The sequence below is a fragment of the Cololabis saira genome, chromosome 3 (assembly GCF_033807715.1).
Source record: "Cololabis saira isolate AMF1-May2022 chromosome 3, fColSai1.1, whole genome shotgun sequence".
Lineage (NCBI taxonomy): Eukaryota > Metazoa > Chordata > Actinopteri > Beloniformes > Belonidae > Cololabis > Cololabis saira.
The window spans coordinates 14,393,296-14,510,099 of NC_084589.1; the positions used below are offsets into that span (position 1 = coordinate 14,393,296).

The following is a 116,804-nucleotide window of genomic DNA, read 5'->3' on the forward strand; positions in this document are numbered from 1 at the left end:
CAAATCCATGTGGGTTCCTCCGGTCCCGGCCGGTCGGAACCGGTCACGTTCCCCGGGTTAAAGCCGCGGTGATGTGCGCTGCTCCAGCCCGACTTCCTGGTTCCAAAAGCGGTCCGATCGACCTGGTTCCTGGCCGCTTTGCGAGCAGAGATTTCTAGGGTCTGTCCCAGGTCTGATCAGCTTCGTCCTCCGAGATTTCCAGCCAAATCTGTCGGTTACAAACCCGGTACCGGATCCCGACATGCGCGGGTGTGTATTCGCGGCGCGAAACACACACATTCTCATTTATGTGGCGCTTGCCTGGCGCAGCTGAATTAGCGGAGCGGAGCTCCTGTCGGATACAACCCGGTACCAGCGGGGGGGACCCGGGACCCGGGACCAGCGCGGGGGGGCGGAGCGGGGAGCGGACCTGGTCCAGCGCGGGGGGGGGCGGACCGGGACCCGGGACCCGGGACCCGGGACGCGGGACCCGGGACGCGGGACCCGGGACGCGGGACCAGCGCGGGGGGGCGGAGCGGGGAGCGGACCCGGTCCAGCGCGGGGGGGGGGGGGACGGAGCGGGACCCGGGACCGCCGCGGTCGGGATCCGCAGCACAAAGGGGTATGAAAAGTTTATTTACTCTTGTGCTCTCCTGCCACGTTGATGGACAGAAACTGCCGGCTATGGTGATTTTTAAAAGAAAAGCGTTGCCTAAACAGACTTTTCCAGCCCGAGTGAAATGAAAAGGGCTGGTGGCTGAGACAGGTTTATGTGCGGCGCCCCAGTGGTTTTTTTTAATTATTTAATGCGGAAACAGAATATGAACCTTTGGAGGGTTTGATTGATGTGAAAAGTGAAATAAAATATCAAACTAAGTTTTGCTTCCACTCTATTTTTAGAGCGTGTGTGTTTTGCGGTGCGCGTGTGTGCAGCTCCGTCTCTGTAGACGGCGCCTTTTGGGTCGGTGCGCCTTATGTGTGTTTTAAAACCAAAAATGACACACAAAACTGAGGGTGCGCCTTTCCACACAGTGCGCCGTATGGTCGTGAAAATACGGTATGTGGAAGCGTGATTTGACGTTTTTTTTTCTTCCGCCGAAGCGTCGTACACATAGATCTATGTGAAGCACATTCTGACTTCCTGCTGTTAAATCGTCTACTGTATTTGCATGAAAAAGCCTTTAAAAAAAAGGAAACTGAGATAAAAGAAACGGGGATCGTACGGTAGTATTTTATGCTGAGGTAGGAGACACCTCGGCAGAGAAGTATGTCATTTCATCCTACGGGTAGGACGATTCGAGGAGGTAGGACAACTCGGCAGAACACCGGCTTGGGTGTACATGGATCTATAAGTCTGATATGTGATGACATTAAAAGTATGACATGAATCTGGCTTCATTTCACCACCTCACCGCCTGCGTCGCCAGTTCCCCACATCTTCAAAATGTTCGTGCGCGAGGGTCAGGGTTGGCTTAAAGATACGCACATTTTTCGGTTGTTTTTTTTTTTTTAAATCCCAACCTTTGCGTAGAAGGTGGCGTGCGGATCTTTCAAGCCCTGTTTTGTGCGCAAGCAAGCTTTATAAATGAGGCCCCTGAAATGTTCTTATTCGTCAGGGATTCCTCAAGGCTCCATCTTGGGTCCTGATCGTTTTTTTTCCTTACACATACACTTTATATATCTTTATAGATTTGGGTTCCATTTTTCCTATTAACATTCAGGCTCTTTTGAACCATCTCAGAGATGTGCAATCATGGATGTGGTCACATTTCTTGGTTTTCACAAAAAATAAAACATTATTGAATTTATTTGGGAAGCGTAGCATCATAAATGGTTATGAGTGTTCTGCGCTGGTTTGACAGTCATCCGTGTGCTAGGAACCTTGGTCTAATGATTGGTGAAACTTCAAATTTGATAACCAGGTTTGTTCAGTGGTCACTGGTTTGAACCAGTCATGTCATCATTTATATGTGATTGAGCATGTTCGTTGGGATCCACCAGTGTGGAACAGTTCAATTTCTAATATCAGAGTTGCTAATGCCCTTGATCCCTTTTAACTTTGACTTGCAACCACTTGATTTGTGAAACATGCACTAAAGCTCAGACTATGTGACCTTTCCATCATGATGCAACATTATAGACGGGTCAGGAGGGCAGCACAGTGGGGCCATCAACCCGACACTGGGAATGATTTTCCTGAGTGAAAGCCAGGGGGCTTTTAGTGCATTTAAGCCCCATAGTGGGAAAATGGCAAGTGACAACAATGACAAGTTATGAAAACACATCCCATGAATAACATTTATTATTATTCTTTAAATGAAAATTATAATAAAGATTATACACATATTACAGACCAAAAGTTTGGACACACTTCCCCATTTGTTTGAATGAGGTGTGTCCAAACTTTTGGTGTGTACTGTAATATATATATATATATATATATATATATATATATATATATATATATATATATATATTAGAGCTGCCAAAGTTAACACGTTAATAACACGTCGCCGATTTTTTTAACACACGATTAACGCTCAGGATTAAAAAAAAAACGCATTAAATCATTTCTGGGGGTCGACGGCACCCGCAGCCTGAGGAAGTATGGTGGATTACTGCTTGAACTTTTTTTTTTTTTAAGATTCTTTTTATTGGAAGTAGTTTCACGAAATAGAACAGTAGTACAGCAATATAACAGGAAATACTTCCCTCCTTCCTTTTTTCCCCGCTTTTCTTTATCCCTCCCACATTCCCATCCCCACAACCGCACTCACAACAAACCCATCGACAAAAAAAAACAACCAAGTATAAAGAGGAAAAAAAACAAAAAAACAAAAACAAACAAACAAACAAAAAAAAAAAAAAAAAAAAAAAAAAAAAAAAAACAAATAAAAAACAAAACAAAAAAACGAGGGGAGGGGGGGCTCAGTCAGCACATCAACCTAGAGATGTCAAAGACTCGATATGACCTAGCAGAGGTCTCCAGGTCCTCTCAAATGAATCTAAGGAACCTTTGAGGGCAAACCTAAGCTTCTCAAGACTCATGACCAGTAGAATTTCTTCCACCCACCTACTATGAGATGGAGGGTGCGAGCATGGGCGTCAGCAGCTTTTGTAATGTGGGGGGGACACTTTTTTGGGGGGGGGTCTGGGGGTCCTCCCCCAGAAAATTTTGAAAATAGTAGATTCAATTTCCCGCATTCTGGTGCATTTTACACCCAAAATAATCTCTCTTTGTTTTTCCTTGGAGCTGGCATGGTCTGCAATTACTGACTACTATTATGTTTTGGTTTAATTTATAGAGGACTAACACTGACAACTTTTTTGGCACTTTTTAGGCACTTTATTAAATGAGGATTAATAATGTCATGCAACAAAAAATCTCTTGAAAAAAAAGTAATGAGGAAATACAAACTATTCAGTGACCTGCAGAACATACAACTATAACTCAATACAACTATAACTCAATACTCAATACAACCTGTTAAATGTTCCATATCTTCACCCATCTCCTCTTTTATCTGTACATGCTTACAGCAGGATTTCTACAAATAGAACATAACCATCATACAAAGGCTCCAAACGTGTGACCTCTTTTGTCATTTGCAGACACAAATGACTGGCAAATCTCCTCTAGTCAAGTTTGTCAAGATGCTCTTGGTGGATGTGGCAAACAGCCACATTGTTCAAGTGCTTTTGGTCATTGAAGAGCGCAGCCAGGTCTTGAGCCTTCTTAAGGCACTAAAACTTCTCTCAGCCTCTGCTGAGGAGCATGGCACAACAAGAAGAAGCCTGACCAACACTTCTACTTGAGTGAACAGACCTGGAACCTCTGGCAGCAAAGCTCTCAATGTATCCACCACTTCACTGACTGTGCTGCAGGGATACTGAAGTTTGAACATGGCCAGCTGAACCTCCAACGAATGGCGGTTTAGTTCTGGGTACGAACTGAGCACATCCACATCCTCCACCTTTCCAGTTATTAACACTTTAGATATCAGTGGTGGCTGGTTACTGAAAAAATTGGGGAGGTTGGGAGGAAAACCAACCCACGGTGTCATGTTATTTTATATTAGTTGACTACTTATCCCTATTTTCTTATATAAAAAAAAAAGTAAAAGAATGGATTACAAGATTTCTTAACAACATCATTTTATTCAATCCTGTTGTTTCCAGATGAACCATACAGGCCTACTACAGTATTTATCAAGGATGTGAGGTTTAACAAGAAGCAGGCCAGTGTTCAACACCTGTGAAGGCTCCCAGTACGTCACAGTGGGAAATTTACACAACACCCTCTGATTTAAAAAGAAATAAACTAGTTTTCTAGGGACAAAAAAAATTCCCAGAATGCTTTTAGTCGTCATACAGCGAGATATATATATTTTACTTTCATAATATTCACTCAGTGAATGTACATAATCACTTTTTTGCACGTTTTTTGCAACCTCGCCAGAATAAAGGCTGATTTCTGTCTGCTGCCGGCCCCGGAGCTGATTTATGGTTCCGCGTTACACGAACGCAGACCCTACGGCGTAAGCTACGCGGCGACGCGCAACGTACGCCGTACCCTACGCCGTAGGCTCTGCGTCGATATATATATATATATATGCTGGCTGTGTTTGACCATGGAACAACGCAATTTTGCTGTTTGGCCACTCAAGGTAAAACTTGGTAACTTACTTAATTTCTTATGTCCATCTCGGCATCTCCACACCGGCTTGCCTCAGACTGACTGAATGTTTTGAATGGTGCTGCTGCTGCTGCCGTGTTAAAAAACAGAAGTAAAACGCGGAGTGGATTCTGTAGATATGGGTAATCTCCTACTCATAAAGTGGAACGGATTTGATTGTGAAGCAATGTAAACACGCTGGACTAGCAAATGTGGGGGGGTCCGAACGACTTTTTTTCAAGAGTGGGGGGGACGCGTCCCCCCCAAAATATATGGTGGCGACGCGCATGGGTGCGAGTGTTTCCATTTAAGGAGTATAAGGCGTCTGGCTAACAGGGTGGTGAAGGCAAGGACATTCTTTAAGACTCTAGAAGTCAAAGGCTGTAGGGGGGCCCCAAACAAAGCTAAGAGCGGGTCAGGAGAGATGGTTGTGTTATATGCTGTGCTAAGAGTTTTAAAGATTTCCGACCAGAATGTGGCAAGCCTAGGACAGGACCAGAACATATGAGAATGGTCAGCTGGGGATTGTCTGCACCTGTTACAGGAGTCAGGTGCATTTGGATAAATTCGAGAAAGCCTCAAATTAGTGTAGTGAACTTTGTACACTACTTTACATTGTAGTAGGCCGTGCCTCGCACAGATTGAGGAGGAATGAACCAACCGTAATACCTGTTCCCAGTAATCCTCAGGTAACGTAACTCCAAGCTCGTTCTCCCACGAATCCTTGGGGCCCATCACTGGGTTATCAAGGGAGGAGTTGATAAGCGTGTAAATGTTAGATATTAGTTTCTTTTGTTCAGGATCAAGAGCCAGTAGTGAATCAATCAATGATTCTGGAGGACGACTGGGGAATTTGGGGTTCTGATTCTGAACAAAATGCCTTATCTGAAAAAAACGAAATAGATGGGAATTAGGCAGGTCAAATTTTTTCGAGAGCTCCGAAAAGGACATAAAAGTCCCTTGGTTGTAGAGGTCATTTAGTTTTGTTATCCCCTTGCTGAACCACGTCCGAAACGTCAAATCAGTGCAGGAGGGCGGAAATAGGTGATTATTAACAATAGGAGAGAGGTCTGAGCCCCTATGAAGGCCCAGGTTCCTCCTAAATTGATTCCAGATTCTAACAGAGTTAGTTACCACTGGATTGGGGGTAATGTTAGAGGTAGATAGAGGGAGTTGGGAGCAAACCAGGGAATGAAGAGAGACCCTTGAAGAAGCAAGTTCCATATCCACCCACAAGGGGCGCTGGTCATCTGCTGTGGCATTAATCCAGTACAAGAGTTTATAAATATTACAGGACCAGTAATAGTGTAGGAAATTGGGCAAAGCCAAGCCACCAAGAGCCTTCGGGAGCTGCAGCACTGATCTTCTTATACAAGGATTTTTATTGCCCCAGAGGAAAGAACTTATTAATTGATCGAGTGTTCTAAAAAAGGACTTCTTAATAAAGACAGGGATGTGCGAAAAAAGATATAAAAACTTAGGTAAAATAACCATCTTAACCAAATTGACTCGACCAACAAGGGATAGTGGAAGACCAGACCATCTGGCAAAATCCTGTTTACATTTTTCAACTAGAGGAGAGAAGTTTCTAGGGAAAAGTTGACTCCACGAATTAGTAATATGCACTCCCAAATATTTAAATCCATCCACAGCATATTTGAAAGGGAATAGGGACGGAGGTATGTTTTTTGCCGCCGGATTTATGGGAAGAACCTCACTCTTATGGAGGTTAAGTTTATAACCTGAATAGGACCCAAATTTGTCAAAGATATCTAGAACCACCGGGAGAGAAGCAGCTGGGTTAGACACATATAAGAGGAGGTCATCGGCATACAATGACAATTTGTAAACTTTTCCAGCTCTGCTGATGCCCTCAAACCCAGCCTCCTGGCGCAGCCAGATGGCTAGAGGCTCAATAGCTAAGGCAAACAGGAGGGGGGAGAGAGGGCAGCCCTGTCTGGTTCCTCGATAAAGGGGAAATGGAACAGACTGAAGTCCATTTGTGTGGACAGAGGCAACTGGGCTGGTATAAAGCAATTTAATCCAAGATATAAATCCCGGACTGAACCCAAATTTTTGCAAAACAAAAAAGAGGTAGCTCCACTCCACCCTATCGAAGGCCTTCTCCGCGTCCAGTGAGATAACCACTTCCGGAACGCCTGAACCAGGAGCACCAATGATGTTCAAGAGCCTCCTCGTGTTATGAAATGAGTGCCTACCAAGCATGAAACCAGTTTGATCGGTTGATATTATACCGGACAGGACCCGTTGTAGGCGTTGGGCTAAGATCTTTGACAGGATCTTTAAGTCAACATTCAAGAGGGAAATGGGCCTATAGCTACCACATAAAAGAGGATTCTTATCACTCTTAAGCAGAAGTGAAATAGTGGCTTCCTGCAGAGTGGGAGGCAGTCGGCCCTCAGTAAATGACTCATTGTACATCCTCTGGAGGGCGGGTGCAATGGCAGCAGAGAATAATTTAAAAAACTCAACAGTGAACCCATCAGGGCCTGGAGTTTTACCATTCTGAAGTGAAGTAATTGCTTCCTGAACCTCCCTAATGGAGATTGGGCTCCCCAGCTCGCTACCCAAATCCTCATTTATTTTAGGGAAAACAATATTGTCCAGTGGATTAACTCCGTCCCAAACACTCGGAGGACATTGGGAAGAATAGAGGTTGGAGTAGAAAGCACAAAATAACTTGTTAATTACTGTAGGGTCTGAGGTGACCTCACCTGACACAGATTCAATCTGAGGGATCAACCTGGAGAGTGTAGCTGCGCGCGCCTGATGTGCTAATAGTCTTCCCGCTTTATCCCCAGACTCAAAGAAGCGTTGTTTAGCAAGAAATATTTGTTTCTGAGTTTTATTAGTGGTTAATAAATCAAATTTGGACTGAAGCTGAAGGCGTTCTTTGTAAAGAGCAGGGGTAGGAGTCACAGCATACAAGATATCGATTTTAGAAATCTCTTTGGCGATTGCCTCATAATCAGCTTTCTCTGCCTTCTTCAGGGACGAAACAAATGATATAATCTGTCCCCGCATAAACGCCTTAAAGGCCTCCCATAGAGTGCGTCTTGAGATCTCTGGAGAATCATTAGTCTCGAAAAACAAGGAGATCTGAGCGTGAAGGAATTCTTTAAAGGAAGCTTGGTTAAGCAGGGAAGAGTTAAGTCTCCACAGCCTGGAGGGAGGGACAAGACTAGGAAAGCCAATGTCCACAGATACAGGGGCGTGGTCTGAGATAACAATACTATGGTACTCACATGATTGGACCTCTGATAAAAAATAATTATCCAAGAGAAAAAAATCTATCCGTGAATATGAATGATGAACATGTGAAAAAAAGGAGTAAACTTTGTCTAAGTGGGAGTTAGCCCTCCATGGGTCAAATAAGCCTAAACTGGTTTTGTATGTGTCAAGGACTTTGGCTGACTTAGAAAGCGCCTGAGGTCTAGATGAAGACCTGTCCAGGGAGGGGTCCTGAATTAAATTGAAATCGCCTCCAATAATTAAATAGTGATCATCAACTTTAGGGAGGGAGGAGAAAAAACTTGTAAAAAAAATGATCATCATCCCATGTAGGTGCATAAACACTGGCCATAACCACAGGCGTGCCACATAACCGGCCAGAAACGATTACGAATCGACCATTGGAATCTTCAATTGAATTTGACAGTTCAAACGGAACATTTTTACCTATAAGGATCGCTGCACCTCTTGCCCTTACTGGGAATTTAGAATGAAATACATCCCTTATCCAAGGCCGCTTGATACTCTTAACATCAGAAGTCCGGAGGTGAGTTTCTTGTAAAAAGAGAATATCACCCCCGAGTTGCTTTAAATGAGTTATTACTTTATTACGTTTCACAGGCTGATTAGCACCCTTCAGATTCCAGGAGATAAAGCGAAGCTTCTTACCCTGCGCCATCAAGACATGAAAAAATGAGCTCTAACTCTCCAAGGCTTGACATAACCGCTGAGCCAAATGAAAAAGGGGCAAACAGAACAGAAACACACAAAAAAAAAAAAAAAAAAAAAAAAAAAAAAAAAAAACCCACAACACAAAAAAAAAAAACCCTCAACCAATCCCTCCACAACCCTCCCACCCCAAAATCCCTTATACAAACCCGGTGCACCCACCACTTCAAACCCAACAGGGTAACACTTTCGACTTCCATAACCCTCACACGTAGAAGAGGTCAACCCGTCTAATATATAAAACATACCCCACGTCTTGAAAGAGCAACATAAATACAGAAAGGCAACATTAGTCCTAACCTCACATTTAACTAAAGTAGACAGGTCATCTTTAACTTTACTTCAGTACTATTCCACAGATAAAAAATTAAATAAAATTAAAAAAAATAAAAATAAAAGGCATTGCACCCAATAAACTACTGCGGACAGTGCATAGCGCCTAAAGATATATATATAAAAGAAAAACAACAACTTAAGAAAACGGACGGAGATTCCATATAAATGAAAAAAACAATCAGTAAATGAAGTGCCTTAAAAAAAAAGGAGAACCAAAAAATAAATAAAAAAAAAATTAAATAAAAAAAAAAACCCCACCTGTTATAACATAATTATGAGTGTCTTAAAGCCACATTACCAGGCGGAGGTATCAATGGAAGAAGACAGTCCCCAAGAAGGCAAGAAAAAATGTCGTCACACATGTTAACCATAGCTCACGTGTTCACCCATTTCCATGGTTACCATGACGCTGGTTCAGAAAGTCCGCAGGACAGCACACAGTGTAATCCAGGTGGAGAAACCCGCCGCCGCTGCAGCAGCAGCTGAAATCAAAGTAATCCAGACAGGCGGATGAGAAATCCGCCGCTGCAGCCGCAGCTGAAATAAAAGTAATCCAGACAGGCGGATGAGAAATCCGCCGCTGCAGCCGCAGCTGAAATAAAAGTAATCCAGACAGGCGGATGAGAAATCCGCCGCTGCAGCCGCAGCTGAAATAAAAGTAATCCAGACAAGTGGAGGAGAAATCCGCCGCTGCAGCCGCAGCTGAAATAAAAGTAAAATCCAACAGGTGGAGGAGAAACCCGCCGCCGCAGCCGGGTTCATCCCGACCTGCCTTATTTTCTGTCCATCACCCGCTCCCTATAAAATGCGTGCGCTTCCTCCGGAGACTCGAAAGTAAACACCTCATCCTCGAATGTAACTTGCAGGCGAGCAGGAAAGAGAAGCCTAAACTTCACACCTTTCTGGTAGAGCGCCTGCTTGATCTTGTTAAAAGCAGCTCGTTTCCTCGCAGTGATGGCGCTGACGTCCGGGTACACCCGCAGCGTTGTTTCGCGATGTTTCAGCTCGTGTTGTCTGGCCCAACGAAGCACCGTCTCCCTCTCCCGAAAACGATGAAAGCACACCACAAAGGGCCTGGGTCTGCCGCCCGGGCCGGGCTTAGGAGCCAGGGAGCGGTGCGCTCTCTCCAGCTCCGGGGGCTTGGAGAGGAGGTCGGGTCCGAGGTTCTCCATCAGCAGAGTGGACATGAACTCGACCGGGTCCTGGCCCTTTTCACTGCCCTCAGGAACATTAATAATCCTCAGGTTGACTCTGCGAGACCTATTTTCAAGATCCTCGAGGCGGTCCTGAAGAGACTTGTTCTGGGTCTGCAGCGTCTTCACCGCATTTTCCGCGCTCGTTATGCGCTCAAAATTATCCCCGGCCAGGGACTCTGCCGCGGTGAGGCGGCCATTAAAGTCATTCACTGTCTCACGAAGTGCGTCCACCGACGTCTGTAACGGTTTAACGGACTCCTGGATTAATACAGACATGTCTTCCCGCAGCGAGGCTCGTTGTTTCTCTAATTCAGAGATCAGCTGGCTCATTGAAAAAGTGTCCGACGCGCCAGGTACGGGAGCGGGCTCGCTGCCTGCACCTGGGCTCGCGGCCGCCATCTTAGCCAGTTTTCCAGCCACAGTGGCCGCACCACCCCGAGTAACCGGACAACTCGGCGTATTGCTCGCTTTGGATCTAGAACCACTCATTCCACGGCTTAATATGTAAGTTATAACTATAATCCTTCACTTTCCCGAATGAATCGTGGTATTAAAAGGTAAATATTAACAGTTCGACCGGGAGACCTCTTCCATGCGTCTTTCTCCTACCGCGTCATCACCGGAAGCCCTGCTTGAACTTTTTTGAAAGCGAGGAAAGATGGAGAATGGAAAGGGACTTTTGAAGGGCAAGTTCTTTCAAAAAGACGCCAGATGGTTCGCTGGACAAGACTGAAGTTATTTGCATGTACTGTGGATTTGAAATGAATTACCATCGAAGTACGTTGAGTCTCAAATACCACTAGCAGCCAAACACACGGCCGATGCAGTAATAGCATTACTACATTGTGTTTGTATTTATGAAGGAATGTTACATTCAGGTTAAAAGCTTTTTTTTGTGGAAAGTTGAATAAACATTGGCATAAAGCAAGCATTTGCCCTTTCTCATTTGCGAGTTAACTATAGACAACATGCGATAAATTGCGATTTAAAATATGAATCGTTTGACAGCCCATATATATATATATATATATATATATGTATATATATATATATATATATGAACTTTAATCTTAAATGTGTCAGTAAGTGAAATGGCTTATAAAAAAAAAGGGGATACAATTATTAAAAAATGTAATTTAATCTTAATTTATGAAGACCAACAGGAAACACAATTACAAAATGAAAATAGAAGAAACAGCTTATTATCTTGGCTTTGCTTCATCACAATTGCAAAATTATACCAGAGATACATATATTCAAACATATGTCCAGATGGTTCTTCAGAAAAATATGCAATCTAACTACAATATTTACAAAACGAACAGAAGTAAATAAGTTGTCAATGTAAGTCCAAATGATATGACAATAGGAAATATAATGCTGTAATCCTTAACTGAGAACTTTAAACAGCCTTGAATCTCTCAGGTCACTGAGAGTCACCAATGTGTTGATGCCGTTTTCCAAATTTATCAATCACCAACTGAAAATGACAAATCACTTCCAGACCAAATATGTACAGTGTGTATGTACAGCGTGTGTTTGTGTGTAATGACATTTCCTGTAAACCAGTAAAAAAACAAAAGCAAGGCTTTATCTCATGAGCTGTTGCCTCTGAAGCCGTGACGGCACACTTGGCTGCAGCTTCCAGTCAGCACTGGTAATGAAGAGACCAGACTCTGGCTCTGTCTGGGCTTTTTAAATACCGGAATCCACAATTCCCTTTGTTTCCAACCCAGTCAGTACAAGGGCGACCTGCATCTCCTCCTTAGTGAATTCCCAGGGCCAAAACTTATATCATAAGTTTTTGTTGTCATATTAATGGAAATCCGTACAACGGATAAGTCTTTAAGCCAATAGATCGAAATCCACTTTCTTCACTGATAATGCAGACACACGGCATGCTTCCTACTTCGTTCCCAGAGAATCTTTGCTGCAAAATTCAATGAGTGCTCAGGACAACCAACAGTTGATTACTGGAGTTCATGTGGACCGTCGTCAAGGGAACACACTGTGCCAGTCTCCGGCCGATTCAGGAACCACTTCCAGATCCAGATCGGGTGTGACCTCCACCTGAGCCCCGGGTTCATCTGGGCCCAGGGACATGTCCTGTATTTGACCTGGAGGGGGGAAAGGAAAAGAAAAAGGGGGACAATGAATCTTTCAGTTAAGTATATTCCTGGTAGGACAAGAAGCTATTAACAGAACAGCATCAGCAGCTTTCAGTCAGACATTTAAATTAAAGCTGCAAGCAGCGATGAACGGGCCCTCGCACTTGCAATTTTCACCAATAAAGGTCAAGGACTCAAAACTAAGTCCGATGACACCACCCATGACTCTTTATGTCAAACCATTCAAAAGTTATGACAGAAAATAGGAACTATCAAATATGATGTGTGACAATGGCGAACAATCGGTCATTTGATTCAAGATGGCCGACTTCCTGTTGGTGTTGGTGGGCCTGGCTTGCAAAATTTGGTGACTTTTGGGGCACGGCAAAAAGGCCCTCATTTCGTTGGAAAAAACCCCCCCAAAAAAAAAAAAAAAAAAATATATATATATATATATATATAAACATATATATATTATATATATAAACATATATATATATATATATATATATATATATAGTTATATACATATTTACATACATACACACACACACACACACACACACACACACACACACACACACACACACACACACACACACACACACACACACACATATACAAATGAAACTAACATTTTAAACTCGTGTTCACTAAGCTGCTGGAGCGTAAAGGAGAATGCTACTCCTGGAAGAAACAATAACCCATAAAATAAATGAATGAATAAATTGCTTATTGAAGCAGGCAATTTGAACAGCAAGACAAAAATAAATAAATGGGACAATTAGATGAATCTCAACTTGTGTCACATAAATTAACATTCGGGATGGCTGCAGATGTGCGACGTCAACTATAGAATACTGTTAAGAGAGGAATAAGTATTTAACAAAAAGATTGACTTAAATTCATTATAAATCATATTCCACAGTGACAAAATATTTTATTTTATAAAAACAAATTTTTTTAACAAATGGTAGGCCGATATTTACAAGTTATTATTGGGTCCAGTTTGACTAAATGAGTTAAAAGGGCAAAGAACTGAGGAAATAATAAATAGATTTCTATCCTGGGCTTGGATGCTCCACACGCTCCTGGCATATGGAAGTATATAAACCCCTGGGGGGGTGGGGGCGGACATTAGCGAGGAGGGGGCTGTGTGACACGTCTGTTGGCCATTAGCCAGACTACAGAGAAAGAGGAGTTATGTCCCCATGTTTACATTTCAGGAAAAAGTCCCCACATTGAAAGCACACCATCTGTTGCTATGGTTACTTTGACAGCCAGAGAGAGAGAGAGTGCATCTTGTTATTTGATTTTGTTTTCATGACCTTTCTATTTTAGCCCCTGAGTTAAAGTCTGGTTAGTTTGGTAGTGATGGATGTACATGTGCTGCATTTCACGAGCTTGTGAATGTCATAAACACAATCTCAACTAGTCTAGTTTAAAATAACAGCATTAATGGCTTTGCCATCCAGCACTATTTAAACAAAAGGTACATGGTTAATTAGCAGGCTTGTGAATGCGATTTTCCCTTAATACATCACCACAATGGATTTGAAATAAAACAGTTCACATTAAGCTTCAATGTGAGAAGTTCCACCAAAATATGTCATGTACGATTTGTTATTTTAGCAAAGCAAAAAAATGATCATTTAGCAGCCGTGACTGGCGCTACCAATATGAGGTACTGTAAAGAGATCTGGCTGCAAACGGAGAGGCCGTCATTAGGTTAAAAGAACAGCATGAATCTATGAGAGATACCAGAAGGCACGGGGTGATCAAATCAACATTTTGGTATAGTCTTAAAAATAAACAAAGCAGTGTTGAGTTAAAGGACATTATAGAGCCGGGAAGACAACTGATGTTTGGAGAAGTCTGTCCTTGGTGAATAAAAATGTCCTCCATAACATAATAACACCAAAAGTGCTCTGGAGAAGGGAGGACTTTCTCTGCCCGGATGTACCACCCAAGAATAAATGTGATGTAGAAAGGAATTTGGCAACTTATCACTCAGTTTAAAGCGTACCACCTGTTCTGAGGTCCCTGGCAAGCTCTCATACTGTCCCCTTCAACTGTGTCATTTAGTGTCTGTTTAAAACAGATGCTTGGTTATCATAATCACTTTCACCTTGAAAGTATTCTCATGGAAAAAGGAAGAGTTCGATTTTAAAATGCAAACCTGTTATTTTTACACAGTTTGCTTTGACCCTTCAGGTCACAGTTAGGCTTCAAACGTAGACTATTGAGATATGTGCTGCGTTTTTTTAGCTTTGTTCTGTTTTTTTCATGACATTTTCTCTGAACTATACACTTTGAAATACTGTTTCACAACGGAAAAACAAAATTGTCATGGCTGGCGATTATTTCGGTGAGATTCATCTACTTTCAGGGAAAATTATAATTTCCGGGACTCAAGCAGCTTAATGGTCTGATAAAAGAAGAAAAGCATAAACCTCATAATGCAACTGGGACTGATGGGCATGTTGTTGTCCCTATGGATAGCTCGCCACAAACACAAGAACTTTGAGCAGACGTTGGACAAAAACATGAGGCATTTCCACAGTAACTTACAGAAACATCTGAATCCACGCCTAGTATTATTACTATTATTATTGTGGTATAATGATGAGCTTTTACACTTCATTTTCTGCAACACTTAGGAGAGCAGTGCTCAAGACTTGACTTTTTGAATCTCTTCTTCCACTCAGTCAGAGTCCACTCGGGGACTTGAGTGGAAGCCTTTGTGAAGTTAGTTTTCAAACAGAATACAGATTTCAGCACTTCACTCTTACAGATGTAAACTTCAAATGGAGCTCGTCAGACTCCAAGGTCAGGGGCGTGATTGCAGTCTATAATCATGGCCATCACGGCTCAACGCCTTGATTCTTTCCTGTTTTAGCTATTCTGTTGTACAGTTGCTCACATCTGTGGAGACGTTCTGTTACAGCCGGGCTTCGTGTCAGACAGATTACAGATACTCTTGTTCTCACAGAACTGGTTTGGGAGTACAAGAGTACTACAAGGGTACTCCCAAACCAGCACAAGAGCACAATAGTACTCCCAAACGAGGGCTGCCAAGACGCCAGTTCTTGACGCATCAACTGGGCAGAACTTTTCACTTGTGTAGCATCCAAAAACTGTAGTGTGATGGTCCGAAATGTAAAGTGGGCATATTTAATGCAGCCAAGCAGAAACGTTGCCCCCTGGTGTGGAGGTTTTTAACCACAACACTCCTAAAGAATCTGATATCATCATTGATGCCATTCCCTCTGTTAGCAAGCGTCTCGCCTCAAGGACACGTTTTGAAGGTGAATGCAGAACAAACAGAGCATCACATATTAATGAAACACGGGTACAAGAGACACGCATCCACAAGAAACTTCAAGAAGTACAAACATGGAGTTTCAGTCTTGTTCCTGGCTGGAAAAAACTAACAAAACCAAACAAAACAACCCACAGGTTCACAGACGGATGAGGGACAAACAGATGTCTGTGTCGGCGTGATGTCACAGCTGCTCACCGTAGCCGTGGGATCTCTTCATGTGGTGTTTCATGTTGCTCTTCTGGGTGAACCTGATGCTGCACACCTCACACTTGAAGGGTTTCTTTCCAGTGTGTTTGACCATGTGGACCTGCAGGGCGCTCTTCTGGTTGAAGGCTTTGTCGCACTGACTGCACTTGAAAGGCCGCTCACCTGCAACACAGCAGAGGGGGATTTGAAATCAAGTCTAATCGTGTCAGACAAACTGTTTTTGCACGTCAAGATTATTGAATGAGCGTATACAGTAAAGGATGTGGAAAATAATTGAGCTTAAAACCACAGGGATACAAGACAAATGCAGTGGGAGCTCCTCGCCATCAAAACACTTCAGACAGCTTGGTTTGAAATGTGTTAAGATGCTGCCACGCTGATATCTCAGGTCAAGACACAAACACAGAGGCTGGACACGGATACGATATGGCTACTGTTGACAGTCTCAGAGGAAACGTCTTATTTGAGAGACCATATTGAATTGAGGTCAGAGTGGAGCCCATCACAGCTTTTACTGGTGACATTCAGCTCCACAAGATGAGAAACACTTGCACAGCTTTTTGTACAAGAATCAAGGAGGAGACAAAGACGCAGCACGAATGATGTGTCCTTCATTGTTTTGTCGTTAATTTCATATTTAAAATGTATGTCTTTATGGTATTAGATCTGTTGGTTGGGGGTGTAAGTAATCTGGTTAAAAACACACACACTAGTGATACGTTACTATGGGCGCTTTTACACTAGCACCTACTCGGCTCTACTTAACTCAGCTCGGCTCGACTCAGCTCAGCTCAAGTTTCTTTTCCATAACAATTCAGCACCTGGAGCAGAAGTAGGAGGTTGGAGCGAAGCTGCTGTGACGTATTTGATTGTGTGATCTAAACGAAGAAGACAACAACACTAAAGATGTAGAACCTGGAGGAGATGATAGATGTGCTGCTGAGTCTGTGGCTTGTGTTCAATATCAAGTTAAAAGCAGCTATGAAGTGACAGAGCTCCTGGTAGATCTGGTCGTTCCTTATCACCGTCTAGATCCCTTTTTAATTCTCTCCTCAGCACCAGGTTTATGAACATCTGACCCTCAGAGTTGGATCATGAAACAGACTTTTGCGCTGCCATTGCTAGTGGAATAACATGAACAAGAAGCCGTCAGAGTCGCTCTTCAGCTGATGTCACATCCTGACTCAGACGTCTGACTCCAACCCCCCGACCAATCGGTGGCCTGTAGTGTGATGACGTCAGATACAGCCGACTCAGCCGCTTAGAACCTCAGCAGAGTAGATACAGAAAAGTAATGTACTGTATCTACTCGGCATGGTTAGATCCCTAGTGGAGAAGTGCAAAACCGAGGCGAGGCGAGTCGGGCTGAGTAGGTACTAGTGGAAAAGCCCCATATTAGTAAAAACAAGACAAACATCTACAGATGCTGAGACTCAGAACCAGCAGTCAACCCAACATGTTTTTGGACTGTGGCCAGAAGGTGGAACACCTGGAGGTATACCACACAGGTACGCACTGCAAAAACGTACTTCTCAGTAAAAACAAAGACAACACTCATGTCAAATAATTTAGAAGACTATTTGGTAGTTTTAAGAATTTTAGTCAGGAAAAACTTTCATTCACATCAGCCTCAGAGTCTGAACAGGATTTATCCTGATTCTCCTGCTGATCCAGTCTTGATGATGACTGAACACGACTGCTGTTTGTGCAAAACGCCTCGTTGTTTACTTAAACTGTGCACCGTCTCAGAGAAGCAGCGCGGTGGAAACAGCAGGGGAGACGCGGCGGCAACGCCAATGACGGTGCAGCTTTTTGGAGCTTTCTGCTCACTTACATTTCTTTTACATTTGTGAATTTCTGGACTGTGTTGCTATGTTGTTAAATGCTGCATACCTGACCCTCCTCCACACGTGTGTGTGTGTGTGTGTGTGTGTGTGTGTGTGTGTGTGTGTGTGTGTGTGTGTGTGTGTGTGTGTGTGTGTGTGTGTGTGTGTGTGTGTGTGTGTGTGTGTCCAGGCCTGTCAGAGAGCAGGAACCAAGCTGCGCTTTGACAGGGAAATGGGCTGACTAACCTTTTCTATATGCATTACTTTCATTATTGACGAGCAAATGACAAATCATGCAAAAAAATTCACAGTTCTGTGAGCAGCTGCTGCTGTTCTTCACTAGTACCAGATATCTGATAAAGTTTGTAGCACAATCAAAGAATATTCTTTCTTGCAATCCCTTTAAACTGTGCTCCTGGTTGTACAATGTAAGACGCACCCTCTCAACATGACTTAGAGGAGACCTATTATGAAAAACAACTTTTTCTTGCTTTAACATATATAAAGTGGTCTCCCCTCAGCCTGCCAACACAGAGAAGGAGGAAAGCAACCAAATTCTGCAGTGTCTGTACAGCCGCCCGGATGAGCCGTCCATTGTGATGTGGCTTCTACAGCCGTTGAGATTCTGCTCGTTACGTAACGACGGGAGCGATTCACAGAGGTTAGCCTCCGATGCGTGAAACCACGCCCACAACTAACTCCGCCGGCCGGAGTTTCCGCCATTTTTTTGGAGGGGTTTATCACGTCATTCAGGCAGCCAATCAGCACATGCCTCATTATCATAGCCCCGCCCCCTCAGAATCCTGCATAGATAATGAGATTAGAGAATGGGAAGATAAAGACATGGCTCAGAGGCTGAATTTATAATTTATTTAGCAAAAACAATCAAAAGCTTGTTTTTAAGACATTCAAGGCCTGTTTAAAATAGGTATTAGATGCCATAATAGGTCCCCTTTAAATGTCCAAAGCTGCATCTAGGTTTCTAAATAGAAGCTGTAAATGTAAAATGTCATGGAAACGATTTGAAACAAAAACTTTATAAGTTATGCTTGTTTCTCGATTCATCACATCCTTACCTCTTCACAATCCACAAATGAAAGCAAATGGTCAAGGATCTAAAGTTTTAACCCAACTCCACTAGTTTAACTTATTCAAGGTGACACTAAAAACAAACAGAAACAAACTCAGTGGCCAGTCGATGCCACCTCCTCCTCCCACCTCTCACCCCTCTCTGGGTACAGGGCGCCGGCTGCCGCGGCTGACGGATTTGTAATTATACCTTTCTCCTCTCAGTCCCTTCTCTCTGTCAGTTTCACTTTGAATCAAACATTTTCTAAACGTAATGCTATGAACAGTCAGATCTAGTCCATGTTACTGCACAGTGGCGCTGTAAAGCGGCAACGTGCAGGAAGATCCTAGTGAGACACAGCTGCTGCAGCTCTGCTCATATTTGATCATCTGGCAGGTTTGTTCCTATTAAACAGTCTGACTGAGACACTTTAGTAGCGGAAAACATCAGTGGAGGCATGACTAAACCTTTCATAGTGACAGTCAATAGTGATGACGGAGGCGTAAAAAAATGAAATTATAATTTTAATTGCCTTTTTACTGCCCTCTTTATTGCCCTCTGTGTTTATGTAAACAGGCAGCCCCCTCAGTCTGAATAATCAGCTAATTGGGGTTATTTAGCTCCTGTAACTGAGGCCAGTGAAGCCAGATTTATCCTGATACAGTAAACAAACACAGAAGCCACCATGTAAAACCTGGGCTTTTAACCGACCTGCAGCACGTGGGAGCACGCTGGTGTGCAGCCGTGCACCAGTTCAGCTCATGTGAGAAAACAGAACCAACTGTGCTGAAAATTGCAAAGGTTTGTTAAATATTAAAAGGTTAAATATATAAAAAGGCTGCAATTAGGCAATATTCCTTTCTTTTTTTTTTTAAAGAAACCTGATTAAATGGTTCAGTGTTCCAGTACAAACTATTCCTCCAAGGGCTTTGATGGTTGTGTTTTTTAATCTTGTTCCTCTTACCGGTGTGAGTTCGGTTGTGTCTCTCCAGCTGGCTGCGCTTGGCGAAAGCTTTCACGCACGACAGGCAGTTGAAGACCCGGGGTTTCTGGGAGCTGGGGGACGGACCCGGCAGGTGCACCCGCTCATGCTCCTGTGGAAGAGCCACAACGTGTCGTTATGTTCAGTTAACTCATCTCCAGCAACTAGTGCAGAGCTGTCAAAATACACATTTACTAACCACTACTCTTTACGGAAAAATGTTTATAATCATATCATTCAAGAATTTACCTGGCATTTGCCCAGATGAACAACTTTAAACTTATAAATAAACAATGGGAGTCTATAATCTAATGTGTGAATCTTACAGCGGATTAATTAATGTTGCTCTTTTTGTTACACATTAACACATTAATATTTATACAGTCCTAACATGAATGGACCAAAGAGGACTTGGCAACAGGTCCAGATTAAATACAACATTATATACAACACATAACAACATATTTGAAGCTGTTAAAAAAAGGCTCATGTGTCTGGCAGGGGGGGGCGGCCTGCCGTCCCCAGAATGGAGGGATCTTGTCACTCTTGGGGAAATAATTCAGTTCAATACAACACATCACCAGTGTAACGGTGAAGCGTGGCTCTGCTCGCTGCAGGGCTGGATTTGAAGACCCCAGATGGCATCCCCAGAAAAGCGGTAGCGCTCATGATAATAAGGTAATTGTCAGGAAAGGCCAATGGGTCAGACTTTTCAATATAACTGCTTCATCATCGACAACGTCATTCAAAAATAAGCACGCCCTTGGGAAGGAAGACAAGTGTTTGGAGCCGCTTATGACTTGACTTGATTGCATTTGTACAATCTCCTCAACACATGCGATATATTCTATTAAAGACTTTTCTGACGACAGATTATATATATATATATATATATATATATATATATATATATATATATATATATATATATATATATAGTCTTTTGTAAAAATATGACCAATCCAAACTTTAAATGAAGCAATTAGTATCCACAGTGAGGCAAAAGGAAACATCACAGCACTACTAATTCATCTTCCCATCATTCCCACACATCTCAAGTTCATAGTTTGGGTAAAGACTAATGAGCAGCCAGGGGACCGGAGGAGGACGTCGCTCTCACGGTGTCACCCGCCTAATCCAGGCATTGATACTCCTAATGAGAAGCAAGAACTGCTCAGAATGTTGAGGCGTGTTTACTGAGAAATAAACGTGACATATGCGAGGGAACGGGGCTTCAAGTTAAAGCCGTATCCTGCTTCTCCCCGGCGGCCGCGTGTTCGAGTGTTTCCACACATGAAGAGGACTGCTGGAAAAAGAGAAGCACACGTGCTCATCGCCATCATTTGGCAGCAAGGCGCCACTTGGTTTTTTATATTAAGGGGATACCGAGGCTGTCTGAATTAGCACCGTGACAGTCCTTTATTTGCATTTTTGCATTTCCTCCCTCGTGTCACGACTATCATTTTCCAGCTGAAACAGACTTACTGACGGCTGATTTGTGCAAAAGGACGGGAAATATTGGTACAATAAAACCAGTTTAGGGTCATTCTTTGTATCAAAATTAGCATTAGATACAAAGCATCTGTATTTAAAGCTTTTTTCTATCAGTCTACTGTGCTTGTGCATTTCTAACTAACCTTGAGGTGCGTCGCTCTCTTGAAAGCCTTTTTACAGATGCCGCAGACATGACAGCGGTCCTTCCCGTGGGCTTGCCTGCAGTGGCGTCGCAGCGAGTTGGCATTCTGGCACACCTGATTACAGTAGAAGCACTGATTCCTGTTATCGGCGTGCGCCTGCGGGTTCTTCTCACCTTTATGGCCGTCGGCAGAATCCTGCATTACAGAGAAGATTTAGACTCACGGCTCAGAACTGGTCCAGAAAACATTAAAGACAAACATTTTCAGGTTTATCTGTCCAGCATTTACATCCAAAAGGTAGAGGACTTGCAACAGTCTTTTGAAAATCTGGGACTTTTTGTTCATTGTCTCCACCAAACGGCAGCTTAAGGATCACAACTCATCCACTGTGACACTCGTGCCATTCATAGTCAGTTAGTTTAGGTTTATTAGTCTTATTTATCTAGTCTTTATTTTGTCCACTAGGCGGGTGTTTCAGGAAGACATATGTACAGGTTTGCTCATTAATTAGGTAGGGCATGGAAGGTGGGAAACACACCGTTCTTACTGTAGCTGTACTGCCAGCACAGCACAACTTTATTTTAATATCACAGCACAGGATCAGAATAATAGCAGCATGATTTTTATGGACAGAAAGGGATCGTTGATCATTTTTTTTTAAATAAACGGGAACTCCACCCAACTGGATCAATTTTTTGGACTTTGTTTGTCGCAGCGCTACGCGTTGAGGACATCCTTTGCGTTTCACAGGCTGGCCTACACAGCTGCATATTTACAGATCAATACAGATGATCCAGCTTCTCACTGAAAAGGTTTGACCTTATTCCAGATGATGCCTCAAACTTTATATTAATTTGGGGAGTGATTTAACTACTATCTTAACACATATTTAGATAGACAGTCAATCATATACAGGGACTGATTATCATCAGTTACACCAAATACAACAGGATATCTGGTAATAGTGTTAGTGTAACTTAATCTATAGTTGTCTTTACCCAGAGGAATATAACTCAGAAGCTGCACAAGAGGGCTGTGACTAATGTCATCAAAACTGGTGAGAGTTTTTTAAACATGTAAAACATGCAGGACACTGGCCCTCGAGGACCAGGACTGGCTCAAGAGGTTGCAGTCAAATTTGACCTCGTTAAATATCTCTGATTGCTGCTGATTGGCTACACCTGCTTCAGTGAGGAGTGCAGGTGGAGCAAACCAAGTTAAATCTTTCTGGGTATTGAAAAAGGTGTTTTTGGTGATAAATACTGCTAAAATGACATTGTTGAAAACATTTAAAATATGATTCATTTGTTAAGAGAGGAGGACCCTGCTTAAAAAATAACATGATTTAAGTTTAAAATAAAATAAAAATAAAAACCTGTAATGGTACGTGCCGGTGTGGGTGGAGTCCCTGAGAAGGCTGAGGGTTTAAAAGAAGTTGAAACCCTCACTTCAACTTGTTTCCCTGCTGCTGCGACACTGAAGAGCTGTTTTGCCTGCTTTAAAGGTGAAGTTGATTTTTCATTGTAACCATGTTTTCTACATTTTCTTTGTTTAATGTGCATGTTTGTATTTTAATCTACTGCTTATTTGTACTTTGTTTAATGGTTGTTTTTTTTTTTTCCACCACAGGCATGTTGGGACCGCCCCAAGTAAATTGCCACTTTATATTGGCAGAAATCTCCCTGAACCTTGCCCCTTTGTGTCTGTCTACCATCTCTTACGTATGGATTGTCTGGTCTAGTGTTGAGGGGACATTGATTTTTCAGGCCGTTGGAGTGGCAAACCGGGGTGGTGGTCCCTCTTTTTAAAAAAGGGGGACCGCAGAGTGTGTTCCAACTATAGGGGGATCACACTTCTCAGCCTCCCCGTGAAAAGCTACGCCAGGGTACTGGAGAGGAGAATACGGCCGATAGTCGAACCTCGGATTCAGGGGGAACAATGCGGTTTTCGTCCCGGCCATGGAAGGACCAGCTCTACACCCTCCGCAGGGTGCTCGAGGGTTCATGGGAATTTGCCCAACCAGTCTACATGTGCTTTGTGGATCTGGAGAAGGCATTTGACCGTGTCCCTCGTGCCATTCTGTGGGGGGTGCTGAGTGAGTATGGAGTCCGGGGCCCTCTACTAAGGGCTGTCCGGTCTCTGTATGATCGAAGCAGGAGTCTGGTTCGCATTGCCGGCAGTAAGTCAGACTTGTTCCCGGTGCATGTTGGACTCCGGCAGGGCTGCCCTTTGTCACCGGTCCTGTTCATAATTTTTATGGACAGGATTTCTAGGCGCAGCCAGGGGCCGGAGGGGATCCGGTTTGGGAACCACAGGATTTCATCTCTGCTTTTTGCGGATGACGTTGTCCTGTTGGCTTCATCACCTTCAGCATGTGCTGGGGCGGTTTGAGGCCGAGTGCGACGCGGCAGGGATGAGAATCAGCACCTCCAAGACCGAGGCCATGGTTCTCCATTGGGAAAGGGTGGCGTGCCTTCTCCGGGTGGGTGGAGAAGTCCTGCCTCAAGTGGAGGAGTTCAAGTATCTCGGGATCTTGTTCACGAGTGAGGGAACGATGGAGCGGGAGATTGACAGACGGATCGGTGCAGCGTCCGCAGTTATGCGGTCGATGTACTGGACCGTCGTGGTAAAGAGGGAGCTGAGTCGAAAGGCGAAGCTCTCGATTTACCGGTCAATCTACGCACCTACCCTCACCTATGGTCATGAAATTTGGGTAGTGACCGAAAGGACAAGATCGCGGATACAAGCGGCCGAGATGAGTTTCCTCCGCAGGGTGGCTGGACGCTCCCTTAGAGATAGGGTGAGGAGTTCGGTCACCCGGGAGGAGCTCGGAGTCGAGCCGCTACTCCTTCACATTGAGAGGAGTCAGCTGAGGTGGCTTGGTCATCTGTATCGGATCCTCCTGGACGCCTCCCTAGGGAGGTGTTCCAGGCATGTCCCTCCTCCCTAGGGAGGTGTTCCAGTTATGTCCCTCCTCCCTAGGGAGGTGTTCCAGGCATGTCCCTCCTCCCTAGGGAGGTGTTCCAGGCATGTCCCTCCTCCCTAGGGAGGAGTTCCAGGCATGTCCCTCCTCCCTAGGGAGGAGTTCCAGGCATGTCCCTCCTCCCTAGGGAGGAGTTCCAGTTATGTCCCTCCTCCCTAGGGAGGAGTTCCAGTTATGTCCCTCCTCCCTAGGGAGGAGTTCCAGTTATGTCCCTCCTCCCTAGGGAGGAGTTCCAGTTATGTCCCTCCTCCCTAGGGAGGAGTTCCAGTTATGTCCCTCCTCCCTAGGGAGGTGTTCCAGTTATGTCCCTCCTCCCTAGGGAGGTGTTCCAGTTATGTCCCTCCTCCCTAGGGAGGTGTTCCAGTTATGTCCCTCCTCCCTAGGGAGGTGTTCCAGTTATGTCCCTCCTCCCTAGGGAGGTGTTCCAGTTATGTCCCTCCTCCCTAGGGAGGTGTTCCAGTTATGTCCCTCCTCCCTAGGGAGGTGTTCCAGGCATGTCCCACCGGGAGGAGACCCCGGACACGCTGTCTCGGGGCTGGCTTTTGAACGTCTCAGACTCTCCCAGGAAAAGCTAGAGGTGTCCGGGGTGAAGGAAGTCTGGACATCTCTCCTCAGACTGCTGCCCCCACGACCCAGGAACGGGTAAGCGGAAGAAAATGGATGGATGATTTTTCATTGTAACCATGGTTTCTACATTTTCTTTAACATGCTTGTTTGTATTTGGGTTAATCTGCTTATTTGTACTTGTGTTTGTTTTTACCACAGGCATGTCGGGACCGCCCCATGTAAATTGTTACTTTGTACTGGTAGAAATAAATCTCTGAACCTTGCCCCATTGTGTCTGTCTGGCTTCCCTTACTTATGGAGTGTCTGGTCTAGTGCTGAGCCGCTACACTATCTTCACCTGAACCAGGTGTGACAGGCAGCGCAGGCCAACCCTCATCCTGATGAGCAGGTGCTGTCTGGACTCGGCTGGAGCCCTCCGGACTCTGATCTGGGCCTGCAGCTCTCCGTAGATTGTCCTCAGATACCAGGAAGCATTCTCAAGGATGCGTGTCCTCTTAACACCTCCCTCAGACTACTTCATTAAGGTTTCGCATTCAAAAACATTTTCAGCCTTTTTTTTTTTTTCCCCCCACACAGCTGAGGGCTCACTCTGGTTCTGTCCCACTTTATACAAATTTTCGTCTGCAATCTTTAAAGGCTCCTCAGACATGTTCAGTCCAACCAGGATCTGGCTGTTTTTGGATGCACAAGTGAATGTTGCTCCACACTTGGAATTGAGGTAGTTAAGAAACTTAAATGGGACCTTGTATGAAAAACACTTTTTTTCTTGCTTTAACATAAAGTGGTCTCCCCTCAGCCTGCCAACTCAGGAGGAAAGCAACCAAATTCTGCAGAGCCGTCCAGTGTGATGTGACTTCTATGGGCCGTTCAGATTCTGCTCCTGTCCTGACATCACGACAGGAGCAGAGGTTTGGCCTCCGATGCGTGAAACCACGCCCACAACTATAAAACCGTGTAACTGCATGTGAGCGTCCGACTATCGCATCGCACGCTCTGTCCATCTCCCTCCAGCCAGCTGCCACTTTTATTGAGGTTTTTGTAGTGAAATGAGGTATCTTAGAGAACTTCTCATTTCAACTGGATCATCCGTGACCGTTTCCTACAGCACTTTCAACGCGAGCGACAGGAAGAAAATAGAAGCCTACAAATGTTCAGCTCAAAACGTCGCGCTGCGGCCAGTTAGGACAGTCCAATAGAAAATAAAGCAATGTAATTGCCATAGGGTCTGCGTTGTAACGCAGAACCGAAATTCAGGCTTAACTCCGCCGGCCGGAGCTTACGCCATTTTTTTGTAGCGGTGTATCGTGTCATTCAGGCAGCCAATCAGCACAGAGCCTCATTATCATAGCCCCGCCCACTCAGAATCCCTCATGAGGTTAGAAACGGTAAAGATAAAGACATGGCCTAGAGGCTGAATTTCAAATTTATATAGAAAAAAACAATCAAAAGCTTGTTTTTAAGACATTCAAGGCCTGTTTAAAATAGACATGAAATGCCATAGGTCCCCTTTAAACATCTGAACTGATCTGCACATCCACCTTCCATCCTTCACAATGGGCTGTAACTGGAACAGTTGCATCTGCATAAGCCAGGCTCACACAGCAGTCCAGGCCATCTGAGGACTTTTTTGAGCACATTATAGGATTACTTGACTTGGATTGTGACCTTGACCAGGAAGGCTTGATGTAAACTCAGGTTCTTTTATGAAGGTAACAGTCTTGCTGTAAACACCTTTACTGGGGTAAAGCAGATCGTGTTTACTTTTTTTTCATGCATTTATTTTGTTGAGGCATTGTTCATGCACAATTGAAAATAAAATATACATCAAAAAACAAACATGACATTTGCATTCTCTTTCATAGAAATTCAATATGTTCAGACTTGTCAATATTCTTCGTCTCTCATCCAAACAGAGTGGTTTCCATTGACGTTAGTATAAATTTAAATATTTAAATGCCAATTGCCTTGACAGGCAATCCATTGCACATCATGTTGGTCTTGTAGGGCAGCTTTTCCCCGACCTATTTCGAACACCTGCCAAACAAACTCACATTATAGCCGTTGTCAGACGCTCCGTTTGTGGACTGGGAATGGTGGCTGACCAGTATGACCTGCTGGCCTGAGGTGACCGGCTGCCCCGGCAGGCCAGGATCATTCAGGACTGCAGGAAATGTCTGACCCTAAAAAGCAAAAAGCATTCTGGTGAGGCGGCTGACGTGGGCCAAAGCCCGATTTCTTTCACACAAAACCAGTCTGGATAACTCAATCAGTGACCCAAATACCAGCGATAATAACTGGTCTGTTATTTGTTCTGTGTCTTATTTTCTTTTACCTGTGCATTGAGGTTTAAAGTGACCGTGTCCAGCATGCCCTGAGCATCTGTGAGGGTTAGAGTGACACTGCCATCGCTGGCCACGCCTCCTGGTGACATCACCAGGCTCTGGGATGCAGCGGTGTGTGACAAAGTGGTGCTAGGTGGCAAACTGTTGACTGGTGGGAGAGATTAGAGGGTTAATATGACGATGGCTGAGGTCAAAGCCAAAAGTGTTACCTTTCCACATCAAATATAACCAAATGCATTTACACAATGTAGCTGGATGACGCCGACGGTCTTTGAGGAAAACCTGAGAGCTGACTGTGGAAACAAACCAGATAATATAGTCCTCAACCTCACTCGTAGGAATTCATAGGAATGTTTAATTCATTGAGCTTCAACTGTAAACGCGTGATCTATTCTGATGGGACCCCTTTAAGAAGCCATCAGTAGTCGATGTAACCGCACAGGTGAACAACTGTTGTTGGAGACGTTGTCCAAAACCAAAGTTACATTTACAAAGGACACTTATAACGTTTCTACAAAAAGACGTTATATTGATGTCTCTCGTGTCTAATGTATTGAGAGGAATCGTATTGGAGATCATTTAGGAGGAAATGCGTCCTGTGTGCTCCGGGACGTAAATATAAAAAAGCAGAGTCCATTGGCCAGCCTCTCCGATGTTTTACGGTTGTATCAGTCCTCTCGACAGAAGTAAGGATACAGAACAGATCCACATTCTGCAGACATTACAACGGCATGGCTGAAGGAAAAGAGGCTGCGGGTGCGGGACTGGTGTGATGGAAAGTTGTTGAGTGTGTTGAATATTATGAAAATAAATGAATGAGAAGTGTTTGCAGTAAAATGACAACTCCGAGGCTTCATTGGTATCCTTGACGAAGGACCGTTACGTTAAGACTTAAAGCTGTACCGTTTAACTTTAGCAGAAGTTGTCCCCATAAATTAAACAGTGGATGTATATTAACTAATCAAAATAAGTTATCAGGGGGGGAAAAAGGAAAGAAATTTGAGTTCAGGAGTAAAAGAATTGGTATAGACGTTCTCTCTCAAGACGCAGGCGGAGCCGCATCTGCATACAAAGTGACTGGGAGGCCAAAAGAAGAAATGCTATGGATGTTTCTAGAAGCGGCGGGAATATTTTCCACTCCAGTTGAAACTGATGAGAACTGAAATTTAATTATGCCTCAAAGTGACACACAGATCAGTCAACGGAAATGTCAGGAGGCTATCTGACGACGCAAACCGTATTTGCTCGTTTTAATGCAAGTCCTCAATTCATAGGCAGGTCTGCACCATTAAGTGGTACTAGTGCTCATAAATATGCCGTCTAAAATGTAGACCCCTTTTGGAGCTTTGTGTCAAGTATGCAGCTGTTGGTGCGGATGTGCACGCCGCAGACTGAGGAGACAGAAGTAAGAAGCGCTGGTTCACACAGAAACATTAGAGCGTTAGTGCTCAGTGTTGCGCTGGGCTGATGTTTGGAGTAGTAGTGACAGTCAGGGGGGTTTGTTTGGGAAGTGGCTGCAACTCGTCAACTCAGCACTTTTACACAACAAACGCAAAACGCTGGAGCCCAAATTCAGCTCGGCAGCACGTGACATCACTGAAACACATCCCGCCCAAAGCTCTGCTGTTTTCATGGATTCAATGCCAGAGTGTTAGGCAGCATGAGCCTGAGACAGAAACCCGACTGGGAGGTAGCATTAAAGATCACAGACATTAGCTACGGGGAACTGACTCGGAAACTTGCCTGACTTTAATAAACATCCCATTAAAAAAGGATCAACTCACAGCATGAAATGAAAAGTTCATACATTTTACCCAGTATTCCATTGTTTGTTGAGTGTCTCCATGATTTCAGTGTATTTTAAAAACAAGAGGGCTCATACTTCATCTCCACCTGTGCTACAGACATCTAGTTGTGTAAAAACCATGTTAAAAAGTGTTGCATCCACGACCAAACGTACAGCTTTTGACCAACGAATCATCACCCGTTTTCCAGGATGTTTCACATTTGCACAAAAGAAATGTAGCATTTCCGTTACTGCAGTTATTGCCAGGAAGCGTCTGTCTCTCTATCAAAGATGTGGGTTTATAACTTAATTTTCAGCAGATTTATAATATAATACAGTCATAAAGACGAACAGAGAGAAATCGCCACCGATTACGACGTGAACTGACAACTTTTTAATCAATTGGAGTCTTTTTCAACCTTAAAGGCTTTATCTAACAAGCTGTTAAGCCTCCCACATGTCTCTGATGACTCAATAGTGGGGGCACACACCTTAGAACTTAGTACAGAACTCCATGAAAGGACATTGGTGGAGAATCTGAGCTCTTCCGTCACTGCTTTCATCCTGGGATTCATCATGTCACCAGAGGCAGGGGAAGGTCCTTTGAACCATGAAAAGAAAACTGTCGAAAAGTTACTTCCATAACTTCCATAACTCGTGCTCATGCTTTATCTAGCAGGTCAAGGATGGAAGTGAGCTGCGTACAAACTAACCCACGATGCATCGTTATTGTTTGAAGCAATGGGCTCTGTTCACTATGGATGACTTCAGTCTGCTGAGCTAAAGCTCTTTCTGTCCTTTGAATAAAACCCTTTTGATCAGTGTCTGAAAGGCTATTAAGTACAAAGTTATATAGTTTCTGAGGTAATGTGTAACTCATATACCTCTTGGCTTTGGTTTAAAAGCCTGCAATCATTTTTCTTTTCTGTTTTGCTTTTGAAAGAGAATTGGAAAAGTTTTACTGCTTTAGTTTGCGCTCATAAAACCTGGATCCGCCAGGTTTGAAGTGCCGCAGTGGATTACTGGTCACTTTAAAAGTCAGTCACCAAGATACCACCGCTGCGCGGCTGAAGTCAACGCCCCATCATCTCTGTTAAGATGTTTGCTCCACAAACCAAACAGAGCTGCTGGGAAGTCAGATGCACGTCAGACAAGCAGGTAGAAATGAAACACTACGAGCAGGCTATAACTCTGTACACATTAACCCGCGAAGACTGCCAGTAAACGATTCAGTTGCAGAAGAGATTTCAACCACGTATGAGGAGGGAAGCCAGAGTTAAAAGGAATATTTTTTATGTAAATAGCAGAAAGGAGAAGACGTGGCATCTCAAACTGTTTCGGTACATTTGTAACCTCACGATAGCAAACTTCTCAGAAACGTTCCTGCTGGGAGCCGACGTCCGGCTCGGGGCGGAGCAACCCTGCAGTGAAACCAAACACTGCACTTATGCTACCGGTGGGGCTCGGGGGTGAGAGCTGTGTTTCTTTTTGTTATCAAACATTTCCAGCAGGCTTCTTTTAAGACCCGTGAAGTGTAGCTGATAGCCTGCAAATTACTCCTGCAGCTGCTGAAATAACATTTGAAACTCCTGCTTTATCTGGCGCTGGGAGAATAACAGGCTCTTGCCCGTCGGGACACTGCTAATAAATAAATAAGTTCCTCTGAAATGCAGGAGAGTGGCGGTGCTGACCTGTCATTCCCGTGCTGGTGGGGCTCTGAGGTAGCAGGTGGTCGTTGGTGAGGGTCAGCGTGGCGTTGGGGGGCGCGCTGGTTAACGGAGACGACAGTCTGATGCCGCCGTTCATCTCCGCCCCGGTGGGGTTGCCATGCTGGGGGAGCAGGTCTTGACCTGCAGAGGGATTCGGGAGAAACATTTCAGACACATTTTTAAAAGTTGTGGACAAAAAAACTCTCCCAAAAAACAGAATTTTATTTGTAAGAAACTGTAGTTTATATACAGAAAATGGCAAAGTAAGAAACTACTACTATCACTGTTATTAGGGCCCGAGCACTGACAGTGCGAAGGCCCTATTGTATCTGTAGGAATGTTTTTTTCTCGTTTTTCTTCTGACGAAAGGAGGGCCTTTTTGCCCCCCTAAACGTGCCCCAAAAGTCACCAAATTTTGCACGCAAGCCAGGCGGGGAAAAAATGGGCGTGGCCTAATGGCTCAACAGCGCCCCCTAGAAAACTTCGTGCCTCAAGCCCCACAATACGGTTTGACGTACATGCATGAAAATCGCTACACACCTGTATCATGTCGCAACTTAAAGAAAAGTCTCTTGGCATCATGGCCGAAACCCAACAGGAAGTCGGCCATTTTGAATTAGTCGTGTCATCTTGGCGAAATTTATGCCATTCCTTCGGCAGTTAATGCGGCCCGAACCGTAACGTGAACCCAGATGTGTTATACATCAAAATGTGCGACTCCAACCTGCGACGACGCGCATTACTTTTCTCAGTCAAACGCGTTACCGTGGTGACGATAGACACCAAAAAGCGCGGCCCCCCTTCATCTGATTGGTCCATATTTGATAGTTCCTACTTTCTGCCATAACTTTTGAATGGTTTGACATAAAGACTCATGGGTGGGGTCATCGGTCTCGGTTTTGACTCCTTCACCTTAATTGGTGCAAATTAGCCCTGCCCCTTCATCTGATTGGTCGATATCTGATAGTTCCTATTTTCTGCAATAAACTTTGAATGGTTTGATATAGAGAGTCGTGGCTGGTGTCATCCACTAAATGTCCAGGCCTGAAGAATCAACATGCAAGTCATACAAGCGGTTCCACTGCAGCCTGAACGTGCACATGGGTGCGAGGGCCCGTTCATCACTGCTTGCAGCTTTAATTACTATTATCTCTGTGGCGGCGGGCTCTTAAATGCTGTACAATGTTTAAGAAGTGATGACTTTGTCCTCAAATGATGCACTCTTGGGAAGATACCTCAACCCTGCACATCATAAGATGCAGCAGCAGGTGATAACATCATCTGGTCCTTCACCAGAGATCAGATGTGGTAAAGCACACCTTCTGGTAGAGCATTTCAGTCAAATCAAGGTCAAATTCAAACATCTTGTCATCATTTTCTTTTCTCCCTAATCCGAACTGGAGAAGCATCTTCACCCAGACATTTATGGCGGGCTTGACCCGATGTCTGCTTCCTTGTTCTGCCCGCAAGCGTGTTTTACTGAGAAATAAATTGATAAACACACTGATCCTTGTCCTTTTTGGTGTTTGTTGGTTGATGGCAGATATGAGCACACACCTGATATGGTGAGGGTGATCTCCTGAGGGTTTCCTGCAGCAGTGCTGGAGCCAGCGGCCGAGGCCTGGGCCTGGACCTGGGCCTGGACCTGGGCCAGCGCCTGACTCAGGCTGGAGTTGTTGATGGTCAGAGTGATCTCCTGGCTGCTGTTTCCTCCCGTCACCAACCCAGAGCTGCTCATCACATGGTTTAGGTTCTGAGAGCCTGGACGAGACACACACGAGAGGCATCGTTAGTTGTTAAGCTTGTGACGGAGTAGTTATGCTCTTAGCGAAGGCTGCGTGTCGTACCTGCAGCATCCTGCTCCGACAGGCCGGCCATGGAGACCTGCGGCGGCGTGATGGTGGACGGCTGCAGGGCCAGGCTGGTCAGAGGGTGGATCACAACGTTGCCCGAGGGATCTGAGGTGGACATGAGCTGGCTGCCGGAGTGGGAGACCAGGCCGGTGTCGACGCTCAGAGGCTGAGAGAGGAGGCCGCCCTGCTGGAGGGTCTGCTGCAGCAGGGCGTGGTCGATCTGCAGCGGGAGGGGACAGAGTGGAAGATGAGGCGGTGAAAGCTGCAACAGCTTCGGACAAAACGCTTGATGGTTCGCGATTTACGCCATGAATGTTTCTAATGTTTCTATGTGTAGAAACGCATCTATTTCAGGCTGAATGGAGAAAATAAGCGTAAGGTCCACGCTGACGCTCCTGCATCTGTCTAGACCAGGGGTCGGCAACCCAAAATTTTGAAAGAGCCATATTGGACTAAAAACACAAAAAATAAATATGTCTGGAGCCACAAAAAATGAAAAGTCTTGTATAAGCCTTAGAATGAAGGCAAATGGCGAAAGGTGAAATGTCGAGAAAAAAGGCAAAATGTCGGGAAAAAAGTCGAAATGTCGAGAAAAAAGTCGAAATGTCGAGGAAATAAACAAAATTTAGAGAAAAAGGTTGAAATGTTGAGAAAAAAGTCAAAATGCTGAGATTAATGTTGAAGTACAATTTCGAGAAAAAAGTCGAAATGTGGAGATAAAAGTCGAAATGTTGAGATTAAAAAAGGAAAAAAAAAGGGAAAAAGAAAAAGAAGAGAAAAAAAGGAGAAAAAAAGGTCAAACATTTTTGAAAAAGCTCCAGGGAGCCACTAGGGCGGCGCTAAAGAGCCGCGGGTTCCCGACTCCTGGTCTAGTCACTAAAGTGACACTGCTGGATTGTGATTTAACACTCTCTTATCTCTCTCTTCTTCAGAAAAAAAACAATAAACTCCTCTTATACAGACCAATAACCCCGTTCCCCATGAAAGTCTTCCTGTTGTTCCTCTTTTAATTTACAATCATCTCAGGAGAAGAGGTAAAAACTGTTTTATTCCAGTTTTATGGGCCTGAGCCGTTGCACCCATTCACGTTGAGGAACGAGTCCGATACTCTCACTTTGGATGTCTTTTGCTAAAAGCACGATTGTGGCTCCATCTACATCTCATGCTTCATTTTTGGTTTGTATGGCGATCAAACAGCATCCAGAAACAGTTTCCCTTGCAACTACTGCTACTGACCCCAAATAAAATCCAGGAGAACCAGACTAAGTCCTTCTATGAAAGAGGAATAAAATCAGAATCTGTGGTCAGGCTGCCACTTAAATGCCCCCAGGTTGGCAGCAATAAGCTCTTCATTTCCAAACTGTTCTTGTCCTGAGACTCTGCTAAAATGTTTTCCAGCAATGACTAACTTCCCTTCTGTATTTCACATTTATGAAGGCATCTCACCTTTCTGGACTTTGACGATGTGTGTGTCTCTTGACTCATTAGTCTTTCAATGCCCTCTTTGAAGCGAGCACTAGATAGTTGACTTCTCTTAACGCCACAGCTCTCTTCTTTTCACATGCCTGCGTTACTTTGCTTTAACAGTAGACCCCCCTACTCTCAGTGACACCTCCTCAGACAGCGTGTCGAGAGATCCCATTAAACACTTCCAAGTGCAACCTGGATAACACTCAAATCAACTCCAGGCCTATTATGTTCTTCATTTCTCACCCTCTCTCGTTCACAGACACACAAAGATGAAAGAACAGGCCAGATATGCTCATGAAACATCTCAGCAGTAAATTGTCTAATTACTTTAGTGCCTCTACAGAGAGTTTTAACTTTACCTCTGGAACTATGGATGTAATCTTTTTGGTACATCGTTAGGATTAAAATTGGACGTCTGTACTTGGTGGTCCAGAAAGAGAAAATTACAACATTTGCTGGTGTTTAAATGTTTTCAGAAACTCCAGCAGATGTGGCACCACCCTCAGGAACACAAATCTCCCCGACAACAGTTTTAGGGGGGGTAGAAGCCACTATTTTAGCACCGATATAGATTAACTGAGGAAAATAATAATAAAGCAACTAGGAGGGCACTCAATCAAGAACTTGGCAAAATTGGACATCCTTGTTTTTTATATTCAGAGGGCATATAAACTCTTTAGTGAGAGAGGATTACACAACTGACTCAGGATTTCTTTAAGGCTCTACTTAATTACAAACGTTTGGACCTCTGGCCCGTCTCCGCTGTAAGTGCTGAGACGTTGTTTGAACATGAAAGCTGCAGAGCTCGGTTTCTTCCCACAGCGTCAGGAGAGTGTGATGCCACTCGACTGATAAAACGGGGTTGGGTAGGGGGTGTGACACCTGTAGTGTGATGTTGTTGATGTTGCTCGTATCGATGCCGGAGATCTGGACGTTGGGGCACACCAGGTTGGCCGGCGTCAGCTGCAGCTGGATGCCGTCCAGGGTCGTCAGGCCGTCTGGGAGAGACACGGTCAGGTCTCCTGCAGCTGCAACACACACATACAGAGATATGCATCTCAGATATAACAATGGGATAACGTTGTTTAATATGAATAACTAAAATGTTCACCTTTCAATGACCTCAAAGGGACAACAAGTACACCATTCTCTGCATCTACTTAAGTCTTGGAGCTCTAGCGCTAGTTCATGCCAGGTTCTACATCTAGAAACATAACTGGAAAACATGATGAAATCCAAACTATATCAATGGGAGGACAGATTAAACAGCTTAAGGAGATCTATAGACGGTAACAGGAGGATGACGGTGATCTTTTCTGCTCGCTAAAGACCAGGCATGGAGGCACGACGACCAAAACATCATATCCACCGATGAATTTCTGTGCTACCAAAACAGCAGATGGAAAATAAATAACCCTAGAAATCCGTCTGATGTATGACAGAAAAGGCTGAAGAGACAAGAATGACAATTTTGTATTCAGTCCAGTCATAGTCTGGCAGTGAAAGGGAACCAAAATAAAGAGCTTTTCTGTCAAAGACATAGTGAAACAGCAGGAGACTGAATGAAGCTCTGCACATCTGGAACGGTGAGCCTGAGGGTAAAGGCAGTGACTGGAAAACATGTTGGCATAATATAGCGGCAAAAAAAGTATGTAAACCCCTTTGAATTAACTCCTCTAAATTATTAGTCTTTTAACTGGGGATAAAAACGATGGGAAGGGATCTGACATGATATGTTTAAGCTGATGACAGACGAACAAATTATAATTTCTTGTTTCTTATCACACGTCTGCTTAGCATCCACAAAGCATCACCAGTGTTTAAGTACGGTGGAGGAGCCAGCATGATTTGGGCTGGCGTTGTTGCAAGCAAAGAACAAACACTTCAACAATTCATCCCACAATGGCTTCAGATAAGAAAATATTTTACAAAGGAGCACATTACATGTGCAATAGATGTTAAAGCACCGGAGCGCTAGATCAATAGGGCACTGGAGACTGGATGGATGGTATTTTACTGGAAGCCCATGAGTAGAAGTTCCGGTAGTGTGAAAATATGATCATTCACAAAAAAAACATAAAAATGTCCTCAATTTCAGATTCAAATTAACATTATTTGCATTGAAAGAATCTAAAAAAAAAAAAAAAACATTCATTCTCATCAAATCTGTCCAAACATCATTTCAAGTGTTGCTACCGAAACAACATCCAAAAAAAAGTGCTGCCAGAGCTGAATCAGGCAGTCCTGATTTCACCTCTGAGCTGTAATCAAAAGTCAACGCAGTGCTACATACCAAACTGCTAAATTGCTCAGGGGTCATGTTCTGCATCTCTGGGAAGAACCTAAAGACAATTTGTATTGTTGTAGACGCTATATAAATAAAACTGATTGTAATTTAATTCTAAGGATCATGAGATGAATGATGAGGAAGTGACGGCAGGAACCCCCTGACGAGGCTACGCCTCTAATTATACATATATATTTGTATTGTAAGGAGACCAAAACCATTTTGTGAACAAGGCTGTAAGTGTGTTTATTTATGCTGAAAAGTTGTCCAACGTGGGGGTCAACAGAGATCGACTCACTCTTGGAGTCAGCTGAGGAACTGCACTTGTTTTACTTCCTGGTTAGACTCAAAGCAGAAGTTAGCGTGTTGGTGTTTGTTCAAACCAAACATCTTACAAAACTGTCTGAGGCTAATCAGCTCTCAAGGTCAACCCCCCCCGGAGAGTCGCCCAACCCATATCTACAAGAATTCACTCCAACAGAACTGTGAATATTTAATAGGAATGTTCAATAAAAGACAAAATAACTGATGAATTTTCAATAAAACACGATAACTGATGAATGTGTGTTATCCTCCATGTTTGTTTAATTATTGTGACTTAGATGAAGACCAGATTCCATTTTATTGCAAATTAATGCAGAAAACCACTAACTTCCAAGGGACCAAATACTTTTCCTTCCCACTAAATATTATCATGCTGCAAGCCTGAGGAATGTAAGTGTAATAGATTAAACAGCTTCAATAATGTCTCTTTTTTAAATTAATATGGAAAGTTTTGGTAATTTTCAAAAAATAATGGCGCTTTGAAAATCCTCTGTTATCTATGACTTTTTAATTGAGCACTTAAAGCAAATGAATCCAACAGTTTTCTCATTATTATTTGGTTTCAGAAAAAGAAAGAATACTTTGGAAGTATTACTATTTTTTTCTGTAAGCAAAAAGCAGTTACGGAGCCTAAGCTTCACGTGAGACAATCCTCGCTTCTGCTATTTTCCCAGCCAGTTTTAAAACACTACATAGAATTTAAAGGTTAATTCTTAAAGCTGTAGATTTCTAAACATCCTGTTTTAATGACAGGGCTCCATATCACCTCCATCCACTTGACAATCTTAAAATGTGAAGCTCTGAAAAGTGTAGAAGCCTGAAATACTTAAAAGTCTGTCTTTGAAACATGGGACCTTCATCTCCCTCTAAAATGGATCTAATCTGAGTTCCAACATCATAAGGAATGTTTAGAGGTGCTTTGATTTTATTTCCGGTACCACATGAAGGCAGATTTGTCCTGAAAACGATCAAAAGGGGTGCTACGATGGAAGGAACTACAGTACACGGAAGGTGGCTCGTGGAAATGAAGCGTTTTCATCCTCCTGGCACCAGCTCTGTCAGACTGTGATGTAAATCACCGCGTTGTGAGCTGGTGATGATGTCACTTTAAAGGAAACCTATTATGAAAAACAGGTTTTTTCTTGCTTTAACATATATAAAGTGGTCTCCCCTCAGACTGCCAACTCAGAGAAGGAGGAAAGCAACCAAATTCTGCAGTGTCTGTACAGCCGCCCGGATGAGCCGTCCAGTGTCATGTGGCTTCTACGAGCCGTTCAGATTCTGCTGATTTTCGTTACGTAACGAAAATGCAAACCACGCCCACAACTAAAAACCGTGTCCTAACTGCATGCGAGCGTCAGACTATCGCGTAGCACTGCGTGACATCAGACGCTCTCTGTCCATCTCCCTGCCAGCCAGCTGCCTTTATTGAGGTTTTTGTAGTGAAATGAGGAGGAATCATAGAGATAACTTCTCATTTCAACTAACTGGATCAGCCGTTCCTCATCCATGACCGTTTCCTACAGCGCTTTCAACCGGCTTTCAACACGAGCGACAGGAAGAAAATAGAAGCAGGGCGTCCGACAAAATGTTCAGCTCAAAACGGCGCTGCGGCGCTGTGGCCAGTTAGGACAGTCCAATAGAAAATAAAGCAATGGAATTGATTTTGTCGCTGACGCTCGCTCGCATCGCATGCAGTTAGGACACGGCGCCGGCCGGAGCTTCCGTCATTTTTTCGTAGCGGTGTATCGAGTCATTCAGGCAGCCAATCCCTCATAGATAATGAGGTTAGAGACTGGGATGATAAAGACATGGCTCAGAGGCTGAATTTCTAATTTATTTAGCAAAAACAATCAAAAGCTTGTTTTTAAGACATTCAAGACCTGTTTAAAATAGGTCTTAGATGAAATAATAGGTCCCCTTTAAGTTAGTATTATCCCTGCAGCATGTTAGCTGCAAACACAAACTTCTGATCATCAGCTGGATGGTATCATCAGAGGGGGAATATACAACATACAGATCCTCTGCTGTTCTGAGAACTAGTGCATTAGTTTATTTGAGTGTACTTTCATCCATAAGCCCTACCTGACATGGAGGCCGGCAGGATGGCCTGTCCCACCAGTCCTGGCTGCAGCAGACTGTGGTCGTACTGGCCCGTCAGGACCTGGCTGGTGGGGAGGTAGATGCTGGGGTCCGTGTTGGGTTGTTGCAGCAGACCCACGGGCTGAAGAGCCTCCGAAGACGCCGTCTGATGCCCGTGACCCGACCCCACGCCCTGGTCTTGATTCTGTCTGGCGTGACTGGCAGATAGGGACAAGCGCTTGGATTTGCGGCTGTCGCTTAGACGGAAGTGGAACTGGATGTGGGTTTTGCGGTGGCCCGAGGTTCTGAAGCGCAGGTCGCAGTAGGGGCATTTGAAGGGCTTGGAGCCCGTGTGGAGGCGCATGTGCACCTTCAGACTGCCCTTGGTGGAGAAGGAGGTGTTGCACATGTGACAGCTGAACAGCTTTTGACCTGGAGAGAAAACAACAGCAATATGGGCCGTCAACTCAATATGAAATGTTGCCTGATCAAAAAGTAAGACCGCTCAACTTTCAGGAGCTTTCAGGAGTCTGTGCTTTTTTCTGTGTAATATTTGAAACTCGATGACTATCTGTGTTTACTTAGTCTGCATGGACGGCACGAGTCAAACACAAAGAAAAAAAAGTCCTATTATGCTTCAACAACACATAATCTTCTTATTCTTTCATCGCCTCGCTGCTCTGGTTCGTCTGCCCAAACCGAGAAAATGGAAAAAAAGCCATCTGTCAATAACATATCTAGGATTGAAAAATACAAATATGAGGATTCTTTCAAAGATAAAGGAGGATGTTTCCCCGTGATATTTTACTTCTCATCATATTCAAACTAAATCAATACATAATCACGCCTAGAAGGAGTCATTGTTAGGTTATATTGTAGTAAAGCCTGATCAATTTAAGAAATAAGATGGTTAACGTCTCATGCAGCTCCGCCCTGCTGCAGGCACGCAGCGGGATAATCTCGCATGATTCATCACCATAACAATCATAATAAACTCTGTGATATGAACAGATTTATAAGTCAAATCCAGAGGAGACGCTTGCACCAACCTGTATGCGTTTTCACGTGGCAGTCCAGGGTCGACTTCACGGTGAAACTCTTCCCACATTCATCACACTTGTAAGGTCTTTCACCTGTGTGGATCCTGATGTGCCTGAAAATTGAGATACGAAACCAAATGTAAAACTTAACAGACACCGGTGAGAGATATCAGACAGTCGAAGACAGAGTGCAACTCCCTTTGTTTCTTCCCCGAAGAGAGAAGTAAGTTGAACTGACTTTTGTATTGGACAAAACTTTACTGGCTGTCACCCAAGATTCTCCCAAGGTTCACCCAAGACTCAATAAAATCAATACCAGGCCCGCTGACTGCAAAGTTAAAACAGGCCCAAATCAGCATCCCTCCCACTTGATGGTTGATAGAAGGAGTTTGGACTGATGTGTTTGCCTGAATGGGTGGCGAGCAGCATGAGCAAGCAACTCTTCCAGAAGTCCTGTGGTTTGTTTAGAAGCACAGAGAGAGAAGGGTTGCTCTTGGCAATGTTCCCAGACAATCCACCCTTGTACATGATTAATGTCTTTTTTATCTTGTTTGTTGTGTCTATACACCTGAATGCTTTAGACCAGAAAACTACCAAAACGCCTGGTTTCAATTCTTCCTACGGAAGCAGTCAAGGTGTCGGGAGAATTTCTCAGACTGTCCGACTGCCGTGATAGTGAGATGTTACGTTAAAAATGTTTTAGCCTGATTTTGTTGTCCGGGACATAGTTAAGAGAAAAATCATTAATCTTTTTTTTTCTTCTTTCGTAAAATCATCAATCCACAACCCCCCCTGAACAGAAGGTATACCTAGCGTATGTTACTATGGAGGCCTAACCAGGTTTTCAGAAAGCTCCTGAAAAGTCTTACAAGATGCTGTATCTCACTACTTATTCGTTTTCATCATACAACCCAAGAAGCCTGCAGCATGTAAAAATAACTTCTTAAATTTTATTTTATATTTTACTAATGCATATTTTGAATGACGCTAGTCATCTATCATGTCGCGAGATCATCCACCGAGGAACATCTGCACAAACGATGCACATACAACATAACCCACCGACATGTCAAAGTAACCTTGCAATCGAAAAGCCAATTTAAGAGAAATATGCTGCTGCTCTCTGAGGAGACAAGGAAACTCATCTGAATGCGGATTTAATTAACTCAGCACTTAGTTGTTTCATACGCCACTTCATCTCTCTCTTGCCTGGGAAGACAACATCAAGTGCTACACTTGGAAGTTTAACAAAACAGCAATGACGTCCTGATGCTTCCTTCGTATTAAAAATCTGAGTCACACAAAACAGCAGCTCAATCCTTCTTTATATATGTTTTTCTTTTTGTTGCAACAGTACATTTCTGTCACAGTGTAATAGGTGTAATTGTCCCAGTGGTGATATTTGCTTTGCAGCAGATGTCACTTGACATTTCCACACTCCAGAGTAACACGAGAACACAAAATGTTCACATGCTTTTACACTTGCATTAGACAATTAAAAAGGAACATTCTGGCCAGAGCAGACGGCGTCCTATTTTCTGTCCATATTTAAAGGCTTGCTAATAACAGACAGTTTGGACCTGTACAGCAAAGGGCATTAGTGCTGTGAGGAGGCCACCAGTTTAATACCGATGCAGGTGGATGTCTCTTGTCTCTGACAATCATGCACTCGTGCTACTTTTTTGCAACATACAGTACCCTGCTTGAATCAATATGTGATTCACGGGAATCGTGCATCGGAGAGCATCTTCGCAATTACACATCAGTGGCAATACGTGCAATTAAGAGGTTGCTAAACTGCTTAGCAAACTCTCTCTTTGTAAATTCAAGTGAAGTTATGGCGCTTTTCCACTAGTACCTACTCGCCACGCCCCCGTTTTGCACTTTTACACTATGGGTGGAGGCGGGTGGAGGCGTGCAGAGTAGATACTTTTTCTGTATCTATTCTGTTGAGGTTCTAAGCGGCTGAGTCGGCCTGGATCTGACGTCATCACATTACAGGCCACTGATTGGTCGGGGGGCCGTCAGACGTTTGAATCAGAAAGCGGGAATCAGCGCAAGAGCGGCTCGCGGCTTCTGCATTTTATTCAACAGGAAACGGCAGCACAAAGGTCTGTTTCATGATCCAACTCTGAGGTGCAGATGTTCATAAACCTGGTGCTGAGGAGAGAATTAAAAAGGGATCTAGACGGGCGATAAGGAACGACCAGATCTACCAGGAGCTCTGTCACTTCATAGCTGCTTGCGGCTCCCAGCTGACTTTTCAGCAGCGCAGAGACAAACAAAAAAAAGCCTTGCCGCTTGAAGCTTCTCTCACTCTCATTTTTTAACTTGATATGGAACACAAGCCACAGACCCAGCAGCACATTTATCATCTCCTCCAGGTTCTACATCTTTGGTGTTGTCTTCTTCATTTAGATCACACAATCAAATACGTCACAGCAACTTCTCATCTGGGTGTCTAGAAACAAACGAGGACGAGGCGAGTGGAGGCGAGTTGGGTCGCGCTGAGTATGTAGTAAGTATAAAAGCGCCTTTAGAAAACACGTGTCGTGAGAGACTAATGCTGGTGTCCGTTCAACTCTGGTTTAAGTGACAACATGTTCATAGATTATCTTCAGTTCAATAAGTAACGCAAACCAAGAAATCCCCATGTCTTGGCATCCACCAAAGATCTGTTTTTGTGAAGATGCTCTTTGATACACGATTCATGTGACTGACAATTTGATTGAAAGTCACCTAAAGCGACACAAGTTTGCAGACCTGACCAATAGTGTTTGCTTTGCTCATAATCCTTTCCCTGTTAATACTTTTATAACTTTGTTAAGCCTGTAGCGCAACAGTTTAATGACTGTTTTTGCCAGCTTTCTCATCATCCTCTGTACTTCAGAAGAATTTCTAAACCAACACATGAAGCAAAATAAATGGATATTTTGAATAAAAAACACAGTAAAACATTGAGCCTCTTGGGGTTCACTTTAAAGGGTAAAAGTTTTTCAACAAGTACATTCTTTGTTGTGCCTTAGGGCTCAGGCAGCAGTCCCAGATTACAAGTTCAGTCTCTGGTCAAACCCAAAACTGAGATAATAAAATTCAGTCACTGTCTGGAAAGTGAATAAAAATGGATTTAAAGGAGCAAAATATTCAGACTTCTCCTCAGAACGGGTCAATCCTTGCTCCTGTCCATCATGTGAGAGGCTCATTAATACGGTATCATCAGCGTGCTGGGAATCGTGCATGTCTGGAAGATGTTGTACGGAATGAATGATAATAGAGACAGGACCTTGGACGCTGTCAGATTATCTCACGATGACGTTATTGCTCTGACCTGCCGAGTTCTGCTGCCAAGAAAAATCAACAATCCACAGAATCAAAACAACTGTTTCCAGGGTTAGGGTTCTACTAAAACACTCAGGAAAATCGAAGGGCAGGTGAAAAGTCCACCGATAAAATCTGAGCAGACAAAATCTCAGGTTGTTGAGGGTGTAATGCATGTAGTAAAGTTACTGGAGCATAAAATGTACCTTTGCATCACTGATTCAAAGCACAATACTGATCTAAAGACTTTGGGAAGTTTTAAGAGACTTGGGACTGTCTACAATTTTAGATATTCGCCAAATACTTTGTATCTTGTGAGTTTTAGACGATCTAGAAGTTAAATTACATACTGGTGCTGGATGCAAGGGCGCTGAGAGGGATTTGGTCCCCATGAAAATCTTTTGGAAATCGTTTGATGCTTTTTTACATACAGTTATGCATTTTAATGGTATTTTTTACTATTATTACCATATTTGTGAAAGATGAACAGCATGCCAGGTGACATGTACGGTAGGAACTGAACAGTCTGAATGCCTGAATGTCTGTGACAAACCGCCGGTGCGTTACCTGCGGCTGATCCAGTCGGACTGAACCATTTTACATAAATAGAGAAGGGGGGGCTGCAGATGTTGGTATTCCCAAAATAAATAAAATTATTGTTACAAGGACGTTAAAAATAAAAAAAATTGTGATTATATGTTAGGTAATAACTTAGTGTCATTATCTTTTCTGTATAATCATTAGGGGCCTCTCTGGGCCCCTAGAAACCGTCTCCTTTGGGGCTTTACTGGGGGTTATAATCTCTAAAAAGATTAAATGTTAACTTAATGGCAAAAAAAACCAATAATAAAAAGGAAAAAAACACTATGGAAACATGAAGTATCTTCTTTTGAATATGAAGCTGACGGTGAGCTGTGAACCTTTTGATTTCTGACTAAGACTGGTTTCCTGTCTTTCTAATTAATTCAGTGTCCTTTGGCCCCAATTTTAATTATTTTCTAAACAGTATGTTCAATCTCATAAGCAACAAAAGAATAAAGGAATAAGATGACACAGGGTTTAATGAGTTATAATTACTCTACAATGCATTACTACAATGCACTACTACGTGCTGTGATTGAGGTCTGAGTAACTGTGGTAGGTCTTTATCAGGTCTCTATTATTTCAGACTGAAGCTTTAACTTCCCCTTTCACAAAGACCACATTCATCTGTCGGAAGGGACACTGAAAGCCATGAACATCCCACTCATCAGAATGTGCATGGTTACCATGGATCGGATCAATAAAGGAGCGAGGCATTTACCTGACCAGGTCGCTGGGCTTCTTGAAGCTCTTGGTGCAGAAACTGCAGCAGTTGGCAAACTTGGGCTCCGTTTCAAGCTCCACAGCTTTGTCTTTGATCTCACTGATCCGATCCCTCTCAGCCGCCGACTGGGCGAGGATTCGCTCCGACACAGACGCCTCCTCGCCAGGATCCTTCGCCAGCTCGGCCGCCTGCTCTTCGGTGAAAGTGATGATTTCCAAACCCCTCCGCTTTGGCGTTTTTGGATCACCGTCCTCGTCATTGGTCTCGTCTTCCCCATCTTGACTATCCAGACCCATAACTGTGAAAACAAGGCTCTGTTACCTCCCAAGACTGTCTGTGGGTTAACCCAAAGCAAAAATAAATAAATAAATAAAATGTTGCTGCATAAATGACCTAAAGCCCTACATCCCTGCATGACAACCTCTTCCTGTTTGTGAAACACAGTGGTGGCAGCATCATGGTTGTTGCCTGTTTTGCTCAATTGTGTGAGGACAGCAAGTAACAAGCCATTCTGAATTATGATAACAACTTTTAAAGCAAAATATCAAGAGAAGCAAAGTAAATTAAAGCTGCAAGCATGTCTTTCTATGGTCTGACCATGGGGAAGCATCCACCCACTGCGGGATGTTTGTGTCAAAATAATTTAATCAAAAAGAAAAAGACTTCAAAACTTCATATGGCCCAAACTAAAAAAAAACATTACTTCAAACACTACTTCAATCAAAAAAGTTGCTTCAAACAAAAAAAAACACTTCTATCAAAGAAAACATTTCCAATCAAAGAAAAACATTGTTCAAAGTGTCAATTTTTCAGTGTCCATTTTTTTTTGAGTCTCAAATATTTATTTTTTTTAAATACTTTTCTTTTGATTGAAATCCTTTTTTTTTGATTGAATTGATTTTTTTTTTTAATTGAAAATATATTTTTTGATTGAAGCAATCTTTTTTTTGATTGAATAATTAAGACACAAATCTACCTCCATAATGTGACTGATGGCTGTGAGTGTCCAATTCTTTTTATACAGTCTAGAGCCAGTAATGAAAGTCTTGTAGCCTGAAGGCGCCTTTAGGGTGAGTTGGAGTGCAAAGTGAAAAAAAAGGAGCATTATACCTCATCACAAGGAATGAGGAATCTAAAACCAATCTAGTATATTTAACAGTTTCCCCAATACACCTTGGCCCCCCTTCAATTTGCATGTTAAAGGATCCACTGATGACGCCATCTCTACCCCATGCTGTCCCACCTGGAGGGGGAAGAACACCTACACCACGGCTCTTTTCATCGACTTCAGCGCAGCACAGTCAAGGTCGGCAGTCACACAGGCTCACCCCATGGTGTGTCCTGGGCCGCTACTGCTCAGCCTGCTTACACATGACTGTAGGAGCACATCCAGACTGTTAAGTGGTTGGTCTCATCACTGACGATGATGAGTCTGTTTGCAGAATGGAGGTGCAGCGGCTCAGAGCGATCGCAATCAAGGTGAGCCAAACAAAAGGAATGGCCAATTGTTTGAGGAAGTGTGGCTGTTAATTGTTAGTTGAATAATTGAACATAGAGTTATCTCATATTTACTTATCTATGCTTGTTTGGTTTGTGTGTGTACAACTAAAATTTGCAGAGTGTGTTATGCAGAGAGGAGAAGTCAGATAGTGTGACCGTGGATGAAGTCATCAAAGAGCTATCTGTGCAAAACAAGAACTGCTCCCCCGGTTGAAGACATACCGGGCTGTTTCAAGGTCAAGGATGAGCAACATATATGAAGTAGAAGATAATAGTTATGCAAACGTGAAGAATTGCAGCTGTGTTTTCCCTCTCCCTTAGAGCTGTAACTCATATTGTAACTAGGGACCACCCTAAGGAAATAAAAAGAGAGAGGTCGGCAGAGTGCCATTCAGAGCGGTAGGAGATGTAACTGAATGCGTCTCTGTCCGTTCTCCTTGCAAGTAAAAATGTAACCTCTTGTCTTTCTCTCTTTTGTATTATTTTTTGGATGTTCTAGGTCAGGGGTCGGCAACCCGCGGCTCTAGAGCCACATGAGGCTTTAGCGCCACCCTAGTGGCTCCCTGGGGCTTTTTCAAAAATGTTTGACCTTTTTTCTTCTTTTTTTTTTTCTTCTTCTTTTTTCCTTTTTTCCCTCTTCCTTCGACTTTTTTCTTGAAAATTTCGACTTTTTTCTCAAGATTGTACTTCAACATTAATCTTGACATTTCGACTTTTTCTCAACATTTCGACTTTTTTCTCAACTTTTTTCTCGACATTTCGACTTTTTTCTCGAAGTGAATAATGAAAAAAAAATTGTTTTTTGTGTTTTCCAATATGGCTCTTTCAACATTTTGGGTTGCCGACCCCTGTTCTAGGTTGTTTGAATCTGACACTGGCAAAGAACACCAAACACATCATCTCAATGAAAACGGTACTGAAAAGATGGTTAGAAGTGTTAAGTTCCTGGGTTTGACCTTGCTGATCATCCATCTTTCTCCATCAAAACCACGGCAGTCACAAAAAAAAACAAAAAAAAACACAAAAGCATCTTCACCCCCCACCTGACCACATTTAAAGGGGCACCACTGAAAACATCCTGACGCACAGCTTCACATCCTGATTGGGCACCTGCAAGGCCAAGAACAACATCAGCTCAACAGGATTGTTCAGATAGCCAGCAGAATCACTGGTGTCCGTCCCTCATCCCTGAAGGATCTACCAGCTACACGGAGCATCTCCATCACCAGAGACCCTCACCACCTTTCTCACGGCCCGTTCTCCTTCCTCCTGCCTTGCAACAGGAGCATCAGCTGCAGGAACCAACCCCCGAGACACTGCTGTCCAATGAGTGCAAGTTCTGAATGCAACCACTCATCCGCCTGTGTTTTGTTTGTTTTTTACTTTGAATTTTTAAGTATTTACATGTTTTTGTTTTGTTTAACAAGTGACCTTTTTTATCAATTTTTTCTCCATTTATTTACTTATTAAAATGCTAATTGCCCCGCTGGCGAGAAACATTTCATTTTGCCCTTGGTTAGTTTTTGTAAATACCAAGCAAGAATGAAAGTAAAGAATCTTGAAGATTTTTGCTTGTTTTGAACTAAAAGAAGAGCCACCGATTACTAAAGTGTCATGCAATCAGACACTGAAACGTTGTCTCGCCGCCCTCTTACTTTGATCGTCGACGGCGTGCTCCTTCTTCATGTGCCTTTTACACAGCAGGCTGGTCCTGAAGCGATCGTCGCACATGGAGCACTTGAAAGACTTCATGTGGATAATCATGTGGCGGCTCAGGCTCCCGTTGGTGGTGAATGAGGCGTCGCAGACATCGCACTTAAAGGGCTTCACTCCTGCCAGTGAACACAGAGCAGAGGTTTCACAGGCGCTCAGAGAGCTGGTATTAAACGCCTTAAAGAAACTATGTCTGCAATACATTTAAGGATTTAATAAAGGGGATCACTTTCTGTTCTTAGACTGATAATGACAATAAATGTTGCATTTTTTGTTATTGTTGCTTTCAATAACTGACTATAAACTGTTGTGATTAATATATTCCTAAAACATGGAATTGGGACTTTGTTTTCCTGCTGTAAACTTGGTTTTAAATAAGCAATGAGCCGTAGTCAAAGCAGTCAAAAACAAAGCTGAACAAAATGAAAAGTAATGATTCCTGTTCAAGGTTTCTTCCCTCCTAAAGGGGAGTAAACTGTTTGGTTTAAGGTTTTTCTCCCACTAGGAGAGGTTTTACCTGCCATTATTTATGTTTATATAATAATTGCTCGAGGGTTCATGTTCTGGGTCTCTGGAAAGTGCTTAGAGTCTGTTGTAATAAACGCTATATAGATAAAATTGAATTGAATATATATGACTGAATAAAAAGGAACAGTGTTGGAAGACAAGCAGACCTGTATGAGTGTTGAGATGGGACTTCAGCACTCCCGCTGACACGAAGGCTCGCCCGCAGAGATGACACCTGAACGGTTTCTCCCCGGTGTGGGAGCGGATGTGCTGCTTCAGATGACTGGACTTCTTGAAGCCTTTATTGCACCAGTTGCACCTGAGGAGAAAAATAAAAAAAATAAAGGCCAATAGAGGCCAAACACAAAATCATTACTAGTGATTGTAGATTCTATCGTCAAAAAGGCACTTGAGTTGATCTGCGAAGCAGACAGGTCACATACCAAGTATTTACATCAATACATTTCACTTAGCCAGATGATGGGTCGCTTATTTCTTATACGAGAAGCGAATTATTCCTCTGAGTAGAGTACGAGAGGCTAAAGTGTTGGACAAAACAGTTACTTAAGTACTATTGAGCAAAAGTAAGTGCCTCATGTCACCAGAACAGCTGGGAGGTGAAATAAAGGTTTGAATCTGAAGTGTAGTATCTGTGTGACGCTCTGAAATATCCTAACTGTTCACAGCAAGTTTATGAGCAGCGCTGCAGTTGTCAGAGTTGTGAGTATTTCACGTATTTTGCGTACTCCATGAAAAGTGGTGTTGAGGGAAGAGGCTGGTCTCGTCATGCCAAACGTCCGATACTTGTCAAGCTTCATCCCTGTTTGGTTAAGTCCGTCTTTAATCTCCATCTCAACCAATTAGCTGACTCCATCACGGTGTTCTATAATCCCCTGACTGTCTCCTTGACGACCCTTTGTCAGGTCTCATTTCATACAGTCCTCTTGCAAATGAGAAAACATAATCATTGATAAACTAACCAGGCATCAGTGACTATGCAAATATATTCTTCTTTTAGTCCTGCAAAAACATAATTTTTTCTACATCAGCTTTAAACCACTTAAAAAGCAAATAACTCTGAAATTGAGTATATACCTTTTCTTGTTTATCTACATTAAGTGCTAGTATAATGGAAAACCACTGAGAATGTGGATGTGCTCAGATCCAGCCTCCCACCCCTGCAGCTCTCAGACACATCCCTGGCCTGTTCTGGATTTCATTACCGTACTGGTATGTTGTTTTTGTCAGACTGAACGTGGCGTCTGGACATCATTTGAGGTGTGAATCTCTCCATGTCTCAGGATTCGATTAGATTCTCATTCTTTTTGACACAATTTGCCATTCAAAGGGATTTTTGGTCCATCTCAGGTGGACGCTGTCAGTAAGGGATTATGTAGATTATGTAGTTACACACTTTAGAAGTCAATTTAAATCAAAGCTCTTCTCAGACAAAAAATTAAATCCTGTACTAATTGACAGTATTTTGACATCTTTGACCGTGTCTTACAAAAGTAAAGTTATCTTTCAATAAAAAATAGGATGAATTTGCATAAATTATATAAAATTGTTAGGCTTACGCCAACTGCCTTATTATGAATTTCCAAACTTCAGGTGACAAATGCACACAAATAACACTTTTGAACCGTCTATCTGTGATTATTCAAATCACTCGTCTACATTTGTTTTGGTGTAGAACTACTGTCCTCTCATACGAACCAAGTTCTTCTGGAGAAATAAAAGCTGATCAATATTTTGAGGAGCGAGTGCTTTCGCTAATTTTATATAATTTATGCAAATTCATCCTATTTTTTATTGAAAGATAACTTTACTTTTGTAAGACACTGTCAACGATGTCAAAATACTGTCAATTAGTACAGGATTTAATTTTTTGTCTGAGAAGAGCTTTGATTTAAATTGACTTCTAAAGTGTGTGACTACATAATCTACATAATCACTTACTGACAGCGTCCACCTGAGATGGACCAAAAATCCTTTTGAATGGCAAATTGCAGTAGCAAATACTTTATCTGCAGCAACACCAGTTCCAGGGCAGCATAGATGCCATTTAACTGTTCAAACTAGTCAAATAAAGCAGACGTTAAAGGGCCAATCTTGCTCTGGCATGTCACCAATTGCCTAGTATGAGTGTGATCATGTGAGGCTGTAGGGATGTCCCAATTCACTTTTGTGAGAGAAGGGGAGACAATAAAACACATTTTTCAGGAGCACACTTCAAGCAAACTGCACCTGAGGAATCAGAAAAGCTCCGTTCTAACAAGGTACTAACATGTTTTGACAGTAGTCTTTGTTCCTTTTACTTATTGATGCCAGAAACTCAGAGGAAGACAAAAACATGTTTCATCCCTTTATGTAAAATCCACTGGAGACCACTGATTCCTAAAGGGATGAATCATTTCATAGAGGTACTTTCAACCAGCCACACCAACATCTCCTCTGAATGAGTGGAGTAGTGGAGTAGTGGAGTAGTGGTTCCTCCCTGATTCTCCACCCGGAGAGCGCTCTGACGGCTTTCTACTGCAGGCGAGACACTAGCTGCTCATTAATACTTCCCACAACCCCACTTCAATGAAAGCGACACATCCCTTTAAGACAAAAGATTAAGTGACTTGCAGGAGTTGAAACCTTTTAATCTGAAACAAAGCCATCGCTGCAGCAACCATCTCATCAGAGCTGAGAAACGCAGAGCAACCATCTCTAAATAGCAGGACGGACATACGGAGGCCACTTGGAATTTTCAAAACTGCTCTCTGACTGGGGACTTCTGGACTTATAAGAGTTTAACTACTCCATCTGAATGCCAAGTGCTTCTATGGATTCTGCTCATCACAAGTCAGTGTCAAGCAAAGGTGAGGTTAATCAAGAGTTGAGGAAAGAACCCCCCTCCCCGGTTAGATGTGGGCAAAATTCAAATATGGGATGAAATTCAGGAAACAATGAACCGAGAGTGGAAGCTGTAATAACCATTTGCTGTAATTTTACAAGACTTGAAATTTAAACAGTGTGCAGGAGGTGGAAATGCTTTCTGCATATACAATCTCCAACACACACACACACACGACTCAAGTGAGAGACATGAGACAAACCTGTGGATCCTCTTGACGTTGTCTTCGCTGTCGTCCTGGTAGTCCGGTGTTTCTGTGGGCAGCTGTAGATCATTTTGACTGCTCTGCTGAAGAAGCCCATTCGTCTAGAAGAATAACGATAAAGCAGCAAAGCGCAGCAACAATAAAGATACGGTGATATTCACTGTCCCATGATGAAACCAATATTTTCACCATCCATACTTAGTGCCAGCTGGAGACAAGATATAACTCAAAGGCTTCAAAGGAGGGAGGAAATGTTAGTTTGAGCGAGAACTGTTAAAAACTACTCTTGTTGAAGCATATTTGTACATTTTACTTTCTTCTTATTTACAGTTACTTTACAGTCTGAAGTTAAAAGTATCACTTTATCAACACATTTACCACTTTTAGATGAAGCACTTTAAAGCAGCACAATGTAACTTTCAGCTTTTGTTGAGTTTGGCGGCTCCTTTGGACAAAAGCGGTAGTGCTTTACCAGTAGTGTGGAAGGGTTCCTACCATGCTCCTCAAAGTTACATAATGCCAGTGAAGGCGATACAGACCCCTCAGACCATGACAGAGGTGTCATTAAACCTGTTGGAAGTTGATGTACCATCACAATGACTCTGGAAATATTATATTAAGGTGGAAAAGTTACATAGTGTCGCTTTAAGAAGCCCTGAAAATAAATCATGTGGAAGTCGATACATTGTATTCCAGCCTTTCTGGGTAATTACAGCTGCAAAAACTCAAAATCTTACCAGGAATATTTGTCTTATTTCTAGTTAAAATGTCTCATTTTTAGTCAAAAAAATCCCATTACACTTAAAACAAGACTCATCACTGGAAAAAACAACAATTTTCACCTATTTCAAGTAGATTTTCACTTAAAATAAGTAGAATAATCTGCCAGTGGAACAAGATTTTTTTGCTTGTAATGAGAAGATAAATCTTGTTCCACTGGCAGATTTTTCTACTTATTTCAAGTGAAAATTTACTTGAAACAGGTGATAATTGTCAAATAACAAGTTATTTTTCTGGTAATGAGTCTTGTTTTAAGTGTAATGAGATTTTTTTGACTAAAAATGAGACATTTTAACTATAAATAAGACAAATATTCCAGGTAAGATTTTGAGTTTTTGCAGTGAAGCCTTGCAGATTGTGTCTTTGCCAGTTTGGCACCTCTGGGACTGGGATTCACGTCCACTGTCCGGGAAAAAGCTGATCCAACTTCTCAAAGCTTGTTCTGAAGGTGTTCAGCTAACTTTAAGTCAAACTACAGACTATCAAACGCATTGATGTCTGGGTCAATACAGTTCTTTTTTTAATGCATCTTCCCTTACATCATAATCTTCCTGAGCCTCTGAACACTTTCAAGAAAGAAACAGGTTTTTCTTCAAAAACAAGCCTGAATTCAGCACAGACCAGATTATTGTGCTCCCTTCAGCTTGGTCACAGTGGTCAAAATATAAACATGAAGGTAAATCCATGGGGCCGAGTCACAAGAAAGGGGCTGCTTCTATGAAACGCACAGAAACTATGAGCTGCAGATTTGGATTCCCAGGCCTCACAACAGATATGAGTTCAAGGAGATTAAATTCTGCCTTTTGGATGTACAGTTTGAGGTTGATTCCTCTCTTTCATCCATTCATCACCATCACCATGTATGCAAACAGCAGTGACCACCTCAGCTCCACATTGAGCTCGTCATTCTAGTTTGATTTTTGTGTTTATTTGGGGTTCATATTGATTTTGCATCAGGTTTGTCACAAAATGATTATGTTATGAGTAACAATTTCCAAGAATGGTGAGGTCACTACTTAAAGACTGGACACACAACTATAACAGTTCCTGCCCCTCAGGTTTTTACCAACAACCTGCCTATGCACATGACAGTGGTATTGATAGCTGGCCAGCCTTAATACAGGTGTAAATGCAGCCAGGATGCATTTAAGGATGGGCTGAGATCCAATCACTCAAACCACATCAGCTGCGGTCAGGGCGACCTGTTACCACATCCTCTCAGCAAATCATCCTCTCTCTGTAAACACAATCCATCATGGGCCACATCCAAGGACTGGCTACATAAGGGGTACGGAGGAATTTATCCGTGGGACAACCGTCTCACATGAAAGTGCAAAATAACATGTGGGAACCATAAAAACCAATGCAAATTCACAACACCATGGACTCTACTGGGTTGTTTTGATTTGCTTGTCTTTCTCTTCTTTTAATTTCTAATGTATTGCACTTCTGTTTCGATGCTCTGAAACCATATATCCTCTTCCATGTTTTATTATTGTGAAGGTTTCATGCACAGCTGCCTCCAGCAGGTAAAAAAAGGCTGAAATCATTTACAGCTGCATTTGCACATTAGCTGGAGAGGGAGATCTGATAAATAAGTGACCACTTTTTTATGTTAGCGCCATGTTAACGCCAGGTGTGAGCAGAGGTGTGAGGAGCTCCACACTTGTGATCGCATCACTCAGGACAGATGTTCATACCAGGTGAAAAATAGGGAAAATGTTCTTATTACGCACTCCCAAACAAGTAACGGGTTGTTTATGGTTACATATAATCTAATCTGGCTCAAAACTTTGAAAATATTTTATAATTTCAGTCAGCGGAACACAATAAATGTATGAAAAATCCAAACAAACCAAACAATTACCATCTCATCTAATGCTTCTTTGCATCAGTTAGTAAACTAACCGTCTGTACAAAACTGCATTGTATTCTCATCAACATTCTTTCAAAAGATTTGTTTGACAGTTATTCAAATAAAATTCTACACAATATTGCTGCTTACTCCAATTGCTATTTAATTATAGTAATTTAGTGATTCAACAATGAGAGGGCGGTGGACCCGAACTCACCACCTCAGCTGAGGGAACGTGCAGCAGGTTAGGCGGGTGGAAGCTGGAGGACAGAGCCTGGGACTCCAGGGTGCTGGAGTCCTGCAGCTGCTGCACGGCCGAGAACTGGGGCTGGTTGTAGCTGGATTCAGGGATGCTGAAGCCTGGAGCAAACAAATACAAAACAGCCAGTTACCTCGCCTGACTTATGGCAATACTGGGTTTAGATTACATTTAAAAAAAAACTACTTTCAACAACAACAAAAAAAACATCCCCAAAAAAACAACCCAAAGTGAAGGGTTTCATTAATTCTCAAGATTATGATTTCTATTGTTTTGGCTGAGAAACTGCAAAAACAGCTGCACATTATCTTCACTGCTGCAAGGGAGGATGACTCTTTAAGGATTTTCCATTTCTCTTGAAGACTGTTTTATTGAATACTGCACATAATGATAGATAAACGATGGCTTCAATCTGTTATTGAAAAAAATAAAACATTTAATGAAGTATGTGTGTTGAATACATTTAAAGAAAAAACATCAGCATCATTGGTATTTGACCTTCCTTGAAATTATCTACCTGGAAATATCTACAGCCCGAATCCATGATGCAAAACAACAAAATATTTTATTTTGGTTTATGGCAGTAGATAAAAATAAGTCCAAAGAAAGATGTATTTAAAATTGACATAGACTACCTTGTTGCAGCTATCCTTGTCCAGTTTTTGATATTATTATGTTTTGCCTTTGTTTTATTTTGTCCTTTGTTCTATTATCTTTGTAATATCTGTTTTTCTGCATTACCAATTTATTTATTTATTTATTTTTTCTTTTCTTTTTAGGTCCAAGGGGTGGGTTTGGAAGGGGCTGAGAATGTGTTAATGCTTGTTTAAAATCATTGTGGATGCCACCTTTGATAAGAAAATCCTGAAAAATAAATAAAAACATTCATCAACCTCTGACTCAGGGGAGCCGGCATCCACCAAGCCACACGGTAACACAATACTACCAATAAGCAGATGTAAACTGTGAGCACAATTGATCTGAGCAACTGAAACAACACATTGTAAATGTAATTTCCCAGCTGCTTCCTTCTGAACACCGCCTTACTGCTGCATAACCTTCAAAAAGACAGAACATTTTTGGGTTTGTGGTGGATTTGAAGAGCTGTTACCCGCGGAGAACACCTCAAATTAAGTAAAAGGTCAATCAGTTTAGCACTCAGGCTTCTGACATCAGAGTAAATATGACGGGGTTTCCGCAGGAGGCGGCCAGCGATCAGTGTCATCAGCTGCAGCACTTCAATCACTGCACATCATGATGCTTCAGCTCAGACAGCATGCCACTGGGGATTAAAGCATGTTTTGATTTTCAAAAGCCCTCTGGTTACAGATACATGATATGTGAGCCCTTCAAAGTTTGATGACAATCAAGGCCATATGGCTCCCTCTCTGAAAATATTAAATCCTGGGTCTGCTCTGGGGAGATATAAAGGCTAGTGGATCTCCAGGGAGAACGGAAAAGATAGATCTGCTTTCCAGATGTTTAATGTTCATTTGTTATGCCGTCAAAGCCCCTTCATGCTGATTACAGAGATAAAACAAGGGTCAGCTGGCGTGGTGGGAACATTGCTGGGAGCTATGAATGCCGTATGTTTAAGAGCCCTCCACCGGGTTGAGAGCTGCAGAAGAGAGGGATGAGAATGAATGAAGATGAAGAGATACTTTACAGGACAAAATTAACGTTAAGCGTGTGTTGTGAGTCTGGACTTCTCAAAAGAACACCGACTGTCCTCTCAAAAACCCGCCTAGTGATTCTGGTGGAAACTGGTTCGTCATCAATATTCATGCTTAAATTATCAAATTCTCTCATGCAGAATATTCAGCTCAAGCAGCTCATTTTTTCTCATAATTGGAAGCAATGTAACAGGAAATGGGGACAGAGAGAGAGCGAGGAGGACACCAAGTGTCCTTTGTGGCATCCCAGCAGTTCATTTTTAAAGATGGGGAAGATTGCAGGGTAACTATGGAAACTCTGTCCAAGCTTATTAGAGTTTCTGGTTGAGAAAACCCCCATTTGCATAAGATGGTACACATTTTTACATCTGTTTGTAACATACAGGCACACACACACATCGTTCTAGCCAGGGAAAGCTTGGTCGCCTGACGTGATCCTGGAGATGGAGAAAGTTGCAGTTCCCTCCCTGACCAGGGTAGCAGAGTACAATCACTCTCATTTTGAAGATAACATGGCTTGTGTTCCCACTCTTCAGGGGTGTAAATCAGGGGTTTCTTCATGATACGATATTACACTGATTTACTCAGCGATGATTGGAGGTTTACCAATATCACAAACTATACCACAATGCAATTTTGAATCAGTTTTATTCAAGAATGATCGTTTACCCTTTTTTTCATATCAAATGGGACTAATTAAATAAAATATCTTCACAATTTTGGTTCTGGGCTAAGTTACAGCTAAGTAGACACCTAAATTAAAACCTATCTTGTCCTTGAATAATAACAGACTGCAAAGGGCCACATGATATCATGTATTGATGAGGATTACAGGCATTGATGTCTGATTGATATTTGCATTTTGTATCGTTGCTATTGCATCGTTCATCTTTCAATCCAAGTATGGATGTAGATTGATTGCCCATTACGCCACTAATGGCGCTTTTCCACTAGTATCTACTCAGCTCGCTTCTACCCGCCACGCCCCCGTCTTGCGCTTTTCCACTACGGGCTGAGGCGGGTGGAGCCGTGCCAAGCAGATACTTTTTCTGTAACGAGGCTGCTGAAGTTCTAAGCGTGCTGAGTTGGGCTGGATCTGACGTCACCACCCTCCACGCCACTGATTGGTCGGGGGGCGGGGCCGTCAGACGTTTGAATCAGGAAGCGTGAGTCAGCACGAGAGCGACTCGCGGCGATTTTATTATACAGCGCAAACATTGTTTGGTGATCCAACTCTGAGGTGCAGATGTTCATAAACTTGGTGGCTGACGAGAGAATTAAAAAAGGGATGTAGACGGGCTGTTTTTTTCTCAGCCGCTCGCGGCTCCAGCTGATTTTCTCATCAGCGCCGACACGAACAAAGGGGTTGCGCAATCGAGTACGTCACAGCAGCTTCACCACAACACGCCCACTTCTCACATGGCTGTGGAAAAACAAACAAGGCCAAAGCGGGTGGAGCCGGGACGAGGTAGGACGAGACGTCCCGAGCCGAGCCGAGCTGAGAAGGTACTAGTGGAAAAGCGCCATAAGTGTGCCAACAGATTGCTGTGACCTGCTGCAGCCTGACATGGAAGGGTCTGAGGGCAAAGTTTAGGTAAGAAGTAGGCAGCAGCAACCTCCACCCAGAGCTAAAGGCTGCTACCTGTGTACCCTGCAGTCGGAACAGCTGGCTCTTCCACCCTAAGTTGGCCTGGACCCCTTCAGGGTCAAGGGTCCCAACTGACTTGAACTGAGCAAGGCCGGCCTTGTTTCAGCTCCAACATTACTCCTTTCAAACGTTTAAGTATTGACATCAGATTCAAACAAAATTAATGTTACGTCCCGAGGTGCTGATAGCTTGTGGCGCCGGACGTTCCAGCCAGTTACCAGACTTGTTCACTCTGCCCATTCACACATTTTTGCAGAATCATTTCCTTTCTATAATGCATCATCCAGAGGTCATAAAGAAAGAAAAAGGCCTCAAATTGACTGCTCAGAAAGCCTATACCATGACAGAGGGTTTGTAGAGTTTTCTTTGTAAACGCTATGACGTTTAAATGCATTTTATAGTAAATATCATCTGACAATTACCATTATACACTCTGAAAACTGTTGTCACTGGTTTTCTCCATAAAGGTTTCACCCCTTGTCATTTTTATCAGTCCACAGAACCAAAGAGCATTATTGTTTGTGGTTGTACCTTGTGTCAGCGGTTGCTGGTCAAACGAAGGCTGAGGAAGTGCTGGCGTCTCAAACTGGCTCATATTCTGAGGCAAAGCATGTTGGGTAGTCACGTAGGAGTCTGTCAGTGCAGAGGGAGACATGCAGGGCAACACATTACATTTATTAGATCAGTTAGACTGACTGAAGGACATTTTCACCGTGTAGATGTTAGATAAGCTGAGTTAGGCAGATTACATAGAAACCCCTACTCATGATAGTGATTTTTTAACTCGTTTGCATGTCCGTGAGGTACCTTTATATCCTAAAAAGCCAGTTGCTGAGAGAAATAAGCAGTAAATAAGCAGTAAACACTGCAGTTCCACTGAAAGTTATCTCAGAAACATGGACTCGGGTGAGGTTTGAAGGGGAATTAGGTTTATCTGACAGTGACAACACAAAGCAAGCTGTTTGCCAAAGAGTGCTTAAGAGGAATATGAGTAAGCAGCTGCGGCAAAGAAGGTAGAGATACAGGTGGGGCTGATTAATGTATCAAATTAGGCAGCAAAAAAGTATACTAAACATGTCATGATTTCAGTGATGAGTTGCTGTAATCTAATTTCAAATTAAAGACTGTGATGCAGAACGCAAAGATTACCGTGACAGTTGGCAACTCCTCAGGAAGGTTTGGTCACATTTAGCATCATATTAAAAGATACCAGCAAATAGATCCGAGTCATGAGCTAAATATTAGTTTAAATCATCAGATTGGCCACATTTCGAGTAACATCCTCCGCCTTCTCTGCTACACGTGTGGTACCGGTACTTTTATCAGCTTCACTACAGGAAACAACAACCTCCAAGCTGACAGCAGACGTTTTACAGACAGGCGGGCCTGCTTTCCTCTCTCAGTGAACGGTTACAGAGATCATCGCTTACAACATGTCTGATCTCAGGGAGACGAGGAAAGTGCATGTTTGACTGTTGGTTCCACATAAAGTTCCTCTTTGGCAGCATTTTGCTAGAGAGCTGTGTGATTAGTGCCACCAAGACATCTGGGACTTGTAAGAAATGCAAATGAGTCTTTTTATTCCAAGCATTAGACATGTTACGGGGGGAAGTCAGACACTTCTTCACGGCTAACATAACACCATGGATGTAGATCTGGCTGTGCTTGATTGATAATGTTAACTTTAAAGAGGACATAATACGACAAAAATAAAGTCCTATGTAATTGAAGTGTATACTTGGATGTCTGAAGTGATAATGAACTAAAAAGCTCAAACATAAATCAGCCATGTTATTGTTTGTGTGGCTGTCTACATCTGAAAGTACCTCGAGCTTGCAGCTCGTTTTTATTTCAGTCCAACTTGACACGGTGCTGGATTTGCTGTCCCTCAGAAGTGGGTGGCACAAAGCTGCAGCACCAATTTCAAAAGATGCAAACAAAAGATGCTCCACCCCCAAAAACCAGACCTATTCATGAGCTTGTGTGTTATAAATCTCTTTGCGATTTTAACCAAAGCAGGTCAAAGCCGGGGGGGCTTGGTGTTGCCTAACAGCAAGGTTCCTGTTTAAACCCTGGCAGGGACCTCCAGGTACTCCACCTTCCTCTCACAGTACACAAAAATGGCCTTAATTTGTTCAAAATTGCTATCTAAAATGAATGTCAGTGTACGATAATAAGCAAGAATGGATGATGGATGTCAAAAGGTATTTCAGGAAACTCTGTCAACTTGTGAAACTGCTTTGAAAACGACTACATTTGTTTTGCCTGCAGGTTAAATTGGAAGAATGGTACAGCTGCAGTCACCTGACCCCCAGACACCGTTAGTCTTGTCCTCAAATCGTGGGGATCCATTAGTGAAACTTAGAACAGACAACGCCAGCGCTACTACAAATAGCCTAAAACACACTATCCAACATATTCCACGCAGATGGCCTTCATGGAAAATGTTTCAAAACTTTTATTTATTGCTTAATCAATAGTTAAAACGATTGCTAGAAACGTGGCCTTTCTAAAGTAGCAAAAGTAACATTGTTATGAGAAATGAGTTTTCAAATCAATTGAGTTAATTAACTTGGTTCAGGAATGGATTGCTTTTTTAATTTTTTTTTCTTCATTTTAATCAGGTTCAGAGATCAGAAGGGGATTAGGTATCTGTCTCCGAGTATCCGTGAAGTGCTGAAGCTGAACGGGGCTCATGCTCAGCTCTCCATGAGGTTAATCAGAGGCCTGCAGAGCAGCTGAACTGGTTTCCAACGACTGACACTTGCAAAGAGTTACAGATGGCTGATATTATTTCCTATTCCAGTTTTGACAGTTCTTAAGAACAAAATGTTGTTTATACCATATACAAATCTTTATTGCTGTTTTTAAGGGCTCTACTATCACTTTGTTCTATTGTTTATAAACATCCTGCAGGTATAAGTTTGTACAGCTCTTACCTTCTCCCTGCACTAGCGGCTGGTCGGTGAGCGGGGCCTCCAGTGTCACCTGTTGGCCTCCATTCACCACCTCTGACTGGGTCAGTCCCAGCATGCCCTGCTGCTCGGCCGCGCTGGGAGGGGCTTGCTGAAGAGACTCCGCCTCCATCTCCACTGGTAAGTCATGGGCCACGGCGCCTCCGCCCAAGTGGTCGTCTCCCGACTGCGGCTGCAGCTGCTGGGCCAGCTCGTACCTAGGGACCGGAGAATCACCGTGGTAACCTCTAAAAATCTGAAAATCTCAAACACGGACAGACAAATACGAGCTTGAGTGGACTAAGGAGTCAAACCTGTGCGTCTTCATGTGTTTCCTACAGTTGGGTGAGGACTTGAAGGTCTTCTGGCAGTAGGGGCACATGTAAGGACGGAGGTCGCTGTGAGTGGTCATGTGACGCCGCAGGCTCCCGCTGGTGGTGAACGTCGTGTCACAGATCAGGCACTTGTAAGCTTTCAGACCCGAGTGTGTCCGGATGTGAGCTTTGAGGACTCCCGAGGAGGCAAAGCCCCGGCCGCACTGTATGCACTTGTACGGCCGCTCTCCCGTATGTGACCTGGGACGACAAGACAAAGGATTGACTGTCTGGTGAGATGCTAACTCTCCGGGAGCGATGTCTCTGAACAGTTTTTCAATATGAACTTTCAAGAGTTGAAAAGAAATTTTCATGTTTCTTCAGGATAAAACTATCATTGTTTTTGTGTGAGCTGTCATGAGGACATATTGTGTGATTGAAATCGGATTCCCAGATGTTTTAAGTGATGTTTCTTCAGTTTCATCTGAGACTAAAGGCAAATGTCAATAAATATAAACTGAGACACAAGCCGTGGATCTGCAAACGATGGGGAGGTGCAACATCCTTACATGACAGGGTTTTTTTATGTTATCAATCAAATTCATTATGATTTTCTTCATAAATGTGTGTCATTAACTGTGGAAAGATCACACACAGATATATAAAAGTATTAGTCTGAAATACTCTCCTAACCAGATCCCTGAACCACGTCAACTGGCTCCTCTCGGTTTGGAGGAACAGGGACTCTACTCCGACCGGATGGTGGAAGTTCTTATCCCATCTCTAAGAGAGTCCAGCCACCATACAGAGGAAACTCTTCCAGCTGCTTCCCACAGTTCATTGCCATTGGTGAGGGCCGGAGCCTAAACCGACCAGTAAACAGCCCAGATCCATTCTTGGGGAAAAGCAGAGGACACGAGAAATGATCCAGGCTGAGTTGGATTTAGGAAAGCCGCTTGGTGACGGAGACGGTCACAGGACTCAGTGCAGAGAAAAGGGCCCGTACTATCGGTGCGGTGGAGAACCCTCACTGTCTGATATGACGAGATCCTCCAAGAAAATAACCCAGATTTTTACAATTATTATACAAGGCTTCAAATTGCGGAGATCAGCCCCGCCCCCCCGCGACCCGATTAACTGGATTGGAACGGGAGAAAATGAAAAAGGATTATGAGAAAAAATACAATAAGTACAGTAAGACAAATTGTGACTGGCGAGTATTTCACTGCATTTATTTGATTTATGCAATGGTGAAAAAATTGGCAAAATAAATGAAAAACTGCAAAGAACCATTGTTCGGTATTATTCGGTATTCTGCCAAGTGTTTATTATTATTTTCGGTTTCGGCCACAAATTTTCATTTCGGTGCATCACTAATTCCCCCCTTTTCAACCGAGGACCTTGGATTTGGAGGTGCTGCCTCCATCCCTGCTGTTTCACACTAAACTGCAGAAAGCTCCGGCTCCGGTTCCCCAAACTATCAGAACACCCTGAGGGACATACTGAAATGTCTTCTCCAAGTCCACAAACCAAAACGGACTAGTTGGGAAAACTTCCATGCCCCCTCTGGGATCCGAGGTATAAAAAAAATAAAAATAAAAACAAAAAAAGTGGAAGTCTTCACAGACGGTCCCCGAAACCGTTTCTCCACTATCTGCTAACTACTCCTTTCTTCCCCATCACATCCGTTTAATCTCAACTCAAAGTACCCCCCCCACCCTTCTCCCTTAATCCATCACCTCTATCAGCATGTCTTTTTCTCTCTGCTCCACTGCTCTTCCTGACCACTGTTGATGAATTCAAGTCGTCAAACTAGGCTTAGAGTAATCGAGTTGAATACCTCTACCAATAGCTGCTTGAAATTAATCTCTAAACCAAAATTACATTACGATGGATTGCTCGGATTTGCTTTTCTTCTTTCATCAATCTCCCAGTCGTGCAAGTTAATCAATTCTGTGCGAGACACTGAAGCAAAGAAACAACCGAGCGATAAAGATCTGAGAAGTCTCCAAACTCCCCACTCGACTTTGATTTCCCTTCTTGGTTCCCTCTAAAGTTTGGTCCCCCTTTACTCTTCCCCGCTGTGCAGAGCGAATGTTACGGAGGCCGAACGGCGTAACATCGTGGGATCAGTGTGAACGCACTGCTGGAGGCTGGAGGCGGAGTGAAGGGGGAATCATCTTTATACCGTGTGAAAGGAGTTGCAGAGGCTTTGACTATGAAAATGAAAATGTCTCCACAAAAACCTGATTAGACCAGAAAAGTACAATTTCATGTTCAACTTTCTCAACTTGACAGGAAAGGAAGCTTTACCTGACATGCTGTTTTAGATGGCTGGATTTCTTGTAGGCCTTACTGCAGTACTGGCATTTGTAGGGCCTGTCGCTGCCCACCACGTCCAGGTACTGCTGGAACGCCAGCCGCGGGTTCTGGGACGTGACGAGGCCTGTTCAAAGCAACGTTTAGACATTAAACACCGAGTCGTTGAAGAAACAATGAACACAACATTCCCCCAGAACTCCAGGAAACCCGTATGTTTGCCATCTGAATCACAGACGCAACGCCGCAACCTATCCACGCGTGAATCTGTCCCCGAGCGCCCGTACCGTAGTCGGTGATGAGGATGGGTTCCTGCAAGGGGATGTCAGGCAGAGGTAGGTTGCTTTTGGAGACTTTGGCTTTGTTGGATTTCCGTGGAAACTTCTGCTTCTTCTGCTGCAGACTCTTGAAGTGAGAAGCGATGTGCGTTTTCCTGTGACCCGACGTACGGAAGATCTTGTCACAGTGCGGGCAGGGGAACGGACGAACGCCTGGGACACGGGGGGGGAGAAACAATACTTTTTGGAGACTTTTTATGTAGATAAGTGGACTGTTTGTCAGGGATTTACAAATATTAAGATATTAAGATTAAGATTAAGCTTTTCCAAAACTGTAGGATTTACTTTTATGAAATAATATGAGATTATTTAATCTTGTGCTGCAAAGCTTGATTCTACATGACGAGCGCTTCTGGGAAACTGAAAACATCAAGTTTGGAGCTCAAGTAGCTTCTTCTTGATATGGTGTGACATGAGGAGCAAGCCAATTATTGAAAAAACTAAAAAAGGAAACAGCTTTTACTTTGACTTTGATTTCGACGCCCGCCACAATTTGGACGTGCTCCTCACCTGTGTGCAGACGCATGTGTACTTTCATGCTTCCAGAAGTGGAGAAGCACTTGAGGCAGCACTGACACTTGAAATCCTTGGTGCCGGTGTGCGTTTTCATATGTGCCGTGAGGGTGCTCTTCACCGCGAACGCTCTGAAGCACTGCTTGCACTTGAAGGGCTTTTCGTGGGTGTGGATGCGGATGTGGCGGACAAGGTCGCTGGGTTTCTTGAACTCCTTGGCGCAATAAGGGCAGCCGTGCCATCGAACGCCGTCCTCCTCCCGGATGGAGCCTTGAAGGGGAAGACAAGGAAGCAGGTCTCAATTTTTCAATAGATTTAGCTCGGCTGATATCTAGATTATATTACATTCACTAAACTAGTGGATGGGGAATGATCACAGGAGTTAAATATGAACCAAATAAACTCCACATACCTGGCATCTGTATGGGTTTCTTGAAGATGCTCCTCTTCTTCTCCCTGACTGGTTTCTCCGGAGCCTGAACCTTCTTGGTCTCGGCAGTCGTCCCCTCGGTGCTGTGGCCCTGAGACTCTCTGGACGCGGCGTCGCTCTGTGGCGGGACCACACTCAGCCCGCTGTTCTCCAGAGCTTGCTGCAGAAACGGAGCAGAGACGGTGCAGATGTGCAGCCATCCAGGTCATGGTAAGAGAAGGCAACTGGACTCTGATTTATTCTTATTTTCCAGACAGGAAAGCAACGGGTGCCGTGCAGCACTCAGAAACCATGCATCTGCACTTCAGTTAATAAAAATTATATATATATATATATATATATATATATATATATATATATATATATATATATATATATATATATATATATATGTTCTCCTTGAACTACAGCGCTCTGTGACACCTCAAACCCTCTAACTGCAGATAAACTGATGCAGCACAAAGAGTTTAAAAAAATGGGTGAAGTGGGGGGGTAGGTGTAAACGTGAAATATTGTAGAAAAAAAAACATAAGAAAATGTGATTCTTGACGCAATTGAGGTTCAAATAAAAACTTAATTAGAAAAAACAAAAAAAAACACGATTTATCAGTGTTTTGAATGGTTTGGGGCCAAAGAACAGGAACCTGGACCTGAACCCGGAGTTCGTCGGGAGGTAAATTTGATCGTGTCGGAAAAAGCAGAGGACTCTGTTCAACTTGGCGGCGCCTCGTTGTAGAAACGTTCACGCTAGTTTCTCACCCTTGGATGCTTCCGCTACAAATTATGTCATGCAGTCGGGGAAGAAAAGTTGTTTGAAAGTGCTTATCAAACAAACAATTCCTAGCTTTAATTAGGAAGTTTCGAAAAGAGATAAAAATGCTTCTTTTCTTTCTATTTTCCAGGTTTGAAAACATTCATCTCCACATCACTCATTTCTACACATGTGGCTCAACAAACCTTTTGATGAATATGAAGAAAATCCTCTAAATTAAAGTTGTGCACCCTCATATCTTTCTGGTGTGTCATGAAAACCACTTATTCTGGCATTAATATAAAAAACACCGTTTTCTCCTTTTTTACTGATTCAGTAAAGGTGAATGCCCCTCACTCACCTGCAGGATATCTTGGTTGATGGCGGTTTCCATGGCAACAGCTGGCTCTGGAGGCTGCGGCTGGGCCGTCTCCCCGTTGACCTGCTCCGACAGCTCCAGGAGCTGCTGGATGACATCCGTCACCCCCTCGCCGCCCTCCGAACGCTCCACGGGCTGGCCCGCCGCATCAGCCTCCTGCAGCCGTATAGGGGAACGGATGAAGAAGGAGACAAAAAAGGACGAGCAATGAGACCAAAGGCTGGAGAGCGACAGAATCAGAGCAGCAACTAACTTTATTAGGAGCTCCGTGGGGCATAAAATGAAGAATTGGATATTCAAATTAAAATGTCACTGTCTGGCTTTTATCGAATCACTGACGCTTCGAGACCAAAATGCAGATGTAAAAACAGACAGAAGACAGAAAATCTACAAATACGTTTATTTATTTATGGATGTATAGCAGATGATTTGATATAAAAAGTAGAATTAATCGTCAACAGCTGACCAAAAAACGTTTACACACGAGTGCTGTAAGGACGAGCATTAGTTAGAGAACTGGCACGCTCAAGGCTATTACTCAGCCCGTTTGCCACATCACATTTAGCAGAACCCGTGCTCAGCTGCTTAATGGCAGCGGATGAAGCTTCGTTTTTGGCAGCAAGAACTGAAATAATGGAAACAAAATAGGATCATTTCTGGCAGTGACGAGAGAGATGAAAACACCAACAGCAACAAAGTAAATAATGCAGAGAGAGGAAATCAGAGTCGAAATGATGATCCAAAAACAAAGTAAGTATGTAATGTGTTGGTTATAATTACCCATTTACCTGACAACAAACTAACTCTGAAGTCAAATTTAGCACCAAATCAGTTTTGGCTGCCGTTAGAAAACGGTTGGATTATTCTCCTTAAATAAATGTCAGTCTGAAAACTTGACAAAAGAAATATGCAGCATGTGAAATTTACAAAACTAGAATCAAAAGGAAAAAGAAACGGAAATATTTTATTTTATTTGTTCTTGAAAGTGTGTAGTTGGCCGTCTTCAGACACCAACTTAAAACGTTTGAGATATCAAACAACGTTATTACTTTGTTCAGGGAGAATCTGACAGCTGAGTCGCTGACTCCGCCCCTAAAACCAGCTGCTATGAACAGAATTGGGAAGGCCGGGTTGAAAACGGTGCTTTTAAACTGGTATGTTGGCCCAAGCAAGTCACAGAAATGTAACTGAAGTTGACATGGCACGCTTTTCTGTGTTTTGGGACTTATCTACAGTAAATTCTGGCAAAAGAACGAGCTGTTGTATTATTATTATTGTGTTATAAATGCAGCATTAGTATGGTGCATCCAAGTCTCAAGCTCCACAGTGCAAGATCTCATAACTATACCATGAGGTGGGGATTGTCCTGATTGGTGAACCAGCGCTCCAGCCAATGGGGAAATCTGACTTAGCTGAAGTGTTAAGATGTACTGCATCTGGATAAGTATCCTCCAGATTTAGAAGCATCGCTTTCACAGCCGTCCCAAACAGATACGTGGTTGTGTAATCTTTGTTGCTGCAGTTCATTGACGACTTTCATACCACACATCCCAGCATGCAGTGGTGAACATCTTAGTCCTTTCTCAAGGTTTTGAGACTAATGACACAAGTTGCAGACATTCACAAGGCACACTTAAAAGCTTAAAAACCTCCAGACATCCAACCAAAACAGTCTGGACGACATCATGTCTGTGAAGGAAGCAGCACGACTCGTGATGATGTAAACGGTTTGGAAGTGTGACAGGTGCAACGCTACTATTACTATGTATACTATGTACTTGGAGTGCTGGAAATAGCTGATGTCCCCTTTAGGATGTCAGGAAATTGCCCCGGCATATATAAAAGGGGCATAATATGTCTCATTGAGGAACATTAGTGTCTTAATATCATAATCAATGTGTCCACGGACTCAGTTTGCTTAAATATTATCTAAAGTAAATACGTGATAATATTTATTCTTCAGGTTTCCTGCTCTTACCGGAGTGCCGGACGGGACCTCGATGACAGAGACGTGCATCTTGCTGATGTGGGCGTTGAGACTCCCGAGCTTCTTGAACACGCAGCTGCAGTCCATGCATCTGAACTGAGGGATCCCTTTGGTCTTCAAGAAAACACAGAAAAACATATCTGTACCTGCAAAGCCAATATCTGATATTTGTTTGTTCATGTATTAGCTAGAAGACAAGTCAAGCATTCAGGGATGCAGAGCCCACTTTCACCTAACAGGATTTGCCCTCTGAGGAAATTAACACCGTTTGACACATGGATTGATAGGGATTATTCAAAACCTTCAAAACTTCTTTCAGTAAATCAGAAAATAACCCAGATCAAAGTTGGAGTTGTTGTCATCAGGGAGCTAAAAACCTCCGGCGCAGCCATGTTTAAAATGGATGCAACACTTCACCACTATCTGCTCTTGTTGGTGCTGAATAAATACATGTTTCCCTCCATTAATGTGCTGATTTAAATGCCAATAACTAAGTCGGATGCAGGTCCCAGGTGGTTGCATCAACAAATGGTTGACTGTGTGTCAAGAACAAGAACAAAGACATTCATTTGCATAATCATTTGCAGTTATATTTACTGTTGTATTCAAATTCTAAGATTTACAAGGGAAACTGTATATTTGAAAGAGATCCACACATTTCTGAGAGAAATTGCCTGATATAAGTGTAGTTTAGTTTTCTGCTTCTTTACATAAAGTCTGTCAGTCTTGGTCACCCCTGAATCAAAGATATGGAGGAAAAATTGTGAAATGTGGAAGTGCAGCTTGAATTTTGCTGAATCAACTTCAAAGATTCTGATGGAAACCGTGTCTCAGAGCAAGTAAGGAGGCCTTTTAGAGATTTTTTTAGTAGATTCTCAGCGCTCCGAGAGTAGCGGTTGTGTGATATGCTGAAGGAAGAGAGAGAAAAATAGCCGGATAATGGAACCACTTCAGAACCCGAACATCCATATCTGAAATTACAGCCAGAGGTGGCTGAGGAAAAAACACAAAAAAAACAACTTGGATTGCTTTCAATGACTTTTGAATCATACAGCGGTCCCCAAGAGCCGCTTTTCAAAACAATAGAGATGGGTTCAGAACTGCTGATAACCATCAGAAAGTGCCAGACCCTGGTAGACACTGAGATGGGCTGATGCGTGTCTGACACCAGCTATTGTGTCTGCTGGTCAGAAATGTTTTTTAGGACTATCTGACCCGCAAAAGGTGTGAAAGCCAATTGTCCGGTTGGTTTGAAGCGCTGGAAGGATTTGGAGTATGTGAGCGAGTTTTTGCCTCGGGGCATCATCCTTCAAGCCCCCGGGTCTTAAAATGAATTTTCCAGAGTCACTGGGATGTAACAGCTGGATTGAATGGCCACACCCACGACACGGGAGAAGAGGTAGAGTCAGCCCAAGTGGGACTGCAGAGCATTTCAAATACTGGTGAAATCATCGTCTCTATATAAATACAGACAATTTCACAGTTTTATTTCATGGTTCTGTGGAGGAAAAACAGAGGGATTACTTCTGCACTTCACACCTTTAACTACCCGCAGAGACGCTTCAGACGCAGTCGTGAGGAAGAAAACAAACTTTCAAATCTACGATTTTATAGATCAGGATATATATTGGGGGCAAAAAAATCTGTCATTATCAGGTATTACTTTTAGGAAAATACACCCCCAGATTAACAACACACAACATTTAACTCATAATGTAGTAAAATCTAAGCACACGCACCGATACTTCATGTGAAAAACCCACTACATCCTTACTGTTTCCAATGTAATTAAGAAGCTAAATGGGGGCCAGGAGCTGATAATCCAAATCAGTTGATTTGTTCATCGATGTGACCACCTCGATGAAGGTTTGGACAGACGGCTGGACTAGAGCATGGATACAGTATCAAGGAGAAACTCTTGGCATCAATCAGGCAAGAGTTATAAGAACATTTCCAAATTGGGGACCCTCATTCTACAGAGGAAAAAAGTCATTGAAAGGAGTCTTTCTAAAGTCTGCTCATTTAAAAAAAAAAAAAATAAGACAAATAGGATTTACATTTCAGACTCTACAGTACAAGAGGAAGGCTGCAGAAGTGTGAGTTGTTTGGAAGAGCAGCTAAAAGAAAGCATCTTCTCTCTGGGGAGCATGATTTAGGTTTGCAAAGTTGTTTCTGAACAAACCACAAGACTTCTGTAACAATGTGCTTTAGACAGACGAGACCAAAGTGGACTTGTCTGGCTGTAATTATAACACAGCGGCATATTTACCGCTACTGAGAATGCTGCATGTGACCTCAGCGGCTTTTTGTTGCCAGGCTACAAGCGCAGCACTGCATGCACCAAGATCTCTGCAACCTGCCCTCTGCTAACTTTAAGTTTAACATACCTAACCCCTTATTTTTTTCTGATTACTTAGCCTTATTTTATACTGCAACCATATAACTTCCCTTTGGGGATAAACAAAAGCATTTTGCCCATTCAAGTCAACTTGTTCTTTTCCATCCATTAACCTAAACATATCTGTGTCTTGGGCCGGCAGCCTAAGCAGAGAGGCTCAGGGCTCCCTCAACCACCTCTCCCAGCTCTTCTAGGGGTAACCAAGGTGTTCTCAGGCCACCTGAGAGACGTAATCTCTGGAGCATGTCCTGGGTCTTCCCCGGGGTCTTCTCCGGTGGAACAGGCCCGTAACACAGCCCCAGCAAGGCATCCATGAGGCATCATCACCAGGTGACCAAAACACCTCAACTGGCTCTTTCTGAGCCCTCTCCCAGATGACTGAAGTTCTCACCCCATCTCTAAGGGGAGTCCAGTCCCCCGGCGGAGGAAACTCATATCAGACCTGCATCCCTCCCTCTCTGTCTCTACCACAGTTTTACACCGCAGGAACGATAAGCAGAGGGCTGTTTGGTTCAGCTCGCCCTTCACCCCGACGTACTGGTACAGACTTCTGCAGGTGCACTCATCTTGAAGAAGTGATACAAATCACTGTTGTGTTTGATCCATCTTCATACATCCAAAACAGGAAGTTACACTGGCTGAGGGGGTGCTCGCTTGATGGGTGTCCCCTAAGTCAGGTTACACCCCCTCACCACCACCAGCACCACCCTCTCCTATCAAAACAATATAGAATAAAAATGCACATCTTAAGTTGGAGAGAAGAAGTCCACACTGGGGCCGTCCCCTGATGGAAATAACTAGCAAATAAAGAAATGAAATATGATACGAAAAGATGGTTTGAGCTATGCACTTTGTTGCGTCTTACACCGGAACCTGGCTCCTGAACTTTCTCCCAATATGCTGCTGCCCCCTTTAGATCTGGAGTGGTATTGCAACACAGCATGCCTTGGTTGTTTATGTATCAAATGAACTGAAAATACAACAATATCACACTTGGCTCTTTCCTCAATGATGGGGTGACTACATCTTTGGGGAAAAAGGCATTTTAGCCACAATTTTTGTTATTGTTTAAACATGTCTGGAAGCAAGATGAGCACTTTACCATTCGCGCCCCATGAAAAGGCGTTACTCCTGCATTTGCTCATGAATTTTAACACAAATAACCCCTGAATACAACGTATTCATTAAGTGGATAGATCACGATGAAAAGCTCTATGTGGAGCAGGAAAGCTGCAACGCTCTTATGAAAATTGGATGCATTAGTGAAATGGTGCCGCTGTTGGTGCTTCCAGGAATAATTTGGCCACCTCCGTCCATCACCAGCTATTAGCAGGGCTAGCACAAACAGGACAGGAACGCTGAAAGCACATCTGTTCAACCGCTGTTTGTCCAAAGGGAAAATAAAGCTCTGAAAGAAAATCAAGAAGCTCCTTCATCATTTCAGCCAAAGAGGAAAGGATTGTGCAACGGTTTAGTGGCATATAATATGCTTTTTTATTCCAAAAGAACACAGAGGAAATAGTGAAGCATAGGCCTTCACTAAACACTAAAGACTTAAATGTGATATTGTTGTGTATTTGGAAGTATAATAAGCAGAGCACTGAAGAAGGGGTAGCCAAGCACAGAATACTATGTAGTTCCAAGAAAATTGCCTTTACTTAAATAAATCCATCATATCCCTTTACGCTACACTGCTTTTGCTTCAAACTAGAGAAGAGTCAGTGTCAGACAATCTCCGCTCATTTCATCCTCAAGCCAAGGACGTTCTCACAATGACATTCCCTCCAGCTATGCATGAGATACTGCGTCTTGTAATGCTCAAAATCTAATAAGCTCATCCTCGAGCACGAGTAAACGTTGCCGTCGGCTCTGAAGAGAGTACCTCCTGCGCTATGTTGACAAGAATAAGGTTGCGTTACAGACAAAGCTGATATTTGCTATTCTGGGAACATATTTAAACAATCTCACTCTTTCTTTTCCAGGAGTAAAAGTTAGAAAGTCAAGCTCAAAAAGACGGAACTTGAAAGTCTTTGCAACTGGGGAGGATAGAAACTCAAATCCATCTCATTTACGCGAGACAGTTATTGAACAGTCAATGATGCCACATATTTCAGGCTCCCGGTCAGAGGGCACGTCCACCCGAGAGGAAGCCCCGGGGCCGAGTCAGAGCTCACTGGAGAGATTATTATATTTCTCAGATCAGTGGTTCCCAACCTTTTTTCCTTGGAGCCCCCCCTACTTGTGTCTAAGACTAGCCAGGCCCCCCGACCCGTATACGTACTAGCACCAAAATAGTCTTTAATTGAATGAAAAAATGAACATGAAGTCATGAATTATGTTTTTTTGATACATTTCTCTTTGGTTTACTCTGTATACATATGACTTTGTTTTTCTCCAACGTCACCAATGTATGAAATACGTACAAAAGGACATAAAAGGACATAAAAATATTTCTGAAAAATGTCTCTTAATATGAGACCAACATTATTTAACATGTTTCCTTTAACAACCTGTCGGTGTAGATTAAATATTGAGTAATGATATAATAATAAGGAATTAAATAATTTCCTGTGTTTGTCACCAGTGTATAAAAAACACAAAAGATATTCAAGACATTCATAAATTATTCCTAACAATGTCTTATGAATGACTCATTCGCAAATATAATTTTTACAACTGCATAATTTTAAAGCAGAAAAAGTTCCGCGCCCCCCCAGAGATCTCTGGCGCCCCCCCAGGGGGGGCCCGGACCCCAGGTTGGGAGACACTGTCTCAGATGGTCCTGGAATGCCTCCTCAGAAGAGCTGGAGAGGGAGGTCTGGGCCTCCGCAACTCTAACACATTTAAATAAATGCATGGATTACAACAAAAAGAAACAGTTAGGGGCACAGTATAGGTCACTTGGTGGAGCAGGCATCTCGTATCTGCAGTCAGCCCAGGTTCGATCCACAAATCCAGTTTAACTCGCTTCTCAACTGGCACAAGCTGTGCACAAACATGTCTTTTATTCTCTGCCATCTCTTTGCTAAAAAGGCGGCTGGCGTGTGCGTTGTGGCACACCCGGGGGCAGGGGGACCCACCGCTCCTCTCCTGATGGAGATCATTGTGCTGCTTTACAATCAGGCTGGCGGGAAACCGAGATGATTCAGACGGCGGCCGCATCAATAGAAGCAACCATCAACCAGGAGATAATACTGTCACGACACGTCCAGCCATTAGCAGACCTGCTGGAAATAAACATCCTCACAAACCACGATCCCTCCTCTGATGGGATGAGGATGCTTTATTTGACCTCTCCACTACTTTTCGTCTCTGAGAGGAGTAGAAGCTGCTACTGACCAACGATGGGAGTAAATAAGGTTCGATAAACCAGGAAGGGTTTAAGAAAGTGCCTGCAGCAAAACGTTTACAAAGTAGGAAAGCAAATGAAAAAGAAAGAAGCACAATCTTGCCTAATTTCCGTCACAGAGTTACGTGACAGGTAGAAAGCCTTGAACCTGAGGGCTGGCAGGTTGGTGTGTGTGGAGCGGGTGTGAAGACCAGAACCACCATGTCAAAGGGTTTTTTTAAATGATGCAAGTTCAGCTGACCTTGGAACTTATGAATATGCTTCGTGTGGACATGCAAGACTGAGTGGAGGTTTGTGGCAGAAAGGACAAAATTCCCTGCAGTTCTTATTACACTGCTTGCACAACAGGAATAATAAAATGAGAGAAATCAACTTGGACAGTAACTGAAAGACAAAACTTCTGGGGTCGTGAGCTGTGGCGTTACCTCAGAATGAACCCTCTGGACGTGGGAGTGCAGGTTTCCTTTCTGGGAGAAGGATGCAGGGCAGAACATGCAGAGATGAGGTTTCTCTCCCGTGTGCCTCACCATGTGAGTCTGCAACACCACCTTCTGGTTGAAAGCCTTCCCGCAGTGCGAGCACTTGTAGGGTCTTTCACCTGAGGGGAAGAGCAGTTAGGAAACCAGAAACGCAGACAAGATTAGTTGAAGACAACTGCATTAACAGAGAAAACGGTAATGAAATAAACATCTGTTTGAGTGTGTGTGTGTGTGCAGAAACTTAATTTGCATTCTGATATTAATCAGCTCCTTCTTTCTCATTTTAGAGTCGGAAACTAATTCACTGAGCGAGAAAGCGTCGTCATTTTAGCACATTTTCCCCAGCATTGTCTCATCCCAGCAGTCAAACTAAATAAAGATGACAGACTGCATTGTGGGCCGCAACTAATTTCTTTATGCATCAGAGAAAAAGAGGTGTGTGTAACGTTTGTGTGTGTGTGTTCCTGCTCTCCCAAAGCGACTCCTCATCTAATCAGCTCAAAGGCTGATTGGCATTCGAATCCCAGTGGAATCGACGTCACCCCCCATTAGCCATGCAGCCATGCAGCCACCCAGCCAGCCAGCCAAACAAATTAACATGTGGATGATTTGTAATCAACATGTGGATGAAAGCTATTGGCCACATTACCCCCAACCCAGACAGCTGAACAATCTCAGAGCAACACGAGAGCATTAGAATTTAAACAGCGCATCAAAATTCTGCCCACACGTCCTTCCTGCATGACAAATGATTAATAAGTTGTTTGTATTCTTTCAATCAGCGAGGGGGGAAACAGAAAAAAAACGGTCAGGAGAAGGTTTCAGGAGAGAAACTTTACTGATGGAGGAGCGAGTCCACGTCAGAAACAGATGCAGAAGTTATGTTGAGTTAAAGTCTCCAACAGCAACCACGGGGAAAAGCTGACGTCCCACCAGCTATGACTAGGTACCAACATCCACCTGACTTGTATAACACAATCATTTTAAAAGGTCACGCGCTTTGAAAAATGATGGGATGCAATATCTCTTCATCAGTTTTAAAAGCCAACAACCTTTATTTTGACCCTGAGTTAACTGGTTAACTGGAGCCACCGCTGTTGGTGCTGATTTTAGCTTTTGTTCTCTGGCCAAAGAGGATATCTTGCAAGATTTCTCATCGTTGTCACTTGGTGAACCCGAGGGGCGACATGCACTTTACAAAACTGGGTTCAATAATGAAGTTAGGAAGATTGCAGTTCCTCGTCTCCAAAAGTGAGTCCACATCAACTGACTCCCAAAAGTTCAACTTAACAGCAGAGATAAACATGTTTACAACCTGGTTTAAAAAACAAGTTTTGGTCTCCATATTTCCCTGACAGCTGTGGGGCTGGGGATTTTTTTTTATTTATTTTTTATAAATCAGGTAAAATCATAAAAAGCAACAAATGTATGAATAATAAGGGACTGTGGACTTTTGATTGGAAGCCGGCATAGCCAATGGCAAGCTGTCATGACTTGAGTTGTTATTTCTGAGCTGTGAATAAAGACCTGATGGACCACAGTCATTATTACTTTAGAGAGGAAACAGTCTTTTTTGTGCCGTTAGATCTTAGTTATGCTTCTCTGTCAAACGGCCAGCGTTGCAGAGCGTCTCAGCATGAAGACTCCCTCTGCAGGCCTCCGCGTCGCCCAGCGTGCACCTCCAGAGTGAACTGCTGTGCAGATCTTTGTGACACACACACCTCAATGGGAATCTTTCCCATGTTCCACATTGAGGTCTATGTCAATCTATGTGTCTACGGCAGCGTTCCCGCCACATAGATGGCGTTGACACAGAAGCATGAACCAGCCTTCATCGTATTAACAGCCCTAGCTGGCTGTGGATTGGCCAGTTAAGCTATCCTTTTAGATTAAAAACCTGCTGGTGATGCCATGGACGTTTGTCCAGTTCTTCTTATACAGTCAAACTTCATGAGTGTCTCACACCTAATCATTTGACAAGATCCATCTCAGCTTTTCTCGAATATCCATATCAGCAGCTCAGCAATGCAAAGTTTACCCAAAGACGATGAGAATATTTCCAAATTATAGAAAAAACTTAAAGATGTTTGACTCCAAACCTCTCTAAATGGCTTTCATATGTGCAACAGAATGAAAACAGAGCAGCACCCTGGACATGTTTCTGTGAAGGAGCATCTCTGCACCGGAGCCACTGAACTGTTACATTCAGCTTTCCTGCAGAAGGACCACCATTGTGTGTATCATCATCATCATCATCATCATCATCATCATCATCAGCTTTGTCAGGTTTTAAATAATTAATTCATGGAGCTTTCTGGAGCTTTCAACAGTTTCTCTCTCTGGTACATTTCCTACTTTTAAACTTTTATTTTTCTATGCATGTATTCTCTTTAAGGCTGCAGAGATGTCATTTTCCATTTGGAAGGAATAACCTATTATCCACAGGAGAGCCGCTTCCAGACAAACAACCACACATGCACTCGTAGGGATGATTTTCACCAGTTAGTCTTGCATGGATGTTCTTGGACTGAAGTATTATTCAGTTTAATTAAATAATCCGTGAGGACTGAGTTAACACTTGGAGGAATCAATAATGTCAAGTGGGAGGGTCAAGCAATGGAGCGATGCATGCGATTTCCTCGATGTGGCAGCATCAGCAAATCCATAAATCAACCCGGACGTGTGTCGCTGAACCCTCACCGAGTGATGCCAGACAGAAACAACAGAAACAACAGGGAAACAGAGGCCCCTCGAGTCATCAAAAGAAAAATCAGATACCAACCGCTGTTACCAACTGCAAGGTTAATCAGCAAATATGGACAATATTCACCCAGATATACAGATTCACCTGCATTGATTGCAGTATTACGAGTCTGTGAATCAGAAAATTAGAGTAAGATCTCTTTGTGGCAGGCAGGTCGTGCAGCGCCGGGGCCTCAGACTCACCTGTGTGGATCCGTATGTGTCTGACGAGCTGACTGGGCTTTTTGAAAGCCTTTCCACAGTGATGGCAGCTGTTGGCGAAGTTGCTGCGATCGATGTTTTTCTTGTAGTTTCTGGAACTGGAGGACAGCGGCCTGGAAGGACATAAACGCAAGAAGTCAATACTTACTCATAAAGATCACTTTGGATTCTTAATTAAGAATAAAAGTACGATATAATATAATATATAAGTGGCTTTTATTTACGTTTAAAAGAAATCATCAATCTGTAGAAAAGCACATATTGTGTGCATGTGCCAACACTGTTCAGAAACAGTGATGAGCGACTGTTCAGTTCATAGTTTGGTAAACTAATGAACACAACTTGTGTAAGTAAATGTTGATCTGCGCTCAGATTCTTGACGATGCATTTCCAGAAGAGTAACTCCCGAGCTGATGAAGCAGAACACGCACTTGAGACCTTTTAAAACGGTTGCTGCAACTCTCTATTTTGGCTTTGGACTGACATTTAAGCTTCGATTGTAGCTTGTGGAAGAGCTACAGGGCTTTTCATCGACTGTCTGCCCTTGTACTGGATGAGTCGAGAGTTTACATATTAAATACCAGCGGAAAACTGCCTGAGAAAGGAGAAAATTCCATTTCTGTCTCCTTGAGCAGCCTGCCGGGCTGTTCAGGTCCGTGTGCAGTGGAGTGTGTGATTGTGTCAGCAGTTCATTTCTTTGTGTTGTTCCGTTTCAAAAGTTACTGATGTTTTAGGGGTGTTTACAAGCTTTTTTCAGTGTTTACAGACTATTTTGCTCTATTTTTAAGAAATGAGAAACTATTAAAAAGTAAAATTTGCAATAAAACTAAGTTTCATTCACCAACATCTTCTAATGTGGTTTTTCGAATAGTGACCCCCTCCTGCTTTTTCCTGACTCAGGGTCATTTTCAGGTTAAACAAAAAAGACAGAAGTGGGGATGGATGGATACATCACAGGGGAGAAAAATAAGATAAGCAATTCCTCAGATCCAAAGAAGGAGATAAAAGTAAGTAGTACTCATTCGCTGCCCAAATCCAGCACAATGAAATATGACAAGGCACATCTTTCTGTGCAGATCTTCAAACTTGTTGAAAGATTCATGACAGAAGAGCTGAAGTGGAAAACTGTGACCTGACCAGACCAGCCACATTTACTTGGAGAAATTTCCCTCCTGTGAATTGAGTTGGTACTTCTCCCGTTCACAGCTGTTTCCTGAAGGGGCTTTTCCAAGAGCCACTATTCCAAACAACCAAGATGGCTGCAGAGCTGCTGACAACACCTCGAATCACGATAGACAACGGTTAAAAAATAATAAAATGAAATGTTTAATCATGCCCCTTCAAAAGGCCTGTCTGATCGGACACGCATGCAAGTCACATGTTCTGTATGGCACCAGTTGCTAGGTGACCCAACAGCTTCCCAGAAAGCAGTTAGCAGGTCTGAACTACTCTTTCAAGCTGCAGACGTGGATGCACACTGAAACGCTCTGACTTTATCTGTACAGATAAGGAGGAGGAGGGGGGAGCTGCAACAAAGAAGTTGAGGGTGTGACTCCAACACATCCTGAAACATAGAAGGAGCTGAGAGAGTTTAGCTGCACGCCGGGCAGTTTTCAGGAGGACGTCGGGCTGAGTCGGCAGCAGCCCGGGCGCCTGCTGAGGCACCGAGGTTTACAAAACTTGAGACAACTGCTGGGCAAGCTGGTCTCTCCAAAACGTTTTACTGCCAAAGCAGAAACATTTCTACCACCTTTTATAGATCAGAAAAGTGGGACAATGTCCCCTTCATCGTCTCGGTGATCTGTTTGATTATCTGCAATCAAGTCAAGGTGTCGTCCCGGTTAAACATAAGTTACAGACTTCTTAACTGTCAGCCCACACGTCAAATATAACCCAGAAGGGCCTGCAGCTGCATCTGACCTCATCTTTATGTGGCTCTTCATGTGCTCCTTGATTTGAGCCGATGTCTTGAACTCCTTGTCGCAGCTTTTGCAGATGTAGACTCTGACGCCCGACAGCTCCTTCCGGTGCTCGTCCAAGTGCAGGGTGAGCTGGCTCTGCAGAAAAAACTCATCTCCACACTCTGTGCAGATGAGATTCTGTCAGAACAGAGGAAAACAAGTCAAAAGTAGTCCCCAAAAAAAAAGGAAAGAAGTGAAATTAAAACTTCCGTTTTGTGTCATTTAGTTGATGCAAACTTACCTCCTCTTTCTCGTGCAACATGATGTGGGACTTGAGGCTGGCGATGCGGGAGAACCTTTTATTGCACACAGGGCAGGTGAAGTCCGACATGGTGTGAGTGGACTTGTGGAGGGTGAGGTTGAACTCCACGTTAAATGACTCCGTGCACTGGTCGCAGCGATGAGGCTGCAGAGAAGAGAAAACATCAATAGGACTGTAGCGTAGTTTGATGACCCTGTGGATGGTGTGAGCATTAAAAGATGCAATTTTTCATTTCTGCTCCTGCGTAAACAGATTAGAGCACTCAGGTCCTCAAACCAGGCTGCAAACATCTAGAGTTTTGGTTTGTTACCTTTTTTTTGCCTCTTCCACCCACAAGGGAAATGGTTCACAATAAAACCAGGTAAAACATTTGTGCGTCGTCACGTCAACCACACAACAGCAGCAACCTTTCACAGTAGTTTCACAGCCAAGTTTAAACGGGAAATGTCATTTAAAATCCGAGTAAAACCAGCTAACTTTCATCTCTTCACTCACAGAGTCAAAAGTGAAGCGGGTTTCACCCTCGGTGAAGACAGACGGACGGAGGAGACAGACGACAGACCGGTGGAGGAGACAGACTGATTAGAACCCCCGGCTGCATCCTAATTAGGGCTTTGACCGTCACTTTTATTGTGAAGTGGGAAGAGATGAAGGCAGAAAAAGGATGAGAGAGACCTCAAAAGTATGAAATATTAACAGCTAACATAAAACAATATTTCTCATGAGGCAGAAATGGCCTCAAAAATGAATTTCCATTTCTATCAGGGGCTCAGATGGCTTCATCTGAGAGTACTTTGTGGATGGAGAGCAGACTGAGAGCAAAGCCAGCACTGTGAGCTTCAGGATGACCTGCAGGCCCTGAGGCACCTGCCCCTCAGCCCAGAGGGGATTAAATCATAGTATTGCCCCTTGAAAATGTGCATGACCACAAGTGGAGGTAAACAGGTATACGGCTGGGATGTATCTTTGTCTTGTAAGATGAAAAAGAAAAACTTGTTCCTTTTGTAGCGTCGACTAAAGGAGAGGATCCTTGAACGTGTCTGTGATGTCAGTGTGCACAAAAGAGGAGTAAAAAACAACAAAAAGAGATAAAAGAGAGCATCTACAAAGTATAAAAAGGGTTATTGAATCTGTTAACATATATTAAATAAAGCCAACACAAGGCTCAAAGTTAACCAGACAAATGTTAAATCAGAGGCGACTTGAGATCGACTGATGTAATGTCAATTAAAGAAAATGTGCATCAGTTTATTAATATATAAAGGTTGAAAAAAGTAAACTCGCCCATAGTGTCAGTGTGTTCATCTCCTGTCTCTGCTCCCTCTACCTGTAGGCCACGCCTCCTCATCAGGCCAACCCCCCACACCTGTCCCAGGTGTGCAGCCCTGCTGCATTTAGGCTCAGGTCTCTGCTACAGCGCCTGGTTGTCCTTGTGTTATCCCTGACTTCCCAGCAGTTTTACCTGGACTCATCACCACTAAACTGTTAAACACTGCAGTGAATAATAAAGGTCGTTATCGACTGATATCCCGTCTGCCTGTGCTGCATTTGGGTCCTCACCATGACACACAAAGACCTGGACCAGAAACTACAAACCCCATCACCAGAAACCTTGTCAGGTTTTCTAAAATGTAGAAACTTAAACCTGAGGTTTGTTTATTCGCTTTACTTTAATTTAACAGACGTTAAATATTCTTGCTGCGCTTTTATTGACCAACATCAATCTACTTGGATGTATAAATAAATGTAGAATTATCTGTTATATAAGTCATGTTCTGGAGCTGTTTTGCTGGTACGGGGCATCATGAATCTCTACAGTAAATGTAGAATGAAATCTCAAGATTATTGAGACACTCTGGAGCAAAACGTGCTGCCCAGTGTCAGAAAGCTTGGTCTCAGTTCCTCAAACAGGATAATCACTAAAACACACAATTAAACCCATGAACGGTTGAGAACAAAACAATAGACTATTCTGAGGAGTCCTGCTAGGAGCTCTGATCTAAATGCAGCTGAACGTCTGTGGAAAAAGCTGAAACATTCAGTCTGGAGAAGAAACCTTTCAAACCTGAGACAACAGGAGCAGCGTGTTCATGAGGGCCGGACCAGAACACACGTCTGCAGGTGCATAAGTGGCATTAGGTGTTACACACCTGCTGTGATTGCAGTGATTAACTCAAAAGGTTGTGCAACAAAGCATGACTTTAATGTTTAAGTGATTCTGTTGAACCCCAGCTCAAAATTATTACCCCACTCTTCAATTATTAATTCTTACTTTGGTCAGTTTCAAGCTCTCTCTGTGAACATTGTGCATTTTTTATTTCTTTAATGGAAGGATACCAACACATTTGACCACACGTCCCAGTCTGCTCACCTCCTGTCTGCTGGGATCAGTCCACTCACCTGTCTCTGCTCCCTCTACCTGTAGGCCACGCCTCCTCATCAGGCCAACCCCCCACACCTGTCCCAGGTGTGCAGCCCTGCTGCATTTAAGCTCCAGTCTCTGCTACAGCGCCTGGTTGTTCTTGTGTCATGCCTGACTTCCCACCGGGTTTCCCTGGACTGATCACCTGTTGCTAACGCTAACCCTCCCAGTTACACGGCTCACCACCAGACCCGTCTGCCAGCCCGGTAATCCACCAGTTGTTGGCTTGGCCTTCAGTCAGTGACAGGATCACTCCTCTGATCCGGCAGAAGATCACTGGGAGCCAAAACCTTTCACCCTGCCACCGTATTAACTGTTAAACACTGCAGTGAATAATAAAGGTCGTTACCGAGGGGAAATCCCATCTGCCTGTGCTGCATTTGGGTCCTCACCATACCCATGAACCATATCTGTAAGAGCAGTGTCTTCAGTTCGAAAACATTAACAAAGGACTTCGGTCTTTTAACATCTACGGTTCATAATATTGAGGAGATTAAGGGGAGGTGGGGGAAGTCTCAGGCCGTAAAAGGCCGAGGCTTGAAACATCTGTTGGATGCACACAACGCCCTGAGGCCACATGAGAAACCATCGTGTTGACGCCATCAGACAAACATCTGAGCTCCTCTGGACTGTTGAGCAACCGACAAAGTTGTTTTCACCAGGAGCAAACATTGTGAGTGATGTGTACTTTAGTTGACCTGCTTCTGGATGGGTTGTCATTAGTTTGTCATCATCACTGACGTTGGTCTCAGCCGCCTGTGAACCCAAAGCCTGAGTTTGTGCAACTCAGAACCGAGTGGCAGCTTTTGTCATCACTTTCGATAACTAGGCGGGACAAACTGCTGTTCGTTTCTTTGTTGGATTTTACTTCCTATTTTATTGTATTAAATATTTCTTTTATTTGAGATTACTTTGCCCGTGATTAGGAGACCGCCATGTCACTGAGAGCAGTTTCTGAGAGTCATGTTACTGACAGCGGAGTGGCCTGCTACTCGGCTCATGCAGGGTCTCCATCACGATGTAGCAGCCGCCAGATTAGGTAAGGTAAAGACAAAGTAATGACGCAAAAAATGTCAAACAGTGGAGAAAACCAGGATGTTTGCTGTTGCAGCTTGTTGTAGTATTCTATGAAGCAAGTTTTTATTTCCACTATGGAGATTGATGTTTGAGAGATCAATACTCTGCTGTTTGTCATCCTGCCTGAAACAGCCATCATTGTTTTTAATGAGACGATAAGTGCAGGGCTTCCAGTTATGCCAGCTCATGGATTTCCTGTAAGTGGATCCATTCCACTTGTCTTTGAGGAGTGTGACCCTCCAGAGCTATTCTGGCGTTCATCTGTTTCTCCTCAATTTTATTTAATACCAAGGGGAAAAAATGTAAAAATCTTTCTTGAGCCGATATTAAATCTGAAAAACTCTCTCCCCAACTCTAACAGAAGTCCTAGTATATACTGTCCTTGAGATGTACGTACTGTACGTAATCACAATGAAACAAAAGCTTTATGTCAGCATATAATTTATACCTTTGTCGGCATTTATCACAGCGGCTCATAGAAAAGTCTTAGTAGTTCTTATTACTGATCTTAAACGCCTTAAGAGCTAATGAAAATCCCTCACAATGGTTTGTTAGTTGTCTACAAGTCACACTGGTGACTTCTAGCTGCACCGGTTCAGGGTGAATCCAACCCCTTAACTTGTCCTGTTAAAAGTCAAAGGGCCCTGTGCTCATATAAAAGGTAGGACGTTAGTCTTATTTACTTGCACAGTAAAGTTGTAAGAGGCGTTTGTAAATGTAATTGTGAGCTCTAAAGTTTTACAAAGCGTTCCCAAAGGAAATCCTTCTCCATTTATTCAAAAACAATTGATTAAAGGGGGTTCCTGATCCAGCTCTGTTTAAGGAATTGGAGAACGCAGCTATCCAACTTTTTTATTTATTTTTAGGTTAAACTATTTTAAAATGGATCTGTTGACAAAATAAAAATCATATTGCTATATTTGCTCCTCAAATACCTTGGTACACTAAAATAATAGTTAAAATAAATGTATTTTTTATTTGCAATTATCTTCTCACACCACTTTTTCGTGGTTTTGGTTGTACATGATGCCATCGGATCTACAGTAGCTTTAAAGTCCAACCTAGTTAAAATGTCCTGGGCGTCTCCAGCGACACCCGGTTCCGGTTGAAGCGTCCGTACCAACCCTCTGTTTTTTTCTGCAGCAGTTCTGTTATCCTTTGCACCTGCTTAAACTCAGGTCAAGGTATCAGGTGGAGTTTTCTCAGAAAAGTCATGAACTGATGTTGAAACTCTGCAAAATCTATTACATAGTGGTCACAGTTCAAGTCTTCTGTTTCGGTCGAAATTGAATGTAACCAACTCATCCCTCCAAACCACACATGTCAAATATAAAGTTACGACAGCTTGAATCCAGGAAAATAATTCATTCCCGACTAAATGTGAAGTGTTGCAGATAATGTTTCAAAATAAATCACATTGTACAATAAGATCTACCATCAAACAGCTTCAATGCAGCTTTTCCCAAATGAGCTGCAGAGAAAGAGGATGCTCTGCTGACATTTGCAGGAAGTTCCTACCTTATCATTGATCTCGTGCTCACGGAGGTGCTTCTGTAGCTGGCTCTCTGTGGTGAATATCTGGGTGCAGAACGTGCACTTCTTGTCCTTGAGCTCTCCATCACTGAAACCTTCTGCCTTAGCTTCACTGGGATCTACATCTGAAGAGAGGTAGAAAAGGTCAGGCATGGTTATCTTAATGTGCTTCAAGAGGCTTTCAGCTGCAAAGAATGCCCCAAGTAGATATGAAGTGGTGCATTGTACGCCCATCTCTTTAGTGACGCAAGCACTAGCAGGTTTTATTTAAAAAAAAGAAAAAGGTTTGTAACAGGATGCATCCAAGTAATGTCTTTACATCAAATACAACACCTCATGCCCAGTATCTCTAGGCACTTTTAAAAGAAGCTGATAGAATTTCATGAAGTCTTCAAATGTCAATAAAAACCTTTGGCCAAAATACTGTTTCTGTACAACTGCTTTCTTTTAATCCACATATTTACAGCTCAGTTTATTTAAAGTGCAGGTTCATAGTCTGTGTAGGACTGACAAACGCCCTGATGTCACTCTCAGTTTTTGTGAGACACTTGTGGACCCCTTTTTCCTTGCAGAATGAGCAGGCCTCACCCGCCTTATTTCAGTTACCGTATCTTAGCTTTTTTAACTCGGCTTAGCTCATGCAAACCTCTCATGCACAGTTGGCTCCAGGCTCCTTCAGCCTGCAGGTGGAGCTCCACAGCAGGACCCTCAAATGACATCAACCCTGTAGTCTGCAAGGCTTCATCACAGCAGGGTCTGGACAAAGTTAATCAATCTGAAAGGATAGTCCTCCTGGAAGCTGGACTGCTGTGATAAAACCTCGGGATGCTCGCAAGGCTGCGATCCTTTTAGTCAATGCAAGTTAGCACAGACTGCCTGCTGCTTGGATAAGCTTCCTCCTCAGACCCTGACCATACACTGACAAGTGTGTAATAAAAACAGTCCCACGCATGGCTGCCTGTTTAGTTTGAAAGAGGTGATGTCAATTATTGCTGAACCAAACTAGTGGCTCCATGTATGGCAGAGGGACCGCTGAAACCAAACCCATTCTCTTATCCAGGCTGTAAAGATGTTTATTATTTCCTTTGCAAAGATGGGTATTTTAACCTGTGGTCAGTCTAGAAGCTGCAACTACATTCAGACTTGTAAGGCAGATGTAGCCGCTTGACTGGAGTCAGGGGAGTGTGGCTTTTGTGAAATGAGTGTAACAGGTTAGTGGTACCCACTTCAGCAAATCCTGCATAACAAATGTAACTGTACTCCTATATGGGTCTGTGATGTCACAGAACCCTGGAAACTAATAATAGAATATTGAATCATAGGTGTTTTCATTGTGTTATTTAATTGGTAGCCACTCAAATATTGAGAATAAAAAACAAGTTTTGCTATTGTCCATATGCATATGCTTTTATCTGAGGCATTTATTTTTCATATGCAAACAAGATAAATGTGGGAAAATATATTTATGCAAAGACACGAAGCAGACTTTCTGTGCATCTTTACTGATACAACTTCAGAATCAGAATCAGCTTTGTTGGCAAAGTTTGAACATTGCCCGACAAGGAATTTGACTCCGGTTATTTCGCTCACTGTACCCAGATTTAAAAGTAACAACGGTAAACAACAAATGTACAGTAAATAAACAATATGGCACTTATTAACATATACATTACAATTAAAAAAGTGAAAGGTTCAGCAGTAGTGGGGTAGACATGGCAATGATAGCTCTTAATAACAAATATACAATTTTTAAAAAGTGAGAGGTGCAGCAGAATTAGGTAGATATTATAGATTATTGGGAGGTGCGTTGTTACAGCATGTTGCACGGTGATTGATTCTCTGAGTTATGATATAACTTGATATATTCAGTCATATTCAACAGCTGAGCACCACACACCCATCTCGCTGTTGCGTGTCACTGACGGGCATGCTTCGATCATGGTGGAAAAATAAAGAAATACAACTCTGAAGTTTATTTCCCCGCAATGCAATGTTGCGTTATTCGCAGTACTCGAGTTGCAAAAAAAAAAATCAGGGGGGATGGTGGATTTTATCATATGGGGACAGATAATTTGTGCTGATTACAAATAATATAATATATTACAAATAATAGCACTGACCAAAACACCTGCAGAAATACTGCAGGAATGACATCGCAGCAGTTAAATGCAGCCTTCTGTAAGCTTTAAATATCCACTGGACTTACATCAAATACATCAAAACACAAAAATAAAGAACTGTTTTCTGAACTTATAAATATGACTCTGTCCTTCTCGAGATAAGTAAAATGGATCACTGCAAAAACTCAAGAATATTTGTCTTATTTCTAGTTAAAATGTCTCATTTTAGTAAAAAAAAAAATCTCATTACACTTAAACAACAATTTTCACCTGTTGCAAGTAGATTTTTTTCACTTAAAATAAGCAGAAAAATCTGCCAGTGGAACAAGATTTTTTTGCTTGTAATGAGAATATAAATCTTGTCCCACTGGCAGATTTTTCTACTTATTTCAAGTGAAAATTTACTTGAAACAGGTGCAGGTGCAGTTTTACAGGGGGGATGATTTTGACCGTTTTTATTTCAGGGGGGATGCCATCCCCCCTCATCCCCCCTCAACTTGAGTACTGACTGCAACAATAACAGTATGTCCATACTTTAATTCCTCGAAGTAAAAGTATATGAATGAATGAAGTTTATTCAATCATGACAACACAAAAACAACACAACACCAAAAAAAATACTCTTGTCCCACTGGCACTAGATTTTTCTACTTATTTCAAGTGAGAATTAACTTGAAACAGGTGAAAATTGTCAAATAAGTTATTTTTCTGGTGATGACTCTAAATGTTGAAATAGCAGTAAAACCACATTAATTGATGAAATGACATAAGGGATGGAAAGGAGGGATGGCAGTTTTACAGGGGGGATGATTTTGACCGTTTTTATTTCAGTACTGGTTATTCTGTCACCAAATTTAAACCAACGCTGCAATCACGTGGTAAACAAACATGTAACAAGTTACAAAGCGAAACGACTGTGCAAAATAGTGCAACTGTGTGCAAATGCCCAAATCCCAACCCGAACACATGCAAACATTAGTGTTGTTTAGGTGAAGGAGAAACTTGTGCAGTTGTTTAGTTCCTGCAGCCTGACAGGCTGCTCTCTCTCTGGTCTCTGAACCAAAACAAAGACAACTTAGCAGTGTTAGCCGCAGAGCTAACGGTAGCCATGCGGGCTAGTTAGCGACAAACAAAAAGATAGATAATAAAGCAGCGTTTGCAGAGAGAGGCGAGCGGAGAGCGGAGCGGGGCTGCGGGACACGTCCTCTCCCCGCCGACACCAATCTGCACTGGAAGCCAATAAGAAGAGCCACCGAAACGTTATTAATATCATTCCGCCTCAATCACTCCCTCGCCGCACAAAGCAAAGCCCACCCGCAATACTATATCCGGGGACTATATACACCACGTTCAAGTGGGATTATACGAGCCGCGGAGTCGCGGAGCGGAGCGGTGGCGGGCTGATAGGGTAGCCCGTGTGCTGTATTATTTATTAGTTGTGTTTTGGTGCTTGTTACCTGTTCCGTCGTGGCTTTTAACTCTCAGTTTACGAGGCCGGCCCCGCGGCATAGTTCCAGCACTCAAGGCGGGTGTGCGGTGCGAGAGCGGCTTTTCAAAATGGCGACTCGCTCATGTAGTTTTGGCAGCGAGAGCGAGAAGAAGCGACGCTCCGCGGACGAGGGAGACATCTACCGTTCACTCAGCCCACTGTCGGGCCCCGGGGGGAGGCTCGGCGCTCCTGCCTTCAGCGGGGAAGAAATAAGTCAAATAACAGTTATAAAGTAGGGACAGTTTGATGTTGATACATATTTTCAATAAAAAAGAATAAAAAAAAATCCTACAGTTACAATAGGCAGGGCCTTCACACCGTCAGTGCTCGGGCCCTAAAAATAAGGCGGTCGTTTAACAGTACTGCAACAATAACAATATGTCCATACTTTAATTCCTCGAAGTAAAAGTATATGAATGAATGAAATGTATTCGATCTGCTGCATCTCTCACTTTTTGTATTTTTTGTATAATCTTTTGTATAGTTTGTTTTTATAATTGTATATTTGTTATTTTATTCAGACCTGTCATTTTTCTCTACCTCAAACTGCTGCACCTTAGTTGTTTATTTGTATATATGTCAACAAGTACCACATTTGTTTATTTACTGCCTAAAAAGCGAAATAACCGGAGTCAAATTCCTTGTTGGACAATGTTCGAACCTGGCCAATAAAGATGATTCTGATTCTGATTCTGACAACACAAAAACAACACAACACCAAAAAACTTTGTGCACAGCATTGACATTTCACACAAAACCAATAATCATGTGTTGAACAATGACTGAATAGGCATAGGCAGAAGCAAACTGCTTATAAGAGAGATTCAAGATTCAAGATTCTCTTTATTGTCATTGTAACAAGTGCAACGAAAGGTAGGGTGCAGGCCTTCAGTACAACAAAAAACAGTGCAATATTAACAATAAATATATAAAACAACATAAAAATAAAAGCCTGCAGTGTAAAACTGTGGTAGAGGCAGAGAGAGAGGGATGCAGGTCTGATACGAGTTTCCTCTGCAGGGGGACTGGACTCCCCCTTAGAGATGGGGTGAGAACTTCAGTCATCTGGGAGGGGGCTCGGAAAGAGCCAGTTGAGGTGTTTTGGTCACCTGGTGATGATGCCTCGTGGAAGCCTTGCTGGGGCTGTATTACGGGCCTGTTCCACCCCGGGGAAGACCCAGGACATGCTCCAGAGGTTACGTCTCTCAGGTGGCCTGAGAACACCTTGGTTACCCCTAGAAGAGCTGGGAGAGGTGGTTGATGCGAGGGAGGCCTGAGCCTCTCTGCTTAGGCTGCCGGCCCAAGACTCAGACACAGATACATTTAAGGTAATGGATGGAAAAGAAGAAGTTAAACTGACTTGAATTGAAACATGCTTTTGTTAATCACCAAAGGGAAGTTATATGGTTGCAGTATATAATAAGGCTAAGTTACCAACTTTCTTTTTTTGGCTACCAACCTCCACAAAAGCAAAGAAACAACAGAAAAGCAAAGAAACAACAGAAGGCAAAGAAACAACAGAAAAGCAAAGAAACATGAATAGATAGTCAATTGCACTTATAAGCCTCAAAAATAGCTTTATAAACCATTTTCTTAAAAACCAAAAGAGAATGACATGAATGACATGGCATCATTCCAGAATTTAACTCCAGTAATGGAGACACATCTCCTTTTCATACCTTTTTTAGCTTTTTGTACAGTAAAATTGCAGACACCTCTAAGATTATACGGAGTCTCCTGAATATAATATAATAATTAAAAATGTTAAATACACCTTAATAACTGTTTTATTATGTCCCTTTGTAATTAGATCAAATTTGTAAAATCTCCTTGTATTTTGGGAGAAAATGCGAAAAAACAGGCCTATAAATTACAGTTAGCAAATGAGGTCTTAACAGATTCATTTAATATCATTTAAAATTAATACTTTGTGATGGGGCCATTAACGCACCACTGTCATTATTAATTACCTCCAGCAGAGGGAGCCATTCAGTTACGAATGACTGGCCAATTGTCTGCCAAAGCTCCTGGTCATACAGTATCAATAAGCTTATGTTCTGATGAAACGGGCTCGTCCAACTTATCATGACTGTGCATTTCTGTCACACAGTCTGCAGATGTGGATGATTTGATTACCATGCAGTGAATATCCTGCCTGACATTTGGACTGTTCCCCCCTCCCCGGACTCCTCTTTGTCCTGCTCAGACTGGGTTATCTCCAGAGCCTATCACAGGTGCCACAGGCCCAGAAGAAGAAGGGTACGCCCTTGAAACGCAGCCAGTCCATTACAGTGATTCACAGAGAGACGGATAACTGTGCACACAGAGAAAACGCATGCAGGCTGAGGAACACATGCCAACTCCACGGCTAAGTTTGGACCACAAACCCTCTTGTTGTCAGGGAACCGTGCTTTCTGCCGCAACACTGTCCTCCTGAATGAAACCGTTTTCACAATTAAATAACATTCAGCAGTGCATGTACAGGCAAATATGAATGGTATGACATGGTTGATATTGAAGACACCTAATTATTTTCGTCTTTGCGGTTGATAATCTCATGCTGGTATTACAAAACAGAAACTCTTTCGTAATGTATTCATATGCCGGGACTTGAAGATAATTTATTTTCTGACAGACATGAAAAGGGACTTTTTGACAAAGAGAAAACACTCCAGCTTTGTGTAAAGAACTGTAAACAACAAGAGCGTGGATATTTGGCAGGACTGAGTCAGAGTGGTAACATGTGTAGAGGCTTTGACTATGACTTGGCTTTGGTATTTTAGGGGAATGTGTTAGAAATGAAAAAATCCGGGGATACGTGCACCTGAGGAAGTTATAATCTCAGTGGAAACACATGTGGAAAACTTGCTTGTTCTTTCCTTTGTTTTCAGTCAGAGAACGTCTCCCTCTACAGTTTTAGCGGATAAGAAAGTGAGTGCTTGTTAATTTTGCAAAAGCATCTGTTCTCTGGCAGGCCGTATTCCCCTTCAGCACGTTCCTTTGCAGCAGGACGGGCCTCTAATCTCACCCCTGAAAACAAAAGGCTGGACATGGCTCTGACCTTGTGGGATTGTCCATATCCCTTTTTTCTTTGCGCTCTGGCGTTGCTCTGCCCCCTCTCACTGCACTCAGGAGGAGAGAGATCAATCATTAAAATTGTCGTGAGCTCTGGGAGTGGGATTGTCAGGAAGCCCGCCCCCTCCAGGAGACATGATAAACTCAGGTTGGGAAGAACATGCAGAGGGAAAAAGCAGCTGAGTGAGCTGCTGTTGCTGCAACACTGACATCGATGATAGTGGCTGCTCTTTTTTTTTTTCCACCAACGAGGCTAGACATGAGTCAGACTTGGAAATGCAGCGCTCGTCTGCAGCACTTTGCAGATGAGGTATCTTGTGAATAAACTCCTGCGCAATTAAAGATTTATTCCCTTGATTTCTGAGCAGTTGGTAGCTTCTGTGCACTTTAACGACATCAGACTAGTCAGCCAAACATCAATTGTCCTCGCTGGTTGTGTTTTGTTTTCAAAACCGAGACATTGTTGTCTGAAAATTCAGCCTGGTCTTGGGCTGAAGCAGACAAAGACTAAGTCAGACTGAAACAAAAGAGAAATTCACACCCAATATTCCTATATGTAGCACGAGGCCCAGCTTGTACGTTCCTCGTTGACGGAGGGAGAAGGGTGACAGGTCTCGCCGTGACCCTCGGAGCAACCTTGTTCAGGAGCATTTCACATCCTGCCAGTGCGTCTTGTCCCAGGTGCGGCCGAGTGTCCCCCCCCGGGCTGTCAGGGAGCGCTGCACCCCTCCCTGAAAACCAATCATTCTTGGACATCACAGAAACAGCATGTGACAGCCACGGCCGCCTGGGCGTTCTCCCCGGCGACCACCCTCAACAGGGGACCGGGGAGGGAGGCCCATCGCTCGGCAACGCTCTCCGGACCAATGCTTCTCATTTGAAGCGAAGAAGCAAGAAGCTTGCGGGGACAGAAGTGGCCCTTTTTGTTTCTGATTGTTTTATTGTGAAAAGGAAAGTTTGCAGTCAGAAGCATAAAAGAAGTTTGATCTAACACGTCGTGGGTAGCTAGACAGGTCGTGAAAAGCACTTGCTAAAAGCAACGGAGAAACAAAAGGATTAAAATCATAGCAGAAAATGATTAATATTAGTATTAGATATGCATATGTAATATGCAGGCGGTCATAAAAACCCAGCGAGAGCTCAAAATATATCCAATACAGGCTGTTGGATGTGTCATACTGCACCTCTCTGTCTCTGCCTACCTTCGCCTTTTGTTTTGTGCAGCCTGTGTGCTGCATTGTGCAGAGGGAAGTACAGGAGATAAGGGAGTAGTTCCTGCTTATCCACCATTTAGCCTCCAAACTTAGAAGGAGTGGGAAGGGTAGCAGGGGGGGGGCTGGCAGTACGCAAACCAAACCCGGATAATCAGCCAGAAAGGTGTGCACACAGACACAAAGCAGAGCTCCGCTACTTTCAAACGCAGCTCAGTCCACGGTCAGCTGTGTCGGAAAGATGAAATGGCTTTGCAGGAGTGTTTTTGTAATCAATAATGCATGGCTGTCCATCTTCGGAAAAGAGAAAACCCCTCCAAACGCACCGGAGGCATCACACACTTTTCATTTCAAGCTGAAGGTCAGCGACGTTCCCACAGTGCAGAGGAAGCAGCCACATTCAGGAAACCATCTTTGAACAGGCTCCTTCCACGCACGCACCCAGTATGTATGTTGTGTATAATCATTTAGGCAACTCAAGGAAGCTCTCTCCGTGTGATGAAGCGATGAAAGTGGTTAAAAATGGGGAGATTGCATCTTGCAAACGCCTCCAGATGCAGATGCTACCAAGGAAATACTCCTTGGATACCAACAGGTAGAAGTACGGCAACCAAGCAGCCGGCAGATTTGCATTCAGAGTGAGTTGGGTGTGGAGGGCTTAGCCTGCAAGTTATTTCTAATAACCTGAAAACATACTGCCTGCTCACAAGAGAAAACCTCATATTTCTCAGCGCAGCAGCATGACAAGGAGCCACGACACCAGAGGTGTCAAGTAACAAAGTACAAATACTTCGTTACCTTACTTAAGTAGAAATTTTGGTTATCTATACTCCACTGGAGTAATTATTTTCAGACGACTTTTTACTTTTACTCCTTACATTTTCACGCAATTATCTGTACTTTTTACTCCTTACATTTTAAAAACAGCCTCGTTACTCTATTTCATTTCGGCCTTTAAAAAAAAACTATCCAGTTAAATTGCTCCATCCGGATAGAGTGAATTTGGTTGTGGTTGTTTCAGATGTTCTTGTCCAGTTTTGTTCTTACATCCGTTCCCTCAGATTCCTGCAACTAAACTTGGATGTACATTCCAATAAAGGTTAGGATAAATGATAACATGCCTCTGAAGTTTGACTTTTTGCACCATTACAATACTTATAGGCAACTAGTCATCATATCTCCTGCTCTCTGAAACACATGTTAATGCTCAATAGTACACATATATGGTTCTTTAATATATTTGCATTATACTAAGATGCATTCATTTTCAATGGCTTTTGTCCTTAATGGGTTTTTTCCCCCTTACATTACTTTTACTTTTATACTTTAAGTAGTTTTGAAACCAGTACTTTTATATATATAAACTTTATTACGGGCTCTAGACCCAATATCAAGACATACAACATAAAAAATAAATAACAACTACATAAACACATAAAAACATACTCTTATTCATGAGAGTCTTAAAAGGCACCCATACCAATGTTTCCATAGATAGGATTGATATCTGACAGAACTGGCTTGTGAGCTTCATTATGATACAGTTTTGCGAATCATCAAGTCTAGACATAAACCTAAACATCAGGTTCCTCAAGAGAGCCTGTAGAGTGCTTAGGCCTGAGTCACAGAAGAGTTTACTAGCACTGGTACTCCTGGGCTTTTTCAGCAGTATCCTCAGACAGTCATTGTATGCTACCTGAAGTTTGCGCAGGGTCTCCTTTTTGTAATTGACCCATAATGGGGCTGCATACATAGGGGTGCAGTAAGCACGAAACAAGCTCACTTTCACATCATCGGAACAATAATGGAATTTCCTGACTAGCATGTTTGCTTGGACATACAACATGCGTCTCTGCCTGTACATGTCAGCATCATCTTCCATCTTGTCAGTGATTATGTGCCCAAGATATTTTGTACAGTTAGACACACAAAGGGATTGCCCTGACAGGTAAAACATTGGAAAGTGCAGCATCTGATCCTCCTTGGTCCTACATATCAATACAACACTCTTTTTTGCATTGTACTGTATATCAAACTCAACCCCATACTCGGAGCAGATATCCAACAGCTGCTGGAACCCTACAGTGCTGGGGGACATAATGGCCAAATCGTCTGCGTACATCAGATGGTTTAACAGAGTGTTCCCTATCAGACAACCTGTCTTACACTTCCCCAACTGCTTGGACAGGTTGTCCATGTAAAGGTTGAACAGGGCTGGAGACAGAAGCCCCCCCTGCCGTACACCATTGCCTACACTGAAGGGTGAGGATAGACTGTTTCCCCATTTAACCTGCATACTTTGCTTGCCATACCAGTAAACCAGGATACGTATGATGCATCCAGGCACACCCCTAAGCATGAGTTTAGTAAAAAGCTTATGGTGATTTACTCTATCAAATGCCTTGGAAGCATCAATAAATCCTAAAAGCATTGTAGAGCCCTGACTTCTGTAAGATTCAACAGCTTCTTTCAAGGCATAGATACATAGATCTGTACTATGCTTAGGCTTAAAACCAAATTGATGTTCTGTGGTGTAAATGAACTCACTCAGTCTATCTAGTAGCATCTTTTCTAGAACCTTTGAAAGAATGCTGGCTAAGGCGATGGGTCTATAGTTCTCCAAACTCCCTATTTTACCTGCCTTGTCCTTAATGACGGGCACTAATGTGACGGTCAGCATGGTGTCTGGCAGAATACCATGTGTCATCAGCCCTGTGAGGCAGATGGACAGCAGTGCTGCTACTCTGGGGCTGGCTAACTTAAGATGCTCCGCAGTGATGTTATCCTTGCCACTAGCTTTGTTATCAGCTAGTCGCTCTATAGCATGATAAACCTCATTGGGGGTAAAAAAAATCACTTCCTCATTTAGCTTGCCCACACAATAGGGCTCACTTTTGATACAATTAAACAGAGCTGCATAGTGCTGCCTCTATACTTTTACTTGAGTAAAAAACTTGAGATGATACTTCAACTTCTAAAGGAGTATTTTTAAACTCTAGTATCTATACTTCTACCTGAGTAATGAATGTGAATACTTTTGACACCTCTGCACGACACATGTGGCATTTAAGCTCACGCAATACACTTCCCCATACTCAGACTTTTATAATGTTCCTATTTATTCTTTAATGCATGTGCAGAAGGACTCAGTATTTACATGATTGCTTGAAGATAAAACAAAGCCGTTGATTTATACTCACATTTGTCACAAAAGAATTTGCCTTTAACCAAACCAGTGTGGCGATGGATGTCATTCTTGTTGAGTGTAAGTGTAACATGACACTTGTGCACAGCCGAGGAGATGGGCAGAGAAAAGCAAGACCTCAGCAAAGTCCCTTTGTTGTCAGCTGAATGATCCAGCACTTTTCTTTGTGTTTTATGTTCCTCTCAGCCTCCACAAGCGTGTGGATCATCACAGCAGAGATGCACCATCACAGATGACAGTTCACTGCCACCGTGTTTTATCTCACTTATAATAACTTGTTGGAACTGCTGAGCAGCGACTGTCTTCTGTCGCTTGATCAGAGTTAATCAGGAGCGAAGCACAAAGAAGGCGGTGCGATGATCGATGCAGGAATTAAAGTCGTTATTAACTAATGACCAACTAGCTGATTTTCTCCCTGCTTCGTTTTAACAAAACAATCAATATCTACAATTGAGTTAATGAGGGAGCTCATCGAGCATGAACCATCAGGATGTTCCTGGTTTGTGTTTTCAATTAATTTCAATTCATAAATCTTTATTTGGAACATGATAACAGTATAAAGTTACAGATGTGCTTGAACACACTTAAACAAGGAATGCAAGAGACATTTTTTTAGTAGCAGCAGCAGTCTTGACATGTTTGAAAAGGAGTAGGAATAAGTTATGAACTCAATACTATGTTTTCAGATGGACCCTTGTTATTGGATATAAAAAATCTTGACCTAATTTTACACAGTATACATATAAATATTGTGGTATACCTGAGTATAAATGAGTTATTATTGTCATGTACAGTTATATGCCAATGTAATAAACACTATTTACCCTGAGTCCCTGTATTCATCTCTACATAAAAGCATACGTTATTTACCATGTAAATTTATATTCACCCGTGTACAATCTTGGTCATTACAAGCATTCTTACTCAGATATTTCTACATGCATTAAAGCATACATGTACACAGATACTTGTTACTGTCCACATATATATATATATATATATATATATATATATATATATATATATATATATATATATATATATATTTTTTTTTTTTTTTTTTTTTTTTTTTTTCAGTTGGATCTTGATTTATTTAAACTTTTGAGACATGAAACATCTAGACAGGTTTCTTTTATTAACCTCACCTCTCCCAGCGAGCATGAAGAAAACCTTATAGTGGAGCTTGATCAAATAATTAATCCTTTGCCACCATGAATCCTGGTCCTCGTGGGCCCCTGTCCTGCATGTTTTAGATGTTACCTTGCTTCAACACACCGATACAAGTACCTGTGTCATCAACAGAGTTGTGCAGACCTTGGTGACAAGCTAATTAGGACCATTAATTAGAATCAGGTGTGTTGGTGCAGGGAAACATGTAAAACATGCAGAACAGGGGCCCACGAGGACCAGGATTGAGAAACACTGAGTTAATATAATGTGGTAAATGTTTTTTCTTTGTTGTTGATGTTTTTGATATTTCTTATATTCTTTTTTTTCTTCATGCACAAATTTAAAAATGTTAATTTGAAAAAAATATATGTAGGTTCAGTGTTAAAATTGTTATCTTCCGAAACAGTAATTAATGGGCTGTAAATTGGTAATTTATCTTATTGAAACACAGAGGATTGATACCCAATAACCTACAAACCTTTTGTTTTCAAGTGACCATGATGTTATTCTCTCCACCTTTATTATCAAGATTTACAGCTTTTTTATTTGCTGTAAAAACTTGGTCTTTAAATTAAACACACGAGATCCCTAAACTTTTTCTTTCTTTTATCAACATCCATCTTTCAGCCACTCTTAAAGATCTATCCATCTCCATCCGTTTTGCATTATGAAAGAATGTTCATCACCTACTGGGGACCCGTCCTCGGTATCGATTTCCCGGCGGCATCTCTGCATCTGGATGCTTAATTATTCTGACCGTAGCGTATCCTCCTCTCCCTGCAGCTGCTAGAAGTACAGATAAGCACCCCCTCTCCCCTCACACAAACACACACTACTGGGGCTGTGAAGGAGTGGAACATTTGTCTCCTGATATTTTCCATAAGAAGCTAATTTGGTGAATTTGGGAAATATTAAAATATGGAAATCAAACCGTAAACAAGATTGTCCTGTTGAATGAGATTAAAGAAAAGACTCTGGTGCTCTGCAAAGCTTACTGCTGCTATGCCATTAATACAAATATAGTTCGCTAAACAATTGTAATAGCCCATTTTTTCCGGCAGTTTAATTCATTTACTATTAATGGTGGATAGAAGAACAGAAAAAGGCAGCATGAATACGCGAGTCCTCCTCTATGTACACACTAAATCAAACCGTAGCAACATTCTTGTACCGTTTCAGAAAACTGACAAAGAAAAGTCAGAGAAGACTTTACTTAACCAGCCTTTTTTCATTGACATTGGGTTAGCTACCTGGTATCTGTGACCTATTTTGTTTTAGTTAGTTAAACTTTAACACCATAGATTAAGAATATTTACCTTAGTTATTCAATCAAAACTGGATGCAGTCTTTAAATTCAAAAAGCGTGGCTTTCATAGTCATAATGCAGTGTGGGGGATTAGAAATGTACCTTTTCATTTGACAGGGGAATGCAAAAGGTTAAATTTAATTGAATTAGCATTAATATGATTGTTTTAATCAACAAGGACTGGATAGACGTCCGGTGATGTCACCTGTTGGTTGTCTGAACAAAGCTTCTTAGAGCTACGTTGCTAAACGTCTCTCCCAAACCCGTCCAGGCCAACCTGATACCACTTGAAACTGTCAGTCAACAGACCCAAAAAGCCATTTTATCTTTAAAATAAGAATGACTTTGCTATCTTAAGTCTTTTGTCACAGGTCAGATGTCAAAGAAGCACTAAGTGGCTTAATCGATGACAGCTAGCCATTAGCTATAGCCAGCCATTAAACAAAAGACTACACCCACAATTATGCATGCATACTGTAACTGTGTCTTTATATGATTTAAAGTTAAAAATGATCCCCTAAACAGCTGTCATAAATGTCAAATCCAGGTATGGAGGCAAAACCATTGTTTGAATCAGGGTGTAGGCCTATATGTTTATTTGTCCAGCAACATCTGACATTTTAATATGGCGATCAACAGAGATCAAGTCGTATTAAGAGAGAGCCCCTAGTGGTCGGTTGAGAAGTAACATTTTCTTGACTGCTGTGTTTTGGCCACGGACTAACAAACTTGATGTACCGGTAGTTCCTTAGTTTTCTGATCAGAAATAATTAATTAATCCCGTTAAATAATTTTTTTGTAAAATAAGATAAAGTAGCCTATAGAATGAATAGAGTTGTATGATAGTTTATATATGAATCTATATAAACCTGTTGCACATATTGTACTGGGGCATATACACTAACTGTTATGAAACTGTGTTTACAGATGGCTGTTACATAAAGTGCATGTATGTAGTATTGCACAATGAGTTTGAACTAAAATAGATAAAAGTGACTGTGGGGATGTGATAGTAGCTTGTGGAGTTTGGTCCAAGTGTCGGTCGGTCTGAGGGACGAGCTCTGAAGTCTGATGACCTCACAGGCCGGGATGACTTCCTGTGGTACATCTTGGGGGAATGAGGCTATTGCTGAAAGTGCTAATATGTTTAGCCGGTACGTCATGAAGTGGGTGGGAGACATGGACCAAGATGTGCAGTACCTTAGCCAACACCTCCTCTCTGACACCACTGTGAGAGAGTCCAACCTCTCTCCAGCAACATCCCTGGCCTTACGGATCAGTTTGTTGATTCTGTTGGCGTCCGCCAGCCTCAGCCTACTGCTCAGGTGTTCTGCCAATCCTTGCTACCTGCCGAGAAATGCTACTTTGTGGTTCTGTGCATGCGCACAGTCGATTTTCAAAGTGCATCATTTCTTGCACGATGTAAAATTGATAATATGGGATGTTGAGTATTTGATCCTTCAAAATACACTACATGACATGAATTGCATTACACTTTGTGAACATTATACGATAAAGAGAAAAAAAAAACAATTATATCGCTTTATTTGATATTCATTCAGTCATCCGCCTTTATTTAACCAGGCAGGTCATTAAGAACACATTCTTATTTACAATGACGGCCTGGCAAGCGACAAGGACCACTTGGGGGGAAAAGAAGTGGGCTAGGGAGTAAAACACAGTAAAATAGTAGCTCTACAAAGGTAGAAAATCATTAGGGAGCATTTGGCAAAGCAAAAAATGGCAGAACACCGGCACACAACAGCTAACATGATAGCACTGGCAACCGAAGCCTCCAATCACCATTCATTTAACCAATATTAAGCTGAAATATACACACTTTCTTTTCTTTCCAACTAGATTTAATTCCCCTAAGTTAGCTAATAACAGCAGGATTTTCCCGTTAATTGTATGCTGCACACAGTGCATTCTTCTGTGATTTAAAATTCATATAGTCATATGCACAAACAGCGTCCTGTTACCCCAGTTCTTGCAGAAGAGAAACACTTTGTGGCTTCATTTTCCTTAGCAGACACACATGTGGCCACTTGCATGCCCGCATGTATGCAGCCACCTTATCAAATTGTAAAATCTAGTATGGTGGGGGTACAGTGAGGATGGCACATAAGGATAATCAACCTCCCACCACATGGAGCCGGGGCCCCGTGACAGCTCAGATCAATTAGACACTATTAAAGGCTGGTCGCAGAACAGCCATCTAGACTACCTAATGTCTTCTTTTCCCCCTGCACGCTGCTAACAAAATCCATCTTCTTTCTTACCCAAACCTAATTACAGGTAGAGATGCAGTGCGTGAGATGAAAAGCAGGGAGACGCTTTGATGGATGGCGAGCTCCTGCAAAACAGAGCAAACAGGTAATTAACATGACAATGGGGACGAGGCGGGGGTCTCACACAAAGACACAGGAGTGGAGCTGCTGCGAGTGTCTGCAAGCAGAGGTGTGCTGATGGTGGCGATGTGTATTACGTGCACGTGTTTCAGGGAACAAAACCAACAAAGTGCAGAAATAAAGGGAGTTGAGGACAAGAGCAAAAAACTTTGATGTGTTGTGAAATGTTCCCGCTACGTGTGCGGCCGTGAAGTGGAATTGATAACAGTCTTACACAGCTCTGCAGGGAGTGACCGGGGGCTTAATGGAGGTGTTGAATCCCTGTGCATGGATAAATTATTTAGCTTTTGACAAAGTATACCTCATAAATATTTCATTACAGCATATTTACGAGAGAATCATGACGCTGTGATGGCTGTATCCATTTAAATTGATGGGCGGGCAGGAAAAGAGCTACGCTTCCCTTTCAATATGTGTGAAATTCTGAACAAATTGTCTCATTTTTCCATCAATTTTCAAAGCCATCATAAATACATTGTTCATATTGTAACATACAAACAGAGATAACACTAACAAAGTAATGGGAAAGCAACTGCGCGCTCACATGGCTCATGAGAATAAAACACACACCTCATATGCAACACATGAGCTGTGGGAGTTGCACAGAGTTGTTAGCGGCACAACAGTATGATTCCTCGATGGCCAGCGTGTTCTACTTTTGTCAAGGTTTCTATGTTAGGATGGCAACAATTGCTTGGCAGCAGAGTCCTTTGGTAACTCGTGTTTCTTGTTATTTTCTCTTGTTTTTAGAGCCTCTTAATGCTCCTTTAGTCATAGTTAGGCAGCTGAAAATTGATATTGGCAAACACACGGGGGCGTTTAACCTCAAGCTGCACTGTTCACAGCCCAGAAATATATCAGTCAAAGGTGAGGAGTCTTTTGAGCATGGCAGGCTGTTTCTAAAACAGTGTTTTAATATTTGAAGTGGTTTATAGAAAGAGCTGCAAAGACCTCTAACAATAGAGACATGTCAGCCCTGTGTGATTCCTGCCACCATGAGCCGCGCAGCAGAGATGATCCGTCACCTGTGAGCGAATCCTTTAAGGGTGAGTTTAGCTGTTTGGGAGTCAACTGGACCAGCATGTTGCTTATGACGCAAGTTCTGGCACCAAAATCTCATCTTGTGCCTGTAATAACAGTCTAGCCTGTGGGCGGACAGTCATACATTCACTGACTGTTGACAGTTGACATTGTTCTCAAAGTGCACGGTAAGTTAGATTTAATCATATGCCACACCACAATGAGATTTTTATTTTTTTTTGTCTATGACCTATTGGTAAGGCAGTTGAAAAGTAGCAGTAAAATGTAAAATATATGTATAATGCTGTTGAATTAGTTGATAATGTATGTAGTGGTAAAAGTTCCAGGTAGCCGCTGCGTCTAATAGAAGTATGTAAGTGATATATGGTTACTGATACTGATGCAGCCATGTGTGCACAGCTACAGCCGGTTTAGATAGCAGGTATTGACCCAGCCTAAGAGGCTTCAGACTTGATGCTTTTTAAATCAATTTGAATAGTTTTCCATCTTTGAATGTCACTGAAAAGTTTTAAGGAGTTCATTTGAGGTCAGAAACCCAAAAAGTTAAGTAACCAGTGGTTTTTGGTTCATTAAACTGTAATGTCTTATGGTTGTTTTCAGATAAACCAGTGCAGTAAAAATAAACAATATTTTCTTTTGAAATACAGTTAATACAATAAAGTACTGCAAATTTCTGGACAAAAAAAGTGAAACGTGTAGATGTTTACCGTAGTTTATTGTTTTTGTTTGTGGATCAGGAATCCTGTCGTCTAGATACTCTGTCTAGTGTCGGCACATCCTGAGTGACTTTTCTTTGGAGTTTTGACAATAATAGAATAGAAACTCAAGGTCACCGTCAGTTTTTTGTAACAATCCAATAAGATAAATTGTCTTCATGGATTCCTTTTCCTCTGAAGTGACAGCAACTTGCATAACACTTTTCAGAAAAAAAGTTATCACAAAGAAGACCAAAGGTTTGGACACACCTTCTCATTCAAACAAATGGGAAAGTGTGTCCAAACTTTTGGTCTGTACTTTATATCTATAGATATATAGATATCAATATGCATACTGATTTTTCTCTTCATAACAGTCCGGCATCCATGAGAAATAGCTAGAGAAGTTAAATAAAAGTTGTCCTACAAGGTATTGAAATAGAGCAAGCCTTTATCTGACTCTAAATGCTTGAAAAATGTATGAATGCAAAACATGGAAGGCCATGTTTTGTAATAAATCGTCCAACGTGTTGCCTCCTGTCTTCTCTAACTGTGAATTAAAGTCAACCCTATGAGGAAAAACTGTTGCCACCAATGTTTTATAGACATACGGTATGTAGATAAATTACACACATTTCATACCATAAAATAACAATGTAACTGTGATACAATATTGCTCTGTTTTTATATAGTATACAAAAACATGAATCATGAATTCAACTCAATGAAGGGTAAGGTGTTTTTTCTTGTGATTGACACGTCTGAAGGATCCATTTAAAATCTTTCCAATAGTGGCTTATGATCCAAATCATGATCCCCTTTCCCCTTCACTTTATATAAAATAGATGATGCGGTAGTCTCGGGTAATATAGTATGTTTTATTCAGAGCTTAAACTATGAAACAAAAGCTGTTGTAGCACTATAAACCCTAACCACTGCACATCAGCTTAGATTACATTCAGACCTGCGCACACAAGAAAATGCTGTAAGCCCCGTGCTTGATGGCCCGTCACATGATCGAAACACACAGTAATTCTCAGTCTATGCTGGAAATGCTCCTCTGGGATTATTGTTGTGGGACAAGACTCCTTTGTTTTGGATTTCAACGTTACATTCTCTCTGCACTCAAATCATTTCGTAACTACAAAACAGCTTTCTGTTCAGCCACCAGCAGCACCCAATGTAATCAGCCAAATGGCACTGACCTGCCTCCTTCTTTTTCTGCATATCTCATTACTTTCTGCAAAGATAAGACTTACGCACATGTTGCAAAATCGCCTTTTCATTACTGTAAATAATTCGGCCACATTTCCGAGCTGATGACAATTAAGCCACAACGGCCATGTGTTGCACCATAGCTATATGTCTAGGTAGCACAATGTGGTTGTGTTGCAGAGAAGTGGGTGTGAATGAGAGACTTACAAATGCTTTCAAGGGGGACGCTCTGAAACTTCCAATGCACATTTGTCATGCTTTTAAAGTGATTTACAAATGAGAGGCATGAGGGCTTTGTGAGGGAGACAGTGAGAGAGTTTTTCAGAGAGGAGCTTTGTGTGTCGCTGCCTACCCACGGCATATAGATGGACTTGGAAATTGTGTTTGTGCGTCATCAGTGGTCATTAAACCGAGACACACACCAGGGCCGCGATGGTGATGAAGGCGAAGAGGAAAACGGGACACGAGGAGCAGGATGAGGAATGCTTTCTTGAGACTTTCATTAATTATTTAATAATGCATCGACAAAAGATCTGGAAGAAAGAAATTTAGAGTAACTTGTGGGGGGGAAAAGGGAGTAGAGAGGATGGAACTTCACGATCCTGATCTGAAGTATGATTATTATATAAATATGTGATTTCTTAGTGAAAAGTGTCTTTTTTCCTCATCCATTTATGTGCACTTTACTTCAACTCCACTGACACCACACCCACTGCTCCCTATGCACACACACACACACACACACACACACACACACACACACACACACACACACACACACACACACACTACCACAGAATAATAATATACAATATCTTAAGTGCAAACCCTTTATTTTTCTTGCCACTTTTTCTCTCATCGTTAAGTGTTCGGGGGTGGTTTGTTTGAGCCAGGCAGCTCTTCAACAAAGATGAGAGGGACGAGAAAAAAAAGACAGAGGAAGAGGGAGGAGGGACAATCTACAACCCACCCATCCCCCATCTCAGTTTAAAAAAAAACGCATGCCTTGCCATGATTTCCTCCCTCACCTTCCTATATGAGGCCTGTGTTGTTGTTTTTTTTTAAAAATTTTCAACTTTCACTTTCCACACGCTGGCCTCGACTATAAACGCAGAACACCTTTGTTTGAGTGTCGTGACAGTTGGTAGCGTTGATTTGAGTGATGTTGCTCAATGCAACAGGTTACATGTGTTACGAGAGCGTACACATGTACTGAGCAGAGATAGCCCACAAACATGTGCTTATATAATTTCCTGTTCTTATGGGAGCGCTAACACTGACGAGTACAGGCCGACGCGTATGAGCGTCAGCTGTTTTTCAGCAGGGTTTCTGTGTTGGATCTATTGTCACCGGCGGGGACTGTGTCGGGCTGATCCAGGCTATAGTTTGCAGGGAGGATCGGGGATGGGGGTGGGTGGTTTTGAACTGGGATGCTGCCGTAGGTGGTGTTTGTGTGTGTGTGTGTGTGTGTGTGTGTGTGTGTGTGTGTGGTGGGATGGGGTGGGGTGTGGGGGGTTGGGGTCCCTCCCCGCCCTCCGTGTCTTCATCTCTTCAGTACTTGAGTAAAGTAAAACTAGAAAGGCCTAATTACAAAGTCAGTCGCAGCACTTTGGGATCAGACAACAGCTGTCTGTGGCAGGAGCAGGGAAGTCAAACCCGGGCGCTCAGACACACATCTACACGTGCACAGATATAATTAGTCAGATAAAGATAAGTGGAGGGCAACACACAACGCCTGCTGCAAAACAACTATTTGTTAAGTTTTAAAGGGTGAACTTTGTGCTGAATTGAAAATGTGTAGATCGTCCACAGAGCTTGTAAATTAACCAATAAAACTATTTACACAAGAGATTAGAGAAAGAAATATTCTCTACATTAGGTCAAATCATCAAAAGTAGCTGTATTATCAAGGAAATGCACGTCGAAAGTATAAGAAATAAAAGCATTTGTCTGGACCTGCCATCACATTCACCCCGTTATTCTCCCCATCTCCAGACCATGTGTTTACACACATCCTGAGACATCTGATCACAAGTTGTCAGTGTTTTTTTACACTTGGCATTAAAATGTGTGCCCAGATACAGAGGTGACCGGATCAGACAGTTATTTTCATGTGTGAACCCCAAATATGTCGGTATTTCCAATAATGAAACACAGCAGCTGGAAATAACTCAGACAAAAGAAAAACAAACAATGTATAGCAAGAAGAAGAAGAGATGAGACAGATGGGGCTTTGTTTTAAAACTTCATTCAACAATGGGTATGTACAACACAAATCAGGTATTCATCCAACATAGCCAGACAACCGTCATACACTTATTTACACACACTACTACACAAACACCAGCGCATTATCAAACAACACACACCACTTCCATCACCGCCTTCCGTCTTTGTCTCAGGTCCTAATAAAAGAGTTCAGGGTAAACCCTCCAGACAGGCACATCCGTTTCAAGCGTCGTCATACGTCGCCACACTCATACATCCATGTGTCTCTTTAAGTCCGTTCATCCATTAGTGGGCAGTTCTCAGTTCAGAGTTCACTTCTGTGTTTTGAAATCAGTTTCAGACAATGGTTGGTGGTGGAAATGCACCACTACTTATTCACTTACTTACTTACTTAAGTTATTTGCAACTGTGCTAAAACACCACAAGAAGAAGAAGAAGAAGCAGTTTCAGCAAACATGAGGATGGTGGAAGAGATCTTGATAATGCACGCTCTTAGAAAGAGACATAAAAGAGACACACAGTAGATGGTGGTGGTCTGTTTGACCATTACATACATTGCAGCATGTGGACAGAGCATTCCTCTACTTCCTCTCTGGTTTGTTGGTCCCATGTTATGTTTGGGTAAGATGGAGATAAAAGGCAGAGTTCAAATACACTGGAAGAGCAACTGTTGGTGGGTGTTGAGTGGGCTAGTGTGGTTCATAACTATGTAGTGATTAAATATACATTTGGGATCATGCTGTCACAACACGATTAAGTCTTGAGAAGTGAGCCATGTTGGTCACCATATGTTTGGCTTTGTGCATCAGTAGTAGAGAGAAACTATGTTGTCTAGTTTCAAGTTTTCCCAAGACTTTGAAAATGCTAAATATATGCACAAATTACATTTTTTGACCCAACATACCTTTGCTCTAGGGTAAAAACAACCTGGTGACTTCAAGGTTTATAAGTCCTGCAACCAACCACTTTGTGTTTCCAAAGCTGCTCTGCTTTATATGGACTCAGAATAAATGACATGTCAAGTGTCTCACAGCAGGTGGGATCAGTGCTGTAGTCTCTGGAATCTCATGTGGATATTAATCATTTAAAAGCTCCATCCTTTTTCTTCACTTGATATCTTGTCGCAGGTAAACTGATTTGTTATGTACCCTGTTTTCCTGTCAGTCAGATGTCACTGGCCGAGGAGTGGGATACACCCTGGACGGGTCACCAGTGCATCATGGGGGTTTTGAAGAGGAATCATGGGAGCTCTAGTCACAGGTGTCCTTGACAGCAGCTGGCTCCACCCACCCGATGGTTAATCTAAACGTGGTGGGACAAAAAGGGTTGGAAATCGGTTAAAAGGAAGGGGCCAACCATCTACTTTCCGTTTTTTTCTAACCCTTCCCATGCAGAAGTAAGATTCGTTGCAGTTCCTTGACTGTCCACTGGAGGCACATCTCTATTGACTCCTGCTGTTACTAATGTCCAACTTCAGAGCATCAAACAACAGGTTTACAGCCTGGTTCAATCATTTATTTTCACATCCATGAAAACTTAACATAAAGTAATCTTTTCTTTTTCTAATTTTATTAATCAACAGTTGGCTCTGCCGATGGCTAGCAGGGATCACTTCCTCATCCGTAATCGTCATGCTACCACACTTAAGCCTGGATTAAGGTTCTGCGTTACACCAACGCAGAGCTTACGCCGTTGCCGTGACGCCGTTGTGAACCCTCTGGACTTCTCCGTCACTCCATTTCGCCGCGGTGCAGTACCCCCCGCGAGCGCTAGGGGGATGCGTTCTTTTCCTGAATGGTTTATCCGACTTTTCCGGTCACAATGAATCAAAGAGATAAGGACAACCATTGTGCAAAAAAACAAAATAAAAAAAATCACACACACGAAGAAAAGAGCGCTGAAAGTTCACGACTGCTTCACCAACCGGAACCGGAAATGCGTTGCTACCAAGCAAACCAATCACAGCCCTCTGGGTCTGCGTTGGGTCTGCGTCGCCTCGACGCGTAGTTACAATTATTGGGAGTGGCAAGTCAGGCTCGGCGTGGCGTGCGCCGTGGGTTGCGCGACGCGGTGCAACCTGCGGCGCGCACTTGCCGTCGATTTAACGCAGAACCATAATCCAGGCTTTAGCGAATCAACCAGCCGTTTGTACAAACCCAGACTCGGCTAAGCGCAGCAGTAATCTTTTATATTCTGCAGAGCGCTAGCTCTGCAGCTATTTCCGGGGGGATCAGCTAAAGGTGTTAGTCGCCACAGCTACCTTTGACTCAATACAGTGGGCGTGATCCTGTCGTCAAAATGGCTATGTGCAGTTTGAAGATAAAGAGGCTTCAGAACCGCTCCTCAGAAACCAGTGGGTCATGTGACTAATGCTTTGTCCATTGTTTTTCGAGTCTATGGTTGAAACACACCTATCCTGCCTCAGTTACCTCGAGCTAGCTATTTTAGCCCAGTTTTGAAGCTTGCCCCTTGTATGCATGCTAATATTAGGGTGGTTGTGTAGAGCTCCAACCAACAAATAAGCTAATTAATGACATCACCTGCTCTGGTCTTTAGGCGGAGGGACAGCTTGCAGTTACTTCGCTTTGATTTGTTTCTCTCTTGTATTTGAAGCAAAAAGAGGAGAGTCAGGAGAAGCATGTGTTCAGGTTTTAGGGCTAATGCCACATAATTTCTAATGATGGCTTTATTGTGGTAAAGAAATTGTTTATTTTATATTCCCCTCTTTTGTTTTATAAGTTATCATATTCATAGTTACATTCAGTAATGATTCCTTTAAAATTCTTGAAAAAGAAATTATAATCCACATCATTTTCAAAATCTATTTACAGTCTAAAAGTAAGTCAGATTTTAAAGCCCGGAAGTTACTTTTCTCAACATCAAAACCCCAACTAAACCCATTTGCTGCAGCTACTAACCCCATTAGGTACTAGGACCCTATTAAAGTAATACCACATGAACCACACGTGCTTTGAAATATTTAAAACCTGTGCAGTAACCTGACATTATTGACAGAGGACTAAAATATCAACTTTTCGGAGCTGATAATGGAGGGAGAGTGTGTGGGGGTGGGAGTGTTGGTTCGTGAGTGAGAGTGGATGAGGGTGAGGTGAGTGGGTTTTTACATGTAACTATTTCAAATATAGGAAGTGTCTGCAAAGCGTGCCATGTGGAGCCTAAACTATGTCATTCTTCAAACCAGTCACCCACATTTAGACTGGTCACCTGTATTTGTCACGTAAGGTTTCAACTAAACATGGCATATGCCAACTACTGTCTAGTTCAGAAAAGCCAGCTTGAGCTCAGTTTTGATTCCTTTAGACCCAAACAGGGATCCCATCACAAGTTGAAAGGCCTGCTGTTATTGACCCTAGTTTTCCATGACATCAGTCACATTCCTGTTTGATCAGATGGGACTCACGAGACCACCCATTCTCACTCACTATGCATTACTTGCACTGGACTAAGGTTTTTTGTTTTGTTTTTTTTACATCATTTTTCAACAAGCAGGAAGTCTATCAGACTTCAGCTCAAGCTTTTCATCTCCTGAATCTGGGTCCCCCAGGGCATCTTCATAGAGTCCATTTTGCCAGCAGCAGTCCTGAATACAGGGACCCAAGTGAGACATTCACCATCTAACGTGCTTGTCACTCTAAAGTTGTTCCTATACCAACGTAGGTGGTTTTATTGTCTAAATATAACTGAACAATGAGTCTAAAGTGAAAATAAGTACAACAATGGCAGACATGTCATTTCCTGTCTGTTAAGCTTCCAGGTGTGGTTTCTCTGTAATCCATATTTTATTGTATTGTAGTGCTTGCTTGAAGTGTTTGTGTATTTTGCTAGGAACTCTTTTTTGAAGACATTGACTCAGGTTAACTTTAGTTCTGAGTGTTGTTCAAACAGAAAAGTTCCAGCTGATGGTTTATGGGCAGTGGCAGTTTAGCTCCTGGTGTTTTGTGCATTAGTGTTTGTAGCCGTTTCCCTTTCACAGCACAAAAATGCAGGGATTTAATTATTTAAATGAATCCCAGCATGTCCGTTTACAAAACTTTGCACTCATAATTCACAAAACCTTGCACTATCATTTACCCTCAAAGAAAAGCTGATTTTATTAGTATTCTTTTGCTTTGTGTAAATAGACAGTTGCTGCGAGGAAGACAGGTTCTGTAAGATTTTCTGATCCTTCCTTCCTTCCGTTTGTGTGTTGTCCTGAACCAGAAAAATATATTGGTGAATAAAGTTGAACTACATTTTTGATAAATTAAGTTTTATTTGTCACATAATAATAATAATAATAATAATAATAATAATAATAATAATAATAATAATAATAATAAAAAGTTGTTTTTCTGTTTTGTTTTGTTTTTTTCAATTCAATTTCAGTTCAATTTTGAAACCTGTCCTGAGCAGCTGACACTCCCATTGCTGTGATGAGTAAACACTTGACTGTGATCGTAAATGTGCTTCATTATGTCATGTTGATTGCTGTTTTCACTCAGTGACGTGCAAAAACATCACATCCTTTGGACTTTCTTGGAAAATATGTCCCGACTTTTACACATTCAAAGAAATCCATAACCAAGGAAGCTGATGAAATCTCTCTCTCTCTCTCTCTCTCTCTCTCTCTCTCTCTCTCTCTCTCTCTCTCTCTCTCTCTCTCTCTGCCAACACAATTAAACAGTTATCTCTGTAAACATATTTTATTGGAGAGAGAAAAATGTCAGAACGAAACTAGAGTGTGAACAGTCAGGTAGTTCAGGAATGGGCAGGAATTCGTTCACCAGGTGGGGCGGTAGCTCTCGGTTGGTTGGTGGACTGGTTCCTAACAGTGCATATGTTGGCATGCATACGATGAAGGACAAGGTGGCAAACACAACTGTGCCCTTTTATTGTTAGGCACTTGTTGTTGCATGCAAATCCAGCATGAACAAGTAGGAGGAGAACACACCTGCTGCAAACGCAGACAGTGATGATTACATATATTCAGCAGGGTTGGCTGGGAGCGGGAAGAAGAAATCAATCCCGAGCTGGGTCTCCTGTTTATGCTTCGAAAGAACATTTCAGTTGATGCACAAAAAAATACTGAGACCCAACTATTAAAGCATGGAAAATAAATATATTTGCAGTGAGTATATAGTTTCAGCACTGTTCGTGTATGATGAAGTACCTTGCAGCGATACGTACGCAGTTGTTGCAGGGGAAGGTGCTTTGAGGGTTTTTTGATGTTTGCAGGGGCTGGAGACCGTGAGAGCTACGTGACAATGAAGTTGAAACTGATATTTTAACTTTTTTTTTATAATCCTTTGTGCTACTTTGAATTAATTTTGATCTAAATTTGCAAACTATTGTTTTATAACATAAGTGTGACCCACCGGTGCGTTATAAAAGACCTGGAATGGGTTCCAAAGTTGACCCTGTGGGTTTTTAAGCGAGGGCGGAGAGATTTCATTTCAGTGTCGGAGTGGACAATAAACAGAAGGAAAAAAATCACTCGAGCAAATGTTGAGTAGAGTGGGGGAGGTGGAGCCCTGCTGGCAGGAGGGTTACCATCATTCAGTTCATTTCATTTAAAGTCTCGGGCTTCCTCTCTGCCTCTGGTCCCTCCACCTCTCCTGTGAAACCGAAACAGAGAAAGAGTTCTCGGAGTAAACACGGGGAGTTGTCCAGAATACCAGCCGTGAAAAGACTATTGTCACTACAACCGTACATGTGAGAGGAAATCATCTAACTTACCTCAGACTCTGCCTCTTGTTCCTGTTTCTAATCCCAGCTCTGCCCTCGGTGTTGCTTTCTCATGATGACACCGTTATGAAACATTTTCATCAGCACTTCACGCTTTTCTTATGAAACTTTTCTTATCAAACTTCCTTTTATAGTAACGGGGACACTCTACTTTCTTGGTGGTTAAGTACACTGAAACATGGGCAGATATTTATGTTTCTCTTCTCTCTTTTAAGCCAAGCATAATGCCTAAAAAAGGGACACACCCACAGATTTTCAGTTAAAGTTTAAAAATCCACAATGCTGTGACACCAATCAGAAACTAACCTTATAATTATGTTTCTTACACTGTTAAAACCTTTATAATTATAGAATGGCAGCACTAAAATAAAATAGTCCAGTTTGAAGTATTTTATCAACCGTGGTGCCGTTCAGTAGCGGTATATTTAATAGAAATTGGGTCACCTGAGGCCACTCAGATCCTCCTGCCTCACCCTCACCACTCCAGCTTCACGTGCAGACACACACTGTGCCCAACAGTGTACATTTTTCTCTACCTAATTTGATAAAAGTCGGCGAGAAAAGCCAGGAAAATCCTGTGAGAGATCATAAAACGGACGGAGACGGAGCTTTCCTGTCTGGTTCATATAAATGTCCTTATTCGTGAGCTGACATTCAGTGTAAAAAAAACAACAACAGCAAAAGATGTTAAGACCAAACAGAACATACAATTTCTGAAAGATGCAAGATAAATGGTTACAAGGGGTAGCTGTTACAAGGGCATCTGATATGGTGAAGAAAAATGTGTTGAGTTATAACTCAGCTGATGGGTATTGTGTCTCAAGGAGAGTTTGTGTTATCTGAACTGGAGGGACGTGTGTGGTTCCCTCATTACGACATCTCATGGACACATTTCGACAGTGGTGCATTAATCGCTGCTCGGCAAAGCTTGCTACACTGGAATAATAAAGCCTCATGCCAGACAATAATGTTAGTAAAAGTCCTTTAGGGCAAGGAGCTGCAGAGATAGCCAAACAAAAGATAATCAATATCATATGCTTTGTCGCCTGGAGTCTAGACTTTTGCCTCTCGCTGGTATACTCATCACATCGCTCCGAGCGATTGTCTACCACCGCATTCAATGTCAGACGCAATGTCAAACAGGCAACGCGTCCAGACCAGAGTGTTAATTACAACATCATCTTACAAATAAACACAATGGTAATCCCACAGCCGCTAGTATGGTTGTAAATGTAGGACTCTGACCGAGTGCAGCAGCAGCCTGGGCAAATTTAAAAAGGAGAAGAGGTTGGGTATGATGAATAACACTTTGATGATGATGGCCCGCTCTTTTGTTTTAACCTAAAGAGACACGTGGAAGCAATCACATGAGAAGTCATGACAAAAGGATGTTACTGGTGAGTCGATGCCAGTGCTGGACCCCGTATACTCGGGGCAGAAAGTACAGCACCATAGTGGGTGAGTGTGGGATGAGGTTCAGATATGCTGGTGTAGCACATGCAAGCGTGCACACAACATGGCTTTATTCACCCTTTCCTGCCCCCGTCACACGTTCCCTCCTGCTAACACCCTCTCTTTCCTCCCTGCTTCTTTTGAACCTGAAGACAGACAGAGCCGGCTCTGTGCTCGGATTAAAGGGCTTCGACAGGAGCGGACACTTCCCCTCCTCTGTGTCAGCCTGTACGTGACAGGGTCGCTGTCACCAGTAAAACAAACCATGCGTGCATGTTGATGGCAGCGCGCGGCTCCCTGCCCAACTTCCTGTTTGCCTTCTGTTAAGTCTGACATGGGATCCTCGTGCGGGCTCCGCAACACACTCGCAGAGTGACAAAAGATTTAATGATGAAATTCCAGGCTGCAATATTCTCAGCGTGTCCCTGATGGCTGTTTTTGTCTTATTGTTTGCTCTCCCGGCACCTCGGCTCTGAACATGCATGGCTGCCTTTGAATGAGGTGGGGAGTGTGTGTGTCTGTGTGTGTGTGTGTGAGTGTGTATGTGTGTGTGTGTACTGTATGCAGGGAGGGGAGAGCAGTAGTTTTGCCGTAGGGGACATGTAGCTAACTTTTGAGTGCATGTTAAGTCTGTGCTTTAGGTCATTGGTTCTCTTGTAATCAGCTCACGGACTGTGTGAGGTTTATTTGTGTAGCTGCTCTTGCCCCTGCATCTGCAGCTGTTTGTGTTCAGGACCGATGGGTGTGCATGTCTCTTCTTTCTTTTTTTTTTTTTTGAGTCATAATTCTGCTGAGAGGTAGGCAGACCCAAGAGAGGGTGAAAGAGGAGGAGGAGGAGGAGTGAAGACAATGTCAGTGCTGCAGTATGATCCTGTATCCATCAGGCTGCCTCCTGCTGCTTAAAATGCACTGCCACTCATATACTCTCACACACACACACACACACACACACACACACACACACACACACACACACACACACACACACACACACACACACACACACACACACACACACACACACACACACACACACACACACACACACACACACACACACACACACACACACACAGGAAATGGCCTCAATCACTGTAGCACAACAACCACAGTTTCTCATTCCAGATGGGATTATGATGTTATTATTGCGCGATTACAGCACATAACTATGTTAGCAACAGAACACAACCTGGGACTTCTCAATCAGTCACCTTCCCTTTATAATGAGAGGACTTTTCAACAACAACTCCCTGCCTGACACACACTGCACACACACCCTGGACTAACAACAATAGGAGACAGCCATTTGCATTTACCTTTATCTTTATCTTTATCTTTACCTCTATCTTTATCGTCCCACACTGCTCCTGCTGTCAAATTAGCTACTGTAAGCATGATTAAACAGTGTTTGTGCTGTGAGAAATGTACATTTTTATGCTCTTAACGTTTAGATCTGTTTTTTCCGGAACGGCTTTCTTGCAGGTAGACATTGTGGTCCCATCTGAAAACAGCTCTGGCAAAGTAGCTTTGAATGATCACTCATGTGGGTGGATGCACCCTGGCTTCCCCTCCCCACCCTTTGGAATTTGATAAGTTGGAAAAGAGAAGGTGGCCGACCCAAACAGAAAGAACGAGGGTGGGGAGGGTGAAATGAGAGAGATGTGAAATTGTGTTAATAAGGAGAGGAAAGGAGGGGAGGAGTGTAACCAGGAAATAAATGAGATCCAAAAGCTGCTTGAGGTCGAGTAAACAAGATAGAGAAAGTGAGAGAAAGAACGAGCAGGCAAAGCGAGCGAGGAGGGAGAAGCTCTTCTTCCTGTACAGTAACGAAGAAGGAAGAGAGCGGAGCCTGCCCGAATTCAACATGCAGCCTTCGTGGAAACATTTGTGCTTCAGAAGGGGAAAAAAAATGTTAAAAATGTGTGTGAAAAGTGTGTCAACACGTGACCAAACTTACAGTGCAAGCGGTGGAAATGAGGACATGTTTATTTCATGCAGAGGACTTTTTGATTTGAGCAGCTTGAGAGTATTTGTCTCATTCAGAAGACAAGAATGGGATACATCCCATCAATATTTCAGACTGTATGGCAATGCTGCTGAGAAATATGTGCTCACGGGCTGCTTAGGCAACAAAGCGCCCCCCCCTCCTGCCGAGTCCCGGAGCCCCCACCACTACCCCAGCACTCCCTCAGGCATCTCCTTGCGGGTTCCCCTTGCACTCCTCTGCCAGCTGACAATTAGCATGCGGTCGCTAATGCACTACAACCTAATTGAGCACAAGGGGGCCGAGGGTGTCAGTCACCGGAGGAGGCTCGCGGTGGCAGCCTATCTTTGTGCTCAACAGGACCGCCATTTCCAGATAAGAAGGGATCAACTTTGGAGAGGAAAGTGGGTCACAAACTGAGTAAAAGTTTAAAAAAAAGGGAATTTACCCTCATCCACCCCCTGAAAGGTAAACATTTATCACATGGATAACAGATTACAGGAGCAAATATGTGTGTCTCTTGGTTACATTTGCTTGGAATTGAAGCAAACGAGTATCAACACATAAATACATGTGTTTAATTGTTGTATTTTCATTTACACACACGCTAGTGTAAGCCAGTGCTGTCGGGAGCACCGCGCGTCCTCTTGTTGATACCAGGGGCAGCTATTATAAGAGCTGCCTGAGGTGCATGCATGTGTGCATCTTCATGCACCACTACTACAATAGCTGGCTGAAGATTTTCAATCCTCTCTCGGTTCTTTTCATTATTATTTTTAAGGGTGGAGGTTCACTGAGGTGTGCTTTAAATTGCTGAGTGGATGCAGACTGAAGGGCGTTGAGCAGATGCCGGCTGGCTCGGAGAGAAGACAGAGACAGACAGGGAGAGAGCGAGAGGACACCTTGGTGTGTGTTTGGCTTGACATTCCCTCTGAGTTGGGGAACGGAGAGAAAGGGAGACTGTTTTAAAGACGCCTGTCTTATAACAGGAAGTATCTGAACAGTGACTCACTGACTACAGGGAGAGACTGAGAGAGTGCTGAGCCTCGGTCGGTGTGGAGCTACAGCACGCATCTCTCATCTGTGTCTGTCTTTGTTATACATGTGGCTGGGAGTGTTTGCTTGTTTTTTCCCCCCACACATGTAATGATGGACATCATTAAAGACAGTGGCTGCGTGTGTGTTTGTTGGAAGGGTTTGGATACTTTCTTATGCTGTGCTGCATATTTCACATGTACCTTAATGCATGTGTGTCTGTTGGGAAGTCCACATGCATGCATATGTAACGGCGTGGGCGTGTGCATTATGTCTGCAAGTGGATCACATTTCAAGAATGCTGCTGTGCATGTGTGTCAGCGTGCCCTCGGGGGGGCTATCACTTGTACTTATGTATTCATCCCTAATTTATTTTTGAGTGTATTTAATCAAGGACACAATGAAATTGAGCTCTGATTTTATAGATAGGTGTGCATGTGCCTGTACTGGAGAAGCAACGATGCTCTACAGAGCATGGAGCAGTGTGTACAGGCTGTGCGTATTTTGCAAATGCTAAGGGAGCCCCCGTGGAGCTGTGGGTACTCTGCATACAAAGACCTGCCCCTGCCGTTAGGATTCAAGGGCTCGTCGCTGATAAGATGTCCGTGGGTCTTAAGTCATTGGTACATAGGCAGCACATCAGAAGTCATGGCTCCTTCTCACTGCTCTGGAGCTGAACAAACAGCCCTCACCACCATGTAACACTCACTCCAACACACTGGAATGATAGTTATTACATGTGACTTCAGTGCTCATGAAGCTGGGGCTCATTTTATTCAACAGAGTTAGTGAATCTGTGACGCATCAAGGTGTTCAAGCCTGACAAATAAGACACAATTTATAAGCGTGCAATTATCTAAGCATGTCATAAAACTTTAAAGTCGACATGTGTTTGATCACCTTTATTGAAATCAAATTAGCAGATTTGTCTGAACATTTGCATCTTGTAGTAATCGCTTTCATTTTATTTATATTCTTTTCTAGATTTTCCAGTCCTGCCAGGGAGCTGTTTACCCATGCATGCTTGACATTTTCTTGGGTGTGTCAAAAATAAGGCATTTAGTTAATCATTTTAATAATCTATAATTACTTCCCTTTTATTTATTTTTTGCAGTGGTGAAAGTAAATCCTAATTGATATAAAAGTGGACTGGGAATCTACTTTCTATAAGTGAAGTACTGTAAAGTGCCTGAAAACATAGTTGTTTTCTTTGTAAATTATACATAGGAATGTCATTTAAAGTTTGGGCATTTAAAGAATGTAAATCCAGATAACTGTTACGGGTAAGACTAAAATAGCTTTAGTGTGAGGAATCCACTTTTTTTTAAATTTCCACATAAAGAAAAAAAGTTGAGGATGCGCCATTGATGTTTTAATAATGTCTCAGTAACTGCGTTGTTTCACTATTCGGTCTAACTGTAAAGACACCGTTTTTCATAATTGTATTTATGATAGTTATAGATTATATTTTATAGATATATATTTGTGTGTGTGTTTGTGTGTGTGGTATTTTCCTCCGTCCGGATCTCACAAAGGGTGGATCTCCTGTCAATACAAAGTC

General features: G+C 42.7%; 1 protein-coding gene across 1 annotated transcript; it reads right to left on the reverse strand.

Moving 5' to 3' along the window:
• Positions 1-12,095: 12,095 nt before the first annotated feature.
• LOC133425747 (zinc finger protein 236-like) lies at positions 12,096-87,536 on the reverse strand. The gene is made up of 32 exons (XM_061716326.1): positions 87,438-87,536; positions 83,846-83,985; positions 78,808-78,972; positions 78,526-78,704; positions 76,588-76,718; positions 73,588-73,760; positions 67,407-67,529; positions 65,411-65,584; positions 64,281-64,458; positions 63,866-64,138; positions 63,305-63,508; positions 63,012-63,144; positions 60,699-60,959; positions 60,370-60,602; positions 57,962-58,063; positions 54,068-54,210; positions 51,213-51,316; positions 48,276-48,427; positions 47,544-47,720; positions 44,386-44,686; positions 39,774-39,877; positions 38,728-39,156; positions 34,914-35,059; positions 32,556-32,781; positions 32,266-32,469; positions 30,691-30,849; positions 27,204-27,361; positions 26,923-27,051; positions 21,322-21,516; positions 19,667-19,796; positions 15,796-15,969; positions 12,096-12,284 (listed from the first exon to the last, which is right to left on the reverse strand). The coding sequence occupies exons 1-32, from the start codon at positions 87,487-87,489 to the stop codon at positions 12,163-12,165; spliced, it is 5,574 nt and encodes a 1,857-aa protein (XP_061572310.1). The 5' UTR covers positions 87,490-87,536; the 3' UTR covers positions 12,096-12,162.
• Between the last annotated feature and the right edge of the window lie 29,268 nt (positions 87,537-116,804).

Bases quoted from the DNA above. Each gene is read 5' to 3' on its own strand.
- LOC133425747 (XM_061716326.1), bottom strand. From the start codon at position 87,489: ATGCCGCGGGGCCGGCCTCGTAAACTGAGAGTTAAAAGCCACGACGGA. The intron at 65,585-67,406 runs GTAAGAGCAGGA...ATACGGCTGCAG, and splicing joins AGGTCCCGTCCGGCACTCCG to GAGGCTGATGCGGCGGGCCA. The intron at 47,721-48,275 runs GTCTGCTTGTCT...GTTCACTGGCAG, and splicing joins CCATCTCAACACTCATACAG to GAGTGAAGCCCTTTAAGTGC.